This window comes from Engystomops pustulosus, chromosome 7 (genome assembly GCF_040894005.1).
Source record: "Engystomops pustulosus chromosome 7, aEngPut4.maternal, whole genome shotgun sequence".
In the NCBI taxonomy this organism is placed as follows: domain Eukaryota; kingdom Metazoa; phylum Chordata; class Amphibia; order Anura; family Leptodactylidae; genus Engystomops; species Engystomops pustulosus.
In genome coordinates this window covers 181452398-181596576 of record NC_092417.1, presented here as the reverse complement: position 1 = coordinate 181596576, position 144179 = coordinate 181452398, and the positions used below count along the sequence as shown (strand labels likewise).

Here is a 144179-nt window from a genome sequence, read left to right as displayed (position 1 = left end):
CAGCCTGACAAGGTACCGTCTGTGCCAGCTCGAAAGGACCGAGCTGAGGGCCAAGATCACACTATAACATCACAGAGTGCACTCTTTTTACATTGACATCAGATGATTCCATAGATTACGACAGAACCTGTTCTGTAAAACGCAGATACATGTAGAAACCCTCCAAAAGAGTGCAGAGGGTATCGGCAATAATTCTGCATTGACGTCACTGATCATTTTGCCTTTCATTTCGATGGTGGTTGAAAACAGCATAATGGAAATCACAAGGTGTTCCAGGGAGACAACGGTCAGTTGGCAGCAGCATAAGAAGGCCGCAGAGTGGCACAATGACAAATTATGGAGGTGGCAGAAACATGGTAGGCCACAGAGTGGCACAATGACAGAGCATGGAGGTGGCGGTGGCAGCAGCAGCAGTAGGTCACAAAGTGGCACAATGATAGAGTGTGGAGGTGGCGGAAGCAGAAGCAGCAGCAGGAGCCCACAGGTGGCAGCAACAAGGTGGCAGCAACATGGAAAGCCATAGAGTGGCACAATGATAGAGTGTGGAGGTGGCGGCAGCAGGAGCCCACAAGTGGCAGCAACATGGTGGTAGCAACAGGGAAAGCCACAGAGTGATAAAGTGTGGAGGTGATGGCAGCAGAAGCAGCAGCAGAAGGAGCCGACAGAGCCCACAGCAGAGGAGGCCAAATGGTGGTCCAATGATGAAGTTTGAAATTTCAAGATTAGAGACGCCACATGCATCTTGCATTGCAGTTTTCCAGAAAATTTCCGGTCTTTGCCCAAAAAGAACTGCAAAGGTAGCACCGGCAGCAGCAGGAGGAGCAGGAGTTCAGAGGTGTGGAGGTGGAGGCAACATGGTAGGCCACAGAATGGCACAATGAAATAGTGTGGAGGTGGTGGCAGCAGAAGCAGCAGCGGCAGGAGCCCGCAAAGCCCACAGCGGAGGAGGCCACATTGTGGTCTAATGACGAAGTTTGTTATGAATTCAAAGTTGAAATGTTCCATTTTAATTTGAAGGTTAAAGACGCCACATGCATATTGTGGAGGTGGCGTCAGTAGCAGCAGCAGGAGCCCACAGAGTGGCACAATGATATAGTGTGGAGGTGGCGTCGGTAGCAGCAGCAGCAGGAGCCCACAGAGTGGCACAATGTTATAGTGTGGAGGTGGCGTCAGTAGCAGCAGGAGCCCACAAGGTGGCACAATGATATAGTGTGGAGGTGGCGTCAGTAGCAGCAGCAGCAGGAGCCCAAAGAGTGGCACAATGATATAGTTTGGAGGTGGCGTCAGTAGCAGTAGCAGCAGCAGGAACCCGCAGAGTGGCACAATGATATATTGTGGAGGTGGAGTCAGTAGCAGCAGCAGGAGCCCACAGAATGGCACAATGATATAGTGTGGAGGTGGTGTCAGTAGCAGCAGCAGGAGCCCACAGAGTGGCACAATGATATAGTGTGGAGGTGGTGTCAGTAGCAGCAGCAGGAGCCCACAGAGTGGCACAATGATATAGTGTGGAGGTGGTGTCAGTAGCAGCAGCAGGAGCCCACAGAGCGGCACAATGATATATTGTGGAGGTTGCGAACAATTCCAGTCCCTGTTAAAGATGGTAGGAGGCAGATTGAGCAACTGGAAGCAGATGTGTGGCATCAAGCGGGTGGCAGCATCAGGATAGTGGCTGAGGCAGGTAGTTAGAACCCAGATTCAATTTCTCAACGTTTGGGGGAGGTATGGCAATTTGCATTATAAAGACACCCCATAACTGACATCTCACTACTGCAGAGGCATGAGTGTCAAACAGATTTCTTCCTATTCGATTTTGTCACTAAATAGAACTGCTATTTGGGGTATATAGAACATCCTGGGGTTGCAGCAGGAATCGCTACTGCACAGTACAGTAGCAGCACAGTCAGCACATAAAGTGTGAAGTGCCGAGATGTAAAATGGCTGGATTTTATAGGGCTGTGTGACATCACATAAGCCTTCTGGTCGCTGATTGGCTTACAGGTCTGCAGATGTCATCGGGGGTGTTCCTAGAGTTTTCTGCCCATGTAACATGTTGTGCTCGCACCCATTTAGCTGAAAAAAAGATGGGGAAAGAATGTTGTTCCCGCGAATCAGCAGAAAACTTCGGCTTCGTGACGAATCAAATTTTTAGTGAAATTCGTATTGAATTCCACTTCGTTAGAATCGATTCTCTCATCTCTACCTGTAACTACTGCACATTGCGGGATCCTTTCCTTCTTGTGTTTTACAGAGATGTGCTCTTCTAATGTCTGCTGCGGCAGATTCTCTCCCTTCATCAACTTATTGCAAATGGACGCAAAGTGGGGGAGGAGCTGGGTCTGCAATTTTTTTATAGTATATTTTGGGAACCCCGTCAGGACCTGGTGCTTTGCCCACTGGAATAGATCTTAGCACCTTCTTTAGTTCCTGTGTGGTAAAGGGCCTTGCAGGAGGTTTTGGTCCTCAATGATAGGGTCGGAATATTTAGCTGCCCTGAAAATTTTTCAATGTCCCCTGTATCTGGTGTGTCTAGGGATGAGGAAAGGTTGTATAGACCCTCATACAAAGTCCTAAAGGCACTTGCTATCTGTCTGGTGTCTTGCGTCTTAGCACCAGAGGCCAGCTTAATCTCTGATACATATGTCCTCTCCTTCTGCTTTGTGACCCAGTATGACATTAACCTGCCCCCTCTGTCTCCTTGAGGATAGAATCTGCTTTTAGCTGCTAACATAAGTTTAGCCGTTTTATCGTTGAGTACATTTTAAACTTCTTGTCGCAATTCTGTCAGTTCTGATGATACCTCTTGTGCTTTGGTCTTTTTATGTGCCCTTTCTAGAGTCGAGCTTTTAGTGAGCATTTCATTTGATAATCTGATTCTTTTCTTTTTAACACAAGATCCTATTGAGATGAACTCCCCCCTCAGTGCGGTTTTATGAGCCTCCCAAAGTAGGGCTGAGGCCATGTTCTCTGTCCTATGCCTTTTAAAGTAAGTCTCTAACATGGTTTTGATTTGTTCAAAATGCTGTGGGTCCTCAAATATAGTGTGATTGAAGGACCACCTCCAGTCTCCCCTAGTGATCCCTGGTATATCTATAGTGTACAGCAGAGGGGCGTGATCAGACAGTAGGATATTTCCCACCAGCGATATGTGATGTTGTGATATGAATGTATAGTCCAGTAGACTGTCCGTTTGGTGCGTGTTGGAACAGTATGTCTACTCTCTCTGCTCAGGATGGAGTAGTCTCTAAGTATCTGTAAGTTGTAATCTACATAATGCATCCTTCAACATTTTTTTTTTTTGTAACTTTCTTTTTATTGTTTTGTTATAACATAGCATGTAACAAATACAACAATACATGTATTACAATAGATACAAATGACGGCTTATAGTATCAAACTTTCCAAAGTGTAATTGTATTACATGTTAAAACAAAAAAATAGATAACCTATAGCATAACAGAGAACATAGAACATGAGAGATAATTGTTGCATGGTTGAATGGAATATTTTCCATACCTAGAGACAGCAAGGCAAAACCCGGATCCCAGGGAATTGGATATGGAATGATGGCTCTTCATTTTAAATCCTTGGACTTTTTTACAATGCAAGAAGACATGCAATAAGGAGCCTGTTTCTTTTCTACATCTCCAACATAAATTTGAGGGATTTGGATACATTTTTGCCAATCTATACGGTGTTAAGCTCCTCCTATACATGAGTTTCCTCTCTGTTTCTTGGTGACTGACACACTTGGATGTGCTAGCAGAAAGTGACAAAGCATCATCCCATGAGGAGGAGTCATACACTTTGTTTAATTCTTGTTCCCATTTTGTCTGAAATGGTAATTTACCTTCATTGTCTAGAAGAAGTATTTCTTTGTATCCTTTTTTGTAGCTTCTTTTTTCTGGAAGAAGGCATTATATAAGGGCCCCTGACATGCAGGAGAAGACTGGAAGGTCTGTAGGATTTCTCTTATTCTTAGATATTTATAAAAATCGCTTTTGGGGAGGAGATATTTTTCTCTAATGTTTTGAAAGGTGTTGAGGATTTTGTCAGAGGTGATATCCTTGATGTTGGTGATCCCTCTATTTTAGGCAGTATTCTCTGGATTGTGTCCATAGATATTTCTGCTATGTCAAGCAAAATTAGCTTCTTTGTAGGAAAGTCTTTATTCCATAAAAATAACCCTGCAGTGATAGTGGGTGAGATATACTTCGGAATTTTCCTTGTAATAGCTGTCTGCCATAATAATGATTGCATATTTGTTTGGTTTGACAAATCGGATTCAATTTTAACCCATTGTGGGTCATTTACTTACCCGGTCCTGTCGCGATCCAGCGGCGCATTCTCTGACGAGGATTCGGGTCTTCCGGCGATTCACAAAGGTCGTGCACCCGATGTCCACCAGGTGTCGCTGCTGCGCCGACGTCCGCTGAGGTCCGCCGGAGTTCACCTGGTTCTTCTCGGTGCATGTAAGTGTTTGATTTTGCAACACAAATCATTTTTTAAATTCCGCGTTTTTTCAGAATCCGTCGGGTCTTCCATCGGCCACGCCCCCCCATTTCTGTCGGCGATTGCGCCGAAATCCGATCCCGTGCGCCAAAATCCTGGTGGAATTCGTCGCAAAATGGAAAAAGCCGGGAAACCCGACGAAAATGCGGCCACGAAGCCCTTAGTAAATTACCCCCATTGTTTAGAAACAATGTTCATCCACCAAGCTTTCACTTGGTCTAATATTGTGGCATAATAATATGCTTTAATAAAGGGACAATTTAACCCACCTTTTCCCATGGGTAAATGTAATATTTTAGCTTTTTTGGATTTCCAAATAAATTTCTGCAACACCTATTATTTGGAAATATAACAGGAATATTCCGGAAAAAAATACAGTATTTTTGGTAGAAGTATCATTTTAGTAGCGGCTATTCTTCCTAGCCAGGAAATTGGATAGTTAGAAAAGGTTTGGACATCCTTTTGTAATTGATCTATTAGGAAGGACTAATTAGTTGTAGTAATGTTTTTTATTGGGTAAGTAAGTGATATACCTAAGTATGGTCATTTTTCTTTAACCCACATGTACGGGAATTTAGCTTCAATCGATTCTTTAGAAGTTTGGGATAATCAAGGATTTAGATTCATTAACTTTATAATAGCTAACTGAACCAAACTCTTTAATAATTTTAGAAACCTGAGGTAAAGAATTTTCGGAGGATGTCAGACAAATTATTACATCCTCCGCGAAAACACGTGATTTATAGACTCTATTTGAATGCCTGTAATGTGTGGAGAATTTATAATTTGTTGTGCAAAAGGCTCCATCATAAGAGCAAAAATGAGCGGTGATAGGGGGCATCCCTGACGTGTTCCGTTTTTTATTTTGAAGTACTTGGATACCGAGCCGGACGTGTCAGTTCTTGCCGTTGGATTGTTAGAGCTGCTATTAGTAGTATGAATTGCTGAGGTAGTCCGAATTCTTTCCCAGTTTCCCTCATCTATGACCAGTGAATTCTGTGAATCGCCTTCTCGGCATCCAAGGATAGAAGCAGAGAAGGTCTTCGAGTTGCCTCTGCTTTAGCGATTATATTGATGAAGCGTCTAGATGCGTCTACTGTTTGACTTCCTTTGACGAAACCTACTTGGTCATAATGAACTATTGTAGGTCGGATGTCTACTAGCCGGTTCGCCAGGATTTTTGCAATGAGATTGGTTTTAATATTGGCCGGATTTGTAGGTGGCTTCCCTGGTTTTGCTTCTAGCATTTCACTTGGAAAATGTTGTAAATGGAAAATGCTGTTGAAACTTTTCTCAGTATATGGGATGAGAAGATTTTGATATTTTTTATAAAAGTTATTGGTAAGTCCATCTGGACCTGGTGCTTTGTTAAGTTTTAATGTGGCGATTGTATCCCTGATTTCTTCCTCTGTGAATGGTTTAGTTAAAGTTTGTATATCTTTTGGTGTAATAGAAGGAAGTTTTGCCTTTTTTAAGAATGCTTTAATATCATCCGTAGAGGGTTGGGGAGTTTTGGAGTCTTTGTGTAAGTTATAGAAAGATGAGTAATAATTTGCAAATTCGTTAGCTATGCTCTGCGGGTCCATTATTTTTTTATTGTTAGCGGATATGATATATGGAATTTTTAGTTTTTTTTATATTTGTGACTTCAGTTGTTTAGCCAATAATGATTCATTTTTACTCTTTGGATTGCTTTTTTGTGCTTGAATGTGTTAATAGTATGCAATTGATTTTGTAGTTTTGATATATTTTTAACCCTTTCTTGGGAGGAGGTTATTTTGTTTAGTCTACGCAGTTCGCCCAATTCTTTATTGATTGTAAATGTTTGCCTATTCCTATTTTTCTTTTCGTGTGCTGCTATGCTCATATAATGACCTCTTACTGAATATTTGAAAGTACACCACAGCTCGCTCTGTGAAACAGCTTGGTTGTTGTTCTGATCAAAAAATTCTTTAATGTACGAAATTGTTTAATGTACGAAATTGTTTAATGTACGAAATTGTTTGCTCTGTATATTTTTTATTTTGTAATAAGTAGTTATTTAGTCTCCATAGAGCGTTGGGTGAGGTGCTGTATTGTTCGTTAATTTTTATTGAGATCAGGGCGTCATCTGAGCAGGTTATTGTATATGTATGTTTTAGTTGAGAACTCTATGTAGAGGATATTTATCTGTAAGAAAAAAATCCTTGAGTATATTTTATGTAGATGAGAATAAAAGGCGAAAACCTTATCTAGAGGAAGTTGAGCTCTCCAAATATCGTATAGTTCATATTTATGTAATAAATCTGGAAGAGTTAGAATTAATTCTATGTGAGGTTGAGTCTGCCATGGGCTGAATTGTAGAATTAAAGTCCCTGACTATTATAGTAGAGTTCTGATTGTTATTTTGTATTTTTGCTAAAAAAATTTCTATAAATTTCTTTTGTTTTTTGTTGGGAGCATAGATTGTTGTTAATGAATATGCTATGTTATTTATTGTGCAGTCTAATACTATGTATCTTCCTTCGCTATCAAATTTGGAACTATTTAATGTGAATGAGAGAGAGTTCTGAATGGCAATGGCCACGCCCCCATTTGTGTTAGGTGCTGGAGCTACAAAAATGTGTGGGAAGTTTTTGTTCTTTAATCTGACCAAGTCAGTTTCTTATAAGTGAGTTTCTTGGAGACAGAGAATGTCAGCTTTATGGATTTTTGCTTCTTTCCAAATGAAAGATATTTTAAAAGGTGAATTGAGACCTTTAGTGATAATATATTAAATATCATTTTTAGTTAGTAATGATTCTGCGATTTATCACTATATACAATACAATATGCACTATATATGTTTTGTGGAGTATAAGTGGTCTAGCATGAATACCTGTAGGAGGAGGATGGGCAAATTTACAATGACCAAAAATAGTACTCTGAGTGTGTACATAGGTGTCACGTACAGAGGGGCCTGTAAGGTCCAATTTATCAGAGCGTTTGTGTTCTGTGGCTGAGGCTTAGGCTACTTAAGAAAAAATTTAAGATAACCCATGCTGCCAGATCCAGAAGAGAAACATAGAAAATAAGCGGTTATTCTGTTAACACAATGAACAAATATAAAGGTATGTCGTTCATACATGGAGAGAGAAATACATTTTGGACAAAGAATAGAAAAATTGTCCATAGATCCTATAAGAAAGTTATATGTGGCTGTGTAACAATGTAGAAGGGGTGGTACCCTCTAGTGGGAGAAAAAGGTAAAGGAAAACATTTTTATACATCTCACCCCAGTCACATAAGGGCAGATTTACTTACCCGGTCCTGTCCCAATCCAGCGGCGTGTTCTCCGACGAGGATTCGGAGCTTTCCGGGATTCACTAAGGTCGAGGGCCGATATCCACTAGGTGTCGCTGCTGCGCCGAGGTCCGCTGGAGTTCACCATCCTCTTCCTGGTGCATGTAAGTGCATGTCAAGCGACCCTTTTTTTAAATTTTTTTTTCCGAATCCGTTGGTTTTTCCAACGGCCACGCCCCCGTCTTTCGTTGCATGCAAGCTGGCGCCAATGTGACGCAATCCAATCACGTGCACCAAAAACCCGGGGCAATTGGCCGCAAAACAGTAAAATTCGGAAAACCCGGCAGAAAAACGCGATTCAGACCCTTAGTAAATGTGCCCCATAGTCTTCCTTTTGCGGTGTGAAACAGTAATCCACTCTTCTGCTAAGCGTTGAGGAGAGGAGTTTTCATTACCAGCGGTTGGGGTATCTTCTTCTGTGGTGAGATCCCATTACTTGCACATTTTAATAGCTTCTTCTGGTGTATTAGCTATATGTTTGTACCTGTTTTTCGTGATTATCAGTTTAACGGGGAATCCCCATTTATACGGGATGTTGTTGATGCCCAGGATTTTTGTACTTTGGGTAAACTCCCTTCTTCTTGAGAGAGTTTTGTAAACTCCCTTCTTCTTGAGAGAGTTTTGTAAACTCCCTTCTTCTGTGAAAAAAACAACATTCTGAAATCTTTCGGGCAGTTATGCTTTATTACTAGAGATGAGCGAACACTAAAATGCTCGGGTACTCGTTATTCGAGACGAACTTTTCCCGATGCTCGAGTGCTCGTCTCGAATAACGAACCCCATTGAAGTCAATGGGAGACTCGAGCATTTTTCAAGGGGACCAAGGCTCTGCACAGGGAAGCTTGGCCAAACACCTGGGAACCTCAGAAAAGGATGGAAACACCACGGAAATGGACAGGAAACAGCAGGGGCAGCATGCATGGATGCCTCTGAGACTGCATAATCGCAACATTATGCCAAAATTATGGGCAACAGCATGGCCATGACAGAGTGACAGAATGAAGCTAGATAGCATCTAAAACATCCAATAATTGACCCTGACACTATAGGGGACGGCATGCAGAGGCAGCGGCAGCAGGCTAGAGAGTGTCATGGCGACATACCCTAAATGGACTCAGGCTTCAAACCAATGGGTGGCAGAGAGGAACCAAAGGAGGTGAGCAAGAAGCGCTCAAATAATATCGGTACATGATAAAAGTTTGCCAGTATATTTTGTGGATTACACAGCAGGGTGGCGACAAAGTTAACATGGAAGCCATGAAAACAACCCAAAATTCTGCCTGACACAGCTCGTTTGATAAGGGGACCATGTATGGAGGCAGTGAACTAGTAGTAGATTAAAGGTGCTGCAGTTAAAACTATGTTAGTTGGATCTTGGCATGGAGCTGGCGCTCCGCTGCCAGGCGAGCTTTCGCCAATCCAAGCCCCTGTCTATAGGCTACTCCCCAAACAGCACTTCTAAGAACCTTTTGTATAAGATCAAGTGTAGTAGCGTTCTTATAAGTTTAGGATATGGCGGGTGAGGGGAATGTAAACAGCTGCGCAAGAAGCGCTGAAATAATATCGGTAAATGATAAAAGTTTGCCAGTATTTTCTGTGGATTACACAGCAGGGTGGCGACAAAGTTAACAAGTTTGTTGTGGAAGCCATGAAAACAACCCAAAATTCTGCCTGACACAGCTCGTTTGATAAGGGGACCATGTATGCTTACAGTTCATGCCAGTCGCTGCACTGGCTGCCAGTCTCCTTTCGAATACAGTTTAAAATAATAATAATCCTCATCCATAAAGCTCTGTATAATGCTGCACCCCCCTACCTCTCCTCTCTTATCTCAGTCTATCGCCCAACCCGTGCTCTTAGATCCGCCAGTGATCTTAGATTAACCTCTACCCTAGTGCGGACCTCCCACTCGCGTCTCCAAGACTTCTCTAGAGCTGCACCAATTCTATGGAATGCTCTGCCCCGGACTATCAGACTAATACCTAACCTCCAAAGTTTCAAACGTGGTCTTAAAACCCATTTCTTTAGGCAAGCCTATAACACTCATTAACTGCATGAAGTTTTAACTCTTCTACTAACCCGTCCTGTGTCGTCCTCCCATCTGTTATCCAGCAACCAACAGGCACCAGACTTCTCTGCAGTCCCATTCACCCTGGACCTGGTATATAAGATGACGGCTGAGTGGTTCAAGCGACAGCAATTCCATTTATTATATTTTGTTCTATTCCCTAAGAAGAATGGCTTGACCATTAAATATTCTTTTACCTCGTGTTACCCCATCATCTTCATAAACCGTAAGCTCTGGCGAGCAGGGACCTCACTCCTGTTGTTCCATACAAATGTTGTGCTCTGTTACATTACATTTGTATTTGTTTCCTATGATTTGTAAAGCGCTACAGAATATGATGACGCTATATAAATAAAGATTATTATTATTATTATTATGGAGGCAGTGAACTAGTAGTAGATTAAAGGTGCTGCAGTTAAAACTATGTTAGTTGGATCTTGGGATGGAGCTGGCGCTCTGCAGCCAGGCGAGCTTTCGCCAATCCAAGCCCCTGTCTCTAGGCTACTCCCCAAACAGCACTTCTAAGAACCTTTTGTATAAGATCAAGTGTAGTAGCGTTCTTATAAGTTTGGGATATGGCGGGTGAGGGGAATGTAAACAGCTGCGCAAGAAGCGCTGAAATAATATCGGTTAATCATAAAAGTTTGCCAGTATATTTTGTGGATAACACAGCAGGGTGGCGACAAAGTTAACAACTTTGATGTGGAATCCATGAAAACAACCCAAATTTCTGCCTGACACACCTCGTTTGATAAGGGGAGGATGTATGGAGGCAGCTATATGGACGACTTTTGGAGGTAGCAATGGAGACAACGTGTGGAGGCTGCTATGGAGACAATTTAATTTGGATAGTGCCTGTATGTGGCAGTCCCAAAAAGTTTTCAAACCAGAGGAGCAGGTAGGTGTCCCTCCAGAAAAATGGAATAGATTGAATGCCTGTATGTGGCAGTCCCAAAAATGTTTCAAACCAGAGGAGCAGGTAGGTGGCCCTCCAGTAAAATGGAATAGATTGAGTGCCTGTATGTGGCAGTCCCAAAAAGTTTTCAAACCAGAGGAGCAGGTAGGTGTCCCTCCCGAAAAATGGAATAGATTGAGTGCATGTATGTGGCAGTCCCAAAAAGTTTTCAAACCAGAGGAGCAGGTAGGTGGCCCTCCAGAAAAATTGAATAGATTGAGTGCCTGTATGTGGCAATCCCAAAAATGTTTCAAACCAGAGGAGCAGGTAGGTGGCCCTCCAGTAAAATGGAATAGATTGAGTGCCTGTATGTGGCAGTCCCAAAAATGTTTCAAACCAGAGGAGCAGGTAGGTGGCCCTCCAGTAAAATGGAATAGATTGAGTGCCTGTATGTGGCAGTCCCAAAAATTTTTCAAACCAGAGGAGCAGGTAGGTGTCCCTCCAGAAAAATGGAATAGATTGAGTGCATGTATGTGGCAGTCCCAAAAAGTTTTCAAACCAGAGGAGCAGGTAGGTGGCCCTCCAGAAAAATTGAATAGATTGAGTGCCTGTATGTGGCAGTCCCAAAAATGTTTCAAACCAGAGGAGCAGGTAGGTGGCCCTCCAGTAAAATGGAATAGATTGAGTGCCTGTATGTGGCAGTCCCAAAAATGTTTCAAACCAGAGGAGCAGGTAGGTGGCCCTCCAGTAAAATGGAATAGATTGAGTGCCTGTATGTGGCAGTCCCAAAAATTTTTCAAACCAGAGGAGCAGGTAGGTGGCCCTCCAGTAAAATGGAATAGATTGAGTGCCTGTATGTGGCAGTCCCAAAAATTTTTTAAAACAGAGGACCGGGTAGGTGGCCCTCCAGAAAAATGGAATAGATTGAGTGCCTGTATGTGGCACTCACAAAAATTGTTTCAAACAGAGGACCGGGTAGGTGGCCCTCCAGAAAAATTAAATGCATAAAGTACTATAGCTAGAGCCAGTGGGCCCTGTCAAAAAATAGCCAGTTTCCTCTGCTTTACTGTACAAAGAGGAGGAGAAGGAGGAAAATGAGGAGGAGGAGGAGTGGATCAATTATTCAGGTTGAGCTTCCTTCACCTGGTGGAGATTGGAAATTCTGAGAAATCCAGCCTTTATTCATTTTAATAAGCGTCAGCCTGTCAGCACTGTCAGTCGACAGGCGTGTACGCTTATCTGTGATGATGCCACCAGCTGCACTGAAAACCCGCTCGGACAAGACGCTAGCGGCAGGGCAGGCAAGAACCTCCAAGGCGTACAGCGCCAGTTCGTGCCACATGTCCAGCTTTGAAACCCAGTAGTTGTAGGGAGCTGTGTGATCATTTAGGACGATGGTATGGTCAGCTACGTACTCCCTCACCATCTTTCTGTAAAGATCAGCCCTACTCTGCCGAGACTGGGGACAGGTGACAGTGTCTTGCTGGGGTGACATGAAGCTGGCAAAAGCCTTGTAAAGCGTACCCTTGCCAGTGCTGGACAAGCTGCCTGCTCGCCTACTCTCCCTCGCTACTTGTCCCGCAGAACTACGCACTCTGCCGCTAGCGCTGTCAGAAGGGAAATACTGTTTCAGCTTGTGCACCAGGGCCTGCTGGTATTCATGCATTCTCACACTCCTTTCCTCTGCAGGGATGAGAGTGGAAAGATTTTGCTTGTACCGTGGGTCCAGGAGAGTGAACACCCAGTAATCGGTGCTGGAATAAATTCTTTGAACGCGAGGGTCACGGGATAGGCAGCCTAGCATGAAATCTGCCATATGCGCCAGAGTACCAACGCGTAAGAATTCACTCCCCTCACTGGCCTGACTGTCCATTTCCTCCTCCTCCAACTCCTCCAACTCCTCTTCTTCTACCCATACACGCTGAACAGTGAAGGACTCAACAATGGTCCCCTCTTGTGTCTCGCCAACATTCTCCTCCTTATCCTCCTCCACCTCCACCTCCTCCGATATGCGCTGAGAAACAGACCTGAGGGTGCTTTGGCTATCAACAAGGGAATCTTCTTCCCCCGTCTCTTGTGACGAGCGCAAAGCTTCCGACTTCATGCTGACCAGAGAGTTTTTCAACAGGCCAAGCAGCGGGATGGTGAGGCTGATGATGGCGGCATCGCCACTGACCATCTGTGTTGACTCCTCAAAGTTACTCAGCACCTGACAGATATCAGACATCCACGTCCACTCCTCATTGTAGACTTGAGGAAGCTGACTGACCTGACTACCACTTCTGGTGGAAGTTGACATCTGGCAGTCTACAATCGCTCTGCGCTGCTGGTAAACTCTGGATAACATGGTCAGTGTTGAATTCCACCTCGTGGGCACGTCGCACAACAGTCGGTGAGCGGGCAGTTGGAGGCGGCGCTGCGCTGCCCTGAGAGTGGCAGCATCTGGGCTGGACTTCCTGAAATGCGCACAGATGCGGCGCACCTTCGTGAGCAAATCAGACAGATTGGGGTATGTCTTGAGGAAACGCTGAACTATCAGATTTAACACATGGGCCAGGCATGGCACATGTGTCAGTCTGCCGAGTTGCAGAGCCGCCACCAGGTTACGGCCGTTGTCACACACAACCATGCCTGGCTTCAGGTTCAGCGGTGCCAGCCACAGATCAGTCTGCGCCGTGATGCCCTGTAATAGCTCTTGGGCGGTGTGCCTTTTGTCGCCTAGGCTCAGCAGTTTGAGCACCGCCTGCTGTCGCTTAGCGACGGCACTGCTGCTGTGCCTAGAGCTACCGACTGATGGCGCCGTGCCCACGGATGGTAGTTCGGAGGAGGAGGTGGAGGAGGGGTGGGAGGAGGAGGAGGCATAGTAGGCCTGAAACACCTGGACCGAGGTAGGCCCCGCAATCCTCGGCGTCGGCAGTATATGACCAGCCCCAGGGTCAGACTCGGTCCCAGCCTCCACCAAGTTAACCCAATGTGCCGTCAGCGATAAATAGTGGCCCTGCCCGGCAGCACTCGTCCACGTGTCCGTGGTCAGGTGGACCTTGTCAGAAACGGCGTTGGTCAGGGCACGGGTGATGTTGTCTAACACATGCTGGTGCAGGGCTGGGACGGCACATCGGGAAAAGTAGTGGCGGCTGGGGACCGAATACCGAGGGGCGGCCGCCGCCATGAGGTTGCGAAAGGCCTCGGTCTCTACTAGCCTATAGGGCAGCATCTCCAGGCTAAGCAATCTGGAGATGTGCACATTAAGGGCTTGGGCGTGCGGGTGGGTTGCACTATATTTGCGTTTCCGCTCCAGCGTCTGGGGTATGGAGAGCTGAACGCTGGTGGATGCTGTGGAGGATCGTGGAGGCGACGATGGGGTTTTTGTGGCAGGGTCCTGGGCAGGGGGCTGACTAGCAGCTGACACAGGGGAAGGAGCAGTGGTGTGCACGGCCGGAGGTGAACGGGCTTGTTGCCACTGAGTGGGGTGTTTAGCATTCATATGCCTGCGCATACTGGTGGTAGTTAAGCTAGTAGTGGTGGAACCCCTGCTGAGCCTGGTTTGGCAAATGTTGCACACCACAGTCCGTCGGTCATCCGGTGTTTCCTTAAAGAACCTCCAGACTTCTGAAGATCTAGCCCTCGCCGCAAGAGCCCTCGCCACGGGAGCTTCACTAGTTGACACATTTGGCGCTGATGCACCAGCTCTGGCCCTGCCTCTCCGTCTGGCCCCACCACTGCCTCTTCCAACCTGTTCTGGTCGAGGACTCTCCTCCGTCTCAGAAGCACTGTGTTCACCCGGCCTCTCAACCCAGCTTGGGTCTGTCACCTCATCATCCTCCGATCCCTCAGTCTGCTCCCCCCGCGGACTTCCTGCCCTGACAACAACTTCCCCACTGTCTGACAACCGTGTCTCCTCATCGTCGGACACCTCTTTACACACTTCCACTACGTCAAGAAGGTCATCATCACCCACAGACTGTGACTGGTGGAAAACCTGGGCATCGGAAAATTGCTCAGCAGCAACCGGATAAGTGGTTTGTGACTGTGGGAAGGGTCCAGAAAACAGTTCCTCAGAGTATGCCGGTTCAAATGCCAAATTTTCCTGGGAGGGGGCAGACTGGGGGGGAGGAGGCTGAGGTGCAGGAGCTGGAGGAGTGGCGATTTCGGTGACATGGGTGGACTGCGTGGAAGACTGACTGGTGGACAAATTGCTCGAAGCATTGTCAGCAATCCACGACATCACCTGTTCGCACTGTTCTGGCCTCAACAGTGCTCTACCACGAGTCCCAGTAACTTCAGACATGAACCTAGGGAGTGTAGCTCTGCGGCGTTCCCCTGCTCCCTCATAAGCAGGTGGTGTCTCACCCCGCCCAGGACCACGGCCTCTGTCCCCTGCAGTAGTTAGACGCCCACGTCCCCGCCCTCGTCCTCTACCCCTAGCCCTCGGGTTAAACATTTTTAAAATGAGAGTTATAACTTTAATTTTTTTTTAACTTTTTTTTGTGTTTTTTTTTGTTTTTGTTTTTTTGTTTTTTTTTTGTGTTTTTGAGTTTTTAAAACCAAACGATGCTATCCTATTGCTATGGCTATTTTCTAGCCAAGTATGAAAGCACACTACTATGCCAGATGAGATGACACTGAGTTATTAAACAAAATAAACGTAAAATAAAAAAGGACAAATGGCAGACTGTGCCTAATTGAAATCCAACCCCTACTAAATTTTCCCACTTCGGCCTTTGCTATGGATATGTGCGTCACTAAGCGCAAAACACAGCGGTCGCAAGTCTCACTACAAATTGCTCAGAATTGGCTAGTACATGCACTGCAGCAAGTACAACCACCAGCAGATCAACCAGAAATCAAATATATAGAACGCTACTGTAGGCGTAAGTAAGCTCTTTGTATTCTCCTATGGCTATTTTCTAGCCAAGTATCAAAGCACACTACTATGCCAGATGAGATGACACTGAGTTAGTGCCTAATTGAAATCCAACCCCTACTAAATTTTCCCACTTCGGTCTTTGCTATGGATATGTGCGTCACTAAGCGCAGAACACAGCGGTCGCAAGTCTCACTACAAATTGCTCAGAATTGGCTAGTACATGCACTGCAGCAAGTACAGCCACCAGCAGATCAACCAGAAATCAAATATATAGAACGCTACTGTAGGCGTAAGTAAGCTGTTTGGATTCTCCTATGGCTATTTTCTAGCCAAGTATCAAAGCACACTACTATGCCAGATGAGATGACACTGAGTTAGTGCCTAATTGAAATCCAACCCCTACTAAATTTTCCCACTTCGGTCTTTGCTATGGATATGTGCGTCACTAAGCGCAGAACACAGCGGTCGCAAGTCTCACTACAAATTGCTCAGAATTGCCTAGTACATGCACTGCAGCAAGTACAGCCACCAGCAGATCAACCAGAAATCAAATATATAGAACGCTACTGTAGGCGTAAGTAAGCTGTTTGGATTCTCCTATGGCTATTTTCTAGCCAAGTATCAAAGCACACTACTATGCCAGATGAGATGACACTGAGTTATTAAACAAAATAAACGTAAAAAAAAAAGTTAATGGCAGACTGTGCCTAATTGAAATCAAACCCCTACTAAATTTTCCCACTTTGGTGTTTGAGGTGGATATGTGTGCCACTAAGAGCTAAACACAACGGTAGCAAGTCCCCCTGCTAATTCCTCACAAAATGGTACTAGATGCAAATAAAAAAAAAAAAAGTAGAACGTTATTGTAGCCCTAAGAAGGGCTGTTGGGTTCTTGGAGAATCACTCCTGCCTAACAGTAAGCTAATAGAACACCCTAACGCTTTCCCTGACCAGCAGCAGCTCTCTCCCTAGCGGCATCCAGACACAGAATGATCCGAGCAGCGCGGGCAGCGGCTAGTCTATCCCAGGGTCACCTGATCTGGCCAGCCAACCACTGCTATCGACGTGTAAGGGTACCACGTCATGCTGGGTGGAGTGCAGAGTCTCCTGGCTTGTGATTGGCTCTGTTTCTGGCCGCCAAAAAGCAAAACGGCGGGAGCTGCCATTTTCTCGAGCGGGCGAAGTATTCGTCCGAGCAACGAGCAGTTTCGAGTACGCTAATGCTCGACCGAGCATCAAGCTCGGACGAGCATGTTCGCTCATCTCTATTTATTACGCAAAATCTCCATAAATTTTTCCTTTATGTTGAAAAAGTGAATTCTTGCTATCACATCCCTTGGAACAAATTGGGGGAGTGATTTAGGTTTGGGTACGCGATGCATTCTGTCAATTCACATTCTGACGCATTGGGCAGCATGCAGGTGAACAGGTTAGAAAAACACGCAGTTCGTCCATTTTAACATTTTCTGGAATTCCTCTTAATCTAATATTGTTCCTTCTGGAACGGTCTTCCATATCAGCAATTTTATTTTTGAGGGTTGTTATCTCCTCTTCTACAGAGTTGGCGACATCCACTATTTCGTTATGCGCAGACGTTATCTCCGCCATTTTGTTTTCTATGTGAGTGATCCTGTTACCCAGGCCTACAATTTCCTGATGTAAACTAGAGAGAACTGATTGTAGATCTGCATGTATAGATACTTTAAGGTCAGCAATTAGAGCTCTCATTAGGTTTTCTGAGACAGGAGTATTCTGTGAGGTTTGGGAGTTATCTTGTGATATAAATGATAATGCCACCTCTTGATCCTTTTCCCACCTTATTTTCCCCTTTTTGTTAGAGGCTTTCAATATGCTGCTTGAAGGGGAAGGGGAAGGGGAAGGGGCTTGTGCTGCAGCTAATGATTTGGCTGACATTATACTTGCCGGGGATGAGCTGGAGGGAATCAGCGCAGTGTTCTGGCTCAGTGGAGACGATCCTCCGCTTTGTAGCAGGATCTCTTCCTGTGGCTCCACGCTGGTGTTGGCAACATTTTGAGGAGACCGGAGTGTGGGCTCGAAGGAGGAGAGCTTCATTGGGCTCTTTTAGGACCGTTAATTTGTGCCCGTGATGCTGGGGACATTTTCTTCTCCTTACTGTAAGTCAGGATCCGATGGGGGAAATCTCTTTGTGCCACTGTAAAGTGGCTCGGCCTCGGAGCTACTCGCTCATGCGTCTAGCTCCATGTGGCGCTAGGCCATGCCCCCCTCCTTCAAAGATTTTAGCCTCTTGTGACCTATGAGGTGTGTCCCCGTTGTGTCAATGAAATGATTTATGCTTACATTCAGATCTCCACCAACCACACAGAGTCCTTCCTTGAAAAGATCAAATCTGTCTAGAGCCTCAACAAGCCATTGGGTCTGTTCTGCATTAAGGGCATATAGATTGGCTATGGAAAGCGTCTGACTGCCCACTCTCCCTTTGAGAAAGAGGAATTGTCCAAGGGGGTGTCACATCTCCACCAGCAAATTAAAGGTGTATTCTTGATGACAGCTACCCAAGTTCCATGCGGTCTGTTTGGTTTTTAGTTCCTCCTGACGGTGCCTGTTGTTGACTGGGTCCATTACCCCCGTATTTCACCATGATCCGGTCTCTCTTTCGGCGCTAGCAGGCATTAAGGATCAGTTGTTGTGAGGAGCAGAGGTCTCAATCGGCCATCACGGTTCGCGGTCTGACTCCTTTTAGTCCTATACTGTATAACAAAGCGCATGGAGCCAGAAGCCGTCAGCCGTGTGTCCTAGAAGTGACCATTGACAACCAGTATATGAAAAGTACTAGTGAGCCGCGTCTATAGGGATGACCTTCACTCAATATAGGGAAATAAAGCCAAATTTCAGCCCCCCCAAAAGCAACTACGGTATTTATGCTGAATACTTTGGAAACTTAGAAAACATTTTAATAAATTAGCAATAGCATGTATTTAAATAAAATATAAATGATGGCATACCGCATAAAGTTTTATGAAATAATGTAATCTACTCTCTACTATCTTTCTGTATTTCTTCTACCTCTCATCTATCCTACTATTTATCTATCTCGCTTTTGCAGATCTGGTTTCTAGTTATAAAATAATTTAAGAATTAAATAATAATAATATATTGAATAATAATATAAAATAATTTCCAATAGAAATGTGTAGTATTTGAAGATTCTAGATTCCTCATCTTCTGTGTTATGAATAATCAATAGTTATGTTTAACCATTACATATCTGTGTCTGCTGTGCCATCATATCATTAGTTTTAAACTGTAAATAATTCTGCTGATTATTGGGGGTGTTATTCTGCTATAAGGGAAAGACTTACAAGGACTGGAAGGACAGACAAGGACAGAGAGCCCTAAGACTAAGCCCCTTCCCAGCTGTTCCTACCTAATTGCCCCACCTACCCTAAGTGCAGATATTATGCAAACATGTGGACAAGAGAGAATTCCTGATTCCAAATCCTCTTTTAGGATCAGTTTTTTGTTTCTTATAATCTTCCAAAATAAAGGCTTAAAACTTTATGCAAATGAGCTCGATATGCTCTGGGATGTTAATTCGAACCCCCCCCCCCCCCCTCCATGTAAGTGTGCCTGGTTTATATTCCTTTATGATGGTGGTATATCTTTCTTAAACTGAGTTTTACAAAGGATAAAATGCAGCATCATATTATCTATTATGCAGTTCTGATGCTTATAGGTTTTCTACTGATTGTTAGAGAACTGAAACCATTCATAGGACCCAGAAAGGTTAAAATTCCAGTGATCTTGAATGGCGCATCAACTCAAAATCATTTGGGGTTTTACAGATGCTTCAATCCAGGTCATAGTCACAAGATGTAACAAGGTGTCGGCCCATGGGATAGGAAGACCATGTGATCCAGAGATCAATGCCCAGGTCATGGTTCAGTTTTGTAATTTACAGAAAAATATGTGTGAGAAAACCAGTTAGGAAGTGTCAGAATTGGGACGCATGCACATGATCGTATACTCACCCCTTTCTATAAAAAAAACAAGTGGCCGTGCCACAATTTGGGCAAAGTAAAGGACGTGGTGTGACTGGGTGTCATAGTCCTCTATGGAGGTCATAATTTGCCCATAAATTGTGTGTCAATCATGGCCCCATTGCAGCCATGTGAACAGGGCCTTAGGCAGCCAAAACATGGCAGAATTTTTTTTTCTATAGATAACCAGGTTAAGACTTTATTGACTATTTTGTTGCTAGAGCAAAATCACACCTTGTAGTACATACATACAGCCTCTGATGCTGGAGCCAAGCTTTACATGATGGGCAGCAGTGGATAACAAACAAGACAGATGGGCCGTATAATATTTGCATATTTGTATGTAATAAATATTCGTCAATTAATTTTAGCAAAAATAGGACAAATCGGTATCACACCGCGAATCTCTACAACTGTCAGAGCAATTATTATATGTTGGAAAACCTTGAATGCGATAGACGAGAATAATAACTTAGAGAGTCTCGATTGGAAAGATCTTTCTATCTTATGACTCACATTTATCCTTCATTACTCGTCAATGCTTGGCTGGCTAAAAAGATGCTGTCCCTAGACGCTTCTATCGCTCTTTTCCGCCATCACTAATAATTTTACTTTTTCAACATCACATTCCCTTAAAAGCTGAGAAAAAACCCTAGACATTGTTATCTCCCAACAAGAATGGATCAAAGCTTTTTCGTTAAATTCATAAATCTTTGAAAACTTGTTCACAGGTTGAAGCGGCCATGAAAACTACAGACAGCCCCCGGGTTACGTACAAGATAGGTTCTGTAGGTTTGTTCTTAAGTTGAGTTTGTATGTAAGTTGAAACTGTATACTTTATAATTGTAACCCCAGTCAAAAATGCTTTGGTAATGCCTGTATACTCAATTGGTATTGTACCCCTGACATGTATCCTGGTACCTCCCACCTTTGCTGGAGGGGCTGTGGAACTAGAGGAACCGTGTATCATATTTTATGGTCATGTCCTCATTTGTCTCCGTTTTGGCACAGAGTATTTCAATTATTAAGTGAATTATTTCAATGTAGACTTTCTGCAAATCCCAAAGGATCACTGCTATTAATAGACTTGTCGTTACGTTATACCAACAAAATGCTGGCAACCGAAATCCTTCCAATTCCCAAGATCCTGATAACAAGGAGATGGAAATCTTCTTCTATTCCTACACTAGAAGATCTCATAACTGAGATTAATCAGATATTATCATACGAAGCAGCATTGGCTTATGGTTTCCTGTGATCCCACAATTCCTTCATGTCTTCCACATGGGCGGCTGATTTATAATACAATAAGTAGACCCCCCCCCCCCCTACTTTGGTCAGTAAGAATTTACTCTAAGAATAACCCCCTGCAAGAGTTTCTTGTTTCTTTTACTTTTTGCACTATTTATTATTTATTTCTGATTATTCATTTGAGTACAGGCAGTCCCCTACTTAAGAACACCCGAATTACAGACGACCCCTAGTTACAAACAGCCCTCTCGATGCTGGGAGTTTTCTGTACATTAGCCTTAGGCTACAATAATCAGCTGTAACAATTATCACAGGTGTCTGTAATGAAGCTTTATTATTAATCCGGGTTCCTATGACAATCCAGCATTTTAAAAATCCAAGAGACAGAGACCAAAAAAAAAATTGTCTGGAGTTGCAATTATAAAATATACAGTTCAACTTAAAAACAAACCTACAGAACCGATCCTGTACGTATCCCGGGGGCTGCCTGTATATAATTTTAAATGGAAGATCAAATCTTAAAGATACCCGGTATATATATACAGTATATAGTTATTATATGAGAACATGAAACATTGGATATGTAACTTTGTGATGCAAGATGTATGTGACCAGCTGTTCAATTTCTTATACTTACTAAGTGCACTGGATTTCATGCTCTAATTTATTAAAATTAATATAAACTGCTGAAAGAGAAAAGCACCGAGAGGATAAAATAGTAAGGAAAAGGAGTTCCCCGAAGCCAAACAGTAACAGGTAGAATCGGAGAGAAATAAAAATAACATTGTAACATTTATATACTTATTACAGATGAGCGAACACTAAAATGCTCGGGTGCTCGTTATTCGAGACGAACTTTTCCCGATGCTCGAGTGCTCGTCTCGAATAACGAGCCCCATTGAAGTCAATGGGAGACTCGAGCATTTTTCAAGGGGACCAAGGCTCTGCACAGGGAAGCTTGGCCAAACACCTGGGAACCTCAGAAAAGGATGGAAACACCACGGAAATGGACAGGAAACAGCAGTGGCAGCATGCATGGATGCCTCTGAGGCTGCCTAATCGCACCATTATGCCAAAATTATGGGCAACAGCATGGCCATGACAGAGTGACAGAATGAAGCTAGATAGCATCTAAAACATCCAATAATTGACCCTGACACTATAGGGGACGGCATGCAGAGGCAGCGGCAGCAGGCTAGAGAGTGGCATGGCGACATACCCTAATTGGACTCAGGCTTCAAACCAATGGGTGTCAGAGAGGAACCAAAGGAGGTGAGCAAGAAGCGCTCAAATAATATCGGTACATGATAAAAGTTTGCCAGTATATTTTGTGGATTACACAGCAGGGTGGCGACAAAGTTAACATGGAAGCCATGAAAACAACCCAAAATTCTGCCTGACACAGCTCGTTTGATAAGGGGACCATGTATGCTTACAGTTCATGCCAGTCGCTGCACTGGCTGCCAGTCTCCTTTCGAATACAGTTTAAAATAATAATAACCCTCATCCATAAAGCTCTGTATAATGCTGCACCCCCCTACCTCTCCTCTCTTATCTCAGTCTATCGCCCAACCCGTGCTCTTAGATCCGCCAGTGATCTTAGATTAACCTCTACCCTAGTGCGGACCTCCCACTCGCGTCTCCAAGACTTCTCTAGAGCTGCACCAATTCTATGGAATGCTCTGCCCCGGACTATCAGACTAATACCTAACCTCCAAAGTTTCAAACGTGGTCTTAAAACCCATTTCTTTAGGCAAGCCTATAACACTCATTAACTGCATGAAGTTTTAACTCTTCTACTAACCCGTCCTGTGTCGTCCTCCCATCTGTTATCCAGCAACCAACAGGCACCAGACTTCTCTGCAGTCCAATTCACCCTGGACCTGGTATATAAGATGACGGCTGAGTGGTTCAAGCGACAGCAATTCCATTTATTATATTTTTTTCTATTCCCTAAGAAGAATGGCTTGACCATTAAATATTCTTTTACCTCGTGTTACCCCATCATCTTCATAAACCGTAAGCTCTGGCGAGCAGGGACCTCACTCCTGTTGTTCCATACAAATGTTGTGCTCTGTTACATTACATTTGTATTTGTTTCCTATGATTTGTAAAGCGCTACAGAATATGATGACGCTATATAAATAAGGATTATTATTATTATTATTATGGAGGCAGTGAACTAGTAGTAGATTAAAGGTGCTGCAACTATGTTAGTTGGATCTTGGGATGGAGCTGGCGCTCTGCAGCCAGGCGAGCTTTCGCCAATCCAAGCCCCTGTCTCTAGGCTACTCCCCAAACAGCACTTCTAAGAACCTTTTGTATAAGATCAAGTGTAGTAGCGTTCTTATAAGTTTAGGATATGGCGGGTGAGGGGAATGTAAACAGATGCGCAAGAAGCGCTGAAATAATATCCCTAAATGGTAAAAGTTTGCAAGTATATTTTGTGGATTACACAGCAGGGTGGCGACAAAGTTAACAACTTTGATGTGGAATGCCCTGTAATAGCTCTTGGGCGGTGTGCCTTTTATCGCCTAGGCTCAGCAGTTTCAGCACCGCCTGCTGTCGCTTAGCGACGGCACTGCTGCTGTGCCTAGAGCTACCGACTGATGGCGCCATGCCCACGGATGGTAATTCGGAGGAGGAGGAGGTGGAGGAGGGGTGGGAGGAGGTATAGTAGGCCTTTGAGACCTGGACCGAGGTAGGCCCCGCAATTCTCTGCGTCGGCAGTATATGACCAGCCCCAGGGTCAGACTCGGTCCCAGCCTGCACCAAGTTAAGTGTAGTAGCGTTCTTATAAGTTTGGGATATGGCGGGTGAGGGGAATGTAAACAGATGCGCAAGAAGCGCATGATGCGCATGGAGCTGGCGCTCCGCTGCCAGGCGAGCTTTCGCCAATCCAAGCCCCTGTCTCTAGGCTACTCCCCAAACAGCACTTCTAAGAACCTTTTGTATAAGATCAAGTGTAGTAGCGATCTTATAAGTTTAGGATATGCCGGGTGAGGGGAATGTAAACAGATGCGCAAGAAGCGCTGAAATAATATCCCTAAATGGTAAAAGTTTGCCAGTATATTTTGTGGATAACACAGCAGGGTGGCGACAAAGTTAACAACTTTGATGTGGAATCCATGAAAACAACCCAAATTTCTGCCTGACACACCTCGTTTGATAAAGGGACGATGTATGGAGGCAGCTATATGGATGACTTTTGGAGGTAGCAATGGAGACAACGTGTGGAGGCTGCTATGGAGACAATTTAATTTGGATAGTGCCTGTATGTGGCAGTCCCAAACATTTTTCAAACCAGAGGAGCAGGTAGGTGGCCCTCCAGTAAAATGGAATAGATTGAGTGCCTGTATGTGGCAGTCCCAAAAATGTTTCAAACCAGAGGAGCAGGTAGGTGGCCCTGCAGTAAAATGGAATAGATTGAGTGCCTGTATGTGGCAGTCCCAAAAATTTTTCAAACCAGAGGAGCAGGTAGGTGGCCCTCCAGTAAAATGGAATAGATTGAGTGCCTGTATGTGGCAGTCCCAAACATTTTTCAAACCAGAGGAGCAGGTAGGTGGCCCTCCAGTAAAATGGAATAGATTGAGTGCCTGTATGTGGCAGTCCCAAAAATTTTTTAAAACAGAGGACCGGGTAGGTGGCCCTCCAGAAAAATGGAATAGATTGAGTGCCTGTATGTGGCACTCACAAAAATTGTTTCAAACAGAGGACCGGGTAGGTGGCCCTCCAGAAAAATTAAATGCATGAAGTACTATAGCAAGAGCCAGTGGGCCCTGTCAAAAAATAGCCATTTTCCTCTGCTTTACTGTACAAAGAGGAGGAGAAGGAGGAAAATGAGGAGGAGGAGGAGTGGATCAATTATTCAGGTTGAGCTTCCTTCACCTGGTGGAGATTGGAAATTCTGAGAAATCCAGCCTTTATTCATTTTAATAAGCGTCAGCCTGTCAGCGCTGACAGTCGACAGGCGTGTACGCTTATCGGTGATGATGCCACCAGCTGCACTGAAAACCCGCTCGGACAAGACGCTAGCGGCAGGGCAGGCAAGAACCTCCAAGGCGTACAGCGCCAGTTCGTGCCACATGTCCAGCTTTGAAACCCAGTAGTTGTAGGGAGCTGTGTGATCATTTAGGACGATGGTATGGTCAGCTACGTACTCCCTCACCATCTTTCTGTAAAGATCAGCCCTACTCTGCCGAGACTGGGGACAGGTGACAGTGTCTTGCTGGGGTGACATAAAGCTGGCAAAAGCCTTGTAAAGCGTACCCTTGCCAGTGCTGGACAAGCTGCCTGCTCGCCTACTCTCCCTCGCTACTTGTCCCGCAGAACTACGCACTCTGCCGCTAGCGCTGTCAGAAGGGAAATACTGTTTCAGCTTGTGCACCAGGGCCTGCTGGTATTCATGCATTCTCACACTCCTTTTCTCTGCAGGGATGAGAGTGGAAAGATTTTGCTTGTACCGTGGGTCCAGGAGAGTGAACACCCAGTAATCGGTGCTGGAATAAATTCTTTGAACGCGAGGGTCACGGGATAGGCAGCCTAGCATGAAATCTGCCATATGCGCCAGATTACCAACGCGTAAGAATTCACTCCCCTCACTGGCCTGACTGTCCATTTCCTCCTCCTCCAACTCCTCCAACTCCTCTTCTTCTGCCCATACACGCTGAACAGTGAAGGACTCAACAATGGTCCCCTCTTGTGTCTCGCCAACATTCTCCTCCTCTTCCTCCTCATCCTCCTCCACCTCCACCTCCTCCGATATGCGCTGAGAAACAGACCTGAGGGTGCTTTGGCTATCAACAAGGGAATATTCTTCCCCTGTCTCTTGTGACGAGCGCAAAGCTTCCGACTTCATGCTGACCAGAGAGTTTTTCAACAGGCCAAGCAGCGGGATGGTGAGGCTGATGATGGCGGCATCGCCACTGACCATCTGTGTTGACTCCTCAAAGTTACTCAGCACCTGACAGATATCAGACATCCGCGTCCACTCCTCATTGTAGACTTGAGGAAGCTGACTGACCTGACTACCAGTTCTGGTGGAAGTTGACATCTGGCAGTCTACAATCGCTCTGCGCTGCTGGTAAACTCTGGATAACATGGTCAGTGTTGAATTCCACCTCGTGGGCACGTCGCACAACAGTCGGTGAGTGGGCAGTTGGAGGCGGCGCTGCGCTGCCCTGAGAGTGGCAGCATCTGGGCTGGACTTCCTGAAATGCGCACAGTTGCGGCGCACCTTCGTGAGCAAATCAGACAGATTGGGGTATGTCTTGAGGAAACGCTGAACTATCAGATTTAACACATGGGCCAGGCATGGCACATGTGTCAGTCTGCCGAGTTGCAGAGCCGCCACCAGGTTACGGCCGTTGTCACACACAACCATTCCCGGCTTGAGGTTCAGCGGTGCCAGCCACAGATCAGTCTGCGCCGTGATGCCCTGTAATAGCTCTTGGGCGGTGTGCCTTTTGTCGCCTAGGCTCAGCAGTTTGAGCACCGCCTGCTGTCGCTTAGCGACGGCACTGCTGCTGTGCCTAGAGCTACCGACTGATGGCGCCGTGCCCACGGATGGTAGTTCGGAGGAGGAGGTGGAGGAGGGGTGGGAGGAGGAGGAGGCATAGTAGGCCTGAAACACCTGGACCGAGGTAGGCCCCGCAATCCTCGGCGTCGGCAGTATATGAGCAGCCCCAGGGTCAGACTCGGTCCCAGCCTCCACCAAGTTAACCCAATGTGCCATCAGCGATATATAGTGGCCCTGCCCGGCAGCACTCGTCCACGTGTCCGTGGTCAGGTGGACCTTGTCAGAAACGGCGTTGGTCAGGGCACGGATGATGTTGTCTGACACGTGCTGGTGCAGGGCTGGGACGGCACATCGGGAAAAGTAGTGGCGGCTGGGGACCGAATACCGAGGGGCGGCCGCCGCCATGAGGTTGCGAAAGGCCTCGGTCTCTACTAGCCTATAGGGCAGCATCTCCAGGCTAAGCAATCTGGAGATGTGCACATTAAGGGCTTGGGCGTGCGGGTGGGTTGCACTATATTTGCGTTTCCGCTCCAGCGTCTGGGGTATGGAGAGCTGAACACTGGTGGATGCTGTGGAGGATCGTGGAGGCGACGATGGGGTTTTTGTGGCAGGGTCCTGGGCAGGGGGCTGACTATCAGCTGACACAGGGGAAGGAGCAGTGGTGTGCACGGCCGGAGGTGAACGGGCTTGTTGCCACTGAGTGGGGTGTTTAGCATTCATATGCCTGCGCATACTGGTGGCAGTTAAGCTAGTAGTGGTGGAACCCCTGCTGAGCCTGGTTTGGCAAATGTTGCACACCACAGTCCGTCGGTCATCCGGTGTTTCCTTAAAGAACCTCCAGACTTCTGAAGATCTAGCCCTCGCCGCAAGAGCCCTCGCCACGGGAGCTTCACTAGTTGACACATTTGGCGCTGATGCACCAGCTCTGGCCCTGCCTCTCCGTCTGGCCCCACCACTGCCTCTTCCAACCTGTTCTGGTCGAGGACTCTCCTCCGTCTCAGAAGCACTGTGTTCACCCGGCCTCTCAACCCAGCTTGGGTCTGTCACCTCATCATCCTCCGATCCCTCAGTCTGCTCCCCCCTCGGACTTCCTGCCCTGACAACAACTTCCCCACTGTCTGACAACTGTGTCTCCTCATCGTCGGACACCTCTTTACACACTTCCACTACGTCAAGAAGGTCATCATCACCCACAGACTGTGACTAGTGGAAAACCTGGGCATCGGAAAATTGCTCAGCAGCAACCGGACAAGTGGTTTGTGACTGTGGGAAGGGTCCAGAAAACAGTTCCTCAGAGTATGCCGGTTCAAACGCCAAATTTTCCTGGGAGGGGGCAGACTGGGGGGGAGGAGGCTGAGGTGCAGGAGCTGGAGGAGTGGCGATTTCGGTGACATGGGTGGACTGCGTGGAAGACTGACTGGTGGTGGACAAATTGCTCGAAGCATTGTCAGCAATCCACGACATCACCTGTTCGCACTGTTCTGGCCTCAACAGTGCTCTACCACGAGTCCCAGTAACTTCAGACATGAACCTAGGGAGTGTAGCTCTGCGGCGTTCCCCTGCTCCCTCATCAGCAGGTGGTGTCTCACCCCGCCCAGGACCACGGCCTCTGACCCCTGCAGTAGTTGGACGCCCACGTCCCCGCCCTCGTCCTCTACCCCTAGCCCTCGGGTTAAACATTTTTAAAATGAGAGTTATAACTTTATTTTTTTTTTTAACTTTTTTTTGTTTTTTTTTGTGTTTTTTGTTTTTTTTTGTGTTTTTTGTTTTTTTTTGAGTTTTTAAAACCAAACAATGCTATCCTATTGCTATGGCTATTTTCTAGCCAAGTATCAAAGCACACTACTATGCCAGATGAGATGACACTGAGTTAGTGCCTAATTGAAATCCAACCCCTACTAAATTTTCCCACTTCGGTCTTTGCTATGGATATGTGCGTCACTAAGCGCAGAACACAGCGGTCGCAAGTCTCACTACAAATTGCTCAGAATTGGCTAGTACATGCACTGCAGAAAGTACAGCCACCAGCAGATCAACCAGAAATCAAATATATAGAACGCTACTGTAGGCGTAAGTAAGCTGTTTGTATTCTCCTATGGCTATTTTCTAGCCAAGTATCAAAGCACACTAATATGCCAGATGAGATGACACTGAGTTAGTGCCTAATTGAAATCCAACCCCTACTAAATTTTCCCACTTCGGTCTTTGCTATGGATATGTGTGCCACTAAGAGCTAAACACAACGGTAGCAAGTCCCCCTGCTAATTCCTCACAAAATGGTACTAGATGCAAATTAAAATAAAAAAAGTAGAACGTTATTGTAGCCCTAAGAAGGGCTGTTGGGTTCTTTGAGAATCACTCCTGCCTAACAGTAAGCTAATAGAACACCCTAACGCTTTCCCTGACCAGCAGCAGCTCTCTCCCTAGCGGCATCCAGACACAGAATGATCCGAGCAGCGCGGCCAGCGGCTAGTCTATCCCAGGGTCACCTGATCTGGCCAGCCAACCACTGCTATCGACGTGTAAGGGTACCACGTCATGCTGGGTGGAGTGCAGAGTCTCCTGGCTTGTGATTGGCTCTGTTTCTGGCCGCCAAAAAGCAAAACGGCGGGAGCTGCCATTTTCTCGAGCGGGCGAAGTATTCGTCCGAGCAACGAGCAGTTTCGAGTACCCTAATGCTCGACCGAGCATCAAGCTCGGACGAGCATGTTCGCTCATCTCTAGTTCTTATCAATTCATATTTGAGTTTCTTAATCATCATACGGTATCTCCAAGTTGTTGCATACATCTTCTTCTTTACTTCTTAGTAATCTTGGTAATAGAACTGCCATTAGGGACTGAATAGATTATCTCATACAGAATGCAGCGAAATTATCAACACGACCATCTCCATTGCCAGAGGGAAGAGCTGCACTTACCTGAGTTCTCAGTGAGGGAGGTGAATCCTTCCAAGATTTTGGTGATCCTGCCATCAGGAGCTGTTACTGGGAATAGTAATACACAACAACAAAATATATGAGACATTAACCCCTTCCTGCTGTGACAAAAAACAATCTCTTAATCGCTTGATAAGTATTCAAAACAGTGTTCAAAAGTTTAAACCATATAAAGCGACGCAGGTCAGAATATGAAAAATGGGCTGAGCCTTAAGCTACAAAATGGCTGCGTCCTTAAGGCGTTAAACACATTTAATAAAATGTTTATGGTTATATAGTTCTATGATGCAATCAGAAAAGTCTGCTATACCCTTAATCACATCTCTGCTATAAATAACAAACCTATTTTTATTATAAATGATATGAATAATCCAGTCACATGTTGGATAATGGGACTTTTACCCCGACGTCACCTTAGATGATCCTTCAGGACCCAATTAATAACGATAAATAACTTTCAGGACTTTTTCTCTCATCTTTAAAAATCTTAGGCTGGAAATAGACTGAAGGAAATAAGAAAATGAGCCAAACTACAATTTTCTTGCCATACGATGAGGAGCCTCTGCCTCTGCCTCTCTCCACGCATCCACCAAATATCAGTCCTGGCTCTTGTATGTTTAATAATCCATCTGGAGGAACTGTTCTTATAGTCAGCATCAAATCCTATGGCTCTTTTACAAATACCTTTAGTAAGGTTTCAGAATTCCTTACTTGGCCCATTTTTCATGTACAGGTGTAATTACCTGTATAGGAAACCACTAAGCATTGGAGCTGAACCGTTATCGGGAAGCGGGGGAAAGACCTGCAAGTGATAACCCGTTAAATATCAAAAGAAAAAAAGCCAAGAAGGTTTGTATAAAAGTTACATAAAACAATTTATTCAATATACAATCCATATACCACACAAACAACTATACGTTTAAAAACATTTCAAAAGACAACCTGTGTACACGACCCTGATAAGTTTGCCGGATTTTCCGAAAAAAAAGTGATTCAACCCAAATCGAATCATAGCGAATCACGTTAAAAAACAGGCATTTCCTGGCTGCAGAGAGCCTGTAGGGTGTTGTAGAACGTTGTGCCATGCTTAAATATGCATAGGGAGCATGGTTTGGTCTTCAAACAATGCTGTGTTTTAGTATGACATGCACATGAAAGCCGCGGCTCTTAGAATCGCTTCACTTTTCACTTCACATGTGCACTTACAGAGGCCAACTTCACCAAATAAGCGAAGTGGGAATGCAGCCTGACAAGGTAACGTCTGTGCCAGCTCGAAAGGACCGAGCTGAGGGCCAAGATCCCACTATAACATCACAGAGTGCACTCTTTTTACACTGGTGCTAGGCGGGTCCCGAGGGATGGAGGAGTTGTAGACCGGCGCTTCTGTTGCGGTAATGTAACACACAAATCAATGCGTTTAAATGATAATCTTTTATTCATAAAAGGTTCGCGACGCGTTTCTGCTCCGGACCGGAGCCTTCGTCAGGCATAAAATGACATACAACAGTAAAACCTTAAATAATTTACCAAAAGACCGGGATCCCGGAATTGACTAGGTTCCGGTCACGTGATAACCCGGGGGTCAGAGTTCAGTCCGGTAACGTAAACAGCAAAGATTCTTGTTATAAATTTACAAAAAATACCAAGATCATCAGATGTTTACATAGATAAATGATTGTCTAAAAAGGTTATTAACATCTAAAATTAACTCCTGTGTCTAAGCCGAGAGATGGTGAGATCCTATAACCTGTGTCGAGCTACCCGGCGTCACGGTCAGCCTGAGCTATGGATCGCAGGGAGGACCAAAAAGGAGAGGAGAACAACGCATATGAGCGCCGCTCCGGACCGAGGACCTAACAGATGGAGGACCACAGACTAGGAGGGGCTCCCCCGTCCGAGATGTCATGCACAGAGGGGCGCCACTCAATAGATAGTTTAGTTACAGATCCATGCTAAACGGATTTAATAACCTCATTGAGACCATTGGGAAATGGAAATAGATAGTTTAGTTACAGATCCATGCTAAACGGATTCAATAACCTCATTGAGCCCATTAGGAACCAATGTGTTTAGCTTAAAAATCCAGAATGATTCTCTACGGTTCAAGGTCTTCACACGGTTAGTATTTTCTTCTTGAATTTGTTCTATAGGGGTTATTGTCACACAGTTAAAATCTCCCTCATGTTCTACAAAAATATGCTTCGATAGGCTTTGTTTAAGAAAACCTATTTTAGTCTTATGTCGGTGGCCGTTCAGTCTCATTCTGAGTGACTGAATCGTCCGACCGACGTATTGTTTTCCACAAAGACAATCAACCAAATAAATAACAAAATTAGAGGAACACGACATTCTCGTTTTTATCTTGAATGTTTCTTTGGTGGTTTTTGATATAAAAGTGGTCGCCCCCTCATTAATTGAGTCGCAACAAAGACATAATTTGTGTTTACATTTTACAACCCCTGGTCTCTTATTACCAGTGTCAGTCAAGTTGGTTTTGATAGATTTGAGTCTACTCGGGGCTACTACATTTTTGATGGTTGTAGCCTTTCTAAAGGTTATGAGCGGGTGGGCAGGGAGGACGTCTCTAAGGATCGGATCTCTTTTAAGGATGGTCCAGTGTTTTTTTAGGATTTCTCTGATCTTTAGGTTTCCCCTATCATAGGTAGTAATAAAATTGAATGTTGGCCTGTTCAGTCCCCCTTCTTCCGGACTCTTCTTATTTTTTGGTAATAGGCATTCTTTTTGTGTTTTTTTTTGCATATTTTGAATATGCTTCATCTATGATCTCTCTGGGGTATTTTTTCTCCTTAAACCTCTTTTTCAAGATTCTAGCTTGTGTCTTATAGTCCTCCTGATTAGTACAGTTTTTTCTAATTCGATGAAATTGGCTAAAGGGTATGTTTTTTAACCATTTGGAATAATGTGCGCTCCCGAACTCTAAAAAACTATTACTATCAACACTTTTGAAGTGTGTTGTAGTAACTATCTTATTGTCTGTTGTTGTTATTTCTAAATCGAGAAAGACTGTAGTGCTCCGACTTAGGTTACTTGTAAATTTGAGGCCCCAGTCATTTTTATTTAGCGTATTTACGAATTCAATCGCCTCTTCCTCATTTCCCTGCCAGATACAGAACAGGTCGTCTATATATCTCTTATAATATACGACATTTCTTGACCATTGTTCCGTATTATAGATAAATAGGGACTCGAACCGCCCCATGAATAAGTTTGCGTAACTCGGGGCGGCTCGAGTCCCCATAGCAGTGCCACGTATCTGATGATAAACCTGCTTCTGAAAATAAAACACGTTGTGTTTGAGGACAAATTCTAGTCCATTGCACAAAAAATCTATTTGTGGTTTGGGTAAGGTGGTATTTTGTGTAAGAGCCCAGTGGATAGACTGGAGTCCGAGGTCGTGTTGGATGTTCGAATATAAAGAAGATATGTCTAGAGTTAGAAACAGATAGTCGTTCTTCCACTCAACCTGGTCTAATTCCATAATCAAGCTACTGGAATCACGTAAGTAGGATGGTAGCTGTGTTACTAAAGGTTGCAGGTATAGATCCACATAATGGGAGAGATTACTAGTTAAAGAGCCTATCCCAGATATTATTGGGCGGCCTGGAGGATGTTCCTGGTCTTTATGAATTTTTGGCAAATGGTAAAAGACTGGTAGGGGGGGATGTGATACAGTGAGAAAACCTTTCTCTTTTTTGTTCAAAATTTTCTTTTCAAAGGCGTCTTTAATCATCTCGTTATATTCTGTGAGGAATATCGATGTCGGGTCTTTTTTTATTTTTTTATAGTATTGAGTGTCATCAAGGATATTAAGGGCTTCCTTGATATAGTCGCCTCTATCCTGAATAACTACTCCTCCCCCTTTGTCAGCAGATAGGATCACTATTTCCAGGTTGGAACCTAAGTTTTTTAGGGCTTGTCGTTCTCCTTCTGTTAAATTGTTACCTGGATTTTGGGAGGCTTTGATGTTCCTAAAGTCATCAGACACTAGCGAAATATGATGACCTCTTTGTGATAACGGGTTAAATGTAGATTTTTTGCTAACTTTTTGGTGCAGGTATGGGTCAGAATCTGGTACACTATTTTCCACTGCACCCTTCAATTGTTCGGTTTTGCTTTCTTTTATTAAAAAATATCTTTGTTGGGTGAGTTTTTTAATAAACATATTTAGATCAACAAACAGCTGAAAGTCATCCGTAGTTTTATTCGGACAAAAATTTAACCCTCTTGACAGTACTAGTTTTTCATCGTGTGTGAGGGTATGACTAGACAAGTTAAAGATTTTTATTGTATTAGCGGTAGTGTCTATATTTTTCTTTGTTTCAGATTCTATATTCCTTGTGTTTTCTTTCCCTTTTTTCTTTTTTCTCCCTCCCCTACACCCTCTGGTTCTCTTTTTCTTTTTGTGGTTATAGGGCTTGGTGTGTCTAATGGGATAAAGTATTTCAGAATTCTGTTCTGAAGTAGTGCATGTTTGGTATGTTTCAAAGTTGGTGTCAACGGGGGGGCAGGAGTGAGACAAATGCTGGGGTCCAGAGGTGGTTGTAATGGGGTATTCAGTCGAGTGGGGCCCAATTCTAAAAAAGAGCTATTGTTATTGGGAGATATGATATCTGAAATAGACGGTAGTTCTTCCATAAGGATCATACCGACACTGTTGTCCGTAGTGGTTGGTGACTGTTCGTTATCATGTACTGTTAACCAAGAAGCGTTACTTAATGTGACCGGATGTTGGAATTATCTTATTGGTGTTCCTGGCTTCCTGTACTGGTGTCTTATTTGACTGGGGTAGCGAGTTGTCTCTACCGGTGGTTCTTGTCTCTTTCTCTGGGTATAGGCTATTGGGAAATCTTGAAGTATATGTTGCCCTATTGGTATTATGAAAGGTTCTTTCTCCTGTTTTTGTGTATCTAGGTTGGTGATCTGTTTGGTTATCGGCATATCGAGGTAACTCTCTAATTTTTAGCTGTTGATTCCTAGGATGGGATTGGTGAGCCGGGTATCTTGAAGCCCTATCATTAGCTGGGACCCTATTTCTATTGTTGTTGTTGTTAGTGACAGTTCCGTTTTTATTAGGGATATTGTTCATATTTTTGGGGGGAATATGAGGGTTATTCAGACCTCTATCTGAGACCCCAGATAGACGGTTTTTCAATTTTTTTATTTTTTTCTCTGAAGTATCTTTTTCTAGAGAGAGTAATCTCGCCTGAATTCCTTTGTTTAAATTGTGAAAATCGGGGTGTTGGATAAAACATTGAAGTTTTTCCCAGATGATCACGATTTTGTCTGTTAGGATATCGCATTCTTGTGATCTTTTGGCAATGACACGTGAAACCAAACTCATAGAACAATCATGTAAACATTTTTCCCAATCCTCAGTATACTTTAAATCGTTAGGAAACGCTGATGGAATATTGATCATCAGACCTTTAGGGCTTAAGCCTTTCTGTAGGTATAATTCTAAGAACATGATGTCCAAACTGTGCAAAAGTTCTTTTTTGCATAAATCTTCAAAGTCCTTCAACAGAGATGACATTTGGTTAAAGTCCCACCAACCTTTACTCTTCGTGGGCTCCTGTTGAGTTGTACTACTCGTCGTGATTTCCAGCTCATTTTCCTTTAGCAGTTTAGAAAGTCTTTCTTTTCTTAATTGCATACGGTTACTGAAGGATTCCATTCTTGTGGTGTTGGTGCTGCTTCTTGTGTCTTCTTCTTCCACCAAGGGATCGTCGGGTGTCGAGCCCTGGTGCTAGTGAAATCGGATTACCTGGGAGGGGGAACTCAGAGGAACTCCGGGTAGCCCCGTTGGGAGAGAGTAAAAAAGAAGAACGGAGGAGCGCAACCTCGTGTGATATAGTAACTGTATTTAAATTGTGTGCACTAACGTATCAGCAGACTCTCAACTGATGAATGGTTGGATACAGCATGTCATATATAATATGTGAGAGAATCAGAGCAGCCGGTCCCAATAAACCACGCTTCTCGTCACAGGACCAGGATCCTGGAAGCGTGTATATAATGGTGCTAGGCGGGTCCCGAGGGATGGAGGAGTTGTAGACCGGCGCTTCTGTTGCGGTAATGTACACTGACATCAGATGATTCCATAGATTACGACAGAACCTGTTCTGTTAAACCCTGATACAAGTAGAAACCCCCCAAAAGAGTGCAGAGGGTGTCTGCAGTAATTCTGCATTGACGTCACTGATCATTTTGCCCTTCTTTTCACACGTCAGTGTCCGCTTTCGGCCAATAATCCATCAGTATTGCTAAAGCCAAAAACAAACAGGAGTTGATCCAGAATAGAGATGACCAGTAAATGGGATATTTGCATGTCCTCTGTGTTCTGTATTCACTCCTGCTTTTGGCTATCAATCCTGAGGCTTTTCAATTTTTCTGATGATGAAATGAAGGGGGGAACCAAACAGTGGCAACAGCATAGAGTGGTGGAGGGTGAAAACAGCATTATGGAAATCACAAGGTGTTCCAGGGAGACAGCGGTCAGTTAGCAGCAGCATGAGCAGGCCGCAGAGTGGCACAATGACAGATTCTGGAGGTGGCGGAAACATGGTAGGCCACAAAGTGGCCCAGGAGTGTGGAAGTGGCGGCAGCAGCAGGAGGTCAGAGTGTGGCACAATGACAGAGTGCGGAGGTAGCAGTGTGATGTATTGTTATATGTATAATGAAAATGTTTTTTATTTTATATACTTGCTAAATGATGAAAACTAAGATGATGTCAGACTATTGATGAAGATTGATAACAGAGTCCTGTGCAGTGAAAGAATGTGGGTTTTGGCCGATTTACGATAACATCCACTTCAAGAAGAACAGAGCCTTTGTTCCTGCAATGCCTATAGTTTACTAACCAATGAACTATGGACATTACTTCTTATCTTTAACTAGCCAAACCCAGGTCCAGCTCACTGAAGGTTTCTGTAAAATCCTTTGTGATATGAATAAAGTTGCTCACATCTGCCTAGCCTTGCATAGATAGCATCAGGTGTCGACAGAGATTGACATATTATACCATACTCTCCTTGGTGTGATTTTTCTTTGAGCTCACCTCTGTGAATGATAATAGTAATTAGAGAATCTGAGGTTGTGTGAACAAGGGCAGAACTTGACAGTTGGTTCCTTGACTCAGATCTACACTCGAGGAGGCGAGAGGGCCCCCGACCGGCAATCAAAGGGTGTTTTCTGGCCATTTACTGGATTGACCTGAGTTTGATCAACTCAACTGAACAGGGTAAGTTCAATGATTTTTTTGTGATTCTTTGTCTCTCCTGTGACATTGTTCCAGTGTTTGAGTTAGTTTCACTTCTGAGCCGACCCAAAGACCGCTCCTAAGTGACGGGTCTTGGACTCTTATACATTGTTATAGTGTCACAGCCAACCCAAGTTATTTTAAGCCTTCTCCCGACCGGGTGTGGTTATTGCTACAGCAGTGAAAATATTGATGAGTTGTGTTCGGGTCTCATATAGCAGACACTGACGGTTGTATTTTAATTGTGAGCAGAAGGTTAGGTAGGGAGTTCCAAGCCTTGAAGAGTGAGTAGGGGCTTGGGGCTGGTACTGGTACTTTGTAGTGGTATTCATGTGGTAGTTCCCATAGACCTGGTTCCTTTTTGGTAGGGACGTTAGAGAGGGATAGAGTCAGTGCGGGACGTTGAGGAAGCACAAGTCATAAGTCGTGGTAAGACATCATGAGGTTGTGATTACATGAACAGAGGAACCAGTGGTGATTTGTCGGCGGGAGAACGTGAAACTGAATCTGATTGTACATTGAGCAGCTGCTATCAAATTCTTTGTAAAGAGGAAAGAAAGAGTTAAAGCATTTCATGGTTAAGGTCTTTGTTTAAGAAGTCCTCCGGGAGGCAGAGATAAGGGAGACATTCAAAGTGATTTACTGCAAGAGAATCTTAGAGACCATTGCCATGTCTTAAATAAATATCCAATTTGGAGCAGAGATCAATACATTCAGAGTGACATACAGGTTTCAGTGTGCACATCCAAATCAGTTAGTGCAATAACGCAGGAGGTGGGGACTGCAGCCTCATAAAGAGGTAAGAAAATACATGTTATCTTGCCTATAAAGCCTCCTGTGTCTCCAGACAGGATAACTGTCTAGTCGGCTTCTCACCTGTACAGTTTTGACAAAAGTAAAGCTCCGGTTATTGAACCTGGTCATATATAAGTATTGTTCTTCTGTGGGTTGCTAATACCTGGGAGTTGTGTAGTGAAGTCATCAGCCACCATTTGTTTCATTAGTTATTATACCACCATACTGGCTGATGTACAAGATATTTCCCCAGCAAGAAGCAGAAGTCAAATATTCCTGCTGGAATAATGAAATAGCGAAAAGGAATGTAACAAAGATATAATAGGTGGTAAATTATGAATCTGTGTGAAGAATCCTTTAGAGTTCCCGCTTACCTCAGAGAGCTAATAGATAGATTAGCTCAGAGGTCCCCAACCATTTTTGCACCAGGGACCGGCTTTAAGCTAGACCAGTTTTCCACGGTCCGGTGGGGGTGGGGGCGGGGCTTTGGTCGCATGGGGTGGGGTTATGGAGGGGTGGAGCTTAGTGCATACTTATCATATAATTATGACATTTATAATGAGAATGTGATTCAACTTACCATAGGTTCAGAATGAGTGGGAGCACCAGGCTCGTTTCCCTGAATCAGCACTGGGCTTGTTTTCCTGCAACAAGAGGGTCCCATCTAGGGGTGATGGGAGGCAGTGAAACCCGAAGTGTGTTCCTTATGAACAGTCTACTCCGTAATCTCGTTTTTGCTGTTGTCATGGCAGAAAACCCAGTTTCACAAAGATAGGATGTTGGAAAAGGAAGCAGAGTTTTCAGTGCTTTGGTGGTGATCCCAGGATATTCAGCCTGGACTTTAATCCAGAATGTTGGGAGATTTGAAGTCTCAAACATACTTTTAAGGCTACCATCATTTGCAATCTCAAGCAGTTGGTCTTCTTCAAGCACGGACAAGGTCGATTCACCTGGCTTGTTCACAAATGGGTTGCGAATCCATTCCTTCCTAGTTCGTGGGTCTTTTGTGGTCGGAAAATAGCGCTCAAACTCTTCTGAAAGCTGAGATAGGTGATCAAGTACCAGCTGGGAGAATGAAGGCTCAGGCTCGGTCTCTTCCAAAATTCCTGCTAATGTTTGAAACATGTCAAATATCCCTGTTCTCACTCGCAGTCCCCACACTTCCAGTTTGGCTTTAAATGCAGCAACTTTATCTGCCAATTTGAAGGCAGTTGTCATTCTCCCCTGAAGTGACAGATTAAGTTCGTTCAAAAAGTTGAATATGTCACATAAGTAAGCAAGTTTTGTGACCCATTCCTTACTACTGAAATGTGCTGCAAGTGGCGATTCTTTTTCTAAAAGAAATCTATAAAGCGGGTCTCATAACTCAAAAACTCTGGCCAGTGCTTTACCTTTAGAAAGCCATCTGACTTCTGTGTGTAGGAGAAGACGTTTGTGCTCCGCGTCCATCTCCTCACAGAGCTGCTCAAACAGACGTGTGTTAAGGGCATGTGCTTTTATGTGATTAATAACTTTAATCACATCTTGCAAAACGCTGTTAAGTTCAGGTGACATTTTTCGGCTTGCCAGCATTTCTCTATGGATGACACAGTGCGTAGAGTCGCATTCAGACGCAACCTCTTTGACCCGGGTAGTTAAACCTGAAAGCCGTCCAGTCATGGCAGCTGCTCCATCTGTGCATATACCGACACAAAATGACCAGTTTAGGTTTCCTGATATGTAATCATCCAAAGACTTGAATAGTTCTGCACCTGTGGTGTTGGCTGGCAACAATAATGCACATAACATATCCTCATGCACATCCTCTTGAAAAATATATCGCACATAAACAAGCATCATTGCCTTGTTGTCAACGTCAGTAGACTCGTCAACCTGGATTGCGTACCATGGTGACGCATTAATCCTTTCCAACAATTGTACCTTGATGTCTTCTGCTATTTCATTAATTTCAAGTCTTGCTCGCTGAAAGAGGAACCTGTGCCACTTTTTTAACCGCAGCCTCTCCTAAAAGTTCCTGGCAAATGTCCTTAGCGGCAGGCAGGATCAACTCTTCACCTATAGTGAAGGGCTTCTTAGCCTTGGCTATGTGGTTAGCCACTAAGAATGATGCTCTCAGAGCAGACACATTTGTTGATGTGGTGGCCTTCAATAATTGCTTCTGTCCTTCGTGTTCACGTTTTTTTCTTTCAAAAAACTCCAAAGCTTTGTCTTTTGATGCAGGGTGCTTGGTCTGTAAGTGGCGAACAAGTTTTGAAGGCTTCATGGCCTCGTTGGCTAGCCGGTCGCCACATATCAGACAGAGTGGGCTTGGGGCATGTGAATCGCCAGCTGCGATGAACCCATAATTTAAGTAGGGCTCATTGTATTTTCTTTTAAATGCAGCTTTCTTTTTTTAGCAGTCATGGAGTCTTCATCTGTCTCATTAGGTCTTTCTTCCTTTTCAAAGAAGCTCTTCAGTGATGTTTGTTTTTTACTCATTTTACAAGGGTTAGAGGTGAAGGCGTAGTGGGCCCCTAACACAGAAAGATGGCTATTGCTACTGGAGATGGGCACTGATGATGATGACCACTACTGTTGCTACTGGAGACGGGCACTGATGATGATGACCACTACTGTTGCTACTGGAGACGGGCACTGATGATGATGACCACTACTGCTGCTACTGGAGACGGGCACTGCTGCTATGAATTTTCACTGTTATTTGCTTACCAGAAAATCTGCTGCTGGGCCGCACGACATCAGAACACAGCTACAGGAGTCATAAGGGTGAAACACCTGAGTTCATATCTAGCTTTCCATTAGCTCCTCCCCCTCCAACTCGCAGCTAGCAGGAGGGGAGGGAGCGCTGGACACACATGACCTGCTTGTCCCTGCTCCTGCCTGAGCACATTCTGCGAGCAGCAGTGTACATTGAGTGTCAGTGAACACCGGTACCGGGGGCCTCGTCACTGACCAGGCGCGGCGCCGCGGACCGGCTGATGAACTCCAACGGCCCGGTCCTGGTCCGCGGTACGGTGGTTGGGGACCTCTGGATTAGCTGATAGAAAGAGACGGGCAATATGAGACTGATCAAAGCGCGCGGGCGCCGCCATCTTTTTTGCGATTGCCACGCCCCCGAACGTCATCGGGGGGCGGCGAACGGTTGTCATGGTAGCCTCGGGTCTTCGTTTGACCCGAGACTATCTGGCATCTGCAGATTCGTTACAATGAGCCAGTGGCTCATTGTAATGAATGTGCTGCAAAAATGCCATATATTGCAATACAGAAGTATTGCAGTATATGGTAGCAGCGATCTGACCATCTAGGGTTAATGTACCCTAGATAGTCTAAAAGATAGTGAAAAAAAAAATAAAAAAAAAGTTTAAAAAATAAAAAAAATTAATAAAATATTAAAATATTAAAAATAAAAAAAATTAATAAAATATTAAAAATTCAAATCACCCCCCTTTCCCTAGAACTGATATAAAACATAATAAACAGTAAAAATCACAAACATATTAGGTATCGCCGCGTCCCAAAATGCCCGATCTATCGAAATATAAAAACGGTTACGAGGCAGGAAATGGCGCCCAAATGTCCGAAATGCGACTTTTACACCTTTTTTACATAACATAAAAAATGAAATAAAAAATGATCAAAATGTCGCACAGACCTCAGAATAGTAGCAATGAAAACGTCGCTTTATTTTGCAAAAAATGATTCCTCACACGTGCGCCAAAGTATGAAAAAGTTATTAGCGTCAGAAGATGGCAAAAAATTTTTTTTTCTTTTTTGTACACATTCGTTAAATTTTTGAAAATGTATTAAAACACAATAAAACCTATATATATTTGGAATCACCGCGATCGCACCGAACCAAAGAATAAAGTAGGTATGTTATTTGGAGCGAAGAGTGAAAGTCGTAAAAACTGAGCCCACAAGAACGTGACACACGTGCGTTTTTTTTATTTTTTCCACATTTGGAATTTTTTTTCAGCTTCGCAGTACACGGCATGTTAAAATAAATAACATTACGGGAAAGTAAAATTTGATACGCACAAAATAAGCCCTCACACAGGTCTGTACACGTAAAAATGAAAAAGTTATAAATTTTTGAAGTTGGAGAGCGAGAAATGAGCCGAAAAACCCTCCGTCTTTAAGGGGTTAAAGAAAAAGAGATTTTGTGTCTTTTTTCTCCCTGAAACAAAGAAGAAAAGATGACGCAGAGCATCAACCTGTTAGACTCCACCCCCTTTATGCCATATGATCAGAAGGGTGGATTTATGGAGTCAGGAAAGACATGTTATAATTATTGTTTAAGGCAAAAGCCACTCCCCACCATGCTTTGGTGACGGCCATTTTAAAACAGTTTGCCTATGACCGCGCCCCGGCAGCCATTTTACAAAAACAGTTTGTCAAAAATTTAAAGTTAATTGACAGTGACTTTACTCTGTTTGCAGCCATTGAAGCTGGTTGAGGGTAATAAACTTTGAGAACAGTATGTTGTTGAAATTCAAGAGTAGGAAATGTTATGATGTTGATGAGGATAGTGCTCTTACCCATCACTACCCTGATTTAGTTTTTCAATGCTACCCCATTTAATTTCATAGCATTTTTTCATTGACGTAATCAATTTAACCCCTTCTTGTCTAAGCCATTTCAGGGCATTTTTTCAAATTTTTATGAAAATCGCCAAAACCCTTAATTAGAGGCACCTGTTCAGCGTGAAGTGACTTTGAGAGGCCTAAATAGCAGTAAAACCCTGTAAATCAGGGCACTTTATAAACTACACCACCCTTCAATGTACGAAACATCAACCTTAAGAAGTGTGTTAACCATTTAGATGTTTTACAGGGGTTAAAGCAAAATGGAGGTGAAATTTACAAGCTGTAATTTTTTTCAGACAATACAGTAAATTTGGCCAAAAATTCAACCATCACATAGTATTAAATTATAAAATCTACACAAAGTTTGAAATAATTTTTTTCCTGGACATTCACGTACCATAAAAATAATGTGTTATCTTTATTCTATGGGTCATCGCGATTACTGTGATACCACATTTCTAGAGCTTTTTTATGGTTAACTTGTTTTGCAGAATATAGAATATAGAACTTATTTTGTGAGAAATGTGCTTGTTTTTGCAAGTTTTGGAGGTTTTGCAGGACAAGGTGAACCTTTTCTTGGTATCATGTCGGGGTAAATTTTATTTTTTTAACACTTTTTATGCGGTTTTTATGAGATAAGATGTGAAAATCTTTACTGCGTTCACCGTACGGGTTCAGTGACAATTTTATTTTATTGCACGGGTTGTTACAGACATGGTTATACCTAATATGTTGTGGGTTTTTTTTGGGTGATTTTTCATGTTGTATTTTATTTTTAATATGGGATGGGAGACTTCAGGGGACTTTTGTTCTTTTTTTAATAATTTTTTTAAACTGCACTTTTTTTTAAACTGTTTTTTACTTTATTATTTAGTCCCAGTTTGGGACATGAACAAGTGATCATTTGTTCATTGTAATAATATACTGCAATAATAATGTATTACCTAGTCAGCTTATGCATTCAGCACAATCCTAACCGGCTGCTACTGAAGGCAGCCATGGGGTCCTTATCAGACCTTAGGGTTGCGATGGCAATGATCAGCACTACAGTGACCTACACGGAGGGTGCTGATTATTGAGGCAATCTATCCACTACTTAGGGTGGGACAGGCAATAGCTGGGGAGGGGATTGGTCTCAGTGCTCACAGTTTCTTTCTGCGTCTCAGTCCATTTGCAGGTCCTGCATTACAGATTTATTAATTTTTCACAAGGAAACAAAAAAACAGTATAACTTACAAAGAATGTAACAAAGAAATAAATTAATAAAAACAGTAAATAAACAGTAAAGTAAATATCAGTAATTTTACCATGAATTACAATACAACATTCGGCATTGATAAAGTTAATAAGTAAAGATCATGAATTTCTCTTCTGCCAGAGACATCTGTCACCTCAGGGATATTACAGAGTTAGCAGCTAATGATGGATTCAATGATGTTCTCACCTGTAAAGTCTCATTAAGGTGACATCATCCTCCCTCCCGGATAATTACACAGCATGAAAAATAGTCATCAGGAAATTCAGATTAAACTGTGTAGTCACCAGAGAAAAGACAGAGAGAAATCTATCATTATCCACAATAAGAACAGAGAGCAACGAAAATCAGGAATATAATATCAATATCAACATCTATCTATGTGTTAGGTTTTAGGTTACAGTCTGAACATGAGCTCCACATGATATTGGCCCCAACATAACAGGAGCATATGTTTCTTTAATTCTATTATCTGGCACTAGTGTGAGCTCTACCTTATTCCATTACTTGCTTCTTAAGGGAACCTCTCACCTGGTTTTAGCCAATAAGCCTAATAACAAATTTCTACAAGTTCCTGTAGTATCCTGTGCCCACACTGTTCTTAGCTAAAAATGTGCAGTTCCTATCCCCAGAAAATAAAGTTTGTAAACTTACCCAGCACACTGCTGAAGGATCAGGGTGTCCCAAGTGTGCGTGCTATCATGCAAGGCTGTGTGTCTCTCAGCTCACATCTGATCTTCCTCGCTCCTGTAGTGTAGAGCAGATCCTGAATCATAAACCCAAGGGAGGGAGAGGAGGAACTTGCCAGCAAACATGAGGTGAGAGACACACAGCTTTGCCTGAATAGCACATGACCTTAGGACACCATACTCCTTCAAGCAGGGTGCCAGGTAGGTTTACAAACTACTACTTAAGGTAAAATAGGTTGGAACAACTGGGTGTGTCTATCTTTAGTGTTCACTGTCCTGCTTTGGTGGGGGAGTGGTCATTTTGGAAAAAGTTTTTGATCCTTCTGGGATGTGTATTGATTGTTCTTCTGTTTCCCTCCCCCGGCTACCTCCAAACAAAAACCATTGCAATTAGGGGCTGTGGATGCTGAGGCCAGGAGAGAACATCACTTCACCACCACCAGACCCATGTAATCATCAGAAAGACTCTTGTACCTGAATAGTAGTGGGGGAAACCACTCAAGCAATATGTTTTAAATCTGTTACTAAAGTTTTGCTGCAAGTTTCTTTGTGTTCTGGGTTTCAGTATTTTTCAGTGAAAACCCAGATAGATTCTGGGGCTGTCACTTAATTTATGGATTTGGAATTTGTTTTGGCATTGGGCCTGGAAGAAATGGATCTGGTTTCTCCTCTCCACCTTAGCAGATTCAACCCCATTTGCTAGAGAGAATCAACTTGCAGCGCTGGGGTCCTGTGTTCCAGTCCCACCCAGGTCAACATCTGCAAAGAGTTTGTATGTTCTCTCTATGTTTCTGTGGGTGTCCTCCGGGTCCTCTGATTTCCTCTCACACTCCAAAACATACTGGTAATTTGATTAGATTATGAGCCCCATGGGGACAGGGACCAATTAGGCAAGTTTTTTGCAGTGCTGCGCAATCTGCGCTATATAACTAAAGAATTATTAGTATTTCAAGACTCTTTAAGTATACATGCAGCTTGGCTCAACTAAACCCTTGCTGCCAAAGCCACTTTTCACATTCCTGACACTGCCCATTTTTTAAAAATTGGACATGTGGTTATAACATTGGAACTCACTTTTCAATCAGAGGGCTGTTGCATATGCCCCAGTTGTAAAGGACACATGGGGAAATAAGTTTTACCTGCCAGAAGAAGTGGCGTAATTGTTCAGGGAATATTATGCTGCATAATACTCAGTAGATCGTTCTAATCACAATACATTAACCCCAGACCTTGGGTACAGATCCAAGAGTGCATAAGGGGGTCAGGAATACCTTCTCTGCCCAATGCGGAGTTGGAAGACTTAGAGAGACCAATCACAAAGGAGAAATTAGAGTCTGCAATGGGCGATACTCCATCTGATAAGGCGCCAGACCCAGATGGGTTGTTTGTGGAATTGAGCCCGCATATGATTGAGGCCTTTAGTTTATTAATAGCTGCCCAGACGTTACCAACTGACTCTCTTAGGACATATATTATAGTCCTACCAAAATCAGGTAAGGACCCCACGCGGGGTCCCAGCTACAGGCCAATTTCCCTGCTCAATGTAGATAGAAAATTGATGGGAAAAATATTAGCCGAGAGACTTATGCCCTAGGCGGTTAAACTTATACACTTAGATCAGATGGTATTCTTAACAAGCCGTGAAGCCAGAGATAATACAAGAAAGGCCATTAATTTTACCCATTATGCACATGTACACAAACAGGCGGTTGCATTGCTTTCAACAGATGCAGAGAAAGCATTTGACAGGGTGAATTGGATATATGTGGCTGAGACACTGCGTGGAATAGGCCTGAAGCATAAAATTATGCAGTGGATCTTATCTTTATACTCCAACCCTACAGCAAAGGTGAAGGGGAAATAGTATCCTATCAGGAGATCTACGGATAAGAAATGGAGTTAGGCAGGGTCTCCCACTATCACCCTTAATTTTTGTGCTAGCCATAAAGCCATTCTTTAGATGAGTCAGATCAGACCAGAATATCACGGGCATAACATCCTGGGTAGAAGAAATTAAGATAGCAGCGAATGGAGACGATTTATTGTTTTTTGTATCTAAACCCAAGATTTCCATCCCCAATCTTATGCAACAATTAAAAGAATATTCCAGTGTATCTAATTTTAAAATAAATTTCTCTAAATCTGAGGCACTAGCGGTAAATATGTCCCATGAAGAATCAAGGGGGTTGGAGGATTTGTTCCCATTTTGGTGGCCAAAAGAGGGATTATCGTATTTGGGCATAAAACTCACATCCAATCTAAAAGAGTTACACAAGATGAATTTTCTTCCTGGCTATACCGCTGCGCTATATTTAAAATGAACATATTACCGGGGGCTCTATATTTGTACCAAGCCCCTCTAATTCTTTCTGAAAATAACATCAATCCAACAAAAATGTATACGGGTGGGTAAAAAATCACACTTAATAAAAGATGTACTATATAAACCAAGAGATAAAGGGGGTTTGGCCCTCCCCGACGTCAAAATGTACTATAGACATACTATAGAGCTACCCTTTTGGGTAGGGTAATAGATTGGTGTAAAAATATTAAAAATAAATTATGGGTTGCAATAGACAAATATTTTTTTATTAGTATCATTACCTAGTGTACTTTTGATTGGAAAAAATACACTACTCAATTATTGAAACACCTAACCATAGGGGTGACCTTAAGGGTGTGATTAGAGGTACATTAGATTGGAGGTACATTAATTCCTGTGTATTCATTCTTGTACCTGGTTTTGAATAACCCGAGATTCTCACTTGGGGTCGATGATATAGTCTTTAACCCCTTAAGGACGCAGGGTATTTTCGCTCATTTCTCGCTCTCCACCTTCAAAAATCCATAACTTTTTCATTTTTACGTGTACAGACCTGTGTGAGGGCTTATTTTGTGCGTAACAAATTTTACTTTCCTGTAATGTTATTTATTTTAAAATGCCTTGTACTGCGAAGCTGAAAAAAAATTCCAAATGTGGAAGAATTGAAAAAAAAAACGCACATGGCGTCACGTTCTTGTGGGCTCAGTTTTTTCGACTTTGAATGTGCACTCAAAATAACACATCAGCTTTATTCTTTGGTTTGATGCGATCACGGTGATACCACATTTATACGGTTTTTATTGTGCTTTAATACATTTTCAAAAATTAAACGAATGTGTACAAAAAAAAAAAATTGCCATCTTCTGAAGCTAATAACTTTTTCATACTTTGGCACACAGAATTGTATGAGGTGTCATTCTTTGAGAAATGAGCCGACATTTTCATTGCTACCATTTTGAGGTCTGTGCGACATATTGATCATTTTTTATTCCATTTTTTATGTGATGTAAAAAGGTGTAAAAGTCGCATTTCAGACATTTGGGCGCCATTTCCCGTCTCGGAGGTCACCGCCGGCCGTAACCGTTTTTATATTTTGATAGATCGGGCATTTAAGGACGCGGCGATACCTGTGATTTTTACTGCTTATTATGTTTTATATCAGTTCTAGGAAAAGGGGGTGATTTGAATTTTTAATATTTTATTTATTTATTTATTTATTTTTTATTTTTTTTTAATTTTTCTATTTACTATTTTTAGAAAATCTAGGGTACATTAACCCTAGATGGTCAGATCGTTCCTACCATGTACTGAAATACTTCTGTATTGCAGTATATGGCATTTCTGCACACCATACATTACAATGAGCCACAGGCTCATTGTAATAGATATGCAGAAGCCAGATAGCCTCGGGTCAAACGAAGACCCGAGGCTACCATGGCAACCGATCGCCCGCGCCGCTGTCTTTCAAATGCCGCCGGTGGCTTTGCCGGCAGCAACGGACGGGTTAATAGCTGCGATCGGTGCAAGCACCAACCGCGGTTATTAGCGGTGGGGGTTTTCTGCAATATGCAAAAACCCCCACCTTTGTATGAAGAGGACTCAGCCCGTGAGCCCTCTTCATACACTCCTTATACCTCTGCGCCGTAGAGCTACGGCGCAGAGCGTTAAGGGGTTAAAGAATGGAACTAGAGATGAGCGAACACACTCGTCCGAGCTTGATGCTCGTTCGAGCATTAGCGTACTCGAAACTGCTCGTTGCTCAGACGAGTATTTCGCCAGCTCGAGAAAATGGCATCTCCCGCAGTTTAGGTTTTTGGCGGTCAGAAACAGAGCCAATCACAAGCCAGGAGACTCTGCACTCCACCCAGCATGACGTGGTACCCTTACACGTCGATAGCAGTGGTTGGCTGGCCTGATCAGGTGACCCTGGAATATACTAGCCCCTGCCCGTGCTGCTCGCATCATTCTGTGTCTGGATGCCGTTAGGGAGAGAGTTGCTGCTGCTGCAGGGATAGCGTTAGGGTGTTCTATTAGCTTACTGTTAGGCAGGAGTGAGTATACAAGAACCCAACAGCCCTTGTTAGGGCTACAATAGCGGTATGTATTTTATTTTTTTTAGTTTGCTTGTGGCTGGGCTTGCTGGCACTAGTAGTGCAGCTAGTACCATATTGTGAGGAATTTGTAGTGAGACTTGCGACCGCTGTGTTTTGCGCTTAGTGACACACATATCCATCTCAAACACCGAAGTGGGACAATTTATTAGGGGTTTGATTTCAATTAGGCACAGTCTGCCATTTTCTTTTTATTTTACGTTTATTTTTTGTTAACTCAGCGTCATCTCATCTGGCATAGCAGTGTGCTTTCATAGTTGGCTAGAAAAAAGCCATAGCAATAGGATAGAATCGTTTGGCTTTAAAAACAAAAAAAAACAAAAAAAACAAAAAAAAACACAAAAAAAAAATAAAGGCGGGTAGAGGAAGAGGGCGGGGACGTGGGCGTCCAACTACTGCAGGGGTCATAGGCCGTGGTCCTGGGTCCTGGGTCCCAGAACAGTGCGAACAGGTGATGTTGTGGATTGCCGACAATGCTTCTAGCAATTTGTCCACCTTCCACACAGTCCACCCATGTCACCGAAATCGGCACTCCTCCAGCTCCTGCACCTCAGCCTCCTCCCCCCCAGTCTGCCCCCTCCCAGGAAAATTTGGCATTTGAACCGCCATACTCTGAGGAACTGTTTTCTGGACCCTTCCCAGAGTCACAAACCACTTGTCCGGTTGCTGCTGAGCTCTTTTTCGATGCCCAGGTTTTACACCGGTCGCAGTCTGTGGGTCATGATGACCTTCTTGACGTAGTGGAAGTAGTGTGTAAAGAGGTGTCCGACGATGAGGAGACACGGTTGTCAGACAGTGGTGAAGTTGTTGTCAGGGCAGGAAGTCCGAGGTGGGAGCAGACTGAGGGATCGGAGGATGATGAGGTGACAGACCCAAGCTGGGTTGATAGGCCGGGTGAACACAGTGCTTTCTGAGACGGAGGCGAGTCCTATAGCAGAACAGGTTGGAAAAGGCAGTGGTGGGGCCAGACGGAGAGGCAGGGCCAGAGCTGGTGCATCAGCCCCAAATGTTGCCCGTAGTCAAGCTCCCGTGCGAGGGCTAGATTTCCAGAAGTCTGGAGGTTCTTTAAAGAAACACCGGATGACCGACGGACTGTGGTGTGCAACCTTTGCCAAACCAGGATCAGCAGGGGTTCCACCACTACTAGCTTAACTACCACCAGTATGCGCAGGCATATGAATGCTTAACACCCCATTCAATGGGGCCAAGCCCATTCACCTCCGGCCGGGCACACCACTGCTCCTTCCCCTGTGTCATCTGCTAGTCAGCCCCATGCCCAGGACCATGGCCCAAACACCTCCCGTGCGAAAACCCCATCCACCTCCACGATCCTCCACAGCATCCACCAGCGTTCAGCTCTCCATACCCCAGACTCTCCAAACTGCTGAGCCTAGGCGATAAAAGGCACACCGCCCAAGAGCTATTACAGGGCATCACGGCGCAGACCGATCTGTGGCTGGCACCGCTGAACCTGAAGCCAGGCATGGTTGTGTGTGACAACGGCCGTAACCTGGTGGCGGCTCTGCAACTCGGCAGACTGACACATGTGCCATGCCTGGCCCATGTGTTAAATCTGATAGTTCAGCGTTTCCTCAAGACATACCCCAATCTGTCAGATTTGCTCACGAAGGTGCGCCGCATCTGTGCGCATTTCAGGAAGTCCAGCACAGATGCTGCCACTCTCAGGGCAGCGCAGCGCCGCCTCCAACTGCCCGATCACCGACTGTTATGCGACGTGCCCACGAGGTGGAATTCAACATTAACCATGTTATCCAGAGTTTACCAGCAGCGCAGAGCGATTGTAGACTTCCAGATGTCAACTTCCACCAGAACTGGTAGTCAGGTCAGTCAGCTTCCTCAAGTCTACAATGAGGAGTGTACGTGGATGTCTGATATCTGTCAGGTGCCGAGTAACTTTGAGGAGTCAACACAGATGGTCAGTGGCGATGCCGCCATCATCAGCCTCACCATCCCGCTGCTCGGCCTGTTGAAAAACTCTCTGGTCAGCATGAAGTCGGAAGCTTTGCGCTCGTCACAAGAGATGGGGGACGAAGATTCCCTTGTTGATAGCCAAAGCACCCTTAGGTCTGTTTCCCAGCGCATATCGGAGGAGGTGGAGGAGGATGAGGAGGAAGAGGAGGAGAATGTTGGCGAGACAGAAGAGGGGACCATTGTTCAGTCCTTCACTGTTCAGCGTGTATGGGCAGAAGAAGAGGAGTTGGAGGAGTTGGAGGAGGAGGAAATGGGCAGTCAGGCCAGTGAGGGGAGTGAATTCTTGTGCGTTGGGACTCTGGCGCATATGGCAGATTTCATGCTAGGCTGCCTATCCCGTGACCCTCGCGTTCAAAGAATTTATTCCAGCACCGATTACTGGGTATTCACTCTCCTGGACCCACGGTACAAGCAAAATCTTTCCACTCTCATCCCTGGAGAGGAAAGGAGTGTGAGAATGCATGAATACCAGCAGGCCCTGGTGCACAAGCTAAAACAGTATTTCCCTTCTGACAGCGCTAGCGGCAGAGGGCGTACTTCTGCGGGACAAGTAGCGAGGGAGAGTAGGCGAGCAGGCAGCTTTTCCAGCACTGGCAGGGGTACGCTTTACAAGGCCTTTGCCAGTTTTATGTCACCCCAGCAAGACACTGTCACCTGTCCCCAGTCTCGGCAGAGTAGGGCTGATCTTTACAGAAAGATGGTGAGGGAGTACGTAGCTGACCATACCATCGTCCTAAATGATCACACAGCTCCCTACAACTACTGGGTTTCAAAGCTGGACATGTGGCACAAACTGGCGCTGTACGCCTTGGAGGTTCTTGCCTGCCCTGCCGCTAGCGTGTTGTCCGAGCGGGTTTTCAGTGCAGCTGGTGGCATCATCACTGATAAGCGTACACGCCTGTCGACTGACAACGCTGATAGGCTGACGCTTATCAAGATGAATAAAGCCTGGATTTCTCCGGATTTTCATTCTCCACCAGGTGAACGAAGATCAACCTGAATAATGTATGCACTCCTCCTCCTCATTGTCCTCCTTCTCCTCCTCTTTGTACACTAAAGCAGAGGAAACTGGCTATTTTTTGCCAGGGCCAACTGGCTCTAGCTATAGTACTCTATGTATTTAATTTTTCTGGAGGGCCACCTACCCGGTCCTCTGTTTTAAGCAATTTTTGGGAGTGCCACATACAGGCACTCAATCTATTTAATTTTTCTGGAGGACCACCTACCTGCTCCTCTGGTTTGAAAACTTTTTTGGACTGCCACATACAGGCACTATCCAAATTAAATTGTCTCCATAGCAGCCTCCCTATCCTATCTTTTTAGCTGGCTCCACACGTTGTCTCCATTGTTACCTCCACACGTCACCGCCATAGCTGCCTCCAAAAGTCGTCCATATAGCTGCCTCCATACATGGTCCCATTATCAAACGAGCTGTGTCAGGCAGAATTTTGGGTTGTTTTCATGGATACCACATCAAACTTGTTAACTTTGTCGCCACCCTGCTGTGTAATCCACAAAAGATACTGGCAAACTTTTATCATTTACCGATATTATTTCAGCGCTTCTTGCGCATCTGTTTACATTCCCCTCACCCGCCATATCCCAAACTTATAAGAACGCTACTACACTTGATCTTATACAAAAGGTTCTTAGAAGTGCTGTTTGGGGAGTAGCCTAGAGACAGGGGCTTGGATTGGCGAAAGCTCGCCTGGCAGCGGAGCGCCAGCTCCATCCCAAGATCCAACTAACATAGTTTTAACTGCAGCACCTTTAATCTACTACTAGTTCACTGCCTCCATACATCGTCCCCTTATCAAACGAGCTGTGTCAGGCAGAATTTTCAGGTGGTTTCACCAGATACATAGTGGAACGCAGCCCATCTGTCGCCGCCATGCTGGAGACCTGAAGTTGCAATCATAGCAGCGCAATATGGATGCCCCATACTGTCGCTCTTAATCATGGAACCATTTCCGTAAAAACAATTAAAAATAGAACCGCTATGCTATTCCATTATTCCTAGGTGAAATATTCAAACGACCCGGCCTGCTTTGAAAATTATAATTTTTTCAAAGTAAACGCTTCTGGCCCCCAGGCCCATTTTGGGTGGGGAGGAGCCGAGAGACAGGGTCTTGGACAGGCGAAAGCTCACCTGGCAGTGGACCGACAGCTCCATCCCAAGATTAGGCAGCCTCAGAGGCATCCATGCATGCTGCCCCTGTTGTTTCCTGTCCATTTCGCCTCCACGATCCTCCACAGCGTCCACCAATGTCTCCATGTGCAACTTTCAACTGTCTATACCCCAGACGCTGGAGCACGAGAGGATATACAGCACATCATACCCTTATCAAACGAGCTGTGTCAGGCAGAATTTTCAGGTGTTTCACCAGATACATAGTGGAACTCGGCCCATCTGTCACCATGCTGGAGACCTGAAGTTTCAATCATAGAAGCAATATGGATGCCCCAGTAGTCACTCTTAATCATGGAAGTCGTCTCCATGGCTGCCTCCCCATGTCGTCCCCTTATCAAAAGAGCTGTGTCAGGCTCATTTTTCGATGTTTCACCAGATACGTTATGGAACTTGGTCACTGTGTCGCCACCATGCTGTGTTATCGACTAAATATACCGTCAACCTTTTGTTCACATAGGAAATCATTTCAGCGCTTCTTGCTCACCTCCTTTGGTGAAACCTGAGTCCATTTAGGGTATGTCGCCATGACACTCTCTAGCCTGCTGCCGCTGTCTCTGCATGCCATCCCCTATAGTGTCAGGGTCAATTATTGGATGTTTTAGATGCTATCTAGCCTCATTCGGTCACTCTGTCATGGCCATGCTGTTGCCCATAATTTTGGCATAATGGTGCGTTTAAGCAGCCTCAGAGGCATCCATGCATGCTGCTCCTGCTGTTTCCTGTCCATTTCCGTGGTGTTTCCATCCTTTTCTGAGGTTCCCAGGTGTTTGGCCAAGCTTCCCTATGCAGAGCCTTGGTCCCCTTGAAAAATGCTCGAGTCTCCCATTGACTTCAATGGGGTTCGTTATTTGAGCATCGGGAAAAGTTTGTCTCGAATAACGAGCACCTGAGCATTTTAGTGCTCGCTTATCTCTAGCTGTAATATTTACACTCTGCTCCCTGATACATGTACAATATTACCTCAGTTATATATGATTACAGCCATTCTCTGCCCACAATGGAATCACATTCACTGAATTTATGTTTATCAGGATGTAAGAATTGTAGTTCTGTTTATTGACCACAATGAACGTCGAATAAACCTCTAATAAAGAATCAATCACGTTGTTAGTTTTCATCCTTGATGCAATTATGTAGATGTGGAATTATATTGGAATTGTAGAAGTTCTATATTTGTTAGGATAATATTCTGTCGGGATCGGTGGTAGTGGATCCTCTGTACCACTGGTGACGATGACATAAGCTGACAACTGGGACGAAGTGTAAGTGGTACCCAGTTTTCACCAGAGCCCGCCCCAAAGCAGGTTTGACTTATTGCAGCGTGGTACCACCAGGTCGCCCACAGGCGCGACTTTTTCTGTGGTGGCAGCCAAGACGAAGTACAGAATCGTCAGTCAAACTCGTGGTCGGGGACGGGCAGGAGGTCGAGACCGGCAGCACGGGATCGGAGTCAGGAACATAGCAGTAGGTCAGGACAGGCGGCACGAGATTGAGATCAGAAATGGAATGGAGGTCACAACAGGAAATCAAGAACAAAGCAATTTTTCTCGGGGCCAAGGATCCAGAGATATTCAGGTTTAAAGTGAGAATATCATATGCCATGTTTATATATAAAAATCACTCCCAACAGCAGTTTAACAGTTAATGGGGGTCATTTACTAAGGAACCGATTCGCATTTTCCCGACGTGCTACCCGAATATTTCCGATTTGCGCCGATTTTCCCAGTATTGCCCTGGGATTTTGGCGCATGCAATCGGATCGCGAATGGGCCGGGTAAGTAAATCTGCCCCAATATCTCCGTTTGCCGGACACTTAGAAACACAGATTTAGATTCATATAAAAGAGGAAACAGGAGAGATGAACGAACATGCTCGTCCGAGCTTGATGCTCGGTCGAGCATTAGGGTACTCGAAACTGCTCGTTGCTCGGACGAATACTTCGCCCGCTCGAGAAAATGGCAGCTCCCGCCGTTTTGCTTTTTGGCGGCCAGAAACAGAGCCAATCACAAGCCAGGAGACTCTGCACTCCACCCAGCATGACGTGGTACCCTTACACGTCGATAGCAGTGGTTGGCTGGCCAGATCAGGTGACCCTGGGATAGACTAGCCGCTGCCCGCGCTGCTCGGATCATTCTGTGTCTGGATGCCGCTAGGGAGAGAGCTGCTGCTGGTCAGGGAAAGCGTTAGGGTGTTCTATTAGCTTACTGTTAGGCAGGAGTGATTCTCAAAGAACCCAACAGCCCTTCTTAGGGCTACAATAACGTTCTACTTTTTTTATTTTAATTTGCATCTAGTACCATTTTGTGAGGAATTAGCAGGGGGACTTGCTACCGTTGTGTTTAGCTCTTAGTGGCACACATATCCATAGCAAAGACCGAAGTGGGAAAATTCAGTAGGGGTTGGATTTCAATTAGGCACTAACTCAGTGTCATCTCATCTGGCATAGTAGTGTGCTTTGATACTTGGCTAGAAAATAGCCATAGGAGAATACAAAGAGCTTACTTACGCGTACAGTAGCGTTCTATATATTTGATTTCTGGTTGATCTGCTGGTGGCTGTACTTTCTGCAGTGCATGTACTAGCCAATTCTGAGCAATTTGTAGTGAGACTTGCGACCGCTGTGTTCTGCGCTTAGTGACGCACATATCCATAGCAAAGACCGAAGTGGGAAAATTTAGTAGGGGTTGGATTTCAATTAGGCACTAACTCAGTGTCATCTCATCTGGCATAGTAGTGTGCTTTGATACTTGGCTAGAAAATAGCCATAGGAGAATACAAAGAGCTTACTTACGCGTACAGTAGCGTTCTATATATTTGATTTCTGGTTGATCTGCTGGTGGCTGTACTTTCTGCAGTGCATGTACTAGCCAATTCTGAGCAATTTGTAGTGAGACTTGCGACCGCTGTGTTCTGCGCTTAGTGACGCACATATCCATAGCAAAGACCGAAGTGGGAAAATTTAGTAGGGGTTGGATTTCAATTAGGCACTAACTCAGTGTCATCTCATCTGGCATAGTAGTGTGCTTTGATACTTGGCTAGAAAATAGCCATAGGAGAATACAAAGAGCTTACTTACGCGTACAGTAGCGTTCTATATATTTGATTTCTGGTTGATCTGCTGGTGGCTGTACTTTCTGCAGTGCATGTACTAGCCAATTCTGAGCAATTTGTAGTGAGACTTGCGACCGCTGTGTTCTGCGCTTAGTGACGCACATATCCATAGCAAAGACCGAAGTGGGAAAATTTAGTAGGGGTTGGATTTCAATTAGGCACTAACTCAGTGTCATCTCATCTGGCATAGTAGTGTGCTTTGATACTTGGCTAGAAAATAGCCATAGGAGAATACAAAGAGCTTACTTACGCCTACAGTAGCGTTCTATATATTTGATTTCTGGTTGATCTGCTGGTGGCTGTACTTTCTGCAGTGCATGTACTAGCCAATTCTGAGCAATTTGTAGTGAGACTTGCGACCGCTGTGTTCTGCGCTTAGTGACGCACATATCCATAGCAAAGACCGAAGTGGGAAAATTTAGTAGGGGTTGGATTTCAATTAGGCACTAACTCAGTGTCATCTCATCTGGCATAGTAGTGTGCTTTGATACTTGGCTAGAAAATAGCCATAGGAGAATACAAAGAGCTTACTTACGCCTACAGTAGCGTTCTATATATTTGATTTCTGGTTGATCTGCTGGTGGCTGTACTTTCTGCAGTGCATGTACTAGCCAATTCTGAGCAATTTGTAGTGAGACTTGCGACCGCTGTGTTCTGCGCTTAGTGACGCACATATCCATAGCAAAGACCGAAGTGGGAAAATTTAGTAGGGGTTGGATTTCAATTAGGCACTAACTCAGTGTCATCTCATCTGGCATAGTAGTGTGCTTTGATACTTGGCTAGAAAATAGCCATAGCAATAGGATAGCATTGTTTGGTTTTAAAAACTCAAAAAAAAAAAAAAAAAACACAAAAAAAAACAAAAAACACAAAAAAAAAAAAAAAAAAGTTAAAAAAAAAATAAAGTTATAACTCTCATTTTAAAAATGTTTAACCCGAGGGCTAGGGGTAGAGGACGAGGGCGGGGACGTGGGCGTCCAACTACTGCAGGGGTCAGAGGCCGTGGTCCTGGGCGGGGTGAGACACCACCTGCTGATGAGGGAGCAGGGGAACGCCGCAGAGCTACACTCCCTAGGTTCATGTCTGAAGTTACTGGGACTCGTGGTAGAGCACTGTTGAGGCCAGAACAGTGCGAACAGGTGATGTCGTGGATTGCTGACAATGCTTCGAGCAATTTGTCCACCACCAGTCAGTCTTCCACGCAGTCCACCCATGTCACCGAAATCGCCACTCCTCCAGCTCCTGCACCTCAGCCTCCTCCCCCCCAGTCTGCCCCCTCCCAGGAAAATTTGCCATTTGAACCGGCATACTCTGAGGAACTGTTTTCTGGACCCTTCCCACAGTCACAAACCACTTGTCCGGTTGCTGCTGAGCAATTTTCCGATGCCCAGGTTTTCCACCAGTCACAGTCTGTGGGTGATGATGACCTTCTTGACGTAGTGGAAGTGTGTAAAGAGGTGTCCGACGATGAGGAGACACGGTTGTCAGACAGTGGGGAAGTTGTTGTCAGGGCAGGAAGTCCGAGGGGGGAGCAGACTGAGGGATCGGAGGATGATGAGGTGACAGACCCAAGCTGGGTTGAGAGGCCGGGTGAACACAGTGCTTCTGAGACGGAGGAGAGTCCTCGACCAGAACAGGTTGGAAGAGGCAGTGGTGGGGCCAGACGGAGAGGCAGGGCCAGAGCTGGTGCATCAGCGCCAAATGTGTCAACTAGTGAAGCTCCCGTGGCGAGGGCTCTTGCGGCGAGGGCTAGATCTTCAGAAGTCTGGAGGTTCTTTAAGGAAACACCGGATGACCGACGGACTGTGGTGTGCAACATTTGCCAAACCAGGCTCAGCAGGGGTTCCACCACTACTAGCTTAACTACCACCAGTATGCGCAGGCATATGAATGCTAAGCACCCCACTCACTGGCAACAAGCCCGTTCACCTCCAGCCGTGCACACCACTGCTCCTTCCCCTGTGTCAGCTGCTAGTCAGCCCCCTGCCCAGGACCCTGCCACAAAAACCCCATCGTCGCCTCCACGATCCTCCACAGCATCCACCAGTGTTCAGCTCTCCATACCCCAGACGCTGGAGCGGAAACGCAAATATAGTGCAACCCACCCGCACGCCCAAGCCCTTAATGTGCACATCTCCAGATTGCTTAGCCTGGAGATGCTGCCCTATAGGCTAGTAGAGACCGAGGCCTTTCGCAACCTCATGGCGGCAGCCGCCCCTCGGTATTCGGTCCCCAGCCGCCACTACTTTTCCCGATGTGCCGTCCCAGCCCTGCACCAGCACGTGTCAGACAACATCATCCGTGCCCTGACCAACGCCGTTTCTGACAAGGTCCACCTGACCACGGACACGTGGACGAGTGCTGCCGGGCAGGGCCACTATATATCGCTGACGGCACATTGGGTTAACTTGGTGGAGGCTGGGACCGAGTCTGACCCTGGGGCTGCTCATATACTGCCGACGCCGAGGATTGCGGGGCCTACCTCGGTCCAGGTGTTTCAGGCCTACTATGCCTCCTCCTCCTCCCACCCCTCCTCCACCTCCTCCTCCGAACTACCATCCGTGGGCACGGCGCCATCAGTCGGTAGCTCTAGGCACAGCAGCAGTGCCGTCGCTAAGCGACAGCAGGCGGTGCTCAAACTGCTGAGCCTAGGCGACAAAAGGCACACCGCCCAAGAGCTATTACAGGGCATCACGGCGCAGACTGATCTGTGGCTGGCACCGCTGAACCTCAAGCCGGGAATGGTTGTGTGTGACAACGGCCGTAACCTGGTGGCGGCTCTGCAACTCGGCAGACTGACACATGTGCCATGCCTGGCCCATGTGTTAAATCTGATAGTTCAGCGTTTCCTCAAGACATACCCCAATCTGTCTGATTTGCTCACGAAGGTGCGCCGCATCTGTGCGCATTTCAGGAAGTCCAGCCCAGATGCTGCCACTCTCAGGGCAGCGCAGCGCCGCCTCCAACTGCCCGCTCACCGACTGTTGTGCGACGTGCCCACGAGGTGGAATTCAACACTGACCATGTTATCCAGAGTTTACCAGCAGCGCAGAGCGATTGTAGACTGCCAGATGTCAACTTCCACCAGAACTGGTAGTCAGGTCAGTCAGCTTCCTCAAGTCTACAATGAGGAGTGGACGTGGATGTCTGATATCTGTCAGGTGCTGAGTAACTTTGAGGAGTCAACACAGATGGTCAGTGGCGATGCCGCCATCATCAGCCTCACCATCCCGCTGCTTGGCCTGTTGAAAAACTCTCTGGTCAGCATGAAGTCGGAAGCTTTGCGCTCGTCACAAGAGACAGGGGAAGAATATTCCCTTGTTGATAGCCAAAGCACCCTCAGGTCTGTTTCTCAGCGCATATCGGAGGAGGTGGAGGTGGAGGAGGATGAGGAGGAAGAGGAGGAGAATGTTGGCGAGACACAAGAGGGGACCATTGTTGAGTCCTTCACTGTTCAGCGTGTATGGGCAGAAGAAGAGGAGTTGGAGGAGTTGGAGGAGGAGGAAATGGACAGTCAGGCCAGTGAGGGGAGTGAATTCTTACGCGTTGGTACTCTGGCGCATATGGCAGATTTCATGCTAGGCTGCCTATCCCGTGACACTCGCGTTCAAAGAATTTATTCCAGCACCGATTACTGGGTGTTCACTCTCCTGGACCCACGGTACAAGCAAAATCTTCCCACTCTCATCCCTGCAGAGGAAAGGAGTGTGAGAATGCATGAATACCAGCAGGCCCTGGTGCACAAGCTGAAACAGTATTTCCCTTCTGACAGCGCTAGCGGCAGAGTGCGTAGTTCTGCGGGACAAGTAGCGAGGGAGAGTAGGCGAGCAGGCAGCTTGTCCAGCACTGGCAAGGGTACGCTTTACAAGGCTTTTGCCAGCTTTATGTCACCCCAGCAAGACACTGTCACCTGTCCCCAGTCTCGGCAGAGTAGGGCTGATCTTTACAGAAAGATGGTGAGGGAGTACGTAGCTGACCATACCATCGTCCTAAATGATCACACAGCTCCCTACAACTACTGGGTTTCAAAGCTGGACATGTGGCACGAACTGGCGCTGTACGCCTTGGAGGTTCTTGCCTGCCCTGCCGCTAGCGTCTTGTCCGAGCGGGTTTTCAGTGCAGCTGGTGGCATCATCACCGATAAGCGTACACGCCTGTCGACTGACAGCGCTGACAGGCTGACGCTTATTAAAATGAATAAAGGCTGGATTTCTCAGAATTTCCAATCTCCACCAGGTGAAGGAAGCTAAACCTGAATAATTGATCCACTCCTCCTCCTCCTCCTCATTTTCCTCCTTCTCCTCCTCTTTGTACAGTAAAGCAGAGGAAAATGGCTATTTTTTGACAGGGCCCACTGGCTCTTGCTATAGTACTTCATGCATTTAATTTTTCTGGAGGGCCACCTACCCGGTCCTCTGTTTGAAACAATTTTTGTGAGTGCCACATACAGGCACTCAATCTATTCCATTTTTCTGGAGGGCCACCTACCCGGTCCTCTGTTTTAAAAAATTTTTGGGACTGCCACATACAGGCACTCAATCTATTCCATTTTACTGGAGGGCCACCTACCTGCTCCTCTGGTTTGAAAAATGTTTGGGACTGCCACATACAGGCACTCAATCTATTCCATTTTACTGCAGGGCCACCTACCTGCTCCTCTGGTTTGAAACATTTTTGGGACTGCCACATACAGGCACTCAATCTATTCCATTTTACTGGAGGGCCACCTACCTGCTCCTCTGGTTTGAAAAATTTTTGGGACTGCCACATACAGGCACTCAATCTATTCCATTTTACTGGAGGGCCACCTACCTGCTCCTCTGGTTTGAAACATTTTTGGGACTGCCACATACAGGCACTCAATCTATTCCATTTTACTGCAGGGTCACCTACCTGCTCCTCTGGTTTGAAAAATGTTTGGGACTGCCACATACAGGCACTCAATCTATTCCATTTTACTGGAGGGCCACCTACCTGCTCCTCTGGTTTGAAAAATGTTTGGGACTGCCACATACAGGCACTATCCAAATTAAATTGTCTCCATAGCAGCCTCCACACGTTGTCTCCATTGCTACCTCCAAAAGTCGTCCATATAGCTGCCTCCATACATCGTCCCTTTATCAAACGAGGTGTGTCAGGCAGAAATTTGGGTTGTTTTCATGGATTCCACATCAAAGTTGTTAACTTTGTCGCCACCCTGCTGTGTTATCCACAAAATATACTGGCAAACTTTTACCATTTAGGGATATTATTTCAGCGCTTCTTGCGCAGCTGTTTACATTCCCCTCACCCGCCATATCCTAAACTTATAAGAACGCTACTACACTTGATCTTATACAAAAGGTTCTTAGAAGTGCTGTTTGGGGAGTAGCCTATAGACAGGGGCTTGGATTGGCGAAAGCTCGCCTGGCAGCGGAGCGCCAGCTCCATGCCAAGATCCAACTAACATAGTTTTAACTGCAGCACCTTTAATCTACTACTAGTTCACTGCCTCCATACATGGTCCCCTTATCAAACGAGCTGTGTCAGGCAGAATTTTGGGTTGTTTTCATGGCTTCCATGTTAACTTTGTCGCCACCCTGCTGTGTAATCCACAAAATATACTGGCAAACTTTTATCATGTACCGATATTATTTGAGCGCTTCTTGCTCACCTCCTTTGGTTCCTCTCTGCCACCCATTGGTTTGAAGCCTGAGTCCATTTAGGGTATGTCGCCATGACACTCTCTAGCCTGCTGCCGCTGCCTCTGCATGCCGTCCCCTATAGTGTCAGGGTCAATTATTGGATGTTTTAGATGCTATCTAGCTTCATTCTGTCACTCTGTCATGGCCATGCTGTTACCCATAATTTTGGCATAATGGTGCGATTAAGCAGCCTCAGAGGCATCCATGCATGCTGCCCCTGCTGTTTCCTGTCCATTTCTGTGGTGTTTCCATCCTTTTCTGAGGTTCCCAGGTGTTTGGCCAAGCTTCCCTGTGCAGAGCCTTGGTCCCCTTGAAAAATGCTCGAGTCTCCCATTGACTTCAATGGGGTTCGTTATTCGAGACGAGCACTCGAGCATCGGGAAAAGTTTGTCTCGAATAACGAGTACCCGAGCATTTTAGTGTTCGCACATCTCTAGTAACTACATTCTGATAAGGAATAATATTAACTAATATTCATGTATTTAACGTTCTCTATGCAGAACTAACTATTATTGCCTTTTTTTTCAAGATAGTTTTTTTTTTTGCAAAAATTGAATGTTGAAACGCTGAACATTCGATCCTCTTCCCCGAATGCCGCTATTATATACTAACAACGCGACCCAGAACATGTCCATGAAGCTATATGTAACACCAAAAAGTTTTTATTTCCCACCATCCTCCATTACTTACACCTATGTTATGGCGTTCTCACTCATTCTTATGAAGCGCGGAGGGTTCTGTTATTGTGCGGATAATACATTGGCCACATCTAAACGTGACTTTTATTATCTCATTGGGGGTCATTTACTAAGGCCCGTGTTTTCCTGACGTGTTACCCGATTATTTCCGATTTGCGCTGATTTTCCCTGTATTGCCCCGCGTTTTTGGCGCACGCGATCGGATTGTGGCGCATCGGCGCTGGCATGCACGCAACGGAAATCGCGGGGCGTTGCCGAACGAAAACCCGATGGATTCGGAAAAACCGCCGCATTTAAAAATTAAATCCGTCCGGACCCGAATCCACCGCAGAGAAGGCGCCGCTGGATCGCGAATGGGCCGGGTAAGTAAATCTGCCCCATTATCTTGGTTTATGGATACATAGTTATTTGTTTGGGTCACCATTGTGTGAGGGAGCATACAATGATACATCTGTGTGACGATCAGTGCAATTATCTGCAAAAATAGTTTGGCGCCCCCTGTGGATGTAACGTTCCCTTTGCTGCATATTTTGGTGAATATACACATGTGGGGTCTGTCTGATCTCCTCACATCTTGCTGTTTTAGGAAAGTATATTTTCTTTATATAAATATCTGGATTTGTACATATTTTAGAGGAAATGTTGAATGTTAGTTGCCAAATGCATCGCCTGGTTGTCTGATATAGGTTTTACAGGTGTCTTTACTTTTTATTCTGTTTTATTGCTATATTTTGCATAGACAACTCAGAAGACTTGTTCAAAAAATCAGATGTATCACGAATATATGATTTTGATGAAGTAGCAAAGTCACGTAAAATGTTGTGAGAATTGTCACCATATGGTTAAAGGGGATACATTGACACACCCGGTTACGGGTAAAAAATACAACATCTCCCACCATTTGACATGCAGATCGGACCACGTTATTTATATTCTCACCTGTCCGTGTCCCAAAATTTATGTGGGTGAAACCACCACTGAGTGTCGGTTAAGAATCAACAACCACAGATCAACGATTAACATCCAGAAACTCGACTTACCTGTCCCCCGACACTTCTCAGACACTGGTCGTAATATACACCAACTTAAGTTTTGCATCATATATCATGTCCCCCCCCCCCCCTTAGGAGAGGCGGTGACAGACAGAAAATTTTAAAACAACGCGAGACGGTATGGATTCATAGACTCAACTCTCTGTACCCAGTTGGACTCAATATGGAATTTAATGTGAACATTCTTTAACAATGAAAGTATACCCCTAAATTCCGACTGACCATGCGCCACCTTCATCCTTCATTGTTAGGCTGTTTTGATGTTATATGACATATTTCTTTGTAAAGAATAAAAATTGCTTCTCTTTCTGTACACAGATCATGATAATCACGCTGACAGGAAACTCTCATCACTTTGCCGGCTTTATCTCTATAATTTTCTACAATTGAATTTTTATGTGGCTTCCCACAGACATGACAATGGTGCCTGCACGATCGGAGGCTCGAGATGAGAATGGCCTAACCGGCTCGATTGTGGGCGACTGACCCCAGTGGATACTGGGGTTTTAAATTACGGATAGCCCTACCATCCTGAGGTGCCACTGTGTTTTCTGTGACACTGGTCCCTTTGTGCCTTGTGCCGGCAGCCTACTTGCCAGCCCTCCGTTGACATGCAGCCCGGACGGATCCCCGATCACTCCTGCCCACTTCCAAGATGGTCACCATAACACCAGATGCGCTGTTATCGTGAGAGATGAGACTCAGGCGGTGAATGGTGTCACGCTGCTGCATTCGAGCGATCGCGGAGCTGCAGCAGACACATCGGGAGCTATCGCTCGCCTGGTTTGTAAATATGGCCCTATCTTGGTAGCACAACTGAGTGTAATTTATGTGGGACCCCCGGCCCCCACTTACACGTTCTGTTTAGGTGTTGCTACGCAACTTGTAGACATGCACAGATCGTATGTTCACAAACTGGAGATACCGGCTTCACACGATGAGTGTTTCCTCACTTATCTTTATATTATGTCACTGTTTCATATTTGACTATTTGTATATTGCGATGAGCATTTACTTTGACGCATTCATTGTATATATTTATGTATTTTCACTTTGGTAACGTCACTGATGATGTCACATCCTGCGGGGGATTTAAACCTGCCATGTAACACCTGTCTTCACTGCTTGAAAATGGCTTCATTGAGCTAGCCGAAACGTAGCTTTGTATGTGAATAAACATATCCTGAACTAGGAAGACGGAGTGCTGTTACTTTTTCTACGACCGCTTTGATATTCTTTGATATTCCGCAGGTTGAAAGTGGATTAACAGCTTGAAACGTGAGAAGAAAAGTGATCAATGGGATTGCCTGGGATTAAGACGTCGGGCTGTCTGGAGATATAAGAGATTATGTGGTCTGTGTATACGCAGACCGGATGGCGAGCTCCCTCCAAAAGATATCACCATTCCTCTAGGGAAAGCTTAATGGCTAAAAGTTCTCTGTCCCCAAAAGAGTACTTTCTCTCTGTGGGAGAAAAGGTCTTCGAAAAGAATCCGCACGTGAGTGTTCAGCCCTTTTTAAAATGAGCACTGCCCCAGCATCTACGGAAGATGCATCCACTTTGAGATGAAAGGGCTTCTCCGTGTCAGGCCTAGTGAGAACAGGAGCTGAGGAAAAGGCAAACTTTAACCTAGAGAAGGCCTCTCAGCTGCCGAGGGCCAGAGACGTGGATTGGCACCCTTTTTGGTGAGCGCCACGATGGGAGACACCAGAGTAGAGAAATGAGGAATGAATTGCCGGTAATTGTTTGCGAAGCTTAGGAACCTCTGGATGGGGGGATCCATCTGGAGACCTTTGTCGGACATGATGTAACCGAGGAAAGGAAGACTTCATTGGTGGAACTGACACTTCTCAAACTTGTCGTAGATACGATTGGCCCGAAGGCGGCCTAGAACTTACCCCATACGTGAGATTGGTGGGTCACAAGGTCTGGGGAAAACACCAAAATGTTGTCGAGGTAGACCTCGACAGCAGTTCTCGGAAACAAATTTTAAGGTGTTTTTTTTTTTATCTTTAGGAAATGTGTGAATGTAAGGGCTAAAATTGGACCGACAAAAGCAACAAAATTGGACCATGCTAAATTTCCATTTTGGTTTAATTACTTAATTATTAAAGATTTCAAGGGGTTAGCAGTCTTCCTAAACAGGTTTTGCTAGTTTTGGAGGTGCAGATTTGAAAATGGGTTGATATATAGGGGGTTTCTAACGTTATGTATTTAAAATTTCATAAAAAGCTGAAATTATCCCCAAAAACATCAATTCTAAAATCTCCTTGAAGGTATAGAAAGCTGAGGTTCAATTTGTAAGCCTGTGACCTTAAAATAAACTATCCAGACATTTCAAAATTTATGAAATATGGGAAATGTTATTCAGCAACTTATTTGTGTGGTTAAACTATCTGCCTTAAAACAAGATGATTTTGAATTTTGAAAATGGCAAATATTTGATTTGACAGATTTGGTGTCTTCTGCTTGTACCAAAATCATAAACTGGATGGGTTTTCTGTGGAAAGATTATTGGAATCTCCAAAAACCATAAAGAATTTGGTATCTGGTCAGCGGCCTGGACCTACACGGTAATATTGAAGCTTGAGGTAGCTCAGATCACATCTCACATCACCTAATTTGCCTTCATGATCCTTATTTGGTAAAAGTGTGTCCATATAACCAGCGCTACTCTGAGCACCCAACTATCACAGACAATTTTACAATTGATTGATTAGACACAACTTAGGGCTCGATGAGTGATAAGAACCAGATAAGGAGCCAGTACACATCACTCATTCTCCAGCTTCCATGGGAGTTATGTCCCATCTCACACAAGGGTTATGGAAGCCATTTGGAGTTTTACCTCAAGCATCAAATTGTAGAATTTTTAAAAGACAGTAAACTCCTTCATGCTTGAGATCAGGAAATGTTCTTGGAGAATATGACTCCGTCTCTGCAAGTGTTAATGAAATCAATCGACAATTTAGCTTTGCTTATTCTAGTTTTAATTGTAACCTCTATTTCTGATGAGTGAAGAACATTTCCAGACATCACAGATGAGATCTGAGAACATATTTAGAGCGCAGTGTGGTACAGTTCTCCGCACTCCCTATAAAAGATGGGGAGATTCAGCTCCAGCAGCATTGACACTAAGATGCTACATAAGTTACTGTCAGTCACCACATTATTCAATGCAGCTGCTCCGGGGTTACTCCTTGTTATTCTAGGATGTTTTACTCTTTTCTTCATATTATCATCTTCAGCTTCAGCAGAATCTTCTTCACTGAAAACTCTGCTGTGTGTGTTACTCCTGTGTCTGTCTTCTTGTATCTTCACCGGGCAGACTCTAGCTCCAGCCTGTAGACTAGACATTGAGAAATTGTGGGAAGATTATGAATATGTTAAGGATGGAGATGTTATGATCGGAGGAGTTGTCTCTGTTAACATTGAGGTTATTCCTTTAGGATATTTTACTTCTGACAGGGGCTTCTCTGTCTGTGAAACGTAAGTGTGAGGACATGATATCAGGGGCAAGGGCTGGATGTGCATATAAGGGGGCTCATTTTTGTCATGTTTCCCAATGATTTCTGATTAGCGCCGCATTTAACAGGGGTTTTGGGCACATCGGCATTGGCTTTCACGTTACGCAAATCAGAGGGCGGGCTACGGACGATTCAATGGATTCGGACAATGCGCAGGATTTAACATTGTAAATTGTGTCGCAAGACACGCACTCACATACTCCAGGAAGAAGAAGCTAAACTCTGGCAGACCTCGGATGCAGGAACTTGGGGGCACGATGTTGGTGAATCGCGCCGGACTTCATCTTCGTCCGACTGTCCGGATAGGGGATCGCGACAGGACCGGGTAAGTAAATGTGCCCATATATCATTGCTTTACTAGAACTGCAGATTGTGGAAAACCCTACAGAAAACTGTAGCACCATCCTTGACCTGATATGAAGAACACATAGTTTTCATGATAGCAGAGAAATAACAGGTCCATGCAGATCCCACTTTCTTTGTAAAAAGGTTACTATTAAGAGGAAACTCATGTGATCACAGGGAAGACATTTCACATATCAAAATCACAGAATCCGTGTTACTATGGGTTCCACCACCAAGCTCCAGGGCTGAACCTTCACAGTCTTTATCATAATGTAGTGGAGATAAATGGTAAAAGCACAAGTGAGGAGCTGGACCCCTGTTTTCATCCGCCAACTAATTCAGGTGCCCAAATTCATAGAAAAAAATCCTAGAAAATTTGGAATAAAAGGGGCCCTGGAGAGAGGGTAGTTTTACCAATTTCTTGCCCATCTCAGGCTTTTGGACCACATGTCTATGCAATCAGCTACCGACTGTGGGTCTCTCTGTCTCCTGGAGCTGTGACCACAAAGTCTGGGTCTGTAAACAACACCAGAAGATTTGCCGTAATAGGGCCTGATATAGTCAGGTTAGAGCTCAGACAAGCAGGTTTTCTTCTCGGTTGTGCCCAGTCTTGTGTTTGAAACTTTTCAAATCTGCGTCTCGATCTGCTAGAACCTATTGTCCTGCCTCTGCAATCATTGCTTTACAGAGCTTAGTATTAAGTAAGAATATTAAAATTCTCCCTTTATTTTTAAATTTTCAATTTTAAGAGCTGTATTCATCGGATTTATCCTTTCCAAAGAACGGTGACTTTTTTTCTTGTAGTTTATTTCTTAGTTTTACACAAATCTTATGAATCAATTTTGTATATTGTGAGACAGCGACTGGTAAAGTGGTTGGAGATCGTTATTGTTCTACGAGGTTTCTTGCATCTGTCTTTTAAGGGACAGGAAATTCACATTTCACCTAGGGGAAGCTGAGTGAGATGGGAAAAGTCCAGGAAAGCTGGGTGCCTTTAGCAAGACATAGCTTGTCAAGGGATTTTGGTAAGTCCTGTTTTTAGGCCTCGATTTTTGGGATGATTGGAGTCTGGTAGTGGGGATGGTCATTCCCTTCCTGTCCAGCACAGGTTATACTTGTAGCACACAGGATACACTGATGTTGAAGCTCAGCTCTTCTTGAGCTACCAATATCTGCACTGTGCGACTACAGGGGGACCATGTGGAGAGACAGGTCCTATCTACCTGTCTGGAGTCTCCTGTGCTGAGGTCTACAAACCTGTCCAAGGACTGTGATTGTGTGAGGTCAAACCCACAACTTTGCTTTCTTTAGTGTCAGGTGGCTGGTAGTAACTCATGTTAAACATTTTATTAATTTGGAGGTTACAGTATATTTTCCAATATTTCTGCAATTTACATACAACAATTTCTGCACAACATACAAATTGTAGTGATGTACAATTTCACTGCTGAGCTATAAAACTGAAACTTTGTCCTAATAATATAACTACAGGGGGGGGGGGGGACTACACAATGTGGATTTGTGAGACGTTCAATTACGTAAAATGAAATCATCTATAAGATGATAAGGCATGGGCATCTATTCATCACCATATTTAAAGGGTTAATTGTTGCAAATTAGTACTTTCCATGATCTTGGCCATTAAATGGGTTGCACTGGATTACTATATTTTACTTTATAAGTTCGGGGTGGTCTAAAAAAACAAAAAGCATCTTCATTCCCTCTCTGTGTTCATTAGGAAGACTTCAAGAACTGACAGCAGGCTGCCAAAGTGGACACAATAGATCTCCCATGACACAGAGACCACTGGGCGATCGGCCCTCTATATCTCCTTATCCACTCTATAGACACTGCCCTCTGTATACCCAATAATATTGTTATTTTCCCTCTCCCCCCAAAAGCACTGTATTCTCTTGCTCCCCCTGAAGATGCTCTTTTGAGCAGAAATATGTCAGGGACAAGTATTGGGGACTTGTCAGGACAGGAGCAATTAAGGAGAGTTAGGGACTGGTTATAGAACATACTTTCTTACCTTCCCCCTCAGGAGACTGACTACCGCAATTTCTATAAAAATAATGTGATCATGTCAGCTTCTTCTCATAACGGAACCGTACCGTACCTATAAGAATCGCATCAGTGAGACCAGGATTTCAACCCTGAGGAAGAGAGTCGGAGCTCTCGACAACGCGTCGGTGGAAAATCCTTTTTGTCTAACCAGATTGACCATACCTGGGGTGACGTCACCGGTACCTCTGTTAGTCAGACTTGCGAAGCCACCGGCTGGGGCTTCCCTGCTGACCTGTACCTTGCGGATTATTAATTGGATTAAAAGCGCTATACAAACGCGAAATAAATCTTGCAGCAAGGGCATTGTTCCATACAAGACTTACAGGACCTACGGGACTCTTATCGAATCCACCTGCAATCCTGCGCCAGTGTATACCAACAGATGTCTATGCCCTCTATTTGCAGATTGTGTCCTCCCTACCCTTTCTTTCATACTTTAAGGTTTTTTTAATTCTTCTCTTTATTTTGCAGTGTCCACCCTCCTTACTATAAGAATCTTGTGGCTTTCTTTTATGCTGTTGATGAAATCAATAAAAATCCTTCTATTCTCCCAAACCTGACCCTGGGATATCACATCTATGACTCGTGTTCAGACTACAGGATGGCAATAAGGAGCATAATACAGATATTATCTGGACCCGGAAATACTGTCCCTAATTATTCCTGCACTCAGAATAAAGTTATGGGTTTTATCGGAGATCATTTCACATCCACCACGTTACCGATAGCTCAGCTCCTGGGGATATATCCATACACACAGGTCAGTCATATGGTCAGACTATTCAAATGATAATGTACCATGATATGTGATATGACTTCCCTGTACTGATCGTGAGTTATATCCTCCTGTCAGAAGAATCCTATAGGACATCAAAGACATTTACTGCCTGTGATGATCCCCACTCTCATCTGCAACCACAGGGTGCATCTGCACTAGGCAACCTCACCATTTAGCCTATAGAGCCCCTCCCACCTTCACAAAATGGCATCTCTACACTATTTTTCCAAGCACCCAGCATCCATCTGTCAGGACAATTAAACACAGTAGAGTCCCTGACACTACACTGCACTAACAGGGGTGCAACCACACTATGTACCCCGTATTAAAATCCGCTAGTATAAGAGCAGGGCCAGGCACCATAACATGCAAGAGACGTCTAAAAAGAGGTGACTGTTTAACATAGGGTCAGTCAGAGAGGCAGCAACTTCTAAAAATCCAGCATTTGCCCTTTCTAGGGCACTTAGGTGTATAGAGGAGACCCTGTTATGAGGACACTAGGAAATCTGAAACTGCTTTATTTCTTCAGTAGGCAAGAATACTTTTACTGCTGATGGGGGGGGGGGGAGGGGGGTTATACAGTATTACTTGACTAGACAGGATTATTGCCATTTACGAAATCATCCAGCAAGATCTTGAAGGTCCCTTCACTTTATAGGCTTTAGCTCCAGAAAAATCATAAATCATTATCAAACATACTTTAGCTGTTAGTGAACATCGTGCAGTAATATGTGGATCATATAATTGGCGTTGTCAGTGAGTAGCATCCAGTGATACCTTGATCATAAAGATGACGTGACAGAACATTTTGGTACTGCAAATCTTTTAAAATGAGGAAAGCAGAAATTAATGGACAGGAATGTAACCATGGTTTTTTTTGTTGGTGGTGATGAAACTGATGCTGCAAACTCCAAGCTCCTCTGATGGAAGCAGGTGCCAGGGTGTGCAGCGTGTACTTGTAGACCCCCAATAGGCAACATACAGTTGAGGCATTGGTCAATTACATGGCAGAGAGTCCATCAACTTTCATGAGATTATATTTTCTGTACTCATTCTTTTTTTTTTCTTTTTTATTCAATTTCACAAAATAAGGTACAATCAGTATTGAAATTGTATAAGTTTAGCACTGAAATTGCCTACAGCTTCATCAATACATTTTTGGACATCTACCATCAGTTTTACTGATGTCCAGCTTGTTTCGTTAAGTAGTGCTGTTTTTAGTGCATAAGCAAAGGGTACGTTTGCTCAGAAACAGACTTTTAAAAAATATATAAAAGAGACGGATTCACCCAGGCTGATGTCACCTGAGCGCCCCTCGGCATTGAGGGATTTTAATGTATTCTGCCACTTGCTGTGATCTGACCTCCAGTTCCCTTCGGAGGAGCTAGGAGAGAGAGTGCACGCCATGCTCTCTCTACGCCCTGGCTCTCTGAGGTCATGGTCCGGCTCTTAACTCCTCGGCGATACTAATAGGGTGCTGTCTCACAGTGTGTTCTTGGTCCCTTTTTAAAAATCATCCATTTTTGTATGTTTACCATGCGTTTGGCTGATTTGAATCTGTTTATCTTCATTTCTTGAAGTGTAGGCAGCTGTGAAATGGATTAAAACCAGCCAAATGCATGGTAAACATGGTTTAAAAATGGTCCAAAAACACACAGTGTGACAGAACCCTTAAAGCCTGGGGCGAGAGGCGCTCATGTGATGTCAGCCTGTCAGGGTTATATAAAACTCAACTAACTCACATATTAGAATTTTAAATGTCCATCTCCCTTCTCCTTCTGGAAGGGATGAGAATACATCTAGCAATGTCTTACTTATCAAGAGGATCCACTCTAAAGAGCTGTCTATCAATCAAGTCTATAAGAACCTCGATAGACCCACACCACTAGCATTTCATCATCCTTTGGGCGATTACATCCACTTCCATCAAAATTTTCAAGAGGTCTCTACTTTACATTTTAATATTTTACTCTTCACTTTACAAACAAAAAATTAACCAAAAAAAAGCTAATTTAAAAAACAAATAAGAATAAATAGAAATCTGATTCCTTTAATAATTGACACTCTTTTTATCTCATTCATTTCATCATCTTATGTCTCCTCATCCCTTTAACCATCTGTAACACTTTTCCCTATAAATGGCCTGTTTGCTTCCCTTGGCTCCATTGGCCATTCACAATCATCCATCTTTACTTTAAAGCCCTACTACCTTAAGCTCCTCCCCCCTGGCCGGGAAAAGTTCCGCACCAAGCTACCTGTACTTAATCTTCATGACATCTTTCTTCATTACTTCTTGTGTCTTAATTTTCAAGAGTCACTTGATAATATCTAAGAGCTACACGTTATTACAAGCCTCTGCTCTTTCCGTATATCTCTCCCGATAATTACTCCATACTTCTTCTATTCCACTTTTTTCATTATAATCTCATAGCGCGCTCTTCCTTCCATTATTCCGCTCCATTCTTGTATTGTAGGACTCTGTCCAGATAACCAATTTCCTGCAACTGTCCTCCTCGTAGCAAACAACCTATTAACTAGAACCGTCATCAAAACATTCCCTTCTATCTACTTTCATCCTCTATTTGTAGGTCAAACATTTTACCAAATATCAAAAATCACAATCGCAATATTTCATTTTATTATAACACTTCAACCACTCCGGTTCTATATCCACTTGTTCTTCCATACTATAATACACATTCATCTATATCTTTTCTTCCCATTACCTGTAAGGCCATCATACAGCCTATAACAGTGATGGCGAACCTTTTGGAGACCGAGTGCCCAAACGACAACCAAAATCCACTTATTTACAGTGGAATGGCAACGTGGCATTTTAAGCAGTAACATACTGCTATCTGTTCTTCCACATCTTTCATTCGTAGCGGCCACCTGAGGCCATCAATACAGTTGAAAGAAGGAGGGCAAATTTAGCCTCTCGTTATAGCTTCTCTCCAGGGTCTCTCTGTAAAGAAGGAATGGAGAGTCCGGCAGGATTAGCTCCAAAGGTAATGCAGTTCTGACAACACCTTCTCACTTTTCCCACAGTTCCAAACAGCCAATGAAGTGTGGCTTAAGTTGCCTGGGAATGCAGGAAGATTTGGTCCTATTTGGTGAACTATATCCTGGGTCGATGGTCTGAGTGCCCAGAGAAATGGCTCTGAGTGCCACCTCTGGCACCCGTGCCATAGGTTCGCCACCACTGGCCTATAATATATAAAAACTGTGTAATCAGTTCATTCATTAATTGATCTATTTTCTTAAATATCTTTTTTCTATCCAACAAGGATAAGTAATAAAAAAATATTTGATTTGCAGTAAAAAAAAACATTTTAACTAATCCTCCTTTATCTGCTCTAGATAGTGGTAACTAGAGATGAGCGAGCACTAAAATGCTCGGGTACTCGTTATTCGAGACGAACTTTTCCCGATGCTCGAGTGCTCGTCTCGAATAACGAGCCCCATTGAAGTCAATGGGAGACTCGAGCATTTTTCAAGGGGACCAAGGCTCTGCACAGGGAAGCTTGGCCAAACACCTGGGAACCTCAGAAAAGGATGGAAACACCACGGAAATGGACAGGAAACAGCAGGGGCAGCATGCATGGATGCCTCTGAGGCTGCTTAATCGCACCATTATGCCAAAATTATGGGCAACAGCATGGCCATGACAGAGTGACAGAATGAAGCTATATAGCATCTAAAACATCCAATAATTGACCCTGACACTATAGGGGACGGCATGCAGAGGCAGCGGCAGCAGGCTAGAGAGTGTCATACCCTAAATGGACTCAGGCTTCAAACCAATGGGTGGCAGAGAGGAACCAAAGGAGGTGAGCAAGAAGCGCTCAAATAATATCGGTACATGATAAAAGTTTGCCAGTATATTTTGTGGATTACACAGCAGGGTGGCGACAAAGTTAACATGGAAGCCATGAAAACAACCCAAAATTCTGCCTGACACAGCTCGTTTGATAAGGGGACCATGTATGGAGGCAGTGAACTAGTAGTAGATTAAAGGTGCTGCAGTTAAAACTATGTTAGTTGGATCTTGGCATGGAGCTGGCGCTCCGCTGCCAGGCGAGCTTTCGCCAATCCAAGCCCCTGTCTCTAGGCTACTCCCCAAACAGCACTTCTAAGAACCTTTTGTATAAGATCAAGTGTAGTAGCGTTCTTATAAGTTTGGGATATGGCGGGTGAGGGGAATGTAAACAGATGCGCAAGAAGCGCTGAAATAATATCGGTAAATGATAAAAGTTTGCCAGTATATTTTGGGGATTACACAGCAGGGTGGCGACAAAGTTAACAAGTTTGATGTGGAATGCCCTGTAATAGCTCTTGGGCGGTGTGCCTTTTATCGCCTAGGCTCAGCAGTTTGAGCACCGCCTGCAGTCGCTTAGCGACGGCACTGCTGCTGTGCCTAGAGCTACCGACTGATGGCGCCATGGCCACGGATGGTAATTCGGAGGAGGAGGAGGTGGAGGAGGGGTGGGAGGAGGAGGAGGTATAGTAGGCCTTTGAGACCTGGACCGAGGTAGGCCCCGCAATCCTCGGCGTCGGCAGTATATGACCAGCCCCAGGGTCAGACTCGGTCCCAGCCTGCACCAAGTTAAGTGTAGTAGCGTTCTTATAAGTTTGGGATATGGCGGATGAGGGGAATGTAAACAGATGCGCAAGAAGCGCTGAAATAATATCCCTAAATGGTAAAAGTTTGCCAGTATATTTTGTGGATAACACAGCAGGGTGGCGACAAAGTTAACAACTTTGATGTGGAATCCATGAAAACAACCCAAATTTGTGCCTGACACACCTCGTTTGATAAGGGGACGATGTATGGAGGCAGCTATATGGACGACTTTTGGAGGTAGCAATGGAGACAACGTGTGGAGGCTGCTATGGAGACAATTTAATTTGGATAGTGCCTGTATGTGGCAGTCCCAAAAAAGTTTTCAAACCAGAGGAGCAGGTAGGTGGCCCTCCAGAAAAATTGAATAGATTGAGTGCCTGTATGTGGCACTCCCAAAAATTGTTTAAAACAGAGGACCGGGTAGGTGGCCCTTCAGAAAAATTAAATGCATAAAGTACTATAGCTAGAGCCAGTGGGCCCTGTCAAAAAATAGCCAGTTTCCTCTGCTTTAGTGTACAAAGAGGAGGAGAAGGAGGAAAATGAGGAGGAGGAGGAGTGCATAAATTATTCAGGTTGAGCTTCCTTCACCTGGTGGAGATTGGAAATTATGAGAAATCCAGGCTTTATTCATCTTAATAAGCGTCAGCCTGTCAGCGCTGTCAGTCGACAGGCGTGTACGCTTATCGGTGATGATGCCACCAGCTGCACTGAAAACCCGCTCGGACAAGACGCTAGCGGCAGGGCAGGCAAGAACCTCAAAGGCGTACAGCGCCAGTTCGTGCCACATGTCCAGCTTTGAAACCCAGTAGTTGTAGGGAGCTGTGTGATCATTTAGGACGATGGTATGGTCAGCTACGTACTCCCTCACCATCTTTCTGTAAAGATCAGCCCTACTCTGCCGAGACTGGGGACAGGTGACAGTGTCTTGCTGGGGTGACATAAAGCTGGCAAAAGCCTTGTAAAGCGTACCCTTGCCAGTGCTGGACAAGCTGCCTGCTCGCCTACTCTCCCTCGCTACTTGTCCCGCAGAACTACGCACTCTGCCGCTAGCGCTGTCAGAAGGGAAATACTGTTTCAGCTTGTGCACCAGGGCCTGCTGGTATTCATGCATTCTCACACTCCTTTCCTCTCCAGGGATGAGAGTGTAAAGATTTTGCTTGTACCGTGGGTCCAGGAGAGTGAATACCCAGTAATCGGTGCTGGAATAAATTCTTTGAACGTGAGGGTCACGGGATAGGCAGCCTAGCATGAAATCTGCCATATGCGCCAGAGTCCCAACGCGCAAGAATTCACTCCCCTCACTGGCCTGACTGTCCATTTCCTCCTCCTCCAACTCCTCCAACTCCTCTTCTTCTGGCCATACACGCTGAACAGTGAAGGTCTGAGCAATGCTCCCCTCTTGTGTCTCGCCAACATTCTCCTCCTCTTCCTCCTCATCCTCCTCCACCTCCTCCGATATGCGCTGAGAAACAGACCTGAGGGTGCTTTGGCTATCAACAACGGAATCTTCTTCCCCAGTCTCTTGTGACGAGCGCAAAGCTTCCGACTTCATGCTGATCAGAGAGTTTTTCAACAGGCCACGCAGCGGGATGGTGAGGCTGATGATGGCGGCATCGCCACTGACCATCTGTGTTGACTCCTCAAAGTTACTCAGCACCTGACAGATATCAGACATCCACGTCCACTCCTCATTGTAGACTTGAGGAAGCTGACTGACCTGACTACCAGTTCTGGTGGAAGTTGACATCTGGCAGTCTAAAATCACTCTGCGCTGCTGGTAAACTCTGGATAACATGGTTAATGTTGAATTCCACCTCGTGGGCACGTCGCACAACAGTCGGTGAGCGGGCAGTTGGAGGCGGCGCTGCGCTGCCCTGAGAGTGGCAGCATCTGTGCTGGACTTCCTGAAATGCGCACAGATGCGGCGCACCTTCGTGAGCAAATCTGACAGATTGGGGTATGTCTTGAGGAAACGCTGAACTATCAGATTTAACACATGGGCCAGGCATGGCACATGTGTCAGTCTGCCGAGTTGCAGAGCCGCCACCAGGTTACGGCTGTTGTCACACACAACCATGCCTGGCTTCAGGTTCAGCGGTGCCAGCCACAGATCAGTCTGCGCCGTGATGCCCTGTAATAGTTCTTGGGCGGTGTGCCTTTTATCGCCTAGGCTCAGCAGTTTGAGCACCGCCTGCTGTCGCTTAGCGAAGGCACTGCTGCTGTGCCTAGAGCTAGCGACTAATGGCGCCATGCCCACGGATGGTAGTTCGGAGGAGGAGGTGGAGGAGGGGTGGGAGGAGGAGGAGGCATAGTAGGCCTGAAAGACCTGGACCAAGGTAGGCCCCGCAATCCTCGGCGTCGGCAGTATATGACCAGCCTCAGGGTCAGACTTGGTCCCAGCCTCCACCAAGTTAACCCAATGTGCCGTCAGCGATATATAGTGGCCCTGCCCGGCAGCAGTCGTCCACGTGTCCGTGGTCAGGTGGACCTTGTCAGAAACGGCGTTGGTCAGGGCACGGATGATGTTGTCTGACACGTGCTGGTGCAGGGCTGGGACGGCACATCGGGAAAAGTAGTGGCGGCTGGGGACCGAATACCGAGGGGCGGCCGCCGCCATGAGGTTGCGAAAGGCCTCGGTCTCTACTAGCCTATAGGGCAGCATCTCCAGGCTAAGCAATCTGGAGATGTGGACATTAAGGGCTTGGGCGTGCGGGTGGGTTGCACTATATTTTCTTTTCCGCTCCAGCGTCTGGGGTATGGAGAGCTGAACGCTGGTGGATGCTGTGGAGGATCGTGGAGGCAACGATGGGGTTTTTGTGCCAGGGTCCTGGGCAGGGGGCTGACTATCAGCTGACACAGGGGAAGGAGCAGTGGTGTGCACGGCCGGAGGTGAACGGGCTTGGTGCCACTGATTCGGGTGTTTAGCATTCATATGCCTGCGCATACTGGTGGTAGTTAAGCTAGTAGTGGTGGAACCCCTGCTGATCCTGGTTTGGCAAAGGTTGCACACCACAGTCCGTCGGTCATCCGGTGTTTCCTTAAAGAACCTCCAGACTTCTGAAAATCTAGCCCTCGCCGCGGGAGCCCTCGCCACGGGAGCTTCACTACGTGACACATTTGGCGCTGATGCACCTGCTCTGGCCCTGCCTCTCCGTCTGGCCCCACCACTGCCTCTTCCAACCTGTTCTGCTATAGGACTCTCCTCCGTCTCAGAAGCACTGTGTTCACCCGGCCTCTCAACCCAGCTTGGGTCTGTCACCTCATCATCCTCCGATCCCTCAGTCTGCTCCCCCCTCGGACTTCCTGCCCTGACAACAACTTCACCACTGTCTGACAACCGTATCTCCTCATCGTCGGACACCTCTTTACACACTTCTGCCACTACGTCAAGAAGGTCATCATCACCCACAGACTGCGACTGGTGGAAAACCTGGGCATCGGAAAATTGCTCAGCAGCAACCGGACAAGTGGTTTGTGACTGTGGGAAGGGTCCAGAAAACAGTTCCTCAGAGTATGCCGGTTCAAATGCCAAATTTTCCTGGGAGGGGGCAGACTGGGGGGGAGGAGGCTGAGGTGCAGGAGCTGGAGGAGTGCCGATTTCGGTGACATGGGTGGACTGCGTGGAAGACTGACTGGTGGACAAATTGCTCGAAGCATTGTCGGCAATCCACGACATCACCTGTTCGCACTGTTCTGGCCTCAACAGTGCTCTACCACGAGTCCCAGTAACTTCAGACATGAACCTAGGGAGTGTAGCTCTGCGGCGTTCCCCTGCTCCCTCATCAGCAGGTGGTGTCCCCCCCCGCCCAGGACCACGGCCTCTGACCCCTGCAGTAGTTGGACGCCCACGTCCCCGCCCTCGTCCTCTACCCCTAGCCCTCGGGTTAAACATTTTGAAAATGAAAGTTATAACTTTAATTTTTTTTTTACTTTTTTTGTGTTTTTTTTTTTTTTTGTGTTTTTTAGTTTTTAAAACCAAACGATGCTATCCTATTGCTATGGCTATTTTCTAGCCAACTATGAAAGCACACTGCTATGCCAGATGAGATGACGCTGAGTTATGAAAAAATAAACGTAAAATAAAAAGGAAATGGCAGACTGTGCCTAATTGAAATCCAACCCCTAATAAATTTTCCCACTTCGGTCTTTGCGATAGATATGTGCGTCACTAAGCGCTAAACACAGCGGTCGCAAGTCTCACTCCAAATTCCTCACAATTGGCTAGTATATGCACTGCAGCAAGGACAGCCACCAGCAGATCAACCAGAAATAAAATATATATAACGCTATTGTAGGCGTAAGTAAGCCGTTTGGATTCTCCTTTGGCTATTTTCTAGCCAAGTATGAAAGCACACTGATGAGATGACGCTGAGTTATGAAAAACTAAACGTAAAATAAAAAGAAACTGGCAGACTGTGCCTAATTGAAATCAAACCCCTAATAAATTTTCCCACTTTGGTGTTTGAGGTGGATATGTGTGTCACTAAGAGCTAAATACAATGGTAGCAAGTCTCACTGCAAATTCCTCACAATATGGTACTAGCTGCACTACTAGTGCCAGCAAGCCCAGCCACAAGCAAACAAAAAAAAAAAAAAGTATAACGTTATTGTAGCCCTAAGAAGGGCTGTTGGGTTCTTGGAGAATCACTCCTGCCTAACAGTAATCTACCTGCACACTTACGCTAACCCTGACCAGCAGCAGCTCTCTCCCTAGCGGCATCCAGACACAGAATGATCCGAGCAGCGCGGGCAGCGGCTAGTCTATCCCAGGGTCACCTGATCTGGCCAGCCAACCACTGCTATCGACGTGTAAGGGTACCACGTCATGCTGTGTGGAGTGCAGAGTCTCCTGGCTTGTGATTGGCTCTGTTTCTGGCCGCCAAAAAGCAAAACGGCGGGAGCTGCCATTTTCTCGAGCGGGCGAAGTATTCGTCCGTGCAACGAGCAGTTTCGAGTACGCTAATGCTCGAACGAGCATCAAGCTCGGACGAGTATGTTCGCTCATCTCTAGTGGTAACCAGTTCCAGAGTTTGGTATTGTGGTGTGCATTTTGTGTTAGCTGAGGCTAGATATTTTTTTCATCATAACTTAAAGGGGTATTCTCATCTGGGCACTCACATTCAGTTGGATAAATCTGTCATATGTAAACATTTCTTCAATTGGATGTTATTAAAAAAAATGTTCCTGTGTGAAGATAATTTCTCATAAATGTAGTCATGTTGTCCCTTAGAAACAAGATAGCTTCCTCAGATACAGCCACCTCTGATGGATTGAGTGCACAAAGAAACAAAAGGTTATTGTATATAAAATGTCCGGGAGTTACTACATGTCGCACAGCCGTCCTGTGGTAATGATTGCTGAATCCTGGTGTCCGGCAGGACTCTTTAGCGCAAGTCTGGCCACCGCTGCCAGAGTGTGACGTGGTCGTATCCGAGGAAGCTATCTGGTTTCTAAGGGACAATATGGCAACATTTATAGGAAATTATCTTCACACAGGAACATTTTTTTTAGTAACATCCAATTGAAGAAATGTTTACATAAGGCAAATGAATTTAATTAAATGTAAATGCCCAGATGGGAATACCCCTTCAAAGGTGTTTTCCTATGAAGACAAGAGTCTTAAATGTACTCAGGATTACAAAATAATACATTCTGTGATTCACTGTTATTAATAGAGATGTGCAAATTTTTCAAAAATTCGGTTTGTTAAGTTCGCTGAATTTTCCGACAAAATTTGATTAGACCTGAATCGAATCATGGAGAATCATGTTAAAAAGCAGGTATTTCCTGGCTGCAGAGAGCCTGTAGGGTGTTGTAGAACGTTGTGCCATGCTTAAATATGCATAGGGAGCGGGGTTTGGTCTTCAAACAATGCTGTGTTTTAGTATGACACCCACATGACAGCCGCCGCTCTTTGAATCACTTAACCCTTCCATGTGCACTTACAGAGGCCAACTTCACCAAATAACGGTAACGTCCGTGCCAGCTCAAAAGGACTTAGCTGAGGGCCAAGATCCCACTATAACATCACAGAGTGCACTCTTTTTACACTTAAAATAAAAAGGATATGGCAGACTGTGCCTAATTGAAATCCAACCCCTAATAAATTTTCCCACTTCGGTCTTTGCGATGGATATGTGCGTCATTAAGCGCTAAACACAGCGGTCGCAAGTCTCACTCCAAATTCCTCACAATTGGCTAGTATATGCACTGCAGCAAGGACAGCCACCAGCAGATCAACCAGAAATAAAATATATATAACGCTATTGTAGGCGTAAGTAAGCCGTTTGGATTCTCCTTTGGCTATTTTCTAGCCAAGTATGAAAGCACACTACTATGCCAGATGAGATGACGCTGAGTTATGAAAAAATAAACGTAAAATAAAAAGGAAATGGCAGACTGTGCCTAATTGAAATCAAACCCCTAATAAATTGTCCCACTTTGGTGTTTGAGGTGGATATGTGTGTCACTAAGAGCTAAATACAACGGTAGCAAGTCCCCCTGCAAATTCCTCACAATATGGTACTAGCTGCACTACTAGTGCCAGCAAGCCCAGCCACAAGCAAACAAAAAAAAAAAAGTATAACATTATTGTAGCCCTAAAGATGATTCCATAGATTACTACAGAACCTGTTCTGTTAAACATGGATACATGTAGAAACCCCCCAAAAGATTGAGGAGGGTGAAGGCAGTAATTTTGCGTTGACGTCACTCATCATTTTACCCTTCTTTTCATCCGTCAGTGTCCACTTTCAATTGGTCAGAAATCCATCATCAGTTTTGCTAAAGCCAAAAACAAACAGGAGTTGATCCAAAACAGAGATGACCAGTAAATGGGATACTTGCATGTCCTCTGTGTTCTGTATCCACTCCTTCTTTTGGCTATCATGAGGCTTTTTTATTCCTTCTGACAGATGAAATGAAGGGAAAAACTAGACATACTGGCAACGTCATAGAATGGTGGAGGGTGAAAACAGCATTATGGAAATCACAGGGTGTTCCAGGGAGACAGAGGTCAGTTGGCAGTAGTATGAGTAGGCCGCAGAGTGGCACAATGACATAGTGTGGAGGTGGCAGCAGCAGCAGCATGAGTTTAGAGAGTGGCACAATGACAGATTCTGGAGGTGGCAGCAACATGGTAGGCCACTCAGTGGCACAATGACAGAGTGTGGAGGTGGCGGCAGCAGGTCAGAACAAAAATAACTCCATCAACTATGTGGATTTGACACGGTTGTAGTAACTTTAGTAGATACAGACCCCCATATTTAATGATATGCAGTCATACACGGCCCTTCATGTATATAATCATATAGGGAAGACACTTCCACACCTCATCCTAGGAAAAGGCAACACGCGCAGCTTATCCGTAGTGTAACATTGGCCGCTGACATTCAAATCGAAAGCCTTGCATTCCGGGAACTAGAAAGAAATGCCAAGGCACCTCCGATAGAATACTAGAAAAAGCTTTATTTCACATCCATAAAGTAGAAAAACAGGTAAGCTCCCGGTAAATAACATCCTACACGTTTCGGAAAAGTTCCTTATTCATGGCTACGTTCAAAGTGCTAGACACCAGTATTGGAAACATAAATAACCTATAACATCTCACCTGAAACAATTCTGTGATACTCTACAATGAAATAAATTGTAAACACAAAGATAAATACATGAATGCATATATACAGATCACTACTAACTTATAATACAAATAAATATAGAAAAAAATTCTGCAATGAACATTTGTCCTTAAATAAATATATGCCAGATGCCGAGTGCCCAAGCTAACAAACCCTGATCGCCTCCTGATCAGACTCTGACATGGTCTGCAACGCAAGTGTAGAAGGGGCTGTAGATTCATTAACGTGGCTTTGGTCTATTTTCTGTCTGGGATTTTTTTTTTTCAAAAAGACCTCAAAAAAGTCTCAAAATGCATAAAAAGTCTTAGCACATAGACCAGCAGGAGACTGGAGTAAGTTTGAGACTTTTTATGACATTTTTTGCAAAAGTCTCAAGTCATGCATCTGGCTTTGCACAGTGTTGCACTCGCAGTAGTTCTATGTTTAGGCCGGATTAATGAAGAGGTGTATGTAGTCCTGTGAGACTTTTTTTTAGCAGTGAAAAGTCCAAAAAACCCTCAATTTGACTACTTTTACACCAAAAAAACCCAGGAAAACCAATAATAAATAACCCCCATATAGTCTATGAAAATCAATTTTTATTTTATCACATTGGACCCTCCAGATTTTAAAAATCCATCGATAGCCAATATCCCAGAGTGGTGTGAACAGTCATTATGCTGGGGGATAAGATATTCCCCAAAGTTTTTTTACTCTTTTAGGTGCAAATGTACATTCATTCTTTAAGATATTCTTAAAATTTATAATTAAATCCTGATTCAGTAACGAGAGATAACTTTTGATAATGTTAACAATGGTTTGTTATTGTGGACTATATGTCGTGCTAAAACGGGCAAAGATTTTCTCTTATCATTTAGATTCATTTCTTTTTAACTAACCGTTTCTTAGTCTTTTTCAATTCAGACGAGCCCTATCGTCTTTTCCTCAATCTGGCTGTAATCTCTCCACATTGGTCCTCGTTAGAGATGAGCGAACACTAAAATGCTCGGGTACTCGTTATTCGAGACGAACTTTTCCCGATGCTCGAGTGCTCGTCTCGAATAACGAACCCCATTGAAGTCAATGGGAGACTCGAGCATTTTTCAAGGGGACCAAGGCTCTGCACAGGGAAGCTTGGCCAAACACCTGGGAACCTCAGAAAAGGATGGAAACACCACGGAAATGGACAGGAAACAGCAGGGGCAGCATGCATGGATGCCTCTGAGGCTGCCTAATCGCACCATTATGCCAAAATTATGGGCAACAGCATGGCCATGACAGAGTGACAGAATGAAGCTAGATAGCATCTAAAACATCCAATAATTGACCCTGACACTATAGGGGACGGCATGCAGAGGCAGCGGCAGCAGCGGCAGGCTAGAGAGTGGCATGGCGACATACCCTAAATGGACTCAGGCTTCAAACCAATGGGTGGCAGAGAGGAACCAAAGGAGGTGAGCAAGAAGCGCTCAAATAATATCGGTACATGATAAAAGTTTGCCAGTATATTTTGTGGATTACACAGCAGGGTGGCGACAAAGTTAACATGGAAGCCATGAAAACAACCCAAAATTCTGCCTGACACAGCTCGTTTGATAAGGGGACCATGTATGGAGGCAGTGAACTAGTAGTAGATTAAAGGTGCTGCAGTTAAAACTATGTTAGTTGGATCTTGGCATGGAGCTGGCGCTCCACTGCCAGGCGAGCTTTCGCCAATCCAAGCCCCTGTCTCTAGGCTACTCCCCAAACAGCACTTCTAAGAACCTTTTGTATAAGATCAAGTGTAGTAGCGTTCTTATAAGTTTAGGATATGCCGGGTGAGGGGAATGTAAACAGATGCGCAAGAAGCGCTGAAATAATATCGGTAAATGATAAAAGTTTGCAAGTATATTTTGTGGATTACACAGCAGGGTGGCGACAAAGTTAACAAGTTTGATGTGGAATGCCCTGTAATAGCTCTTGGGCGGTGTGCCTTTTATCGCCTAGGCTCAGCAGTTTGAGCACCGCCTGCTGTCGCTTAGCGACGGCACTGCTGCTGTGCCTAGAGCTACCGACTGATGGCGCCATGGCCACGGATGGTAACTCGGAGGAGGAGGAGGTGGAGGAGGGTTGGGAGGAGGTATAGTAGGCCTTTGAGACCTGGACCGAGGTAGGCCCCGCAATTCTCTGCGTCGGCAGTATATGACCAGCCCCAGGGTCAGACTCGGTCCCAGCCTGCACCAAGTTAAGTGTAGTAGCGTTCTTATAAGTTTGGGATATGGCGGGTGAGGGGAATGTAAACAGAGGCGCAAGAAGCGCATGATGCGCATGGAGCTGGCGCTCCGCTGCCAGGCGAGCTTTCGCCAATCCAAGCCCCTGTCTCTAGGCTACTCCCCAAACAGCACTTCTAAGAACCTTTTGTATAAGATCAAGTGTAGTAGCGTTCTTATAAGTTTAGGATATGCCGGGTGAGGGGAATGTAAACAGATGCGCAAGAAGCGCTGAAAAAATATCGGTAAATGATAAAAGTTTGCCAGTATATTTTGTGGATAACACAGCAGGGTGGCGACAAAGTTAACAACTTTGATGTGGAATCCATGAAAACAACCCAAATTTCTGCCTGACACAACTCGTTTGATAAAGGGACGATGTATGGAGGCAGCTATATGGACGACTTTTGGAGGTAGCAATGGAGACAACATGTGGAGGCTGCTATGGAGACAATTTAATTTGGATAGTGCCTGTATGTGGCAGTCCCAAAAATTTTTCAAACCAGAGGAGCAGGTAGGTGGCCCTCCAGTAAAATGGAATAGATTGAGTGCCTGTATGTGGCAGTCCAAAAAACTTTTCAAACCAGAGGAGCAGGTAGGTGGCCCTCCAGAAAAATTGAATAGATTGAGTGCCTGTATGTGGCACTCCCAAAAATTGTTTAAAACAGAGGACCGGGTAGGTGGCCCTCCAGAAAAATTGAATAGATTGAGTGCCTGTATGTGGCACTCCCAAAAATTGTTTAAAACAGAGGACCGGGTAGGTGGCCCTCCAGAAAAATTGAATAGATTGAGTGCCTGTATGTGGCACTCCCAAAAATTGTTTAAAACAGAGGACCGGGTAGGTGGCCCTCCAGAAAAATTAAATGCATAAAGTACTATAGCTAGAGCCAGTGGGCCCTGTCAAAAAATAGCCAGTTTCCTCTGCTTTACTGTACAAAGAGGAGGAGAAGGAGGAAAATGAGGAGGAGGAGGAGTGGATCAATTATTCAGGTTGAGCTTCCTTCACCTGGTGGAGATTGGAAATTATGAGAAATCCAGGCTTTATTCATCTTAATAAGCGTCAGCCTGTCAGCGCTGTCAGTCGACAGGCGTGTACGCTTATCGGTGATGATGCCACCAGCTGCACTGAAAACCCGCTCGGACAAGACGCTAGCGGCAGGGCAGGCAAGAACCTCCAAGGCGTACAGCGCCAGTTCGTGCCACATGTCCAGCTTTGAAACCCAGTAGTTGTAGGGAGCTGTGAGATCATTTAGGACGATGGTATGGTCAGCTACGTACTCCCTCACCATCTTTCTGTAAAGATCATCCCTACTCTGCCGAGACTGGGGACAGGTGACAGTGTCTTGCTGGGGTGACATAAAGCTGGCAAAAGCCTTGTAAAGCGTACCCTTGCCAGTGCTGGACAAGCTGCCTGCTCGCCTACTCTCCCTCGCTACTTGTCCCGCAGAACTACGCACTCTGCCGCTAGCGCTGTCAGAAGGGAAATACTGTTTCAGCTTGTGCACCAGGGCCTGCTGGTATTCATGCATTCTCACACTCCTTTCCTCTGCAGGGATGAGAGTGGAAAGATTTTGCTTGTACCGTGGGTCCAGGAGAGTGAACACCCAGTAATCGGTGCTGGAATAAATTCTTTGAACGCGAGGGTCACGGGATAGGCAGCCTAGCATGAAATCTGCCATATGCGCCAGAGTACCAACGCGTAAGAATTCACTCCCCTCACTGGCCTGACTGTCCATTTCCTCCTCCTCCAACTCCTCCAACTCCTCTTCTTCTGCCCATACACGCTGAACAGTGAAGGACTCAACAATGGTCCCCTCTTGTGTCTCGCCAACATTCTCCTCCTCTTCCTCCTCATCCTCCTCCACCTCCACCTCCTCCGATATGCGCTGAGAAACAGACCTGAGGGTGCTTTGGCTATCAACAAGGGAATCTTCTTCCCCCGTCTCTTGTGACGAGCGCAAAGCTTCCGACTTCATGCTGATCAGAGAGTTTTTCAACAGGCCAAGCAGCGGGATGGTGAGGCTGATGATGGCGGCATCGCCACTGACCATCTGTGTTGACTCCTCAAAGTTACTCAGCACCTGACAGATATCAGACATCCACGTCCACTCCTCATTGTAGACTTGAGGAAGCTGACTGACCTGACTACCAGTTCTGGTGGAAGTTGACATCTGGCAGTCTACAATCGCTCGGCGCTGCTGGTAAACTCTGGATAACATGGTCAGTGTTGAATTCCACCTCGTGGGCACGTCGCACAACAGTCAGTGAGCGGGCAGTTGGAGGCGGCGCTGCGCTGCCCTGAGAGTGGCAGCATCTGTGCTGGATTGGGGTATGTCTTGAGGAAACGCTGAACTATCAGATTTAACACATGGGCCAGGCATGGCACATGTGTCAGTCTGCCGAGTTGCAGAGCCGCCACCAGGTTACGGCCGTTGTCACACACAACCATGCCTGGCTTCAGGTTCAGCGGTGCCAGCCACAGATCAGTCTGCGCCGTGATGCCCTGTAATAGCTCTTGGGCGGTGTGCCTTTTATCGCCTAGGCTCAGCAGTTTGAGCACCGCCTGCTGTCGCTTAGCGACGGCACTGCTGCTGTGCCTAGAGCTACCGACTGATGGCGCCGTGCCCACGGATGGTAGTTCGGAGGAGGAGGTGGAGGAGGGGTGGGAGGAGGAGGAGGCATAGTAGGCCTGAAACACCTGGACCGAGGTAGGCCCCGCAATCCTCGGCGTCGGCAGTATATGACCAGCCGCAGGGTCAGACTCGCTCCCAGCCTCCACCAAGTTAACCCAATGTGCCGTCAGCGATATATAGTGACCCTGCCCGGCAGCACTCGTCCACGTGTCCGTGGTCAGGTGGACCTTGTCAGAAACGGCGTTGGTCAGGGCACGGATGATGTTGTCTGACACGTGCTGGTGCAGGGCTGGGACGGCACATCGGGAAAAGTAGTGGCGGCTGGGGACCGAATACCGAGGGGCGGCCGCCGCCATGAGGTTGCGAAAGGCCTCGGTCTCTACTAGCCTATAGAGCAGCATCTCCAGGCTAAGCAATCTGGAGATGTGCACATTAAGGGCTTGGGCGTGCGGGTGGGTTGCACTATATTTGCGTTTCCGCTCCAGCGTCTGGGGTATGTAGAGCTGAACGCTGGTGGATGCTGTGGAGGATCGTGGAGGCGACGATGGGGTTTTTGTGGCAGGGTCCTGGGCAGGGGGCTGACTATCAGCTGACACAGGGGAAGGAGCAGTGGTGTGCACGGCCGGAGGTGAACGGGCTTGTTGCCACTGAGTGGGGTGTTTAGCATTCATATGCCTGCGCATACTGGTGGTAGTTAAGCTAGTAGTGGTGGAACCCCTGCTGAGCCTGGTTTGGCAAATGTTGCACACCAAAGTCCGTCGGTCATCCGGTGTTTCCTTAAAGAACCTCCAGACTTCTGAAGATCTAGCCCTCGCCGCAAGAGCCCTCACCACGGGAGCTTCACTAGTTGACACATTTGGCGCTGATGCACCAGCTCTGGCCCTGCCTCTCCGTCTGGCCCCACCACTGCCTCTTCCAACCTGTTCTGGTCGAGGACTCTCCTCCGTCTCAGAAGCACTGTGTTCACCCGGCCTCTCAACCCAGCTTGGGTCTGTCACCTCATCATCCTCCGATCCCTCAGTCTGCTCCCCCCTCGGACTTCCTGCCCTGACAACAACTTCCCCACTGTCTGACAACCGTGTCTCCTCATCGTCGGACACCTCTTTACACACTTCCACTACGTCAAGAAGGTCATCATCACCCACAGACTGTGACTGGTGGAAAACCTGGGCATCGGAAAATTGCTCAGCAGCAACCGGACAAGTGGTTTGTGACTGTGGGAAGGGTCCAGAAAACAGTTCCTCAGAGTATGCCGGTTCAAATGGCAAATTTTCCTGGGAGGGGGCAGACTGGGGGGGAGGAGGCTGAGGTGCAGGAGCTGGAGGAGTGGCGATTTCGGTGACATGGGTGGACTGCGTGGAAGACTGACTGGTGGACAAATTGCTCGAAGCATTGTCAGCAATCCACGACATCACCTGTTCGCACTGTTCTGGCCTCAACAGTGCTCTACCACGAGTCCCAGTAACTTCAGACATGAACCTAGGGAGTGTAGCTCTGCGGCGTTCCCCTGCTCCCTCATAAGCAGGTGGTGTCTCACCCCGGCCAGGACCACGGCCTCTGACCCCTGTAGTAGTTGGACGCCCACGTCCCCGCCCTCGTCCTCTACCCCTAGCCCTCGGGTCAAACATTTTTAAAATGAGAGTTATAACTTTAATTTTTTTTTAACTTTTTTTGTGTTTTTTGTTTTTTTTTGTGTTTTTGAGTTTTTAAAACCAAACGATGCTATCCTATTGCTATGGCTATTTTCTAGCCAAGTATGAAAGCACACTACTATGCCAGATGAGATGACACTGAGTTATTAAACAAAATAAATAGAGATGAGCGAACACTAAAATGCTCGGGTACTCGTTATTCGAGACGAACTTTTCCCGATGCTCGAGTGCTCGTCTCGAATAACGAACCCCATTGAAGTCAATGGGAGACTCGAGCATTTTTCAAGGGGACCAAGGCTCTGCACAGGGAAGCTTGGCCAAACACCTGGGAACCTCAGAAAAGGATGGAAACACCACGGAAATGGACAGGAAACAGCAGGGGCAGCATGCATGGATGCCTCTGAGGCTGCATAATCGCAACATTATGCCAAAATTATGGGCAACAGCATGGCCATGACAGAGTGACAGAATGAAGCTAGATAGCATCTAAAACATCCAATAATTGACCCTGACACTATAGGGGACGGCATGCAGAGGCAGCGGCAGCAGGCTAGAGAGTGGCATGGCGACATACCCTAAATTGTCTCAGGCTTCAAACCAATGGGTGGCAGAGAGGAACCAAAGGAGGTGAGCAAGAAGCGCTCAAATAATATCGGTACATGATAAAAGTTTGCCAGTATATTTTGTGGATTACACAGCAGGGTGGCGACAAAGTTAACATGGAAGCCATGAAAACAACCCAAAATTCTGCCTGACACAGCTCGTTTGATAAGGGGACCATGTATGGAGGCAGTGAACTAGTAGTAGATTAAAGGTGCTGCAGTTAAAACTATGTTAGTTGGATCTTGGCATGGAGCTGGCGCTCCGCTGCCAGGCGAGCTTTCGCCAATCCAAGCCCCTGTCTATAGGCTACTCCCCAAACAGCACTTCTAAGAACCTTTTGTATAAGATCAAGTGTAGTAGCGTTCTTATAAGTTTAGGATATGGCGGGTGAGGGGAATGTAAACAGCTGCACAAGAAACGCTGAAATAATATCGGTAAATGATAAAAGTTTGCCAGTATTTTTTGTGGATTACACAGCAGGGTGGCGACAAAGTTAACAAGTTTGTTGTGGAAGCCATGAAAACAACCCAAAATTCTGCCTGACACAGCTCGTTTGATAAGGGGACCATGTATGCTTACAGTTCATGCCAGTCGCTGCACTGGCTGCCAGTCTCCTTTCGAATACAGTTTAAAATAATAATAACCCTCATCCATAAAGCTCTGTATAATGCTGCACCCCCCTACCTCTCCTCTCTTATCTCAGTCTATCGCCCAACCCGTGCTCTTAGATCCGCCAGTGATCTTAGATTAACCTCTACCCTAGTGCGGACCTCCCACTCGCGTCTCCAAGACTTCTCTAGAGCTGCACCAATTCTATGGAATGCTCTGCCCCGGACTATCAGACTAATACCTAACCTCCAAAGTTTCAAACGTGGTCTTAAAACCCATTTCTTTAGGCAAGCCTATAACACTCATTAACTGCATGAAGTTTTAACTCTTCTACTAACCCGTCCTGTGTCGTCCTCCCATCTGTTATCCAGCAACCAACAGGCACCAGACTTCTCTGCAGTCCCATTCACCCTGGACCTGGTATATAAGATGACGGCTGAGTGGTTCAAGAGACAGCAATTCCATTTATTATATTTTGTTCTATTCCCTAAGAAGAATGGCTTGACCATTAAATATTCTTTTACCTCGTGTTACCCCATCATCTTCATAAACCGTAAGCTCTGGCGAGCAGGGACCTCACTCCTGTTGTTCCATACAAATGTTGTGCTCTGTTACATTACATTTGTATTTGTTTCCTATGATTTGTAAAGCGCTACAGAATATGATGACGCTATATAAATAAAGATTATTATTATTATTATTATGGAGGCAGTGAACTAGTAGTAGATTAAAGGTGCTGCAGTTAAAACTATGTTAGTTGGATCTTGGGATGGAGCTGGCGCTCTGCAGCCAGGCGAGCTTTCGCCAATCCAAGCCCCTGTCTCTAGGCTACTCCCCAAACAGCACTTCTAAGAACCTTTTGTATAAGATCAAGTGTAGTAGCGTTCTTATAAGTTTGGGATATGGCGGGTGAGGGGAATGTAAACAGCTGCGCAAGAAGCGCTGAAATAATATCGGTTAATCATAAAAGTTTGCCAGTATATTTTGTGGATAACACAGCAGGGTGGCGACAAAGTTAACAACTTTGATGTGGAATCCATGAAAACAACCCAAATTTCTGCCTGACACACCTCGTTTGATAAGGGGAGGATGTATGGAGGCAGCTATATGGACGACTTTTGGAGGTAGCAATGGAGACAACGTGTGGAGGCTGCTATGGAGACAATTTAATTTGGATAGTGCCTGTATGTGGCAGTCACAAAAAGTTTTCAAACCAGAGGAGCAGGTAGGTGTCCCTCCAGAAAAATGGAATAGATTGAGTGCATGTATGTGGCAGTCCCAAAAAGTTTTCAAACCAGAGGAGCAGGTAGGTGGCCCTCCAGAAAAATGGAATAGATTGAGTGCCTGTATGTGGCAGTCCCAAAAAGTTTTCAAACCAGAGGAGCAGGTAGGTGTCCCTCCAGAAAAATGGAATAGATTGAGTGCCTGTATGTGGCAGTCCCAAAAATGTTTCAAACCAGAGGAGCAGGTAGGTGGCCCTCCAGTAAAATGGAATAGATTGAGTGCCTGTATGTGGCAGTCCCAAAAAGTTTTCAAACCAGAGGAGCAGGTAGGTGTCCCTCAAGAAAAATTGAATAGATTGAGTGCATGTATGTGGCAGTCCCAAAAAGTTTTCAAACCAGAGGAGCAGGTAGGTGGCCCTCCAGAAAAATTGAATAGATTGAGTGCCTGTAAGTGGCAGTCCCAAAAATGTTTCAAACCAGAGGAGCAGGTAGGTGGCCCTCCAGTAAAATGGAATAGATTGAGTGCCTGTATGTGGCAGTCCCAAACATTTTTCAAACCAGAGGAGCAGGTAGGTGGCCCTCCAGTAAAATGGAATAGATTGAGTGCCTGTATGTGGCAGTCCCAAAAATTTTTTAAAACAGAGGACCGGGTAGGTGGCCCTCCAGAAAAATGGAATAGATTGAGTGCCTGTATGTGGCACTCACAAAAATTGTTTCAAACAGAGGACCGGGTAGGTGGCCCTCCAGAAAAATTAAATGCATAAAGTACTATAGCAAGAGCCAGTGGGCCCTGTCAAAAAATAGCCAGTTTCCTCTGCTTTACTGTACAAAGAGGAGGAGAAGGAGGAAAATGAGGAGGAGGAGGATCGGATCAATTATTCAGGTTGAGCTTCCTTCACCTGGTGGAGATTGGAAATTCTGAGAAATCCAGCCTTTATTCATTTTAATAAGCGTCAGCCTGTCAGCGCTGTCAGTCGACAGGCGTGTACGCTTATCTGTGATGATGCCACCAGCTGCACTGAAAACCCGCTCGGACAAGACGCTAGCGGCAGGGCAGGCAAGAACCTCCAAGGCGTACAGCGCCAGTTCGTGCCACATGTCCAGCTTTGAAACCCAGTAGTTGTAGGGAGCTGTGTGATCATTTAGGACGATGGTATGGTCAGCTACGTACTCCCTCACCATCTTTCTGTAAAGATCAGCCCTACTCTGCCGAGACTGGGGACAGGTGACAGTGTCTTGCTGGGGTGACATAAAGCTGGCAAAAGCCTTGTAAAGCGTACCCTTGCCAGTGCTGGACAAGCTGCCTGCTCGCCTACTCTCCCTCGCTACTTGTCCCGCAGAACTACGCACTCTGCCGCTAGCGCTGTCAGAAGGGAAATACTGTTTCAGCTTGTGCACCAGGGCCTGCTGGTATTCATGCATTCTCACACTCCTTTCCTCTGCAGGGATGAGAGTGGCAAGATTTTGCTTGTACCGTGGGTCCAGGAGAGTGAACACCCAGTAATCGGTGCTGGAATAAATTCTTTGAACGCGAGGGTCACGGGATAGGCAGCCTAGCATGAAATCTGCCATATGCGCCAGAGTACCAACGCGTAAGAATTCACTCCCCTCACTGGCCTGACTGTCCATTTCCTCCTCCTCCAACTCCTCCAACTCCTCTTCTTCTACCCATACACGCTGAACAGTGAAGGACTCAACAATGGTCCCCTCTTGTGTCTCGCCAACATTCTCCTCCTCTTCCTCCTCATCCTCCTCCACCTCCACCTCCTCCGATATGCGCTGAGAAACAGACCTGAGGGTGCTTTGGCTATCAACAAGGGAATCTTCTTCCCCCGTCTCTTGTGACGAGCGCAAAGCTTCCGACTTCATGCTGACCAGAGAGTTTTTCAACAGGCCAAGCAGCGGGATGGTGAGGCTGATGATGGCGGCATCGCCACTGACCATCTGTGTTGACTCCTCAAAGTTACTCAGCACCTGACAGATATCAGACATCCACGTCCACTCCTCATTGTAGACTTGAGGAAGCTGACTGACCTGACTGCCACTTCTGGTGGAAGTTGACATCTGGCAGTCTACAATCGCTCTGCGCTGCTGGTAAACTCTGGATAACATGGTCAGTGTAGAATTCCACCTCGTGGGCACGTCGCACAACAGTCGGTGAGCGGGCAGTTGGAGGCGGCGCTGCGCTGCCCTGAGAGTGGCAGCATCTGGGCTGGACTTCTTGAAATGCGCACAGATGCGGCGCACCTTCGTGAGCAAATCAGACAGATTGGGGTATGTCTTGAGGAAACGCTGAACTATCAGATTTAACACATGGGCCAGGCATGGCACATGTGTCAGTCTGCCGAGTTGCAGAGCCGCCACCAGGTTACGGCCGTTGTCACACACAACCATGCCTGGCTTCAGGTTCAGCGGTGCCAGCCACAGATCAGTCTGCGCCGTGATGCCCTGTAATAGCTCTTGGGCGGTGTGCCTTTTGTCGCCTAGGCTCAGCAGTTTGAGCACCGCCTGCTGTCGCTTAGCGACGGCACTGCTGCTGTGCCTAGAGCTACCGACTGATGGCGCCGTGCCCACGGATGGTAGTTCGGAGGAGGAGGTGGAGGAGGGGTGGGAGGAGGAGGAGGCATAGTAGGCCTGAAACACCTGGACCGAGGTAGGCCCCGCAATCCTCGGCGTCGGCAGTATATGACCAGCCCCAGGGTCAGACTCGGTCCCAGCCTCCACCAAGTTAACCCAATGTGCCATCAGCGATATATAGTGGCCCTGCCCGGCAGCACTCGTCCACGTGTCCGTGGTCAGGTGGACCTTGTCAGAAACGGCGTTGGTCAGGGCACGGGTGATGTTGTCTGACACATGCTGGTGCAGGGCTGGGACGGCACATCGGGAAAAGTAGTGGCGGCTGGGGACCGAATACCGAGGGGCGGCCGCCGCCATGAGGTTGCGAAAGGCCTCGGTCTCTACTAGCCTATAGGGCAGCATCTCCAGGCTAAGCAATCTGGAGATGTGCACATTAAGGGCTTGGGCGTGCGGGCGGGTTGCACTATATTTGCGTTTCCGCTCCAGCGTCTGGGGTATGGAGAGCTGAACGCTGGTGGATGCTGTGGAGGATCGTGGAGGCGACGATGGGGTTTTTGTGGCAGGGTCCTGGGCAGGGGGCTGACTATCAGCTGACACAGGGGAAGGAGCAGTGGTGTGCACGGCCGGAGGTGAACGGGCTTGTTGCCACTGAGTGGGGTGTTTAGCATTCATATGCCTGCGCATACTGGTGGTAGTTAAGCTAGTAGTGGTGGAACCCCTGCTGAGCCTGGTTTGGCAAATGTTGCACACCACAGTCCGTCGGTCATCCGGTGTTTCCTTAAAGAACCTCCAGACTTCTGAAGATCTAGCCCTCGCCGCAAGAGCCCTCACCACGGGAGCTTCACTAGTTGACACATTTGGCGCTGATGCACCAGCTCTGGCCCTGCCTCTCCGTCTGGCCCCACCACTGCCTCTTCCAACCTGTTCTGGTCGAGGACTCTCCTCCGTCTCAGAAGCACTGTGTTCACCCGGCCTCTCAACCCAGCTTGGGTCTGTCACCTCATCATCCTCCGATCCCTCAGTCTGCTCCCCCCTCGGACTTCCTGCCCTGACAACAACTTCCCCACTGTCTGACAACCGTGTCTCCTCATCGTCGGACACCTCTTTACACACTTCCACTACGTCAAGAAGGTCATCATCACCCACAGACTGTGACTGGTGGAAAACCTGGGCATCGGAAAATTGCTCAGCAGCAACCGGACAAGTGGTTTGTGACTGTGGGAAGGGTCCAGAAAACAGTTCCTCAGAGTATGCCGGTTCAAATGCCAAATTTTCCTGGGAGGGGGCAGACTGGGGGGGAGGAGGCTGAGGTGCAGGAGCTGGAGGAGTGGCGATTTCGGTGACATGGGTGGACTGCGTGGAAGACTGACTGGTGGACAAATTGCTCGAAGCATTGTCAGCAATCCACGACATCACCTGTTCGCACTGTTCTGGCCTCAACAGTGCTCTACCACGAGTCCCAGTAACTTCAGACATGAACCTAGGGAGTGTAGCTCTGCGGCGTTCCCCTGCTCCCTCATAAGCAGGTGGTGTCTCACCCCGCCCAGGACCACGGCCTCTGACCCCTGCAGTAGTTGGACGCCCACGTCCCCGCCCTCGTCCTCTACCCCTAGCCCTCGGGTTAAACATTTTTAAAATGAGAGTTATAACTTTAATTTTTTTGTAACTTTTTTTTGTGTTTTTTGTTTTTTTTTTGTGTTTTTTGTTTTTTTTTTTTTTTTTTTTTTTTTTTTTGTGTTTTTGAGTTTTTAAAACCAAACGATGCTATCCTATTGCTATGGCTATTTTCTAGCCAAGTATGAAAGCACACTACTATGCCAGATGAGATGACACTGAGTTATTAAACAAAATAAACGTAAAATAAAAAAGGATAAATGGCAGACTGTGCCTAATTGAAATCCAACCCCTACTAAATTTTCCCACTTCGGTCTTTGCTATGGATATGTGCGTCACTAAGCGCAAAACACAGCGGTCGCAAGTCTCACTACAAATTGCTCAGAATTGGCTAGTACATGCACTGCAGCAAGTACAGCCACCAGCAGATCAACCAGAAATCAAATATATAGAACGCTACTGTAGGCGTAAGTAAGCTGTTTGGATTCTCCTATGGCTATTTTCTAGCCAAGTATCAAAGCACACTACTATGCCAGATGAGATGACACTGAGTTAGTGCCTAATTGAAATCCAACCCCTACTAAATTTTCCCACTTCGGTCTTTGCAATGGATATGTGCGTCACTAAGCGCAAAACACAGCGGTCGCAAGTCTCACTACAAATTGCTCAGAATTGGCTAGTACATGCACTGCAGCAAGTACAGCCACCAGCAGATCAACCAGAAATCAAATATATAGAACGCTACTGTAGGCGTAAGTAAGCTGTTTGGATTCTCCTATGGCTATTTTCTAGCCAAGTATCAAAGCACACTACTATGCCAGATGAGATGACACTGAGTTAGTGCCTAATTGAAATCCAACCCCTACTAAATTTTCCCACTTCGGTCTTTGCTATGGATATGTGCGTCACTAAGCGCAGAACACAGCGGTCGCAAGTCTCACTACAAATTGCTCAGAATTGGCTAGTACATGCACTGCAGCAAGTACAGCCACCTGCAGATCAACCAGAAATCAAATATATAGAACGCTACTGTAGGCGTAAGTAAGCTGTTTGGATTCTCCTATGGCTATTTTCTAGCCAAGTATCAAAGCACACTACTATGCCAGATGAGATGACACTGAGTTAGTGCCTAATTGAAATCCAACCCCTACTAAATTTTCCCACTTCGGTCTTTGCTATGGATATGTGCGTCACTAAGCGCAGAACAAAGCGGTCGCAAGTCTCACTACAAATTGCTCAGAATTGCCTAGTACATGCACTGCAGCAAGTACAGCCACCAGCAGATCAACCAGAAATCAAATATATAGAACGCTACTGTAGGCGTAAGTAAGCTGTTTGGATTCTCCTATGGCTATTTTCTAGCCAAGTATCAAAGCACACTACTATGCCAGATGAGATGACACTGAGTTATTAAACAAAATAAACGTAAAAAAAAAAGTTAATGGCAGACTGTGCCTAAGTGAAATCAAACCCCTACTAAATTTTCCCACTTTGGTGTTTGAGGTGGATATGTGTGCCACTAAGAGCTAAACACAACGGTAGCAAGTCCCCCTGCTAATTCCTCACAAAATGGTACTAGATGCAAATAAAAAAAAAAAAAGTAGAACGTTATTGTAGCCCTAAGAAGGGCTGTTGGGTTCTTGGAGAATCACTCCTGCCTAACAGTAAGCTAATAGAACACCCTAACGCTTTCCCTGACCAGCAGCAGCTCTCTCCCTAGCGGCATCCAGACACAGAATGATCCGAGCAGCGCGGGCAGCGGCTAGTCTATCCCAGGGTCACCTGATCTGGCCAGCCAACCACTGCTATCGACGTGTAAGGGTACCACGTCATGCTGGGTGGAGTGCAGAGTCTCCTGGCTTGTGATTGGCTCTGTTTCTGGCCGCCAAAAAGCAAAACGGCGGGTGCTGCCATTTTCTCGAGCGGGCGAAGTATTCGTCCGAGCAACGAGCAGTTTCGAGTACGCTAATGCTCGACCGAGCATCAAGCTCGGACGAGCATGTTCGCTCATCTCTAAAAATAAACGTAAAATAAAAAAGGACAAATGGCAGACTGTGCCTAATTGAAATCCAACCCCTACTAAATTTTCCCACTTCGGTCTTTGCTATGGATATGTGCGTCACTAAGCGCAAAACACAGCGGTCGCAAGTCTCACTACAAATTGCTCACAATTGGCTAGTAGATGCACTACAGCAAGTACAGCCACCAGCAGATCAACCAGAAATCAAATATATAACGCTACTGTAGGCGTAAGTAAGCCGTTTGGATTCTCCTATGGCTATTTTCTAGCCAAGTATGAAAGCACACTACTATGCCAGATGAGATGACGCTGAGTTATTAAACAAAATAAACGTAAAATAAAAAAGGACAAATGGCAGACTGTGCCTAATTGAAATCCAACCCCTACTAAATTTTCCCACTTCGGTCTTTGCAATGGATATGTGCGTCACTAAGCGCAAAACACAGCGGTCGCAAGTCTCACTACAAATTGCTCACAATTAGCTAGTAGATGCACTGCAGCAAGTACAGCCACCAGCAGATCAACCAGAAATCAAATATATAACGCTACTGTAGGCGTAAGTAAGCCGTTTGGATTCTCCTATGGCTATTTTCTAGCCAAGTATGAAAGCACACTACTATGCCAGATGAGATGACGCTGAGTTATTAAACAAAATAAACGTAAAATAAAAAAGGACAAATGGCAGACTGTGCGTAATTGAAATCCAACCCCTACTAAATTTTCCCACTTCGGTCTTTGCAATGGATATGTGCGTCACTAAGCGCAAAACACAGCGGTCGCAAGTCTCACTACAAATTGCTTACAATTGGCTAGTAGATGCACTGCAGCAAGTACAGCCACCAGCAGATCAACCAGAAATCAAATATATAACGCTACTGTAGGCGTAAGTAAGCCGTTTGGATTCTCCTATGGCTATTTTCTAGCCAAGTATGAAAGCACACTACTATGCCAGATGAGATGACGCTGAGTTATTAAACAAAATAAACGTAAAATAAAAAAGGACAAATGGCAGACTGTGCCTAATTGAAATCCAACCCCTACTAAATTTTCCCACTTCGGTCTTTGCAATGGATATGTGCGTCACTAAGCGCAAAACACAGCGGTCGCAAGTCTCACTACAAATTGCTCACAAATGGCTAGTAGATGCACTGCAGCAAGTACAGCCACCAGCAGATCAACCAGAAATCAAATATATAACGCTACTGTAGGCGTAAGTAAGCCGTTTGGATTCTCCTATGGCTATTTTCTAGCCAAGTATGAAAGCACACTACTATGCCATATGAGATGACGCTGAGTTATTAAACAAAATGAACGTAAAATAAAAAAGGACAAATGGCAGACTGTGCCTAATTGAAATCCAACCCCTACTAAATTTTCCCACTTCGGTCTTTGCAATGGATATGTGCGTCACTAAGCGCAAAACACAGCGGTCGCAAGTCTCACTACAAATTGCTCACAATTGGCTAGTAGATGCACTGCAGCAAGTACAGCCACCAGCAGATCAACCAGAAATCAAATATATAACGCTACTGTAGGCGTAAGTAAGCCGTTTGGATTCTCCTATGGCTATTTTCTAGCCAAGTATGAAAGCACACTACTATGCCAGATGAGATGACGCTGAGTTATTAAACAAAATAAACGTAAAATAAAAAAGGACAAATGGCAGACTGTGCCTAATTGAAATCCAACCCCTACTAAATTTTCCCACTTCGGTCTTTGCAATGGATATGTGCGTCACTAAGCGCAAAACACAGCGGTCGCAAGTCTCACTACAAATTGCTCACAATTGGCTAGTAGATGCACTGCAGCAAGTACAGCCACCAGCAGATCAACCAGAAATCAAATATATAACGCTACTGTAGGCGTAAGTAAGCCGTTTGGATTCTCCTATGGCTATTTTCTAGCCAAGTATGAAAGCACACTACTATGCCATATGAGATGACGCTGAGTTATTAAACAAAATGAACGTAAAATAAAAAAGGACAAATGGCAGACTGTGCCTAATTGAAATCCAACCCCTACTAAATTTTCCCACTTCGGTCTTTGCAATGGATATGTGCGTCACTAAGCGCAAAACACAGCGGTCGCAAGTCTCACTACAAATTGCTCACAATTGGCTAGTAGATGCACTGCAGCAAGTACAGCCACCAGCAGATCAACCAGAAATCAAATATATAACGCTACTGTAGGCGTAAGTAAGCCGTTTGGATTCTCCTATGGCTATTTTCTAGCCAAGTATGAAAGCACACTACTATGCCAGATGAGATGACGCTGAGTTATTAAACAAAATAAACGTAAAATAAAAAAGGACAAATGGCAGACTGTGCCTAATTGAAATCCAACCCCTACTAAATTTTCCCACTTCGGTCTTTGCAATGGATATGTGCGTCACTAAGCGCAAAACACAGCGGTCGCAAGTCTCACTACAAATTGCTTACAATTGGCTAGTAGATGCACTGCAGCAAGTACAGCCACCAGCAGATCAACCAGAAATCAAATATATAACGCTACTGTAGGCGTAAGTAAGCCGTTTGGATTCTCCTATGGCTATTTTCTAGCCAAGTATGAAAGCACACTACTATGCCAGATGAGATGACGCTGAGTTATTAAACAAAATAAACGTAAAATAAAAAAGGACAAATGGCAGACTGTGCCTAATTGAAATCCAACCCCTACCACATTTTCCCACTTCGGTCTTTGCAATGGATATGTGCGTCACTAAGCGCAAAACACAGCGGTCGCAAGTCTCACTACAAATTGCTCACAATTGGCTAGTATATGCACTGCAGCAAGTACAGCCACCAGCAGATCAACCAGAAATCAAATATATAGAACGCTACCGTAGGCGTAAGTAAGCCGTTTGGATTCTCCTATGGCTATTTTCTAGCCAAGTATGAAAGCACACTACTATGCCAGATGAGATGACGCTGAGTTATTAAACAAAATAAACGTAAAATAAAAAAGGACAAATGGCAGACTGTGCCTAATTGAAATCCAACCCCTACTAAATTTTCCCACTTTGGTGTTTGAGGTGGATATGTGTGCCACTAAGAGCTAAACACAACGGTAGCAAGTCCCCCTGCTAATTCCTCACAAAATGGTACTAGATGCAAATAAAAAAAAAAAAAGTAGAACTTTATTGTAGCCCTAAGAAGGGCTGTTGGGTTCTTGGAGAATCACTCCTGCCTAACACTATTCTAATAGAACAGCCTAACGCTTTCCCTGACCAGCAGCAGCTCTCTCCCTAGCGGCATCCAGACACAGAATGATCCGAGCAGCGCGGGCAGCGGCTAGTCTATCCCAGGGTCACCTGATCTGGCCAGCCAACCACTGCTATCGACGTGTAAGGGTACCACGTCATGCTGGGTGGAGTGCAGAGTCTCCTGGCTTGTGATTGGCTCTGTTTCTGGCCGCCAAAAAGCAAAACGGCGGGAGCTGCCATTTTCTCGAGCGGGCGAAGTATTCGTCCGAGCAACGAGCAGTTTCGAGTACGCTAATGCTCGACCGAGCATCAAGCTCGGACGAGCATGTTCGCTCATCTCTAGTCCTCGTACATATAGGTTTGGCCCTAAGAAATTCACTATAAGGGATTGGTTTAAGTGTATGTACAGGATGACAACTCTTGGCTGACAAAATAGTAGTGTCTGAAAACCACCCATCAAATTTTATATTAAGAAGTGCCTTCTCCCATGAAATCCTCTTACATCTATTCCTGCTCTCAATACACATGCACACATGTATATAAGGTCCTGAGCCGGAGCACAGCCTGGCACCGGATGTTTGACAGTAGACGGCTAAAAGCCACCGATTACACGGGAATAGTGGGATTAGAGAAAAGACTGTGCCAGATACAGGGGATTCATTTTGAGTAAAGGGAGCAAAGACTTCAACCAGCGAATGTCTATTTCATCAGGTCACATTACAAATATTTCCCTTAGTCCACACTAGCACGCTACTTTTTTTTGGTAAAGACATCTGTGGACGGACATATTCAAGTAATAAATTCTGTAAGGGATTAGCTCGGTAGCTGCAGCTAAACATGTCCCAAACGCAGTCAGAGACAAGGACTCAAAGCGGCTCATTTACTAAGGGTCCGCACAGCGCATTTTCGTCGGGTTTCCCAAGTATTTCCGATTTGCGCCGCATTTAAGTGGGTTTTTTGGCGCACACGATCGGATTTTGGCACAATCGCGCCGACTTGCATGCGACACAAATCGGGGTGCGTGGCCGATGGACAACCACCGACTACGCGCGGGTTTTACAATTCAAATTGTGTCGCATGCACTCACATGCACCAGGAAGAAGAAGGTGAACTCCGGCGGACCTCAGCGGGGAAGCGACACATGCAGGAAAATAAAAACAATCTTGAATAATCATGCCGGACTTCATCCTCGTTGGAGAACGCACCTCAGGGATCGCGACCGGACCGGGTAAGTAAATCTGCCCCAGAGAGTTTTGGGTCAATAAACAGAATTGTCATCAATCATCAAGCTAAACCTGCTGAAGTGCGAAAGATCCTATCATATAACATTTACATTTAAAGAATGCAGAATGATCGCCCCTCCCCCCATATACACTGATGATGATCTATTTCCATTTCACTGATAATAAATGTCCTTTTCTAACAATACAGATCAGTTATGGAGCTACAGACACATTGCTGAGGGATAGGAATCTGTTCCCGTCTTTGTTCCGTACCGTTCCCGATGACAACACAACTTATTCTGTCGTATGTCATTTTATTGAGAACCTTGGATGGAACTGGGTTGGAATTATCGCCTCGGACGATGACGCTGGGGATAGAGAGACACGATTACTGACAGATCTTCTCGCCAGTCGTGGCATCTGTGTGGCCTTTGTCTTACAATGTGGACATCCATTCAAATATTTAGAAAAGGAGAAACAAGAAATATACAGGGAGGAGATAAGGAAGTCTTCTGCCAAGATCATTATATTATGTGGAACTCATTCTAATCATATACAAATTTTTCTTAATAGACTCAGAGATGTGATAGAGGACAGAACCTTTATATTAAGTCCAAACTTCTCTCCATTTTCTTTCTTTAACACCTATTATAATATACCAGTAGTTAATCTCAGTTTATCTTTTGACCTGGACCCAGGAAAAGTTTTAGACTTGGAAAGTTACTTAATGAAATCCCCTGTCTTGAAGAATCCTGAGGACCTTCTACTTCGAGATATTTCTATTGAATTCTTTCAATGCTCAACGGCATCAAAGTCTAAAGATGAAAAGTATAAAAAAGTACATCAAACACATTTTAAGAAATGTAAAGGATCAGAACCGTGGGTACCATTTTTTAAGTGCATGTTGTATGGGAACACTTTAAGTATGTATCAGGCTGTCCAGTCCCTGGCTACTGCCTTACATGATATGTCCATCTCTCATGGCCACCGAACAGACCATCAGATGCATCATCCTCCACACAAGGTGAATCTATAGAAATATTCTACCAATAACCTCAATGCTCTTATCTCTCCTGGATAGATGATTGGTAATCTCTTGAGTTACACTGATTTGTATTGATGAGTGAGTTGGTTGAAATTTGGATTTGTCAAGATGGTCCCGAACATTGGGAAAAAATTTTGTTCAGGATCCAGACTTGAACCCAAACACAAACCCCATTGAAGCCAGTGGGTACCTCAGAAATGAAAGTAAAATATCTATCCAACAATACCCAAAATACCCCCAAGTTTTTTTCTTCATCAGTATTACTTTGAAATTTACCATTTAAAACATAATTATAATTAGCATTTCTTCGATTCTTTCATTTATCCACATTAAATGTCATTGACCATTTGTCCCAGGTCCCCAGTTTCCACAATTCCCTCTGTAATGGTATACAATCCTCCCCTGTATTTATTACTTTACTGAGCTTAGTATCATCTATAAATATTGAACCTATAATTTGAAAACCCTCTTCAATATTATTAATTAAAATATTAAAAAGAAGAAGACCTAATAACTTTAACCCAATCTAAGATTGTACTATTTATGATAATCCTCTAAACCTTTCTCTTACCCAAATACAAAAATCTTTCACTAGTCCCAGCCGTCTCATTTTTTGTACCAACCTTTTATGTGAAACTGTATCAAATGCCTTGTAAAAATCCAGATACAGAATATCCACAGCCTCCCCAAAGTCCAGTCTAGAACTTACCTCCTCATATAGGCCAATAAGATGAGTCTGACGCGACCGATTCCTCATAAACCCAATGCTGATGCCAGGTTATAAGGTTATGTGCAGAGACAGTATTTCTAATAACCTCTCAAATATTTTTCCAAAAATAGAAGTTAAACTCACAGGTCTGTACTTTCCAGGATTTTTATATTTTTTATTAAGATTTATTTTTCTCCTAGAGGTAGAGAAGGAATTAATTTTATTCCTGGCAGATGAGGAAGATGGGGGACCCTACACCAAAATGTGTAGAACAGCTCAGGTCGTTTTTAAAAACATTGTGGCACATTTACTTACCCATCCCGCTGACGCTGCCGATCTGGAATCGCAGATGAGGATTCGGAGCTGCCGAGATTCACTAAGATCGTGCGTCCAATGTCTTGCGACACAATTTTGAAAATTAAATTCTGTGGTTTTTCCGAATAAGTAGGGTTGCCCGACGTCCACGCCCCCCCCCAATTTGTGTTGCATGCAAGCCGGCGCCGGTGCGCCACAATCTGATAACTTGCGCCAAAAACCCAGGGCAATTCAGTGCAAAATGGAAAAATTAGCAAAACCCAATGGAAATGCGGTCGCAGGACCCTTAGTAAATTTGCCCCATTATGTCAAAAAAGAGCAGAAAAATTGTTACCCTCGTTTGCCAAAAATCTAAAATGATATTTTGTACATAAGGTACATAAAAATATAGAAACACCCCCGGGCTCTATGATTGAGTCCCTGTCAAAATACATGGATTGGCTTGTCAGGCCATCATTGAAAGTTATACCATCGTACCCTTAAGGATAGAAATGATTTTTTTATGGGAATTAAAGGACCAGGGATGGCAAGAGGGATATAAATTGGAACTGATTGATGTCGAGAGCTTGTATACCTGTATACCACATGGAGAAGGAATACAAGCACTTAAAGCAAAAAGAGAGGAGAGGAGAGAACTATGTGAACTTTGTATGTGGTGCCCTTCATTTCATTATGTCTCATATTATCTATACCTCTTAGTAATGGGTGGTGTATACCATATAAGGACCAAGGTTTTATAGATTGCTGTAATTAAACACGTTATACCGGTGTCAGTGGCTTTTACTGCTTCCTGCAGGCTTACGATGGCAAGGCCTGCTTTATTGCGTATCTGAGATTAGCTTCCCTGGGTTGCGAGGGAAACCAGTCATGTGACATAAAGGGGCGGAGCCAGCCTCCGAGCTCACAAATGACGTGTTGCGGCTGTAGCCGGCAGACATCTAGCAGCCTGCTAATGATCAACCTTCCAAAAATAGTTTTTAAACTGTTATATAAAACACTGATCAGGAAGTGATAGGAAACATTGATATAAATAGTTCAAAGATTTTTACTTTAAAGTAACATTGATGCAAATAGTTTTTATACTGGTAGTGTATTGTAACAGTGATGCAAATGCTACTAGGACTAGTACTGTAACGTAACATTGATGCAAAGTAACACTGAAGCAAATTGTTCTAAGATAAGATAACACTGAATAAAAAAGATCTAAGACTGGAAGTGTAAGGTAACACTGATGCAAATACCATTAAGACTCATACTTTAAGGTAAGTCTGATGCAGATTAAATTATGACATGTAGTGTATGGTTACAATGACACAAATGTTTATAAGACTAAAACTGATGCCAATACTACTGAGATTTGTACTGTAAAGAAACACTAATGCAAATAGTTCTAAGACTGACACTATAAGGTAACACTAATGCAAATACTACTATAACTAGCAGTGTAAGGTTACACTGATACCAATAGTTCCAAGACTAGTACTGCAAATTAACACTGTTGAGAATAGTTTTAAGACCAGTAGTGCAAGGTCACAATGATGCAAACATTACAAAGATTAGTACAGTGTGGTAACACGGATGTAAGCAAAAATACAAAAATGGAAAAAAAAATTGGAAATGTAAGGTAACACTGATGCAAATAGTTCTAGGACTAATACAGATACTACCGTTACACTGAAGCCAATATAAAAAAGACTGAAACTGTAAGATAACACTGATGTAGATACTGCTATGAATAGTACTGTTAGGTAAAATTGATACAAAAAGTTCTAGGACTTTTACTGTAAGGTAATACAAATGCAAATACTACAAAATCAATTACTTTCAAGTAACAGCGATGAAACTCGCTCTAAAACACGTAGTTTGTAGTTGGATAAATCTTTATTAAATTTTCAGTGGAAAAGATTTACATAACAGCATAATTTAAATATGAACATTGATTCCATTATTAACATAATTATAAAATACACAAATAAAACACAATACTTTAAGCCGATAAGTCAGAGACTGGTCCTACGTTGACTATTTTAAAAATTTGGGCAAATAATTCTGAAAAGCAGAAACCCTAATTTTGAAAACTGATTTTGTTTTTAGAAATCTTAGCAAATTTGGTTTTGTAGTTACAAGACGTATCACTCAAATTTTTCAACTAACATGAAGCACAATGGGGGAGATTTATTATGTTGTAAAAGAAAAGTCACATAAATCTCCTCCTCTCTTCCTCTTTCCTGGTGTTTCCAACCTGCATCCAGAGGGAGGCATAGACTATGGCCAAAACTCAGCCGGTTCAGACCTGGTCCAAGCTGGTGGAGTTTCCTCCCAATATTAAGAAGCAAACCTTCCAATCATAATGAATTCCCCCAGGAGTAAACAATGTCAGAATCACCTGGATATGGTAAAGTCTTCCAACGTTATATTCATAAGTCAGATTAGAAAAAAAGGGCGGAAGACGCAAAATGGCATAAAGTTATTAAGAGGATAATTTTATGACTTCCTCCATATTTTACTAATAAATTTTATTAATTTAATTTTTTTTATGGAAGGTCCACCGTTATCTACAATCAATGATGCATCTGAATGGATCCGGGACACAACAAAATGGTTTCCTTTACAAAGGACAAACAGAAGTCACCTACATCATTAATAATGTTATTTTAGAGGATGGGTTGAACTGGAATCCAGTGGGAGGATCCAAATTAAGCTCAATGGGCGGCTTGAAATTTTGGCTTAAAACAGAAAATATCATTTGGAAAAATAATGTAAAAGTGAGTTGTGGGAGGATTTCTATTCTTACTTTCTCAGGAAGTTTATTACTGGAATATTTTATGGCAGGGGGAATGTGGAAAGAGAAAATACAGGGATCTTGGTCTCTTATATTAGGGCAGCCGTAATCATGATGGAGAACTTGTACATGAATGTTGTCTGCTTTCTGCAGATCCTCATCTCTCGATGCTCACCAAGATGTTTACCTGGAGAGAGGAAAGTGACAGGTTCTGACATACGCCTGTGCTGTTACCAATGTGCCCCATGTGCAGAAGGGGAAATATCTAATACGTCAGGTAGATCTGATGGACCATCTATTGTCTACACATGACAGGTCACATGTAACACTAGTATATCCGAGGGCATCGCTCTATAACACACTCGTGATGGGAATTAGAAGAGAACCTGAGAGACACAACTGTATGATAGCACTGAGTAAAGACTCAACCTCTGCTGTTCAATTACTGTGTTGTGGAAAGGTCAAAATCAGTATTTCACATATTATTAGCGATAGTTTTTTAGCTTTATGTAGTCTAAAAAATGTAAATGTTTTTATTTTACCATTAAGGTGACTTTTTATGGACTTGTTTTATGTCTGACAGCCAGAGACTCGCCCTGCTTTTACAATCCATGCAGGAGCAGCAGAAGCTGTAGCAACGCCATAAGACATCACTATACGAGGGCGGTTCAATAAGTCTTCGTGTTTAACGACAGAGGGCGTTCCTGAGAGAAGTTGGTGTCATCATCGTGTGCTGCCATCTATCAAACGATGGCAAAAATATTTCTGACTGATTGATTGGTTTGGAATTGGCAGGCATTTGCGTAAGACGTGTTTGGTGATTTTCGCCGAGATGGATATAGAGCAGCATCGTTCGATAATTCACTTTTTGTTTTTGGATGGGAAAAAATGTGAGGAGATAAAAGCAAAGTTGGACACTGTTTATGAGGGACACTTTGCCATCTATGAGCACAGTTAGATATTAGTTCAACGAATTTAAACGTGGACGAACTTCCATTTTTGATGAGGAGAGACCAGGAAGCCTGGCAGACACGGTTCCTGAGGAAATTGTTCAAAAAGTCCACAACATAATACTCGCTGATCGCCAAACGAAAGTGTGCAAAGTAGCAGAGGCCGTAGGTTCATCAACCTCAACCGCAATTAAACTTTTACATGATAAGTTGGCGATGAATTAACTGTCGGCCCGATGAGTGCCGTGATTGCTCACAGTGGACAACAAGTGAATGCGGCTGATAACTTCTAAGCTTCGTGTTTGGAAAAATTTCAGAGAGATCCGAAGGAGTTTTTGCATTAAGTCGTTGATGAAACCTGGGTTCATCATGTCACACCCGAAACTAAGCAACAAGCAAAACAATGGATTTCTACTGGTGAATCTGCTCTATAGAAGGCGAAGACGGTCCCATCGGCCGGAAAGGTCATGGCGATGATTTTTTGGGATGAGAATGGCGTCATCCTCATGGATTTTTTTAGAAAAAGGAAGAACGATCACTGGACAATACTACAGTGAGTTATTGGACGGCTTCGACAAAAAATTGAAGGGGACATGCCAATGGCAAAAAAGAAGGTGCTGTTTCACCACGATAACGCACCAGCACATTCATCCGGAGTTGTCGCCACCAATCTGCATGAATTGTGTTATGATTTGCTGCCGCACCCCCCAGTATTCACCTGATCTATCTCCCTGCGACTTTTACTTGTTCACTAACATGAAGAAATGGCTTGCAGGAGAAAAATTTAGCTCAAACGAGGTAGTCATGGCCGAGACAGAGGCGTATTTTGGAGAGTTTTTTTGGAGAATTTTTTAGGGGGGTTTTAAAAATGGCAGGAATGTTGGGAGAAGTGAATCTTTCTAAAAGGGGACTATATTGAAAAATTAAAAAAAAAATTTAAAAATGGTGTCTTCATTTCTAACACGGGTATTTATTGAACCGCTCTCGTAGACTCAGTACTACCTTCAAAAGACAGTGAATGATCATAGGGGAAATTAATGGGGAAAGCCTCTTTTATTTATTTATATTCATTGCTCAGATACAACCTACATTGAATTTATTGTATCACTGCGAGTCCACCTGTTACTATAATGAAATATCTCGATTTTGGTAGAATGTCTGAATTTGTTTTTCTATTTTCTTATTAAGTTTTGCCCTTTCCAGTATCCATAGAAAAACCATGACTGACAGTTTTATTACTTAAAGGGGTATTCTCGTCTGGGCATTCACATTCAGTTTCACTAATCTTCCATATATAAACATTTCTTCAATTGGATATTATTAAAAAAAATGTTCCTGTGTGAAGATAATTTCTCATAAATGTAGCCATGCTGTCCCTTAGAAACCAGATAGCTTCCTCGGATACGACCACCTCACACTCTGGCAGCAGTGGCCAGGCATGCGCTATTGAGTCCTGCCTGATCACCTGGCTTCAGCGATCATCACTACAGGACGACTGTATGACCTGCAGTAACTCCTGGACATTTCATATACAAAAACTTTTTGTTTATTTGTGCCATCCCTCCAGCAGAGGTGGCCGTAACCGTGGAAGCTATCTCGTTTCTAAGGGACAAAATGACTACATTTATGAGAAATAATCTTCACACAGGAACATTTTTTTTAATAACATCCAATTGAAAAAAATGTTTATATATGACAGATTTATCCAACTGAATGTGAATGCCCAGACGAGAATACCCCTTTAACCACTAAAAGAATTGTCATAGACATGTACATAATGCCACTAAGGATATATGAAGAGGTCTCAGAGGCTGAGCCATATTCATACATGATGCTAACAAGTGCAAACGAAGGGGGACTAACCATTTACCTGCCTGAATGCCACCATCTTGGATGTGCTTGTCGCTTTCCAATGGTCCCCAATAGAGATGAGCGAACATGCTCGTCCGAGCTTGATGCTCGGTCGAGCATTAGGGTACTCGAAACTGCTCGTTACTCGGACGAATACTTCGCCCGCTCGAGAAAATGGCAGCTCCCGCCGTTTTGCTTTTTGGCGGCCAGAAACAGAGCCAATCACAAGCCAGGAGACTCTGCACTCCACCCAGCATGACGTGGTACCCTTACACGTCGATAGCAGTGGTTGGCTGGCCAGATCAGGTGACCCTGGGATAGACTAGCCGCTGGCCGCGCTGCTCGGATCATTCTGTCTCTGGATGCCGCTAGGGAGAGAGCTGCTGCTGGTCAGGGAAAGCGTTAGGGTGTTCTATTAGCTTACTGTTAGGCAGGAGTGATTCTCAAAGAACCCAACAGCCCTTCTTAGGGCTACAATAACGTTCTACTTTTTTTATTTTAATTTGCATCTTTTACCATTTTGTGAGGAATTAGCAGGGGGACTTGCTACCGTTGTGTTTAGCTCTTAGTGGCACACATATCCATAGCAAAGACCGAAGTGGGAAAATTCAGTAGGGGTTGGATTTCTATTAGGCAATAACTCAGTGTCATCTCATCTGGCATAGTAGTGTGCTTCCTTTGATACTTGGCTAGAAAATAGCCATAGGAGAATACAAACAGCTTCTTGAAGCCTACAGTAGCGTTCTATATATTTGATTTCTGGTTGATCTGCTGGTGGCTTTAGTTTCTGCAGTGCATGTACTTGCCAATTCTGAGCAATTTGTAGTGAGACTTGCGACCGCTGTGTTCTGCGCTTAGTGGCGCACATATCCATAGCAAAGGCTGAAGTGGGAAAATTCAGTAGGGGTTGGATTTCTATTAGGCACTAACTCAGTGTCATCTCATCTGGCATAGTAGTGTGCTTCCTTTGATACTTGGCTAGAAAATAGCCATAGGAGAATACAAATAGCTTCTTGAAGCCTACAGTAGCGTTCTATATATTTGATTTCTGGTTGATCTGCTGGTGGCTGTAGTTTCTGCAGTGCATGTACTTGCCAATTCTGAGCAATTTGTAGTGAGACTTGCGACCGCTGTGTTCTGCGCTTAGTGGCGCACATATCCATAGCAAAGGCTGAAGTGGGAAAATTCAGTAGGGGTTGGATTTCTATTAGGCACTAACTCAGTGTCATCTCATCTGGCATAGTAGTGTGCTTCCTTTGATACTTGGCTAGAAAATAGCCATAGGAGAATACAAATAGCTTCTTGAAGCCTACAGTAGCGTTCTATATATTTGATTTCTGGTTGATCTGCTGGTGGCTGTAGTTTCTGCAGTGCATGTACTTGCCAATTCTGAGCAATTTGTAGTGAGACTTGCGACCGCTGTGTTCTGCGCTTAGTGGCGCACATATCCATAGCAAAGGCTGAAGTGGCAAAATTCAGTAGGGGTTGGATTTCTATTAGGCAATAACTCAGTGTCATCTCATCTGGCATAGTAGTGTGCTTCCTTTGATACTTGGCTAGAAAATAGCCATAGGAGAATACAAATAGCTTCTTGAAGCCTACAGTAGCGTTCTATATATTTGATTTCTGGTTGATCTGCTGGTGGCTGTAGTTTCTGCAGTGCATGTACTTGCCAATTCTGAGCAATTTGTAGTGAGACTTGCGACCGCTGTGTTCTGCGCTTAGTGGCGCACATATCCATAGCAAAGGCTGAAGTGGCAAAATTCAGTAGGGGTTGGATTTCTATTAGGCAATAACTCAGTGTCATCTCATCTGGCATAGTAGTGTGCTTCCTTTGATACTTGGCTAGAAAATAGCCATAGCAATAGGATAGGATTGTTTGGTTCTAAAAACTCAAAAAAAAACAAAAAACACAAAAAAAAAAAAAAAACACAAAAAAACACAAAAAAAAAAAAAAAAAAAGTAAAAAAAAAAAAAAAGTTATAACTCTCATTTTAAAAATGTTTAACCCCAGGGCTAGGGGTAGAGGACGAGGGCGGGGACGTGGGCGTCCAACTACTGCAGGGGTCAGAGGCCGTGGTCCTGGGCGGGGTGAGACACCACCTGCTGATGAGGGAGCAGGGGAACGCCGCAGAGCTACACTCCCTAGGTTCATGTCTGAAGTTACTGGGACTCGTGGTAGAGCACTGTTGAGGCCAGAACAGTGCGAACAGGTGATGTCGTGGATTGCTGACAATGCTTCGAGCAATTTGTCCACCACCAGTCAGTCTTCCACGCAGTCCACCCATGTCACCGAAATCCCCACTCCTCCAGCTCCTGCACCTCAGCCTCCTCCCCCCCAGTCTGCCCCCTCCCAGGAAAATTTGCCATTTGAACCGGCATACTCTGAGGAACTGTTTTCTGGACCCTTCCCACAGTCACAAACCACTTGTCCGGTTGCTGCTGAGCAATTTTCCGATGCCCAGGTTTTCCACCAGTCACAGTCTGTGGGTGATGATGACCTTCTTGACGTAGTGGAAGTGTGTAAAGAGGTGTCCGACGATGAGGAGACACGGTTGTCAGACAGTGGGGAAGTTGTTGTCAGGGCAGGAAGTCCGAGGGGGGAGCAGACTGAGGGATCGGAGGATGATGAGGTGACAGACCCAAGCTGGGTTGAGAGGCCGGGTGAACACAGTGCTTCTGAGACGGAGGAGAGTCCTCGACCTGAACAGGTTGGAAGAGGCAGTGGTGGGGCCAGACGGAGAGGCAGGGCCAGAGCTGGTGCATCAGCGCCACTGTCAACTAGTGAAGCTCCCGTGGTGAGGGCTCTTGCGGCGAGGGCTAGATCTTCAGAAGTGTGGAGGTTCTTTAAGGAAACACCGGATGACCGACGGACTGTGGTGTGCAACATTTGCCAAACCAGGCTCAGCAGGGGTTCCACCACTACTAGCTTAACTACCACCAGTATGCGCAGGCATATGAATGCTAAGCACCCCACTCAGTGGCAACAAGCCCGTTCACCTCCGGCCGTGCACACCACTGCTCCTTCCCCTGTGTCAGCTGCTAGTCAGCCCCCTGCCCAGGACCCTGCCACAAAAACCCCATCGTCGCCTCCACGATCCTCCACAGCATCCACCAGCGTTCAGCTCTCCATACCCCAGACGCTGGAGCGGAAACGCAAATATAGTGCAACCCACCCGCACGCCCAAGCCCTTAATGTGCACATCTCCAGATTGCTTAGCCTGGAGATGCTGCCCTATAGGCTAGTAGAGACCGAGGCCTTTCGCAACCTCATGGCGGCGGCCGCCCCTCGGTATTCGGTCCCCAGCCGCCACTACTTTTCCCGATGTGCCGTCCCAGCCCTGCACCAGCACGTGTCAGACAACATCATCCGTGCCCTGACCAACGCCGTTTCTGACAAGGTCCACCTGACCACGGACACGTGGACGAGTGCTGCCGGGCAGGGCCACTATATGTCGCTGACGGCACATTGGGTTAACTTGGTGGAGGCTGGGACCGAGACTGACCCTGGGGCTGCTCATATACTGCCGACGCCGAGGATTGCGGGGCCTACCTCGGTCCAGGTGTTTCAGGCCTACTATGCCTCCTCCTCCTCCCACCCCTCCTCCACCTCCTCCTCCGAACTACCATCCGTGGGCACGGCGCCATCAGTCGGTAGCTCTAGGCACAGCAGCAGTGCCGTCGCTAAGCGACAGCAGGCGGTGCTCAAACTGCTGAGCCTAGGCGACAAAAGGCACACCGCCCAAGAGCTATTACAGGGCATTCCACATCAAAGTTGTTAACTTTGTCGCCACCCTGCTGTGTAATCCACAAAATATACTTGCAAACTTTTACCATTTAGGGATATTATTTCAGCGCTTCTTGCGCATCTGTTTACATTCCCCTCACCCGCCATATCCTAAACTTATAAGAACGCTACTACACTTGATCTTATACAAAAGTGCTGTTTGGGGAGTAGCCTAGAGACAGGGGCTTGGATTTGCGAAAGCTCGCCTGGCAGCGGAGCGCCAGCTCCATGCGCATCATGCGCTTCTTGCGCATCTGTTTACATTCCCCTCACCCGGCATATCCTAAACTTATAAGAACGCTACTACACTTGATCTTATACAAAAGTGCTGTTTGGGGAGTAGCCTAGAGACAGGGGCTTGGATTGGCGAAAGCTCGTCTGGCAGCGGAGCGCCAGCTCCATGCCAAGATCCAACTAACATAGTTTTAACTGCAGCACCTTTAATCTACTACTAGTTCACTGCCTCCATACATGGTCCCCTTATCAAACGAGCTGTGTCAGGCAGAATTTTGGGTTGTTTTCATGGCTTCCATGTTAACTTTGTCGCCACCCTGCTGTGTAATCCACAAAATATACTGGCAAACTTTTATCATGTACCGATATTATTTGAGCACTTCTTGCTCACCTCCTTTGGTTCCTCTCTGCCACCCATTGGTTTGAAGCCTGAGTCCATTTAGGGTATGTCGCCATGACACTCTCTAGCCTGCTGCCGCTGCCTCTGCATGCCGTCCCCTATAGTGTCAGGGTCAATTATTGCATGTTTTAGATACTATCTAGCTTCATTCTGTCACTCTGTCATGGCCATGCTGTTGCCCATAATTTTGGCATAATGGTGCGTTTAAGCAGCCTCAGAGGCATCCATGCATGCTGCCCCTGCTGTTTCCTGTCCATTTCCGTGGTGTTTCCATCCTTTTCTGAGGTTCCCAGGTGTTTGGCCAAGCTTCCCTGTGCAGAGCCTTGGTCCCCTTGAAAAATGCTCGAGTCTCCCATTGACTTCAATGGGGTTCGTTATTCGAGACGAGCACTCGAGCATCGGGAAAAGTTCGTCTCGAATAACGAGTACCCGAGCATTTTAGTGTTCGCTCATCTCTAGTCCCCAATGATCCATTCCCATGGTAGCTTGGACTCTGTATGAGGCTCCATGACCCGTCATTCCTGATCCATAGCACATTTTCCACATACTGCAATAATGTAGTATTAAATTATATGGTAGGAAAGATCAGACAGTAAAAGGTAAAGTTAAGTAAAAGGAGTAAAAAAGTTATTGGTGTCCGAATAGGGCAAAATGAAAAAAACTATAAGAATAAACCATGTGGGTCATTTGGAGTTCAAGAAAGGCATAAAAACTATTTCCCAAAGAAAATTTCACAAATACTATATTCTACATTAAATTCTACAATTTAATCGCATTTGGAATGTTTTTCTGGTTCTCAATAACTGATATGGAATATGTAAGGCGGTCACTAGGAAGTACAATTTCTTAGCCAGAAAACAAGCCCTCATAAAGCTTTGTAAAGGTAAAATACAAAGCACAGAAAAGGAAAAAAACCCGGTCCTAACAGGGTTAACATTTAATTAATGTAATTGTTTTTGCATCAATGCATCAGAGATCTATACATTTAAATAGGGACGTATGAGGGCTTGTTTCTTAGGGGGTGAGTTCTATTCTTCAATATTACTGTTATTTACAATATATATTTCGATGAACTTTTGACTTTCTAATCTGATTGAAAATTCTGTCTTTATTAAAGCTAAACTGTTCTGTTTTCCCCTGTAACTTTAAATGGTTAATCATCTGCAGTGCATTTTACATATAAAAAATATCGGGATAATCCTTAATTTTAATTTTCTCTTTTACAGATAGTAAAGATTGCATGAAATGTCCAGAAGATTCGTGGCCCAATGAGAACAGAACATCCTGCGTATTGAAAGACTTAGAATATTTATCTTATGCTGAGGATATCATTTCCATCACTCTTTCTTGTTCATCACTTTTCTTCTGTATTATGACAGTTTTGTTACTTTTAATTTTTGTTTTAAATCATAACACCCCCATAGTGAGAGCCAATAACAAGAACCTGAGCTTTGTTCTCCTGGTCTCCATCATGCTGAGCTTCCTCTGTGTCTTCTTGTTCCTCGGTCGTCCTGTGGATATAACCTGCATGTTACGTCAGATCTCTACTGGAATATTCCTCTCAGTGTCCATCTCCTCATTGTTGGCCAAGACCATCATGGTTTACATTGCCTTCAAAGCCACCAGGCCTGGAAGTGTGTGGAGAACATGGACTGGAGTGAGACTCCCTAATTGTGTGCTCCTGATCTGCTCCTCGGTCCAGGTTGTCCTCTGTATGAGTTGGGTGACCCTCTCTCCTCCCTTCCAGGAGCTGGACACACACTCTTATAAGGAGAAGGTCGTAGTTCAGTGTAATGAAGGGTCAGATCTTTGGTTCTACTCTGTCCTGGGTTATATGGGGGTTCTGGCTGCGGTTATTTTTATTACAGCTTTCTTAGCCAGGACATTACCGGACAGTTTTAATGAGGCCAAGTACATCACCTTCAGCATGCTGGTGTTCTGCAGTGTCTGGATCGCCATGATCCCGGCTTATCTCAGCACCAGAGGGAAATACATGGTGGCCGTGGAGATATTTGCCATCCTGACCTCTAACGCTGGGCTGCTGGGATGTATATTCCTCCCTAAATGTTATATAATTCTGTTGAAGCCTGAGCTAAATACAAGAAAATATATACTAGAACATAAACAAGCTATCTTACATCAGTAATCCGGGGGGGGGGGGGGGGATGAGAGCAAATTAGGGTTTCCCATTACTCGGGTTCCTCTCCTCTTTTACATAATACACTTATTCTTTTTCATAAGGCTGAGCCTTACTTCATTCTGCTCTTTCAACCTCACTTAGCTCCTCTTGCTTTATCTCTTTCCTTATGATAATCAACTAATCTGTCCCATATTGCCAAGAATCTCCCTTGACCAGGATATAAATTTTTTTATTCGGTAATTTCACTTTGTTCTTCCAAAACTCTCTTGTTTCCAGAGTGTAGGGATCAGTAATCTAGCTGCTATCAAAAGTAGTGTCGGTAGGTCATGTCTCTTTGGCTGGAATATCAGTCGGGCGCCAGAGATGGATGAGACCCTAGGAATACATATGCTACAGATATCCTCTATTTCCTGTTATTCTTTATCCAAGAAGGGCTTTATGAATGGGCACTCCCACCAAATGTGTAAATAAGTGCCTCCCTTCCTCCTGCATCTCCAACAAGTCGGTGAAATCTCAGGATTGACCGTTTGCAAGAAATTTGGCGTCTTTTACCATCTAGATAATAATTAGAACAAATTCTCCTCAATACTAATACACCTAGAGAACCCTATTGAAGTGCCTAGAATCCGTCTCGTTTCTGGCTCCGTGAACACCTCACCCCTGAGGTAACTGTGCAGTAAATCAAGGACACTCTCCCTTTAGTGGGCAGGCTGCCTGATATGTAAGCCTCCATTTGTGTTATTGGCTGATAAGGTTGGTAGATGTCACACAAAGCTGTTACTATCCTCATTATAGAGTGTTTCTGAAGAAAGTCCAAAATTTTGCATTCCTTTCTTATGTGTGCAGCTACTTCACTTGTGGACTGCTCTACATCTACAATGTCTCTCAAGGAAAGCCCATGCAGCCTGCCCCAGTGCGAGGCTACAGGATTTAGTCTACTGTCTGTTAGGAATAGGATGAGACTGGCTGGAGTGAGGGGTGAGGGGCTACTAAGCAGGGGCCTTGTGTTCAGTGTTTTCTGCCTTACTTTAACAGGGCCTTGTACTAATATACCTTGTTTGTCTTCTCTAGCTTTTAGTTATCAATGCCCCATAGGAGTAGCTGGTTGTTGACCATGAGTTGCAATCTTACTATGTCAAGATATAGATTCTTGCACTTAGGGGAAACTAATTTGGCGCATCTATTAAGCTGGACTGCCCTATAATACTGGAGCACATTTGGCATGTTGATGCCTCCTTCGGTTTTCTTCTGTGAAAAAAATTGATAATTTATACAGGGCCTACCACTGTCCCAAAGGAACCTAGTGAATAGCCTTTGTAGTGTAGTGAAGTAGGCCGTCGTGAGCTTGATCGGGGCAACCTGTAAGAGGTAGGTAATTATTGGCATGATATACGAGGTTTGCAGGTTTTTCCTTCCAAACCCGAGAGGAAGGGGATTTGCATAGCCTCAATGGAGGCCACAAGAGGTTAGAAGTATAGTTTGGAATATCAGTGGGGTTCATTGGAAGCTTCATTCCCAAATATTTAATTGAGTCTTTTGGCCATTGTAGTGGAGACTTATACTTAAGGGTCTCTATTTGGGAAAGGGTATGGTTCTATTAAGTATCTCTGACTTTTCTAGATTTAGGTGTTCCAGGGAGACAGAGGTCAGTTGGCAGCAGCATGAGTAGGCCGCAGAATGGCACAATGACAAATTAGGGAGGTGGCAGAAACATGGTAGGCCACAGAGTGGCACAATGACAGAGCATGGAGGTGGCAGTGGCAGCAGCCGCAGCAGGAGCCCACAGAGTGGCACAATGATATATTGTGGAGGTGGTGTCAGTAGCAGCAGCAGAAGCCCACAGAATGGCACAATGATATATTGTGGAGGTGGTGTCAGTAGCAGCAGCAGCAGGAGCCCACAGAATGGCACAATGATATATTGTGGAGGTGGAGTCAGTAGCAGCAGCAGCAGGAGCCCACAGAATGGCACAATCATATAGTGTGGAGGTGGTGTCAGTAGCAGCAGCAGGAGCCCACAGAGTGGCACAATGATATATTGTGGAGGTTGCGGACAATTCCAGTCCCTGTTAAAGATGGTAGGAGGCAGATTGAGCAACTAGAAGCAGATGTGTGGCATCAGGCGTGTGGCATCAGGATAGTGGCTGAGGCAGGCAGTTAGAACCCAGATTCAATTTCTCAACGTTTGGGGGAGGTATGGCAATTTGCATTATAAAGACACCCCATAACTGACATCTCACTACTGCAGAGGCATGAATGTCAAACAGATTTCTTCCTATTCGATTTTGTCACTAAATAGAACTGCTATTTGGGGTACACAGATCCCCCATAAAGAACATCCAGGGATTGCAGCAGGAATCGCTACTGCACAGTACAGTAGCAGCACAGGCAGCACATGAAGTGTGAAGTGCCGAGATTTAAAATGGCTGGATTTTATAGGGCTGTGTGACATCACATAAGCCTTCTAGTCGCTGATTGGCTTACAGGTCTGCAGATGTCATTGGGGGTGTTCCTAGAGTTTTCTGCCCATGTAACACGTTGTGTTCGCGCCCATTTAGCTGAAAAAAGAGGGGGGGGGGATTTTTGTTCCCGCAAAACAGCAGAAAACTTCGACTTCGTGACGAATCAAATTTTTAGTGAAATTTGTATATAATTCCACTTTATTAGAATCTATTCGCTCATCTCTAGCTGCAACTACTGCACATTGCGGGATACTTCCCTTCTTGAGTTTTACAGAGATGTGCTCTTCCATTGTCTGCTGCGGCAGATTCTCTTCCTACATCAACTTATTGCAAATGGACGCAAAGTGGGGGAGGAGCAGGGTCTGCAATTTTTTTATAGTATATTTTGGGAATCCCGTCAGGATCTGGTGCTTTGCCCACTGGAATAGATCTTAGCACCTTCTTTAGTGGTAAATGGCCCTTTCAGGAGTTTTGGTCCTCAATTGATAGGGTCGGAATATTTAGCTGCCCTGAAAATTTTGTCTAGGGATGAGGAAAGGTTGTATAGACCCTCATACAAAGTCCTAAAGGCACTTGCTATCTGTCTGGTGTCTTGTGTCTTAGCACCAGGCCAGCTTAATCTCTGATACATGTGTCCTCTCCTTCTGCTTTGTGACCCAGTATGACATTAACCTGCCCCCTCTGTCTCCGTGAGCATAGAATCTGCTTTTAGCTGCTAACATAAGTTTAGCCGTTTTATCGTTGAGTACGTTTTTAAACTTCTTGTCGCGATTCTGTCAGTTCTGATAATACCTCTTGTGCTTTGGTGTTTTTATGTGCCCTTTCGAGTCGAGCTTTTAGTGAGCATTTCATTTGATAATCTGATTCTTTTCTTTATAACATAAGATCCTATTGAGATGACCCCCCCCCCCCCTCAGTGCCGTTTTATGAGCCTCCCAAAGTAGGGCTGGGGCCATGTTCTCTGTCTTATGCCTTTTAAAGTAAGTCTCTAACATTTGATTTGTTCAAAATGCTGTGGGTCCTCAAATATAGTGTGATTGAAGGACCACCTCCAGTCTCCCCTAGTGATCCCTGGTATATCTATAGTGTACAGCAGAGGGGCGTGATCAGACAGTAGGATATTTCCCACCAGCGATATGTGATGTTGTGATATGAATGTATAGTCCAGTCGACTGTCCATTTGGTGCGTGTTGGAACAGTATGTCTACTCTCTCTGCTCAGGATGGAGTAGTCTCCAAGTATCTGTAAGTTGTAATCTACATAATGCATCCTTCAATGTATTTTTTTTTTTTGTAACTTTCTTTTTATTGTTTTGTTATAACATAGCATGTAACAAATACAACAATACATGTATTACAATAGATACAAATGACGGCTTATAGTATAAAAGTTTCCAAAGTGTAATTGTATTTCAAGCAATAGATGTAAAAAAGAAAATAGATACCCTATAGCAGTGATGGGCAACCTTTTGAGCTTGGTGTGTCAAAATTTGCCAAAAAACCGAGCATAACTCAGGTGGTGTGTCACCTTGACAAAAAAACATAATTTTGTGATATTTATAGTTTAAATAACAAATATGTATACTATTTAACTTCTAGGGTACTTTAACCGTAGGTTTTCTGATTGATCCTACCATGTACTGCCATACTACAGTCTGGCAGTATATGGGGATTTTCCCAATCATCTATTACTATGTGCAAAGCGCACATTGTAATAGATCGGTTACAATCAGACAGGTGTGGAAATGCTTAGTAACCTGTGAACTTTCTGTCATGAAAGTTCACAGGTTATAGCGAGGGCGCAGACGCCGCTGTCTGCATCTCCCTTATGCCCTCTTGGCATGGAGAAGGTGTGAGGAGCAAAATAATCGCAATGTCTGGCGATTTGCAAGGTGTTGCGATTATTTCAGGGCTTGTACATCACAAAACTGACACACAAGCCCTGATGACTATCTTCTATTATACAGTGCACTGATCTTACTTACTATATGATGAGAGTTGTTGTCCTCCCTTGCCCCTGCTGTGGAGATGGTCAGTGTAGAGGTGGAAGCTGCTGGGACATCACACAAGGCAGCAGCGATGTGACCTCTGACTGTGCTGCCATCTTCCCCCCACCACAACTATCAGGAGCTGCAGAGGAGCCTCCTGGGTGTATGGCCAGGTCACCTCTCCTGCTGTGCCCCATGCTGATACCTGTGCTGACTGGAGACACTAGGCACAGCTCACACATGGGGAGGGGCCGGCTTGCGGGAGGAGGAGGAGGGGGGAGTGCTGGAAGCTCAGTGCAATCTCTCAGCCTCCCGGCTACTGCACCTGGTCATGTAGGATGAAACTTAACTCTCAGGCAGCCGTGTGTCAGTGAAAATGGCTACGCGTGTCAGCACTGACACGCGTGTCATAGGTTAGCCATCACTGCCCTATAGCATAACAGAGAACATAGAACAATGCCCATATAAGTTCCTCTGATTGATTTAATGAGTTTAGGCATGCTACTATTAGATTTATAATCATAATGGGTGGACAGATAGGAATTCCGTCCATGCTGCCCACTGTTTTTCACACGAAGTTTGCGGACCACTAGTCTTTGCCATGAGAACTTCCATTTTATAATTATTATTAACTATACAAAGCATTTCTTGTATAGAAGGGAGAGAAACTGATTTCACACTTTTAGCTATTAAGTTTCTGGTTGTATTTAAACAGTGAGAGATAATTGTTGCATGGTTGAATGGAATATTTTCCATACCTAGAGACAGCAAGGCAATACCCGGATCCCGGAGAATTGGATATGGAATGATGGTTCTTCATTTTAAATGGATTGAGTTCCACAATCCTTGGACTTTTTTACAATGCCAGAAGACATGCAATAAGGAGCCTGTTTCTTTTCTACATCTCCAACATAAATTTGAGGGATTTGGATACATTTTTGCCAATCTATACGGTGTTAAGCTCCTCCTATACATGAGTTTCCTCGCTGTTTCTTGGTGAGTAACACACTTGGATGTGCTAGCAGAAAGTGAAAAAGCATCATCCCATGAGGAGGAGTCATATACTTTGTTCAATTCTTGTTCCCATTGGGGGTCATTTACTAAGGGCCCGAATCGCTATTTTTAATCGGGTTTCCAGAAAATTATCAATTTGTGCTGAATTGCCCCGGGTTTTTGGCGCACGCGATTGGATTGTGGCGCATCGGCGACGGCATGCACGCGACGGAAAATGGGGGGGGGGGTCCGTCGGAAAACCCGAAGGATTCGGAAAAACCGCCGTATTTCTTTAAAAAGATGTGTCGCTAGACACGCACTTACCTGCACCCAGCACCGGATGGTGAACTCCAGTGAACTTTGACGGACTTCAGCACAGCAGCAACACCTGGTGGACATCGGGCGCACTATCTAATTGAATTGCCGGAAGACCCAAATCCTCCACGTAAGTAAATCTGGGTATCCTGACGATTTCCGATTTGCGCCGAATTCCGCTGGGATTTTGGCGCACGTGATCAGATTTTGGCGCTGGGTTGCATGCGGCGGAAATCAGGGGGGAGTGGCTGTTGGAAAACGCGATGGATTCGGAAAACCCGCAGAATTTTTTTAAAAAAATGTGTCGCATGACACGCACTTACCTGCACCAAGGATAGACTGGTGAACTCCGGCGAACTTCAGAGGACCCCGGCGCAGCAGCGACACCTGGTGGACATCGGGCGCACGACCTTAGTGAATCGCCGGAAGAACTGAATCAGCGTCAGAGAACCCGTCGCTGGATCGCAACTGGACCGGGTAAGTAAATGACCCCCATTTTGTCTGAAATGGTAATTTGCCTTCATTGTCTAGAAGAAGTATTTCTTTGTATCCTTTTTTGTAGCTTCTTTATTATGGAGGAAGGCATTATATAAGGGCCTCTGACATGCAGGATAAGACTGGAAGGTCTGTAGGATTTCTCTTATTCTTAGATATTTATAAAAATCACTTTTGGGGAGGAGATATTTTTCTCTAATGTTTTGAAAGGTGTTGAGGATTTTGTCAGAAGTGATATCCTTGATGTTGGTGATCCCTGAGTTTAACCAAATCGAATAATCTATTTTAGGCAATATTCTCTCGATTGTGTCCATAGATATTTCTGCTGTGTCAAGCGAAATTAACTTCTTTGTAGGAAAGTCTCTGTTCCACAAAAATAACCCTGCAGTGATAGTGGGTGAGTAGAGATGAGCGAACACACTCATCCGAGCTTGATGCTCGTTCGAGCATTAGCGTACTCGAAACTTCTCGTTGCTCGGACGAGTATTTCGCCAGCTCGAGAAAGTGGCATCTCCCGCCGTTTTGCTTTTTGGCGGCCAGAAACAGAGCCAATCACAAGCCAGGAGACTCTGCACTCCACCCAGCATGACGTGGTACCCTTACACGTCGATAGCAGTGGTTGGCTGGCCTGATCAGGTGACCCTGGAATAGACTAGCCCCTGCCCGCGCTCTCGGATCATTCTCTGTCTGGATGCCGTTAGTGAGAGAGCTGCTGCGGCTCAGGGATATCGTTAGGGTGTTATATTAGCTTACTGTTAGGCAGGAGTGAGTCTACAAGAACCCAACAGCCCTTGTTAGGGCTACAATAGCGTTATATTTTATTTTACTTTTTTTTATTTGCTTGTGGCTGGGCTTGCTGGCATTAGTAGTGCAGCTAGTACCATATTGTGAGGAATTTGCAGGGAGACTTGCGACCGTTGTGTTTAGCTCTTAGTGACACACATATCCACCTCAAACACCGAAGTGGGTCAATTTATTAGGGGTTTGATTAGAATTAGGCAGAGTCTGCTGATTTATTTTTTTTTACCTTTATTTCTTTTTATAGCTCAAAGTCATCTTGCAAAGCAGTGTGCTTTCACTGTAGGCTAGAAAATAGCCATAGGAGAACCCCAACGGCTTACTTAGGCCTATAATAGCGTTATATATTTTATTTTTGCTTGATTTGCTTGTGGCTGGCCTTGCTGCCACTAGTAGTGCAGCTATTACCATATTGTGAGGAATTTGCAGGGAGACTTGCGACCGTTGTGTTTAGCTCTTAGTGACACACATATCCATCTCAAACACCGAAGTGGGACAATTTATTAGGGGTTTGATTTGAATTAGGCAGAGTCTGCTGATTTATTTTTTTTTATGTTTATTTTTTTTTATAACTCAACGTCATCAGGCATAGCAGTGTGCTTTCAGTGTAGGCTAGAAAATAGCCATAGCAATAGGATAGCATCATTTTGTTTTAAAAACAAAAAAAACACACAAAAAAAAAAAAATTTACAGTTCAAACTTTAATTTTGAAAATGTTGAACCCGAGGGCTAGGGGTAGAGGACGAGGGCGTGGGCTTGGGCGTCCAACTACTGCAGGGGTCAGAGGCCGTGGTCCTGGGCGGGGTGAGACACCACCTGCTGATGAGGGAGCAGGGGAACGCCGCAGAGCTACACTCCCTAGGTTCATCATGTCTCAATTTACTGGGACTCGTGGTAGAGCACTGTTGAGGCCAGAACAGTGCAAACAGGTGATGTCGTGGATTGCGGACAATGCTTCTAGCCATTTGTCCACCAGTCAGTCTTCCACGCAGTCCACCCATGTCAACGAAATCGGCACTCCTCCAGCTCCTCCACCTCAGCCTCCTTCCTCCCAGTCTGCCCCCTCCCAGGAAAATTTGGCATTTGAACCGGCATACTCTGAAGAACTGTTTTCTGGACCCTTCCCAGAGTCACAAACCACTTGTCCGGTTGCTGCTGAGCTCTTTTCCGATGCCCAGGTTTTCCACCGGTCGCAGTCTGTGGGTGATGATGACATTGTTGACGTAGTGGAAGAAGTTTGTAAAGAGGTGTCGGACGATGAGCAGACACGGTTGTCAGTGCGGAAGTTGTTGTCAGGGCAGGAAGTCCGAGGGGGGAGCAGACTGAGGGATCGGAGGATGATGAGGTGACAGACCCAAGCTGGGTTGATAGGCCGGGTGAACACAGGGCTTCTGAAATGGCGGCAAGTCCTATACCAGAACAGGTTGGAAGAGTCAGTGGTGGGGCCAGACGGAGAGGCAGGGCCAGAGCTGGTGCATCAGCGCCAAATGTTTCACGTAGTGAAGCTCCCGTGGCGAGGGCTAGATTTTCAGAAGTCTCTTTAAAGAAACACCGGATGACCGACGGACTGTGGTGTGCAACCTGTGCCAAACCAGGATAAGCACTACTAGCTTAACTACCACCAGTATGCGCAGGCATATGAATGCTAAACACCCCACTCAATGGCACCAAGCCCGTTCACCTCCGGCCGGGCACACCACTGCTCCTTCCCCTGTGTCATCTGCTAGTCAGCCCCCTGCCCAGGACCCCGGCCCAAACACCTCCCGTGCGAAAACCCCATCTTCGCCTCCACGATCCTCCACAGCATCCACCAGCGTTCAGCTCTCCATACCCCAGAAGCTGGAGCGCAAAAGGAAGTATAGTGCAACCCACCCACACGCCCAAGCCCTCAACGTCCACATCTCCAGATTACATAGCCTGGAGATGCTGCCCTATAGGCTGGTAGAGACCGAGGCCTTTCGCAACCTCATGGCGGCGGCCGCCCCTCGGTATTCGGTCCCCGGCCGCCACTACTTTTCCCGATGTGCCGTCCCAGCCCTGCTCCAGCACGTGTCAGACAACATCATCCGTGCCCTGACCAATGCTGTTTCTGACAAGGTCCACCTGACCACGGACACGTGGACGAGTGCTATTGGGTTAACTTGGTGGAGGCTGGGACCGAGTCTGACCCTGCGGCTGGTCATATAATGCCGACGCCGAGGATTGCAGAGCCTACCTCGGTCCAGGTCTCTCAGGCCTACTATGCCTCCTCCTCCTCCCTCCCCTCCTCCACCTACTCCTCCGAATTACCATCCGTGGGCAAGGCGCCATCAGTCGGTAGCTCTAGGCACAGCAGCAGTGCCGTAGCTAAGCGACCGCAGGCGGTGCTCAAACTGCTGAGCCTAGGCGATAAAAGGCACACCGCCCAAGAGCTATTACAGGGCATCACGGCGCAGACTGATCTGTGGCTGGCACCACTGAACCTGAAGCCAGGCATGGTTGTGTGTGACAACGGCCGTAACCTGGTGGCGGCTCTGCAACTCGGCAGACTGACATATGTGCCATGCCTGGCCCATGTGTTAAATCTGATAGTTCAGCGGTTCCTCAAGACATACCCCAATCTGTCTGATTTGCTCACGAAGGTGCGCCGCATCTGTGCGCATTTCAGAAAGTCCAGCACAGATGCTGCCACTCTCAGGGCAGCACAGCGCCGCCTCCAACTGCCCGCTCACCGACTGTTGTGCAACGTGCCCAAGAGGTGGAATTCAACATTAACCATGTTATCCAGAGTTTACCAGCAGCGCAGAGCGATTGTAGACTGCCAGATGTCAACTTCCACCAGAACTGGTAGTCAGGTCAGTCAGCTTCCTCAAGTCTACAATGAGGAGTGGACGTGGATGTCTGATATCTGTCAGGTGCTGAGTAACTTTGAGGAGTCAACACAGATGGTCAGTGGCGATGCCGCCATCATCAGCCTCACCATCCCGCTGCTTGGCCTGTTGAAAAACTCTCTGGTCAGCATGAAGTCGGAAGCTTTGCGTTCGTCACAAGAGACGGGGGAAGAAGCTTCCCTTGTTGATAGCCAAAGCACCCTCAGGTCTGTTTCTCAGCGCATATCGAAGGAGGTGGAGGAGGATGAGGAGGAAGAGGAGGAGAATGTTGGCGAGACAGAAGAGGGGACCATTGTTCAGTCCTTCACTGTTCAGCATGTATGGGCAGAAGAAGAGGAGTTGGAGGAAGAGGAAATGGAGAGTCAGGCCAGTGGGGGGTGTGAATTCTTGCGCGTTGGTACTCTGGCGCATATGGCAGATTTCATGCTAGGCTGCCTATCCCGTGACTCTCGCGTTCAAAGAATTTATTCCAGCACCGATAACTGGGTTTTCACTCTCCTGGACCCACAGTACAAGCAAAATCTTTCCACTCTCATCCCTGGAAAAGAAAGGAGTGTGAGAATGCATGAATACCAGCAGGCCCTGGTGCACAAGCTGAAACAGTATTTCCCTTCTGACAGCGCTAGCGGCAGAGGGCGTACTTCTGCGGGACAAGTAGCGAGGGAGAGTAGGCCAGCAGGCAGCTTGTCCAGCACTGGCAGGGGTACGCTTTACAAGGCCTTTGCCAGTTTTATGTCACCCCAACAAGACACTGTCACCTGTCCCCAGTCTCGGCAGAGTAGGGCTGATCTTTACAGAAAGATGGTGAGGGAGTACGTAGCTGACCATACCATCGTCATAAATGATCACACAGCTCCCTACAACTACTGGGTTTAAAAGCTGGACATGTGGCACGAACTGGCGCTGTACGCCTTGGAGGTTCTTGCCTGCCCTTCCGCTAGCGTGTTGTCCGAGCGGGTTTTCAGTGCAGCTGGTGGCATCTTCACTGATAAGCATACACGCCTGTCGACTGACAGCGCTGACAGGCTGACGCTTATCAAGATGAATAAAGCCTGGATTTTTTAGGATTTCCATTCTCCACCAGGTGAAGGAAGCTCAACCTGAATTTATGCACTCCTCCTCCTCATTTTCCTCCTTCTCCTCCTCTTTGTACACTAAAGCAGAGGAAACTGGCTATTTTTTGCCAGGGCCAACTGGCTCTAGCTATAGTACTCTATGTATTTAATTTTTCTGGAGGGCCACCTACCCGGTCCTCTGTTTTAAACAATTTTTGGGAGTGCCACATACAGGCACTCAATCTATTTAATTTTTCTGGAGGACCACCTACCTGCTCCTCTGGTTTTAAAACTTTTTTGGACTGCCACATACAGGCACTATCCAAATTAAATTGTCTCCATAGCAGCCTCCACACGTTGTCTCCATTGCTACCTCCACACGTCAACTCCATAGCTGCCTCCAAAAGTCGTCCATATAGCTGCCTCCATACATCGTCCCCTTATCAAACGAGCTGTGTCAGGCAGAATTTTGGGTTGTTTTCATGGCTTCCATATCAAACTTGTTAACTTTGTCACCACCCTGCTGTGTTATCCACAAAATATACTGGCAAACTTTTATGATTTACCAATATTATTTCAGCGCTTCTCGCGCATCTGTTTACATTCCCCTCACCCGCCATAACCCAAACTTATAAGAAAACTACTACACTTGATCTTATACAAAAGGTTCTTAGAAGTGCTGTTTGGGGAGTAGCCTAGAGACAGGGGCTTGGATTGGTGAAAGCTCGTCTGGCAGCGGAGCGCCAGCTCCATCCCAAGATCCAACTAACATAGTTTTAACTGCAGCACCTTTAATCTATTACTAGTTCACTGCCTCCATACATCGTCCCCTTATCAAACGAGCTGTGTCAGGCAGAATTTTCAGGTGTTTCAACAGATACATAGTGGAACTCGGCCCATCTGTCGCCGCCATGCTGGAGACCTGAAGTTGCAATCATAGCAGCGCAATATGGATGCCCCATACTGTCGCTCTTAATCATGGAACCATTTCCGAAGAACAATTAAAAATAGAACCACTATGCTATTCCATTATTCCTAGGTGAAATATTCAAACGACCCCGCCTGCTTTGAAAGTTATAATTTTTTCAAAGTAAACGCTTCTGGCCCCCAGGCCCATTTTGGGTGGGTAAGAGCCAAGAGACAGGGGCTTGGACAGGCGAAAGCTCGTCTGGCAGCGGACCACCAGCTCCATCCCAAGATTAGGCAGCCTCAGAGGCATCCATGCATGCTGCCCCTGCTGTTTCCTGTCCACTTCGCCTCCACGATCCTCCACAGCGTCCACCAATGTCTCCATGTGCAACTTTCAACTGTCTATACCCCAGACGCTGGAGCACGAGAGGATATGCAGCACATCATCCAGAGTTTTCAGGTGTTTCACCAGATACATAATGGAACTCGGCCCATCTGTCACCATGCTGGAGACCTGAAGTTTCAATCATAGAAGCAATATGGATGCCCCAGTAGTCACTCTTAATCATGGAAGTCGTCTCCATGGCTGCCTCCACATGTCGCCCCCTTATCAAACGAGCTGTGTCAGGCGCATTTTTCGGGTGTTTCACCAGATACGTTATGGAACTTGGTCACTATGTCGCCACCATGCTGTGTTATCGACTAAATATACCGTCAACCTTTTGTTCACAGAGGAAATCATTTCAGCGCTTCTTGCTCACCTCCTTTGGTTCCTCTCTGCCACCCATTGGTTTGAAGCCTGAGTCCATTTAGGGTATGTAGTCATGCCACTCTCTAGCCTGCCGCTGCTGCCTCTGCATGCCGTCCCCTATAGTGTCAGGGTCAATTATTGGATGTTTTAGATGCTATCTAGCCTCATTCAGTCACTCTGTCATGGCCATGCTGTTGCCCATAATTTTGGCATAATGGTGCGTTTAAGCAGCCTCAGAGGCATCCATGCATGCTGCTCCTGCTGTTTCCTGTCCATTTCTGTGGTGTTTCCATCATTTTCTGAGTTTTCCAGGTGTTTGGCCAAGCTTCCCTGTGCAGAACCTTGGTCCCCTTGAAAAATGCTCGAGTCTCCCATTGACTTCAATGGGGTTCGTTATTCGAGACGAGCACTCGAGGATCGGGAAAAGTTTGTCTCGAATAACGAGCACCCAAGCATTTTAGTGCTCGCTCATCTCTAGTGGCTGTGTAACAAGGTAGAGGGGGTGGTACCCTCTAGTGGGCGAAAAAGGTAAAGGAAACCATTTTTATACATCTCACCCCAGTCACATAGTCTTCCTTTTGCGGTGCGACACGGTAATCCACTCTTCTGCTAAACGTTGAGGAGAGGAGTTTTCATTACCAGCAGTTGAGGTATCTTCTTCTGTGGTGAGATCCTATTCCTTGCACATTTTAATGGCTTCTTCTGGTGTATTAGCTTTATGTTTGTACCCGTTTTTCGTGATTATCAGTTTAACGGGGAATCCCCATTTATACAGGATGTTATTGATACGCAAGATTTTTGTACTTTGGGTAAACTCCCTTCTTCTTGAGAGAGTTGCAGCAGAGAGATCTGTGAAAAAAACAACATTTTGGAATCTTTCAGGCAGTTGTGCGTTATTACGTGAAATCTCCATTAATTTTTCTTTTATGTGGAAAAAGTGAATTCTTGCTATCACATCCCTTGGAACAGATTGGGGGAGTGATTTAGGTTTGGGTAAGCGATGCATTCTGTCAATTGTTAGATCACATTCTGACGCATTGGGCAGCATGCAGGTGAACATGGCGGTTAGAAAAACACGCAGTTCGTCCGTTTTAACATTTTCTGGAATTCCTCTTAATCTAATATTGTTCCTTCTGGAACGGTCTTCCATATCAGCAATTTTATTTTTAAGAGTTGTTTTCTCCTCTTCTACAGAGTTGGCGACATCCACTATTTCGTTATGCGCAGACGTTATCTCCGCCATTTTGTTTTCTATATGAGTGGTCCTGTTACCCAGGCCTACAATTTCCTGATGTAAACTAGAGAGAACTGATTGGAGATCTGTATGTATAGATACTTTAAGGTCAGCAATTAGAGCTCTCATTAGGTTTTCTGAGACAGGAGTATTCTGTGAGGTTTGGGAGTTATCTTGTGATATAAATGATAATGCCACCTCTTGATCCTGTTCCCACCTTATTTTCCCCTTTGTGTTAGAGGCTTTCAATATGCTGCTTGAAGGGGAAGGGGCTTGGGCTGCAGAAAATGATTTGGCTGACATTATACTTGCCGGGGATGAGCTGGAGGGAGTCAGCGCAGTGTTCTGGCTTTGTAGAAGAAGCTCTTCCTGTGGCTCCACACTGGTGTCGGTTCCATTTTGAGGAGACCGGAGTGTGGGCTCGAAGGAGGAGAGCTTAATAGCATAATAGCGCCTGGGCTTCGGAGCTACTCGCTCACGCGTATAGCCCTATGCGCTGCTAGGCCACGTCCCCCTCCTTCAAAGTTTTTAGTCTTTTGTGACCTATGTGGTGTGTCCCCGTTGTGTCAATGAGAGGATTTATTCTTACATTCAGATCTCCACCAACCACACAGAGTTCTTCCTGAAAAGATCAAATCTGTCTAGAGCCTCAACAAGCCATTGGGTCTGTTTTGCATAGGGGCATATAGATTGGCTATGGAAATCGTTTGACTGCCCACTCTCCCTTTGAGAAAGAGGAATCGTCCAAGGGGGTGTCACATCTCCACCAGCAAATTAAAAGGTATGTTCTTGATGACAGCTACCCCCCTGGATGCGGAGCCATATATAATCGAGTATAAGCCGACCCAAGTATAAGATGAAGCCCCTAATTTTACCACATAAACCTGGGAAAACCTATTGACTCGAGTATAAGCCGAGGGTGGGAAATGCATTGGTCACAGCCTCCCCATTATATAGCCTGCCGGACACTGCCCTACAGTATATAGCCAGTACCTGCCCCCCAGTATATAGCCTGCCAGCCCATATCCCCCAGTATATAGCCAGCCCCCTTCCCCAGTATATAGCCAGTAGTGGAGGAAGCCAGAAAGGCGAGTTTTTAAATATTTTTTTACTCGAGTATAAGCCGAGTTTGTGTTTTCAGCACATTTTTTTGTGCTGAAAAACTAGTCTTATACTCGAGTATATATGGTAAGTGCAGTGGTACCATTTGTTGTAAGCAGAAAGGGGGAGATGTGGCACTTTGCCTTTTCTTGCAAAAATCTAAAATTTGCTTTGCACCCTTTAAGATATCTCAATATTTTTCTCCTCTTACACGGCTCTTTGAAGCTCCTGACATTATATGTAGCAAACGTCAAGTCAGACATATTGTTATGTAATTTGGCTCATGTACCTCGAGGAAAGGCTGAGGCAAAGGGTTAGTAGGGGGGGGAGGCAGGGAAGGGACTTTTCCTCCTGCCTAGTGGTGTCTAGTAACCTTCTTAGATAACATCAACCTTGAAACGGAGGTTAAGTCTCCTAATTTTAACTGAACCTTATAACTTAGGTTCGCAAGTTCCCCTTCAGAGGGGGAAGCCAGGTGTAGACCTGCAAGGGAGAGGGGAAGTAGGGGGGTTAACAACCTGTACAAACTGTGGAAGGCCACAGCCCCAATCACCTGCCCTATTATATAACAGGAGCATAGAAACATTCACAAATTCTGAAAAAGAGAGAATAAGAAAAAAAAAGTGCGTGTGTGCGTGGGTTGGGAGGGAATAGGTGATGGGTATCGGGATATCTCCATCTCCCACCAATGAACCATGAGAGGCCAAGACACCCCTCTCCCCATATGATAAGAAAGAAACCTTGTGCATCACAGCCCATGACATCCAAACACAGTAATGTGGAGCTTAATGTTACAGAGAACAGTATTCTTTGGTTTTGGAAGCAAAGCCCTGTGGATTTTTTCAATTTTTATCTTATTTGCCGCCTCTTTACCTAGTAAGCTTGCGAAGACTTCTGCCGCCATCTTGGGTAGGCCCTTATGTGCAACCAACTCGAGGACCCCTCTGAATCTGATATTCCTACGGCGGCTTCTGTTTTCTTGGTCTCCCAACCACAGATGCACAGTATTAATCTGGTCTGTATGCCGGCTAAGTACTATTTTGACCCCTCTATTGAACTCAAGGAGTTCTCCTTGCGTCTGCACGATTTGCTCTTTTCTCCCTCCAATATAGTGTATGTGATCTCTAATATCCAACAGCAACTTTGCCACTGGGGAAAGTGCCAGGAACGACGTGTGCTTAATCAAGTCCCGTGAGACCGGAGCTATCTTCTCTTCCCTGCTCACTTCCTCTCCTTCTGTAGTGCACCCAGTCTCCGAATCCATACGGCCTGAGTTCCATGCGGTCTGTTTGGTTTTTAGTTCCTCCTGACGGTGCCTTTTGTTGTCTGGGTCCATTACCCCCATATTTCACCATTATCCTCTCTCTCTTTTGGCGCTAGCAGGCATTAAGGATCAGTTGTTGTGAGGAGCCAAGGTCTCTAGCGGCCATCACGGTTCGCGGTCTGACTCCTTTCAGTCCTATACTGTATAACAACCAGAAGCCGTCAGCCGTGTGTCCTAGAAGTGACCATTGACAACCAGTATATGAAAAGTACAACTGAGCCGCGTCTATAGGGATGACCTTCACTCAATATAGGGAAATAAAGCCAAATTTCAGCCCCCAAAAGCAACTATTTAAGGTTAATTCTTTGGAAACGTAGAAAACCTTTTAATAAATTAGCAATAGCATATATTTAAATAAAATATAAATGATGGCATACCGCATACAGTTTTATGAATTAATGAAATCTCCTCTAAATCTAGTTATAAAATAATTTAAGAATTAAATAATAATATAAAATAATTTCCAATAGAAATGTGTAGTATTTGGAGATTCTAGATTCCTCATCTTCTGTGTTATGAATAATCAATAGTTATATTTAACCATTACATTTCTGTGTCTGCTGTGCCATCGTATCAGTAGTTTAGACTGTAAATAATTCTGCTGATTATTGGGGGTGTTATGCTGTTATAAGGGAAAGACTTACAAGGACTGGAAGGACAGACAAGGACAAAGAGTCCTAAGACTAAGCCCCTTCCCAGCTGTCCCTACCTAATTGCCCCACTTAACCTAAGTGCTGATATTATGCAAACACGTGGACAAGAGAGAATTCCTGATTCCAAATCCTCTGTTAGGATCTGCTTTTAGCTTCTTATAATCTTACAAAATAAAGGCTTAAACATTATGCAAATGAGCTTGATAGGCTCTGGAATGTTAAATCGAGCCCCCCCCCCCTCCATGTAAGTGTGCCTGGTTTATAATCCTTGATCCTGGTGGTATATATTTCTTAAAATGGGGTTTACAAAGGAAAAAATGCAGCGTCATATTATCTATTACGCAGCCCTGATGCTTATAGGTTTTCTACTGATTGTTAGAGAACTGAAACCATTCATAGGACCCAGAAGGGTTGAGATTCCAGTGAACTTGAATGGCGCATCAACTCAAAATCATTTGAGGTTTTACAATTGATAGAACTGGTGCTTCATTACATCATGTGACCAGGGGCTCTTATATAAGGGACTTTACTGTATAATGTCCTGGACTTCCAAACTACTGACTCTTTGCAGCTGCAGTGATGGAAGATTTTGTATCTCTGCAGTACAGATGCTTCATAGTCATAAGATGTAATGAGGTGTCGGCCCATGGGATAGGAAGACCATGTGATCCAGTGATCACAGTCCAGGTCCAGGCTCAGTTAGTAAGTGTCTGTAAGGCATTTGCACATGGTCACGTACTCACCGCTTCCTATATATAGCCAAGTGCCCGTGTCACAATTTTGACAAAGTAAAGGACATGATGTGACTGGGTGCCATAGACCTCTATGGAGGTCATGATCTGCCCACTAATAGTGTTGCAAAGTCGCCGTTGCCGCTTGAGCCAAGCTTTACAAGATGACCAGCAGTGGAAAACAAGCAAGACGGATGGGTCGATATCTATTGGCCAGCGTCCTGCCGATTGCCAGACTGCACACAAGCCGGATGACAGGGTCGTAGCTTTCAGAAAAGCACCAAGATGATAAAATAGTAAGGAAAAGGAGTTCCCAGAAGCCAAACAGTAACAGATAGAATTTGAGTGAAATAAAAATAACATTCTAACATTTATATACTTATACTAATAATATTATTGCTATTTTTATCATTTTGTGATAATTATCATACTGTTATATATAGTTAGTGTTACTGTTCTGTATCTACAATTACATTACATCTATGTCAACTGCTAAAATGAATAGTGCAACCAAACTGTACCCAAAAATAAGGCATCTATATAGTGATAGTTTTATAATAATAGAATCAGGCTGTAATATTCACACTCTGCTCCCTGATACATGTACAGTCCTACCTCAGTTATATAGGATTGCAGCCATTCTCTGCCCATAATGGAATCACATTCACTGATTTTATGTTTATCCGGATGTAAGAATTGTAGTTCTGATGATTGACCACAATGAACGTCGAATAAACCTCTAATAAAGAATCAATCACGTTGTTAGTTTTCATCCTTGATGCAATTATGTAGATGTGTAATTATATTGAAATTTTAGAAGTTCTATATTTGTTAGGATAATATTCTGTCGGGATCGGTGGTAGTGGATCCTCTGTACCACTGCGGACGATGAAATAAGCCAACACCAGGGACCGGAGTGTAAGTGGTACCCAGTTTTCACCAGAGCCCGCCCCAAAGCAGGTTGGACTTGTTGCGGCGTGGTACCACCAGGTCGTCCACAGGCGCAACTTTTTCAGTGGTGGCGGCCAAGACATAGTACAGAATCGTCAGGCAAACTCATGGTCAGGGACTGGCAGGAGGTCGAGACCGGCTGCATAGGATCGGAGTCACGAACGTAGCAGTAGGTAAGGACAGGTGGCACGAGATTGGGGTCAGGAATGGAATGGAGGTCACAACAGGAAATCAAGAACAAAGCAATTTTTCACACTGTACTATTACCAGATCAGATACTTGATTACCTACCTGCTGATACACAACAGGAAATCAGGATAATCGCAGAGGGCTTGGAAAACAGCTTTCTCTCAGACATAGAATCAAAAAGATCCGGCAGGGAATATAGGAAGCGGCTGGAATTTATAATGACAAGCAACTGGCCAGCGCCAATTAGCGGTACGCTGGGCATTTATATTTTCCAGAGCCAACGCGCCCAAGGACACCCTAGCAACTCGGACATCGTGGGGATCGCCGTTGGAGCCGGGAGCGGTGAGTAAGTGGCCGGAGCACACAGAGGCACACGGGTGCTCCTGCGACCCAGGAAATATTTCTTATCAATAAAAACCATGACTTCATCCGCATATATACACTTAGAGGAGATATTTGAGATTGTGTCTTATCGGGATTTCCATCATGCTACCTGAGTATACAATGTCTGCAATGTATATAGGCATTATCTAAGGTGGGAAAAAGATGTCCCAAATTTGAGAACTTGGGGGGAGGTTAGTTTCAATGTGGCAATGATGCATATCTCTGGGAATTACTTACATTATACCCCTGTACATACCTCAAATTATTACCATACAAGATATAATATAAAACATATAGTAGATTTAACACTTTCCACAACATTCCCTCCTTTTATATAGTTAAGGAGGAATAATCCCTCTAGCAGCACTTACTAAAGTGAGCAGCTCCCTTGCTCTACCCCAGTGTTATCGCTGGCTTTATCGGAACATACCAATAAGCTAGCAAACACTGCAGTACATAGCTGTCCGAATGCTTACAAGCTTACAGCAGTCTGGCGTATTCATGAGAGGGCGGTCCGAGGCGTTCCCCTCTCCTCAGCCCCTCCCTCGGAGGGATATGTATTGTAGTGTTTGCTAGCTTCTCGGTATGTTCTGATAAAGCCAGCTACATAAGACTGCTATTACTGGAGTAGGGCTAGGGAGCTGCTTACTTTAGTAAGTTCTCCTAGAGAGATTATTTTGGGTGACAGGTTCTCTTTAAGTTTTTAGTTCTTATCAATTCATATTTGAGTATCTTGATCATCATATGGTATCTCCAAGTTGTTGTATACATCTTCTTCTTTACTTCTTGACAAATAATCTTCAGGGCCGGCCCTATGGGTAGGCAAAGTCGGCGATTGCCCATGGCCATCTAAAAGGGAAAAATCTCTTCTTTCAAATGATTCTTGAATTGTGTTTCTAGGTGCCAGGGATCCAGAGATATTCAGGTTTAAAGTGAGAGTATCAGGTGCCATTTTTATATATAAAAATCCCTCCCGACAGCAGTTTAACAGTTAATATCTCCGTTTTCCTGACACTTAGAAACATAGATTTAGATTCTTATAAAAGTGGAGTCTCTCCTCTTTCAGATGAAAAAAGAAGTGAGGTTCTATGTATCACAAAGCCAAAGATACAGCCCCCTGAAGTGTCTGCTCCCTCCTCCAGATTCTTAGCCATCAGGCTGCAGGGAGAATTAGCTGCACACAAGAGCTGCTGCACCTCACAGATAATGGAAATATTCACTTTATGGGGCAGATTTACTTACCCGGCCCATTCGCGATCCAGCGGCGCGTTCTCTGCTCTGGATTCGGGTCCGGCCGGGATTTATGAAGGTAGTTCCTCCGCCGCTCAACGCGCCGGAATGCACCGAGCTGGACCAGGTGAAGGTAAGCGCTTCCCAAGCGACACTTATTCGGTTTTTAAATGCGGCGTTTTTTCCGAATACGTCGGGTTTTTGTTCGGCCACGCCCCTCAATTTCAGTCGCGTGCATGCCAGCGCCGATGCGCCACAATCCGATCGCGTGCGCCAAAATCCCGGGGCAATTCAGGTACAATCGGTGCAAATCGGAAATATTCGGGTAACACGTCGGGAAAACGCAAATCGGGCCCTTAGTAAATGACCCCTGTGAGAAAGTGAGAGGTGTCATTTGGGAAAACCGCTATCTGTCCTACAGGCAGATGAAATGCATGTGGTAAAAGCCCTGGGTTTTTTGTTGTTGCATGATAAGCAGGAATAGTCTGTTTTGTCTGTGTTGGCCTAGCTAACACAGACACATTTGTAATGTCCGTACTGGGCCTGCTTATTATGGAGTAGGGGTAGGCTGGTAGTGGGACTCCTACTCCACCCGGGCTTCGGTCCTGGGTTTGTGAATTGCCCACAGGTGCGGGTCACAGGCCTCGTTAGGGCCTGATTTAGTCTGCAGGCCAGAAGCAGTAGGGGAGGCACTACCTGGAGAGCTGAAAGCGAGATTGCATTCTCACAGCAAAGGTAACTGAGTGCCTCCTGAGATTCTTCTGGCCAAGAGCGTGTGCCAGGCAGCCTGGTACCCGTATAGCTAGGACCTGATATTGTATTAGGCAGTGCCTAGCCGGGCAGGGTTTATTTTTGGTATTTTGTATGGGCCTAAGCCAAGGCTGAATTTTTTTGTTCTGTTTTGCAAGTGTGAATAAACACTTAAGTTGGACTTTAAACCTGCGTGTGTCACTGCTTCCTGCACTGCTACCAGTCAACTACCAGAGCAATTCCCCACACATGGTGGAGGATGCGGGCATAGTGCAGTGAAGTATACACTAGTGCATGTCCTGGACAGCACTGAAGCTGCAAGCCACGGCCATGGAGGAGTTAATCAAGCAGCTTGTCCAGTCCAACGTGCAGCAGCAAGAGACAAACAGATTGCTGCTCCAGCAGGTAACAGCCCCGGCCGCTGCTCAGCAAAGGACTGTCCCAGCAATGACGGTGAAGGACGCCAGGAAAGAGGTCCGCAAAGCTATGACCAAGATGACCGCCGAGGATGATGTGGAGGCCTATCTGACAGGCTTTGAGAGGGTGGCTGTCAGGTTCGCTGGGGAGAATGCTGGGACTTCTGGTGGTGCCAGCAGCGTTCTCCGAACCCCGGCGCGTGTCCGTGCAAACTCCACCTCTCGTCCTGGGCAGCGGCTGCTAAGATCTCGCGCTGTCTAGGAGTGGCTGGGACTTTTTACCTCTGCTGGGTGCCTGTTGTTGCACCGTTAGGGGTTAATTCCCAGATGCTGTCCAGCTCCTATCAGGTTCTGGAGGTGGAGTTCTGGCTGCATAAATTGCAGCTTCACTTGTAACCTGAGCCAGTGTTTGAAATCTCTTCTCCACTTGCTTGCTGCACTAGGTTGTATTGCTCTGTATCTGTATTGTTGTTACCTCGGCTAGTTTTTTGTGACATTGACTCTTTGCCTACTGATTTTGCTATTGACGTACCCTCCCGTTGTGACTCTGGCTAGTTTACGATTCTTTTGTGTTTTATGTTTGTCAGTCTGTTTGTAATTCCCTTCCCACACTTATCCAGTGTATTCCGAGTCTTCAAGTAGTCGCCCCACGGTTTAGCGTGGGGGGGCTATAGGTAGGGACAGAGGCTGGGGCAAGCTCAGGGCACACACTCCCCTGTCTTTTGTGTTCCCAATCCTAACAGAAACACTGGCCACTCACAGGTCTGCATCCTGTATCCGACCTGCTACATTCTCTCCTCCCATGGAGCCTTTGTCAGCTGTGGTCGCTCAGGTCCAGACCCTAACTCAGCTTGTTCAGGATCTAGCTTCCCGTCTCCAAATTCAGGAATCTATGCAGGTTCCACGGCAGACATCACCGCAGGACCCACTGCCACCCACGCCTGAACCTAAGGTTCCTCTTCCTGACGTATTTTTTGGTGACCGTAAGAAATTTTTTTCATTTCGGGAGGGCTGTAAACTTTACTTTTCTTTACGCCCTCGTTCATCGGGCACAGAGATTCAAAGGGTGGGCGTGGTCATTTCCCTGTTGCGTGGGGATCCGCAAAATAGGGCTTTTTCACTCCCACCTGACTCTCCATCCCGTTCTTCTCTTGACGCTTTTTTTTCTGCTTTAGGCCAGATTTATGACGAACCTGACCGCCGAGCACTTGCAGTTTCCCACCTTAGATCTCTGTGTCAGGGAAAACGGACAGCAGAAGATTATTGTGCCCAGTTCAGACAGTATGTGACTGACTCGCAATGGAATGACTGCGCCCTAAAAGACCAATTTATGTCCGGACTGTCAGACCGAGTACAGGACTTAGTCATAGCTTATGCCGAGCCTCAGACATTAGATGATGCTATGACTCTGGTCATCCGAGTTGATCGTCGCCTAAGATCCAGGCGATCACCTCGGGTGTTCTCTGACTGTCAGCCAGCGGCCAATCTGTCTCCGGGTAGTCCAGAATTGGAATCCATGGAGCTGGATAGCATCTCTCCTGCACAGCGGAAGCAACATCGAATGAGACGTCATCTTTGTTTCTACTGTGGAAGTCCTGATCATCAGGTCAACACCTGTTCCAAGAGGCAGCAGAAGGAAAACTTCCGCTCCTAAGCAGTAGTCGGGAGGACTGCTTAGGAGCTCAGGTACTCCCAATTGTGTCTAGAATGTATTTACCTTGTACGGTTAAGTTTCAGTCTGTTTCCTGCACTGGTCGCGCCTTTTTGGATTCAGGTGCTGCGTCTAATTTAATTGATTATAATTTTGTCTCTCAGTTTCGCATGTCATTGATTCCATTGTCCACTCCTATCCAGATGTCGGGTGCGGATTTGACCCCTCTACAGGCAGGGTTGATTAAATTCCGAACCCCGCAGATAAAGCTTATGGTAGGAGCTATGCAGGAAGAATGGTGTTCTTTCCTAGTTATGGAAAACTTGTCTGAAAATGTAATTCTTGGTCTACCCTGGCTCCGGATCCATAATCCGGTAATTAATTGGGAAACTCTGGAGCTGGTTCATTGGGGTCCTCACTGTAAGGATCACCTGTCCAGAGTTTCATTATGTACAGTAGTGGCGGAAGATCAGAGTCTTCCAGGTTTTCTCTCTGATTACTCAGATGTGTTTTCAAAACCCTTATCCCAAGTACTTCCTCCTCACAGGGAGTTTGATTGTAAAATTGACCTTCTTCCTGATGCTAGATTGCCAAAGGGTCGTATATATAACCTGTCAGTACCTGAACGGGAGGCACTGAAGAGTTATATTGATGAGAGTTTGGCAATCGGACATATCCGTCCCTCTGAGTCGCCCACTGGGGCCGGGTTCTTTTTTGTTGAGAAAAAAGATGGTGGTTTACGGCCGTGTATTGATTATCGAGAATTAAACAAGATAACGGTAAAAAACTCAGGTCCTCTCCCCTTGATCCCGGATCTCTTAAATCAGGTTTCTGGGGCCCAAGTTTTCTCTAAATTAGATCTCAGAGGGGCTTATAACCTGATTCGGATCCGGGAAGGGGATGAGTGGAAAACCGCATTTAATACACCTTTGGAACACTTTGAATACCTGGTTATGCCCTTTGGGTTGAGTAATGCCCCAGCGGTTTTTCAAGGGTTTATGAACTACATTTTTCATGATTACATCGGTGTGTTTATGGTCGTTTATCTAGACGATATTTTGATTTTCTCTCCTGATATGGTTTCTCACCAGCAACACCTCCGCCAAGTACTTACCAGGTTGCGCAAAAACCACCTCTTCGCTAAACTGGAAAAGTGTGTTTTCTGCGTCCAGAAGGTTTCCTTCTTAGGTTATGTAGTGACTCCCTCTGATGTACAGATGGATCCGAGTAAGTTTCAGGCGCTCACGGACTGGGTCCGGCCTACCAATCTTTAGGCTCTACAACGTTTTTTAGGTTTCGCTAACTATTATCGGAACTTTATAAAGAACTTTTCCGTGATCGCCAAACCCCTCACGGATCTAACCCGTAAGGGTGCTGATCCGAACAATTGGTCCCCTGCCGCTTGCTCCGCGTTTGAAACTTTAAAAGCGGCATTCTCGTCAGCCCCAGTCTTGGTTCAACCTGATCTCTCTCTACCGTTTGTTGTGGAGGTGGATGCCTCCGAGGTAGGAGTTGGTGCAGTGTTGTCTCAGGGGTCCTCCACTCTCACCAGACTTAGGCCCTGTGCATATTTCTCTAGAAAGTTTTCCTCTTGTGAGAGGAATTATGATATTGGTAATCGAGAGCTCCTTGCCATTAAGTGGGCATTTGAAGTCTGGCGACACTTTTTGGAGGGAGCTCTTCATCCGATCACTGTGCTCACGGATCATAAGAACTTAGTATATTTGGATACTGCTAAACGCTTGAACTCACGTCAGGCTAGGTGGGCCTTGTTTTTCTCTCGCTTCAATTTTGTGGTCACCTACCGACCTGGGTCAAAAAATGTGAAGGCTGATGCCTTGTCCCGTAGCTTCGGGACTCCTGAGCTTCCAGAGGCTACTGACAGTAATATTTTGTCTCCAGGGGTTGTGCTGGCAGCTGTCTCCTCCCACCTCTCCTCTCAAATTTTAGCAGGACAAAGATCTGCACCTAAAGACCTTCCGGAAGGCAAATTATTTGTTCCTCTTGCTTGTCGTTTGAGAGTGTTGGAGGAGACGCATTGCTCGGTGTTGGCAGGTCATCCGGGAATGCGGAGTACCTTGGATCTCTTGAAGAGAAGTTACTGGTGGCCTCACATGACTAAGGATGTGCACGCATTTGTCCAAGCCTGTCAGGTCTGTGCGCGAGGAAAGACTCCCAGGAGACGTCCTGAGGGGCCTCTTCTTCCACTTCCAGTTCCCACCAGGCCATGGTCTAAAGTGTCTATGGACTTTGTCACTGATCTGCCAGCGTCTCAAGGCTGTACAGTGGTTTGGGTAATAGTGGACCGTTTCTCTAAAATGGGACACTTTGTTCCATTAAAAAAGTTACCTTCAGCTGAAGAATTAGCTGAATTGTTTATACAGAATATTGTACGCCTCCATGGTATACCAGATGATATTGTGTCAGATAGGGGCGTACAATTTGTTTCCAAATTTTGGCGAGCATTTTGTTCTAAACTGGAAGTTAATCTGTCGTTCTCGTCGGCGTTTCACCCTGAGTCTAATGGTCAGTCCGAGAGAATGAATCAGGAGATGATTCAATATCTGCGACTCTTTGTCTCGGACAGTCAGGACCAGTGGGTGAAATTCCTTCCGTTGGCAGAATTTGCTATTAATAATCACTGTAGTTCGTCCACACAGGTATCTCCGTTTTTCTGCAATTATGGTTTTCATCCTCGTTTCTCTTTTTCATCTGTGCCGGTCTCTAATATTCCTCGAGCGGAAGCTATTACATCCAAGTTGCGCTCACTCTGGTCACAAGTTCAGGGGAATATTCAGAGGGCACAAAGTTCTATGGTCCAACAAACTGAAAGAAGGCGCACCAACTCCGATACGTTTGGGGGTACTGTCAGGTTCGCTAGGGAGAATGCTGGGACTTCTGGTGGTGCCAGCAGCGTTCTCCGAACCCCGGCGCGTGTCCGTGCAAACTCCACCTCTCGTCCTGGGCAGCGGCTGCTAAGATCTCGCGCTGTCTAGGAGTGGCTGGGACTTTTTACCTCTGCTGGGTGCCTATTGTTGCACCGTTAGGGGTTAATTCCTAGATGCTGTCCAGCTCCTATCAGGTTCTGGAGGTGGAGTTCTGGCTGCATAAATTGCAGCTTCACTTGTAACCTGAGCCAATGTTTGAAATCTCTTCTCCACTTGCTTGCTGCACTAGGTTGTATTGCTCTGTATCTGTATTGTTGTTACCTCGGCTAGTTTTTTGTGACATTGACATTTGCCTACTGATTTTTCTATTGACGTACCCTCCCGTTGTGACTCCGGCTAGTTTACGTTTCTTTTGTGTTTTATGTTTGTCAGTCTGTTTGTAATTCCCTTCCCACACTTATCCAGTGTATTCCGAGTCTTCAAGTAGTCGCCCCACGGTTTAGCGTGGGGGGCTATAGGTAGGGACAGAGGCTGGGGCAAGCTCAGGGCACACACTCCCCTGTCTTTTGTGTACCCAATCCTAACAGTGGCCACCCGAGAGAGGTTGCCACAGCAGCACTGGGCAGAGGTGTTGGCCCCCTTCCTCGTCGCTGATCCCCAGCAGGCATACTACGACCTGAGCGAGGAGGATGCCCGGGACTACTCCAAGGTAAAGGCAGAGATCTTGGCCTGACTAGGAGTGGATCAGCATCTACGCGCTCAAAGAGTGAATAGCTGGAGATACCAGGAGGCGCTACCACCGAGGGGGCAAATGCACCAACTTGTTCACTTGGTCCGCAAGTGGCTTCAGCCGGAGACATCCACCCCAGCCCAGATGGTCGAGAAGGTTGTTTTGGACCGTTTCCTGAGGGCCTTGCCGGGTGAGATCCAACAATGGGTGGGACACGGGGACCCGTCTAATGCCGAGGCGCTGGTGGGGTTGGTGGAGAGGTTTTTTGCCACTCAGGCCCTAACAAAGAAAGCCCCTTATACCCAGGTGGGCCCTAAGGCACGGAAGGTCATGTCACCCACAAATTCCCAGGGCAAGACAACTCCCAATGTCCGGGATGTACCTCAGGGGAGGAGGAGGGGGGAGGCTCCCACCTGTTGGACCTGCCATGAGCCAGGTCATATTGCAGCCCATTGCCCCAATTCCTCAGAGCCCATGGACTGCAGTTCCGCCAGAAGGGTTTCTCTCTATGCTGCCCCTGTCTACACAGCTACTAGCCCCGACTCTGCTGATGAGCGCCACCTGTGCCGGGTGACTGTGGAAGGGCATCCAGCATTGGCCCTGCTGGACTCAGGCAGTCGGGTGACCTTGATTAATGGGTCCCTCACAGACCCCAAGACGGTCACAGGGCGCACAATTGGAGTCCTGTGCATCCACGGGGACGTAAAGGACTACCCCACCACAGTTATTAACTTCCAGACCTCTTGTGGAGAGACGCTACATGAGGCAGCGGTTGTCATGAACTTGTCCCATGATCTTATTTTGGGACGGGACTTCCCCATGTTCTGGACTCTATGGCGGGGAAACCAAGAGTTGGGGGGTTGTTCTCCTGTGTTGTCTGGTCAGATCTCTGAACCCGAGCCTGATGACCCAGACTCTGGAGTTCCTGCCGTAGGGGTGACCGCCACAGAAGATGGAAGTGTAATGTTTCCCCTAGATGTTATGGCAGGTGAAACTGAGGAGGTAGTGACAGGACCACAGTTGTCGGATTTGGAGGTATCCCGTGACAACTTTGGTACTGCACAACTCCAGGACCCCACTCTGGTCCGCGCCAGAGAAAATGTGGTAGAGATTAATGGTGTACCTCAGCACCCAGGTGCGGATAAGTTGTTCCCTCAAGTGGTGGTAAATCAGGAGTTATTGTATCGAATTGATAAGGTCCACGGTGAAACCCGGGAGCAGTTAATGGTACCATATGGTCAGATGGTGTTAGACCTTGCACATAAGCATGTGATGGGAGGGCACCTAGGTACCACAAAAACTCTGGAACGCATCTTGCAGCGTTTTTATTGGCCCGGAGTGTACGATAGGGTAAAAAGGTATTGTGAAACTTGCCCTGATTGTCAATT

General features: G+C 45.4%; 2 protein-coding genes across 2 annotated transcripts; one reads left to right on the top strand and one right to left on the bottom strand.

The window, feature by feature from the left end:
• Nucleotides 1–37080: 37080 nt before the first annotated feature.
• Nucleotides 37081–39721, bottom strand: LOC140070298 (SCAN domain-containing protein 3-like). The gene is made up of 4 exons (XM_072116649.1): nucleotides 39434–39721; nucleotides 38850–39330; nucleotides 38340–38792; nucleotides 37081–37202 (listed from the first exon to the last, which is right to left on the bottom strand). The coding sequence occupies exons 1-4, from the start codon at nucleotides 39719–39721 to the stop codon at nucleotides 37081–37083; spliced, it is 1344 nt and encodes a 447-aa protein (XP_071972750.1).
• Nucleotides 39722–65887: 26166 nt separating this feature from the next.
• LOC140070297 (vomeronasal type-2 receptor 26-like) lies at nucleotides 65888–115931 on the top strand. The gene is made up of 6 exons (XM_072116648.1): nucleotides 65888–66032; nucleotides 66399–66639; nucleotides 69561–69849; nucleotides 101921–102595; nucleotides 106717–106840; nucleotides 115012–115931. The coding sequence occupies exons 1-6, from the start codon at nucleotides 65888–65890 to the stop codon at nucleotides 115929–115931; spliced, it is 2394 nt and encodes a 797-aa protein (XP_071972749.1).
• The last annotated feature ends 28248 nt before the right edge of the window (nucleotides 115932–144179 follow it).

Coding starts and splice junctions, on each gene's coding strand:
- LOC140070298 (XM_072116649.1), bottom strand. CDS start 39,721: ATGAAGCCTTCAAAACTTGTTCGCCACTTACAGACCAAGCACCCTGCA. Junction 39,331..39,433: donor CGGTTAAAAAAGTGGCACAG/GTTCCTCTTTCA, acceptor TACGCAATCCAG/GTTGACGAGTCTACTGACGT. Junction 38,793..38,849: donor AGTCAGATGGCTTTCTAAAG/GTAAAGCACTGG, acceptor GATTTCTTTTAG/AAAAAGAATCGCCACTTGCA.
- LOC140070297 (XM_072116648.1), top strand. CDS start 65,888: ATGAGTGATAAGAACCAGATAAGGAGCCAGTACACATCACTCATTCTC. Junction 66,640..69,560: donor GGCTTCTCTGTCTGTGAAAC/GTAAGTGTGAGG, acceptor TTTATTTTGCAG/TGTCCACCCTCCTTACTATA. Junction 106,841..115,011: donor GGAAATATCTAATACGTCAG/GTAGATCTGATG, acceptor TCTCTTTTACAG/ATAGTAAAGATTGCATGAAA.